We start from the raw sequence: 142,537 nt of genomic DNA, 5'->3' as shown, positions 1-142,537 counted from the left end.
TATACCGTCTATCATGCAGCCGAAGCTCCAAAGACCCACATGTGATTACTGTTGCCGTGATTTAAATAGCTTTTTTTTTTCTTTTCAGTTGCACATTCACAGACACATGCACATACACATATGGGAGAGATTTGGCCGAGAAACTGCACATTTCACACTGTGCATGCTGCACAACAGCTTCATCCATGGCTTACCAGTTAGCTTATACAAGTGTACTGTTGCGTGTCTGTTTGCATACACACTTTTATGTATGTATGACTGTGACTTATGCATGCACCATCCCGCTAAGTGCTGTAACCTTTCAACTCTGAGTAAACGGACCCACAGACAGGAAAAACATCTAGTGCAGACAGCAGGAATGTTCACGTACCTTCTGTACCCACATTAAAAAAAATGGTTCAATGTGCAAATAGAGCAGAGTGGTTTGTGTTAAGCAGGTGATTTATGCACCTGTATATTCATCTGAAAGTGCCCGGTGGCTGTATAACTAGCTTTATGGAAGAGACATATAAACTGAGTCCACTGTGTGAAGGGTGATACCCCATACACTCTATAAGCTCTTGCAGTCATATCTTTTCATTTTGTTGCCATGTGACAATGTGTCCAGAAAAGTAAATGAGACACATTGGGCTGCATAATGTCTTTGCACAACATGCTGGAACATGTACCTCTCCACAGCCACATTAGCCTTCAGCAGTCACCTGTAGGGGGTGACAATAGAAGGGGGTGCATAGAAATGGGACACAAGCTGCCAAACACACAAACACACACAATGACACAAACACACATTATATCACTTGTTTACCTGTCGGAACATAATCCATTGCATACTGTATGTCAGAATTAGTCATTAGGCCAAGGGGAAAATTACAATAAAGCAGAGGCCAAGGTGACATTAGTTACCAATTTGAAACTGGGCATTCACTAAACTCCTCTTCCAAACAGCGGTTTTCCTTTCATTACTTTGCAACAGTAACTGGGTAAGGCGGCATGTGACAGTGACACTTACTGTGTGCATGATGGCCTCTTGATGTCTACTAAAGCAGACTTTAGGGTGTGAGCCTTTCCGTGCTTTTGGATTCTGGACATTTCTAACGTTAGTGTTGCTTACCCAAGTAGCTTCAACTACATTATAAACCCTTTTCATCCACAAAATACAATGTCACAATGGTTGTCATGCACTGAGCCAGAAGGCTAGGCTTGACTGTAACTACCAGGGAACAGAGGAAGAGATAGAATTTTATAACTGTGTTCTGCTTTTATAGTTTTAGTTTCACTATATTATTCCCAGTCTATTTAAATCAAGCACTGGTGCAAACACAACAAATAAACAATGTAACATGAGCTTACGCCATCAAATAGCTTGCACACTCAAATAAGTGTCCATTACTACAGCTGGAGCCTAGTAAGTAGGTTATTCATTTTAAATATCAGCAGCGTCCCTCCATAGTTGTCTCTCTATAAGTCTCCCTTTGTTTGTGTAGAGATAGCAGGTCAACAGAGAAAGAGGCCTGTTCTGGCGACATACACAGAAACATAAACAGAAGAGCAGATGACTGAAGGACATCAAGCTGAAGAATGGAGACAAAACAAGTGTGACATAAGGAGAGGGGTCTGGTGGGAGAGAAGGGGAGGGTCTGCTGGTGACGCAACAACATGCATTCTATCATTCCTGCTGCTTCCTGGACATGGCCCTCCTGTTTTTGTCACATGATGCTCACAGGAGAGTTTGTACCAAAGTAACCCACCAGTAACAACATTAACCTTTTCCTACAGGGGGGTCACTAATGCCTCTGAGCACACCCAAACACTCCTAACACACTCACACTCACACACACACACACACACACACACACACACACACACACACACACACACACACACACACACACACACACACACACACACACACACACACACACACACACACACACACACACACAGTGAGATGGGAGTGAGAGAAACAAGATGTGGATGTAACTGCCATACTCTCAGCTTTCATAACTAGCCTGAATCCCTGTCCTTGACCTTACTTATAAAACACACTCATTATACACTAACACACACACACACACACACACACACACACACACACACATACGCAGACACACACACAAACACACACACACACACACACACACACACAGACACAGACACCTACTGTAGTGAGCTGTTCACACACCTGTATCTAACCTATGCCATCTACAGTATCACTGCTGACCTCAGGACAACCTTGGGACATGCAGTCAAATGCAGTTATCTTCATAGCCAGCAAAGCATGAAGAATCTGGAGAATATGTTTCGGCTGCTAAAAATACATACAGTGAATACGGGTGGCCCATTAAATGCAAACCACACATCTATACCGGAAGGTTTTTGCTACAACATAGTTAATAACAAACTCCGCCAATCAGAAACAAATTAATTCATGTAGGGGATTCTTTTCTTATATTAGTCAATAAGCTGGGTCTATTTCTGACCTAAACTCAAGCAGTCAGCCAATTATTAAGCAATCCTAAATCACCTTTTGTTTTGGACTAGGAATTAGACACTTTTTGGCTGCTATCTCATTGTGGTGTTGGTTGACCACTTTTTCATGACATGATGATTGTGGAATCGGATTGAATCCAATGTTTCTTCCATTTTCAAGCCATCAAACTATTCATCTCTTCAACAATGTCAGTCTACTGTCTTAGATAAAAGGGGACCTCTTTACCCTCATGTCAAGTTAATTTATCGATACCAATGTTTTGAAGAAACCTGTAAATCTGTAGGGCTCACCTGTTGACACAATGACCGCCAGTTAAAAAAAATTACAGAACATTTTGTACATCTAAACAGAGACACACACACATTGGGGAGCTCCTCCTACTTCCTTGGCATCTGTTGTTAGAAAAACTAAAACTCTCCTTCACACTGATCATACGGGCTCTTCTGTCACACACAATGTATGTCACATGGCGACCATGCAAACGTACAGAATGTCCAATTCTTGGCTCCTTTGTTGCGTGCGAGGGCCGGCCTGACCACAGAAACATGTTGATGTGATTACCACAGATAAAGATGTCAATGTTCCCCCCAGCAGAACAAAGCTTACATGTAGTATATGGTCAGCTTTCTGGGAAGTGCTTCTGGCTCATTAAAACAGTGCTGACTAAATTAGATTGGCCTGGTTGTGATTTGAACGGGGCTCAGCACAAACAAACACACACCCTGAGAGGCAAACAAACATCCTAGTTTCCTAGAAGTTTTTGAAACAGTTCCAACGGCAGTGTAAATGTACCTCCCCCTTCCTCCAAACCTCTTCCCTTCTGTTTCTGCACAATCAGTCTATACAGCCCCCCCCCCAACCCTCCGCTACAACCACCAACCCCATCACCATTACACCACACCCCAACCCCGATATCCCCTTCCTCCAACCACCCCCTCTGGCATTCTGGCTACACATAAACAGATTCTAGAGGTGTGTCACCTCTAAGCCAATAGCAGCCCCCTGGAGCCCTGCATCTGGGCCAATCACAGCAGCCGCAGGGAGCAGCCGGCTCTCCTTCTGTTAATGGCAGTTGTTGTTTTGCTGCACTCTGTGTTTTCTGCGAGTCTTCACAGTGATGGATGGGGAGAATAAAGACGAGGTCAGGCATTAATAAGCTCTGAGTGCTTCCCCACAATTAGGGTGGGGGCTAATCCCAAATTCACAAGTGCGTATGTGTGCGTGTGTTTGTGTGTGTGTGTGTGTTTGTGTATAGTGCGAGCACACACACACACACTGACTTTATATTACCCAAGAACATGCATAGGCTCTTTATCTTCATCTATCTCTGGCCCTCCCTCTCCCTCCCTAAAACACACACAGACCAGACCTTGTTTCTTGCACATAAAAACATAATTCAAATCCTCTCTCCCTTTAGCTCCCTCTCCCTAACACACACACACACACACACACACACACACACACACACACACACACACACACACACACACACACACACACACACACACACACACACACACACACACACACACACACACACACACACAAACACACCACAGTTGCTGGTTTTATCTGGTCATGGGGTGTGGATAGCTGGCAATAGGGGAAGGACAGCCTGTCCAGTTCAAACAGGACACCTGTCAAACCAGTCAAAAACTGACACACTGGCACAGATAATCATGCATTCCTCATACCGACATCCGCTGAATATAACTGAAAAAATGCTGAATAAAATGGCGCAGTTCTTGTTTTTGTAGGAATATTTGCAAAAGCTCAAGTGGTTTTAGAAGCTGGACGTTTATTTTTTTCTTTCGCGTTTCCAAACAGTGAAAGAGATTAATATGTTCTACTAGGGGTTATGCAAAGTCAAACAATTGGTAGAAGGAAAACATTCACCACTTGTTTTTCCTCACTCTTCCCTCTTGGAAGTCAAATTATTTGTGCAATGGGGTTGTATTTCACAATGAAGCAACCAGAGTGCTATTTGCTACAACTGCTAACCTGCAAGGTCTCAAAAGATTTTTTTTTAAAAACTCCACAACCCTTATCATGAGAAGTTTAACCTCTAAGACCTCCGGAGATACCAGCGGGTGATAAAAAGAGCGACTGGTTGACAAAAAAAGTATTGTTGTGTGGTGACGGCAAAAGCCCAAATCATATCAGACCAGTTAAAAAGGCTTGAAAGCTTGAAACCCTGGCATGAAAGCACCCACTTCTTTGGTCTCTTTCACCTGTATGAGAAGGGGGAAACTACTTAGACAAAGGAGGGATGACAGCGTGTCTCGGCTGGATAGTCATCTTCTTGCACTTGCCTCTACCAACACATGGACGCTTGTGGTATTTCAAAGAGGATACTTGGTTCAACAACACCCTCTGATCACTTTTCATTCTTCACCCATATATAGCCGAGCCCTGCTGACCTATATATTCCTATGTGAAGAAAGACGCTGCCACCACACTCCACATAAAGCTAGTACTGACGCACAAGAGGGCACCCCGCTCTTTTGTAGATATAAAATGCTCATTCTAAAGTAACAAAAAGAAACAAAACTTTTATTTTCAAGTCATTATAAACTAATTTAAACATACAAATGTTATATCTTTATCATATGTGTGCATATATAGACATATCTGCTGTCACTATTTGTGACGATTAATCATCAAAAGCTTTTGCAACAGACTCTTAACATGCCACCAAGTTTCTCAGTCTGATTTCTCAAATGGGAAGCAAGCAGACACAAGAAATAAACGCAGGTGGATGCTCACGTGAGCACAGCAGCACATGACCACTGTTGGCTTGGTATGTCTAGCAAAGCATACAGGCTGGGCAAACATGCTTGGCTTTCACTGCCACGCAACGTTACGAAGCTAAATAAGCCGAGTGTCATGGCGATGATAAGCAAACGCACAGAGCTGATGGAGACAATGATAGATGAGCAATACGGCCATGGAGGGAATCATTAGTTGTAAAGTAGGGATGGGGCCGATCCGATCCAGTATCGGTATCGGGTCCGATATGGCCGAAATCTGCGTATCGGATATCGGACTGACAGCTCCGATATTAAAATCCGATTTTTTTTAATTTTTTTTTTATAATTTTTTTTTTTTTTTTTTTTTTTTTTTTTTTGCTATGTAAGAGCGAACATGCGCCGACGTTCGGTGGAGGGAGAGAGGACATCACTTTATAATTTGACATACAGTACATATCAGTTTGTTAGCCAGTGAGCTAACCAAAGCTAATCCAAGTCAAGGAAGTGGAGAGGCTTGTGACAAATTCTACTATGTAAAATACAGCCAGAGAGAGAAAGACTGTTTAGACAAACAGACCACCACATATTCTAGTGGGGCAGAAGTGATCATTGAGAAGGATTTCTGCCTTTAAGATAAACCTATATGCATTTGTGTATATTTATTGCTCTTTTAAATTAGAATTGCTTAAGCCTTCCTAGCCTAATACATAATATCACCACCAACGAAAAAATGTATAACAATTATGATATCGTATCGGTCAGTATCGGTATCGGCCGATATCCAAAACCCAGATATCGGAATCGGATCGGAACTAAAAAAAGTGGATCGTCCCATCCCTATTGTAAAGTACAACAAACAGTCCATGAGTGATACAAACAGGAAGAAAAGGGGTTATCTATACACCGACTTACAAGCTAAATCTACCAATTTTTGAAGGACAGTTTAGCCAACAACATCGGAGAGCAGCTGCACCATTGTAACCTCAATAGACCTCTTAAATCTTAGACTGTTTCAAGATAAACATGATACTGCTGCTTCAGACTAATGCAAAGTGTTAAGTGATTCCTTGCTTACTGGCTGAACATCAGCGCGGAGGAAATGGGTCTACATAAGTTACCGAAACATCACTTGTGTGTTTTCTCTCCTGACATCCCATCATGCCCTGTGCTGCTGGCTGAAATGTATGATAAGGGGTCCTTACACAGTTCCTTCCTCACCCTCTTTCCTGACGTCAAGGGACGAGAAGTAAGCCAATGGACCAGTGACACTCCCTTAAAACAAGCCAATGACCGCTGATTGATATGGAGAGAGAGAGAGAGAGAGAAAGAGAGAGAGAGAGAGAGAGAGAGAGAGAGAGAGAAAGAGAGATAGAGAGAGGGGTGGGGTCTCTAGTCCGAATGTGCTCCTGAGGGTTATTTCAAAAATCTGAATTCTTACACCAAATACAGACTCCCTCTTTCCATTTCTGAGATCAGGGCTCGATGTCTGGGCAAAGCTGATTTAAGTTCAGGACTTATAAGAGATGTTTACCAGGATGTTATAACCCCGACTATGAAAAAAAAAGAGGGAGGGAGAAAAGGAAGAAAAGGAAAATAGCTGACTGAGTGACTGGAGGGTTTGTCTATATTTTGTGTTGGTTGGTTGCCAACCTTTGCATGCCTGGTTTCCTAAGGGCCTCTGAGTGTTTACTGCAACACGACTAGAAACCTACAGAGGAACAGACAAGGTGTGGCAGCCTGCCAGCAAAGACTGTTCAGGAACCAGATGGAGAACTTGTTGTTCTCTCTCTCTCTCTGTCTCTCTCTCTCTCTATGTCTCTCTCTCTCTCTCTCTCTCTCTCTCTCTCCCTCTCTCTCTCGCCATCCATCTCCCTATGGCCAACATACTTCTGTTCTCTCAAGAGTTTAGCCAAGCTTGGCGCCGAACTATTCTTGTCATTTTAAGCCCACTGAAAGTCAGTGGAAAATCTCTGAAAATATCCAGAACTGGGCTTTTTCTTCCCTTACATTTCCTTCTAGCAAAGCCCTCGTTTCCCCACTAAGATGTTACTTTATTTTCTTTGTGCTACTGTCTTCGCCTATCTTGTTTCATTTTTCCCTCCCATCTCATTCCTTGTATTATCTATATTTATTAGACTCTCCTCCAGTCCAATCTCTTCCGTTCTTTCTCCTGCTCTTGAAACAATGGATTACTTTGTTTCTAAATGTTTCGACTTGTTAAGATGTCGACATGTGCTCTTTGGCCTCAGAGATTATACTTGGAATTTTCAACTAAGCTTACTCTTCCTGGTTGAAATGCTCTCATGAGGATTTGTGCCCTGCTATGCACTATCCGATGTATTAGAACCTGCAAGACGGACGTTGTTTCTATACATGTATTGATATATTTGATTTACCGGGCCTCCGAAAAGTCTTCCAAAGTGCCAAAGACCCTCATAAATGAATGAATTAATCCTTTGCACCGGTCTGTTCCCTGCTGTTGAACTATGATTCCAGCAGTTTATTCTAATCATCCTGTAATTGGACTCATTTTGTCTGAATTACAGTTAAGTGCTTCTGTGTTTACTGGAGACCCTCCGTAGTGCAATCTCACTCTTGGGAGTTTTCTGAACCTAGATCGAGGTTCCGCTGCCTGTATTTCAACTGTCTGCAGGCTACATTCTCAGCAGGTACGCACACATTTTATGAAATAACATATCTGCACAACACAAAGGGTTGCATGTATGTATGGAAATGATTTATGTTACCTTATTGACTGACAGGTAGTGTGCAACCCCATCTATTCAAATCAAAGAGCCTGGGGACACACATTACATGCATTACAGTAAAAATTATGCAATGCCATTGGCCTTGACACCAGTGAAAGTAAAGATAACAGATAATAGCAAACTAAAGGAAATAGAAAGAAAACCACTACACATTAATGGCCGGCTGCAGTCTACGTGGACAAACCCTAACACTAAACTAACTGCTTAGAGCGCCATCTCTTTAGCAGCTCATCTCTATATGAGACAATCAGCCCCCTCTCTTTGACATCTCCCCATACGTTAATGCATACGTATAGATCATGTTTGTGGTTGCATGTACAGTATATCAGGCCTGTGTGTGTGTGTGTGTGTGTGTGTGTGTGTGCGTGCGTGCGTGTGTCTGTGTGTGTGCGAGTGCCTGTGTGTATGCGTGTATCAAACAACAACTGAGTTCAATAAAAATAAAATTGAAAAAGTATGTTTTCTGCATGAAAACTTAATTCATCCCAAATCAAAGGCATGATGGAAAGTCTGGCTTTACAGGAGTTAAACCCGTGTGTTTCTTGTTTTGAGGAAACAAGCAGCAAAGGGGAAAGAGGCTGTGCTTAGCGTTTTTGTCCAGCCAGCTGATTGTAGTTGCATGTCATGCCTGTGACACAGAGTTAGCATTGCAATCAAACATCACAAGCTTTTCACTGAGAAATAAAAAATGTGTGAAAAAATGCAGTAAAGGGAGCGGAGTGCCTGCGTGCCGATTACTAAAAACTCACTTCATTTCACTGACGTGTATGATTGTATGTTTGTAATATTATCGAGGTGGCTACGGCCAACATCTGGAATCATTTGAATAGAGGGGACAACCTCAATTATCGGTGCAAACAACAAAACACAGATTTCTTTTCTCCCCGTAAAGGCCCATGAGTCAGAAGGGCTCAGCTGGCAGAGAGAGACCTGAACAACTAGTTTACAGGTTAGATCATGTATTCAGTGACCAGTGCCCAACGAGTATCTCACCCAATTCCTGCAAAACAAGTCAGAAAAGTTTCTCAGAAATGCTTACAAGTGTATACACAAGGTTTGATTGATGACATAATGAAGCAACAGTATTTTTCTAACAACTTCTGTGTTGGGACATGTAGTATAGGTCTGTGAGCCTTAGGAGGGTAAACAACTCTGAGCACTTGCTTTGCACCCTCTGAGCTGAAGGTTCCGTTCTTTATTCAGTCGTGAACTTTAATAACCGTTGAAATGTTAAAAAAAAAAAAAGGGGAACATCAGCATTTCCTCTTTGACACGTGAATCTTCTTATAGTTAAGACACAAGCATCTAAAAAAGGTGACCAACTCAACACTCTGGTCTCATAGTTGGCACACACACACACACACACACACACACACACACACACACACACACACACACACACACACACACACACACACACACACACACACACACACACACACACACACCGAAAAACATTCAGGTTTCACTCACCACAGACAGAAGGGCAAACAGAAACACAAAGATAGGCAGATATAGACGAGTGTGACAAACACAGAGGGGAGCCAGAGTTTGAAAAACAAGGTTATCACAGGCTGCATTCTCCCCCCCACCCCTCCCCCCCCCCCAAATTGTAGATTATCCACTTCTACACACAAGCACATTTTTTAGATAATTTGTGAAACTACCCTTTTTGCATTTCTGACAGACAATATCGACATCCACGCAGTATTTGTCAGTATGCGTCTGCTCTGCTGTGTATTGATGTATCATCCTTATAGTTGGTCTAAACTACACATCAAGGGGGGGGGGGGGGGTCAGTTACTACATCATGGAGTTGCTCAAATGTTGTTGAACCATTTCAACCTGCAATCGCTGATTTTGTTTTATTTGGCCACTTGGGGGCAGTAGACACAATGTATGTACACAACATTGACATTTTAAGTTGATATATATAGTATGGCAAACAGTCTATACCCATTTCTGTAACTATTTTTAATCGCAACATCATCAGGTACATGGCCAAAAAAAATTATAATAACAATACCTCACAGACACATTCCTCTGTCAGTCGATGAATGAAGATGTTCAGTGTGGCTGGTGTGGTTGATCAATATCACCAGTAAAGTGAAAGAAGTATTTTGGCACAGTCTCTAGTTACACTTATAAAACTAGACGCCTTGTGACAGCTGACTGGCAACCTACAACCATGAATACCTTTAAGGTGAGTGTGGCAAATATAGCTCCTTTATAGTGTGCTATCATCCTGTTCCATCATTGAAGTTTTTGAGAATCATCATATTTGTAGTAGTAGTAAAGTGTTTGTTGCATTTCAGTTGTCAGACCATCGTCAGCAAAGGCACCATGTTTCTGCTGATATTTGACTTTATTTTGAAGTATATTATGATCTTGTCCAGTACATTTTTGTCCCTTAAAAGTGTAGTCTATGAATAAAAAGTGCTATGAGTCTTACATTGCTCATTGGATGTAGAAATAAATACACTAAAATTAAAACCTGAGAGTTGGTTCTCTGGCAACTCACAGTCATTGTTCCAAATTCATATGTGATAAGACGGCAAATAGCTTCCAACATGGAGGTGCGTGGCCAGATTTAGCGCAGACACACCAGTCACATGTGGGGGGAAGGGGGGGTGTGTTTTCCTTCCCAGAATAAACACTGTGAAGCAAACTTAACTTCTGCAGTTTTTACAAACAGTGCATGTCAATCACACTTGCAGACAGACACTCTTTCCCTGCGTGACTCTCTAATACACACACACACACACTTGCACTCACACTCCAGCCTGAATTTGTAGCTAAAGAGCCATGGTCAAAGGTGAAGAGTGTGGGAACGAGGAGGTCCCGTAGCGTGAAACTGTCACCGTCCTGACAAACTGGCCTGTATAACATAAACAAGCACGCATACATCAGCCGGGGACAATACTCCCCAGAAGAGAGCACAATACCCAGCACTACTCCACACTGGGCCTGAAACAATACCACACACACTGAAACAACACCATAGCCTGGCCTAAGCCAACATGGCACAGGGCAAAAGCTTGAAGCAACACCATTCGGTGAACAGCACCACACAATGCCCGCAATGGGAAACAATCCATCAGGTGCTGACACAGCTAAGTTCATGTCTCAAAGTGTGGGGTCTCGACTGGATGAGGTGCATGGAGGTGAACGGGCCCTTGTGAGCAATGTGTGTCTACTCCTGCATGTTAATGTTGCCCCATCATTTCTTATAACAAAACTATGGTAGGTCAACACGAAAAAGCCTCAAACCGTTGTTGGCTAGGTGTGCAACAATCTAATCTGTTAGCAGTTTTGTCCGTTAATCGGTGAATCATCTATTCAATAAAATGTCAAAACAATGAAACATATCAAGACCAGGTCTTCAAAATAGCTTATTTTGTCTAATCAATGGTTCAAAATCAAAAGACATTACATTTTCATTCAAATTACACCATATTACAGTATGTGTTCAAATACAAATACAGCCCTTCTCTGGGCAGCGTATACTCACCATCACAGAGGCTGGAATCAATACATGTTTGGCATTTTTGCTTGATAAATGACTTGTTGTCAGAAGATTTAGTGAGTTCAATCAATGGAGACTTTTCACCTGGTTTAAGATTTCAGTTGTTACACAATAGTTCCTGGTCTGTGCAAGTTTCACTAATAGTTTTGTTTGTGTATTCCAGTTGGTTAAGCTCAGTGTTGAGCCTGTGTGGTTTGTATCCTAATAGGGGCTACCTCAGACCGGAGGCCTGGACCGCAGCCACTGGGCTATTCATGCTTTGTGACCTGATCCACAGATGCCTCTAAATCCTGCGTGCTCACCGCTATAAATCTCTCCAGACATGTAAACACGTACACTCACACTCTCACATTCAAAGGGCCCATAGATCAACACACACACACACACACACACACACACACACACACACACACACACACACACACACACACACACACACACACACACACACACACACACACACACACACAAACATACTGGATGAACGCCCAGTGACCGGGGCAAAAGGAAAAAATTAAAATCATGTGCAGCATTGCATGCATTCAGCCAAGTGCATGGAAAATTCCCATCCAGCAACTTGAGAGGGAAGCCAAAGATCAGGTCACAGACTGGTACGGAGCGCCCTCCTGTGCCCACCTTGGTGAACTGCAGCTGCTTCAGTCCCTCAAAACGCTGCCTGTGAGTGATGAAACCACTTCAAGGGCCACTCTGTTTCATCAAGTTAAAGGCGTTGCATTAAACAGCAAGAGGATGGAGGATAAAAGGCATATATTGATTTTTTTTTTCAAATACTGCATCCACTGGACAACAACCTTCATCATTCATTTATGAATTCAATCAAATGAATCCTTAACAGATGGCATGCAGGTCAATAGTGCATAAGGCAAGTGTGGAGCGATATGTAGCCACTTCTATATCAGCAAAGACGCATATTTTGTTGAACTGTGTGTGTGTGTGTGTGTGTGTGTGTGTGTGTGTGTGTGTGTGTGTGTGTGTGTGTGTGTGTGTGTGTGTGTGTGTGTGTGTGTGTGTGTGTGTGTGTGTGTGTGTGTGTGTGTGTGTGTGTGTGTGTGTGTGTGTGTGTGTGTGTGTGTGTGTGTGTGTGATGCTGCCTCAGGACCCTGAAAGTGTACATAGATATACAGATAAGAGGTTTAAGTAGAGAATCCTCAATAAATCTCACCTTAACGATAATACATGAACAATAATAAGAAAATCAAATTGAAACTCCAAATGTTTTCAGTCAAGATTCAAGATTCAAGATTACTTTATTTTGTCCCGAAGGAGATTTGTCTTAGACGTACAGACTGCTGCATAACACATAACACAACAAGACAGTAGAAAAATAGAATACTATGTAGAAAAAAAAAAAAAAAAAAAAAAGTCCATCCCCATATTGTTACATGCAATTAGTCGTTTGGATTTACAGTTTTTTTTTCGATTGCTAAAGCACAGTGGGCACAACTGAAACCACATGTGCAAAACTCTTAACACAGTGTGCATCACTAAAATGCACCTGTGCAATTCAGTTCATTTTGCCTCCAAAAGTCACTCACAGCAACAAAACTCTTCATACATGTCTCAAAACAAGCTCACTGGTGCAAAACACTGGCAACATGTTACAATGAAAAACACACATTGACACACACAACACACAGACCTACAAAACACTAACAACAAGCAGCAAAACATAAAAGATGAACTTTTGATATTTAAAATCTTTGCAGTATAAATGATCTGAGTGATTTCAAATAAAACACTTTCATTTGAAAATAATGTAAGAGTAACATATTTTCATTTGACCGTACCATATTGTTCAGGTAAAACAAGAGTGAATGAAAACAGAGCAATTTGATTCAGTATCTCATGGCCTCATAGTCCAACCTGACTTGCTACACAGTAGCTCCATAACTAGGACATTTGGACTGGACAACAGGCAATATGTTTCCACTTGCTAGTCAGAGGATGGCATTGCATCATGTAATGTGGATAAGGCAATGTGCTTTTTGAAGCTTTTCTATTTTTATTTGTATGTGTCTAGATGAACTTTACAGTGGGCTAGTATATCAATATTTCAAAAAGTCTGTATGATATTTTTAAATTCCAAAAACCTTACAAAGTTCTAAAAACATCTGTGTTTTGCATAAAGCAGTTTTGAAAAAGGATTGTTAGGTTTGGTTTCAAGAGTTCCCTTTTTCCAGGGCTGTAATACATACGAAAAACACAATGTAATAGAGTCTAATCTCTCATACAGAGTGGGTGAGAACTGTTAGGTTCCTCCCTATCTTCAGCATTGAGCCTCACATTTTACAGTGATAAACATTGTATCTTATGTGTATTTTCTTTTTCTCTGTGGAGGTATGCAGCAAACCAGTCTGAGATTCAGTGGAAAGCCACATTATCCCTGACATCTACAAAAACAGGAGAGTTTCTTGCCCTTCGATTTCTATCCTGACGGAACAATTACGTAGAATAAATAATTGTAATATTTTATTTTCAAGTTTCGTGCTTTTAGCTGAAATTCAATAAGCAATTTATTTTACATATTACAGTTTTTTTCGATTTCTAAAGCACAGTGGGCACAACTGAAACCACATGTGCAAAACTCTTAACACAGTGTGCATCACTAAAATGCACCTGTGCAATTCAGTTCATTTTGCCTCCAAAAGTCACTCACAGCAACAACACTCTTCATACATGTCTCAAAACAAGCTCACTGGTGCAAAACACTGGCAACATGTTACAATGAAAAACACACATTGACACACACAACACACAGACCTACAAAACAATAACAACAAGCAGCAAAACATAAAAGATGAACTTTTGATATTTAAAATCTTTGAAGTATAAATGATCTAAGTGATTTCAAATAAAACACTTTAATTTGAAAATACTGTAAGAGTAACATATTTTCATTTGACCGTACCATATTGTTCAGGTAAAACAAGAGTAAATGAAAACAGAGCAATTTGATTCAGTATCTCATGGCCTCATAGTCCAACCTGACTTGCTACACAGTAGCTCCATAACTAGGACATTTGGACAACAGGCAATATGTTTCCACTTGCTAGTCAGAGGATGGCATTGCATCATGTAATGTGGATAAGGCAATGTGCTTTTTGAAGCTTTTCTATTTTTATTTGTATGTGTCTAGATGAACTTTACAGTGGGCTAGTATATCAATATTTCAAAAAGTCTGTATGATATTTTTAAATTCCAAAAACCTTACAAAGTTCTAAAAACATCTGTGCTTTGCATAAAGCACATCCACGTGCTGTTGCTGCTTTGAAAGAGTAATTCAAATGGTGCATGTGTGTATCATCTTGATGCTAAAAACTGTTTTGAAAAGGTATTGTTAGGTTTGGTTTCAAGAGTTCCCTTTTTCCAGGGCTGTAATTCATACGAAAAACACAATGTAATAGAGTCTAATCTCTCATACAGAGTGGGTGAGTACTGTTAGGTTCCTCCCTATCTTCAGCATTGAGCCTCACATTTTACAGTGATAAACATTGTATCTTATGTGTATTTTCTTTTTCTCTGTGGAGGTATGCAGCAAACCAGTCTGAGATTCAGTGGAACGCCACATTATCCCTGACATCTACAAAAACAGGAGAGTGTCTTGCCCTTCGATTTCTATCCTGATGGAACAATTACGTAGAATAAATAATTGTAATATTTTATTTTCAAGTTTCGTGCTTTAAGCTGAAATTCAATAAGCAATTTATTTGACATATTACAGTTTTTTTTTCGATTGCTAAAGCACAGTGGGCACAACTGAAACCACATGTGAAAAACTCTTAACACAGTGTGCATCACTAAAATGCACCTGTGAAATTCAGTTCATTTTGCCTCCAAAAGTCACTCACAGCAACAAAACTCTTCATACATGTCTCAAAACAAGCTCACTGGTGCAAAACACTGGCAACATGTTACAATGAAAAACACACATTGACACACATAACACACAGACCTACAAAACACTAACAACAAGCAGCAAAACATAAAAGATGAACTTTTGATATTTAAAATCTTTGCAGTATAAATGATCTGAGTGATTTCAAATAAAACACTTTCATTTGAAAATACTGTAAGAGTAACATATTTTCATTTGACTGTACCATATTGTTTAGGTAAAACAAGAGTGAATGAAAACAGAGCAATTTGATTCAGTATCTCATGGCCTGAGTGAGTCCAACCTGACTTTCTACACAGTAGCTCCATAACTAGGACATTTGGACTGGACAACAGGCAATATGTTTCCACTTGCTAGTCAGAGGATGGCATTGCATCATGTAATGTGGATAAGGCAATGTGCTTTTTGAAGCTTTTCTATTTTTATTTTCATGTGTCTAGATGAACTTTACAGTGGGCTAGTATATCAATATTTCAAAAAGTCTATATGATATTTTTAAATTCCAAAAACCTTACAAAGTTCTAAAAACATCTGTGTTTTGCATAAAGCACATCCACGTGCTGTTGCTGCTTTGAAAGAGTAATTCAAATGGTGCATGTGTGTATCATCTTGATGCTAAAAACTGTTTTGAAAAGGTATTGTTAGGTTTGGTTTCAAGAGTTCCCTTTTTCCAGGGCTGTAATACATACGAAAAACACAATGTAATAGAGTCTAATCTCTCATACAGAGTGGGTGAGAACTGTTAGGTTCCTCCCTATCTTCAGCATTGAGCCTCACATTTTACAGTGATAAACATTGTATCTTATGTGTATTTTCTTTTTCTCTGTGGAGGTATGCAGCAAACCAGTCTGAGATTCAGTGGAACGCCACATTATCCCTGACATCTGCAAAAACAGGAGAGTTTCTTGCCCTTCGATTTCTATCCTGACGGAACAATTACGTAGAATAAATAATTGTAATATTTTATTTTCAAGTTTCGTGCTTTAAGCTGAAATTCAATAAGCAATTTATTTTACATATTAGTCATATTATTGGTAATATTCTTCCACAACTTCAATAAGGTAAATGTAGAATCCAATATTTTGTTTTGAATGAGTTCCTAAGAGTTTTGAAAACAGTTTTTTTTTTCTTTTTTAACCTTTATTTATACAGGTATATCCCATTGAGTCCGAAGACTCTTTTGCAAGGGAGACCTGTTTTCCTTTCCCACGTTACCATTCACACACACATTCACACACCGATAGCAGGCTAACTATCGACATTCACACGAGGCAAGGTGGGTGAAGTGTCTTGCCCAACAACTATAACACAGGTGGCAGGGCGGGGAACGAACCTCCAACCTTTTGATCATCGGCCGACCCGCTCTACCAACTGAGCCACAGTCACCCCAGTGTCTTAGCAATTGAACATTTTGCCAGAAATACACAGTATTTTGCAGGTTGTTCTATATGAATGGGAGAAGAGCTCTTGAGTTTTGGTAAATGTGGTTACTGAATGCATTTTGTGTGAAATGAATGAAAAATGAAACACAGTTTGGAACACATGGACTTCTGTAGTGCACACTGTGTTAAGAGTTTTTGCACATGTGGTTTTAGTTGTGCCCACTGTGCTTTAGCAATCGGAAAAAAAACTGTAAGCACATGTTACTAATTACACAAACGATAGCTCTGTTCTATTAAAGCATCCTAGTAAATCCAGAAACGAAAACAGCAAAATAGATTTCAGCCATCATTTATTTTGTTATTTACACCTTTGCTTCTACTGTGACATGCTGTTAAAAAAAGACCTTTTGGCACAGGAGGCTGTAATGCTGTCACAAGATCACAGACTGAAAGAGGGGCAACTAAATGGACTTCAGCCAACAGTAAAGGTTATTTATTGCCCATGTGCTACTGCCCTGAAAAGGGGGTCCACAGAGCTGAAAGAAAGAAAAGAAAACGTAAAAGTTAAATCAACCTTTTTAGGATCGGTGTTCACCAGCATAACCAACATGATTTGGCGTTTGATATTTAGGCTTAATGCTGCTACCGTTACAGAGGCTTCACTTTCCACTGGAAACATTAAAACCAACAGAAGTGAGTGAGACAATGTTGTGTTGAGAGAGGCGCGGGGAAAAAGGATATAAAAATAGCAGCTAACGAGGAGCAGAGGGCTTCGCTTTATGAATAATTTGTGAACTTTTAATTCCATATGCAATATCACATTATGGCAGTAAGAGAGAGAGAGAGAAAGAGAGCGAAAGAGAGAGAGAGACTTGTTTATTCTGCCAGGACCATGTGATCCCCTATCTCTATTCTTAAAATCTCCTGATAGGAGCACCATGGTAAACCCGCTCTGGCCGAGACCGAAACGTGCATGCAGAGCACGAGAGCATGGCTGTTGGTATTTTCACTCATTGAAGTTGTGTCCCTTTTTTATGTGCATTTCTCTCCCTCAAATAGTTTGATATTTCTTTCCCACCTCCTGCTGCAACACTTTGTTACTGTTGTTCACAGCCTCGCCTCCTTTCTTCATAGACCTTCCACTCATCCCCTTCCACACCTTTGGTGTGTGTGTGTGTGTGTGTGTGTGTGTGTGTGTGTGTGTGTGTGTGTGTGTGTGTGCACGCAGATGTTCAATCTTACTAAGCTATGTGAAGCTTTATGTTGTGTTCTCCGAAGAATTACCTGATGATAATCAACTTACATTTCTAGTAGAAACTGTTTTCATGGTGTAGTGCATTTGCTGAATCTCCTCTTTTTTAGTATCTGTCTGAAAAACGTAGTTTTAGAACCTGTCTCCAGAAAGGCCAGTTTGCTCTGATTGGCCGTAAAATTGGCTGAATCTAACTGCTGCCCTTAGCGTGGCGTGCCTCTTTTTACCCAGGTTCCCATGTTAACAGATGAAACTGATGAATCCCATGTTAACAGGTGAGACTGTTCACACATCTCGCCTGGCAGCGCGGCCCTGTAGTCAGCGTTGCGCTGCTCAGGGAGCGTGTCGTCTGGAAATCTGGAGGGACGCTTATTTTCTATGACTGTGAAAATGATATGTTTGTCATCATACAAGCCACAAAACTTGACAGAGACATACATAAATTTAACCATAAAAAACAATCATCTGATGCATTTCTTTCTTTCTGTATAGGCCTATGCCCTACATGTATTTATTTATTATTTTTAACCCTGTTAAATCAGGGTTGTAGTTTTCCTCCGTCTAGCTCTCACTGGCATACACACACGTACACTGTCTTGCTCCAAAAAAAGAAACGTGACAGCTTTGCCATCAACAGTTCCTCTTGTTTTCATGTTGTTTTAAATATCTACTCGCAGGTCCAGCACAAATGAGGCGTGCAATGTAAACACACGAGCGTGCGAGAGGCAGCATTTCAGCGGCAGTTTGTCGCCCATAGTGTGAACAAGGCGTTAGACGCAGGGGTATCTGGAGGCGCGCTTCTCACATGTGGAGGAAGTAATAAGTTGGCTTGGTAATTAGGGGGTGTGGCTTATCCCCTTTTGACATCATCTGGGGGAAATAAATCTGACAGGGTTTTTTGAACACATATTTTCAGAAAGGTGGAGAAAAAGAGAGCGTTGTTTTTTCTCATACTTTCATAGTCTCAAGATGGACTCACCGGGGATCCATATTCATGTTGAAATATCAGGAAGAAGTGCATTTTGAATAATAGGTGACCTTTAAAGCTTTTTCAAGTTGAATTGAGTCCTTGGCCAGATAAAGAAATGAATGAGGTTTTGAGCCCGGCTGAGCTCAGAATCTGCAGAGCGGGGCTCGTAGACTCAGGGTGCTGGTAGTTTTCCACTGGAGGTTGCTGAATGAAAATGAAGAAAGACAGGTTTATTTTCCCACCTCCTTTGCCCCTCTCTTACGTAAACACAATCTATTCAATGGCTCTTACTTCCCCCCCCATCTCTAGTTGGACCTTCGGTTCGTTAAGACTTCATGTTTCGCAACATTCTCTTTTCAACTTCCTCTCCCATTCCGCCGTCTCCCTCCCTCTCGTTCGCCCTCTCAATTCCTGAATAGCACGGCCAGAAATAATTCAGACTAGCCAGCACCCCCCACCCACCCCCAAGTAACGGTGTCAACCAACCCACCCCATCACTGCGCCTCATGCCACTGGTACCATGACGACTGCTTACGCTCTACAAAGGCCCATGTCCAACACTGGCCCATCTCTCCCTCTGTGCCAGGATAATACAGCCTTTTCATGTTTGCGTGGAACAGCCACTATGATATAGAGGGATGATTCTTACAGGAGGAAAATGAACTATTATTCATTTTCTTTCTGTAGTGTCTGACATGTTTTAACTTTGTGATAATGACGAGGGAAGAAAAAAAGGAGATTTGTAAATTTTTATATCATTTATTCAGGCTTACACCAGGATTGACAGTGACCTAGATGCACACTTCCCACATGTCCCCTCCCCTTGAGTATTCCTGAGTCTGCAGGCGGCAGCATGCTGCACTGGCTGGGAGGTGGGGGTCTGTCTGTGTTGTGGGATCAAAGTGGGAGCCTGTGTGTACTTAATATGCTTTCCTAGTGTGTTAGAAAATGGTTCTGGCAAGACAAAAATGTGGTGCTCGAAAGTCAAAATTATCCATAAATCATCAGATTCCACCACAGTTTATTTCCCTGTAAAACTAGACATTTGTACTCTGCATAATATATGCACAGACAGATAGAGTTCCCCTGTTTGCATATCAACTCTTCAAAATAGAAAGGCTTTTTATAGGCTATCAATTTGATTATAAAAGTGAAATGTACTAGGGCTACAACCACTGATTCTTTTCATGATCGGTTTCTAGATTAATCGATTTATCGTTAGGTCTTTATAATGTCCAACACATAGTCATCTCAAAGAAAGCAGAACAATGCCTTCAAAAATCCCATTTTGTGCAAAACCCAAATCTATATATATAATCGACTATCATTTAAAAACACAACGAAGAAGCTGAAAACCATAGTTTTTGACCTTTTTTTATAAAATGGTTAAAATGATTAATCACCTGTCATAACTGTAGGCTAATTTTCTGTTGGTCGAATCACCTATCGATGGACTGATCATTTCAGCTCCAAATTGTGCCTGGAGAGAGGCATCATCATTGTGCGACCGTTATCGGGAGAACAGTCATATAACAAGGAGTGCAGAAAAGCCTGAAGTGGCCACAGAGCGACTGCAACATAAAGCTTCACATAGCTTAGTAAAAGCATCTGTGCGCACACACACACACACACACACACACACACACACACACACACACACACACACACACACACACACACAACCCAGCTCGATCAACAACACTGACCCATCACTCTGGCCAGCTGGCTGGCAGCTGTAAATCCACAGCTTTATATCTCTATCACTTCCTCCAGATCCACGGAGCGTTTCACTGTAAAGTTACTGTGCCAAAGGTCACTGCCTGCTGCTACTGCTGCTGCTTTCTCTCTCCCCCCTCAATATTTGTCTGACCTGGTTCAGACAGAGATTGCCCATAATCCAGCAGATCTGTCCAGACCACAAGGCTCTCCCTCCTTGCGTCCTCCTCACCCTATTTACAGTGTAAGCAAGCACTGGTACACCGAGAGGACTGGAGGCATGACCGCAAACACACAGACACACAAAGTACACTCGCAGAGACACCAACAGGTACATATACACACACACACACACACACACACACACACACACACACACACACACGTCAAATTCATTAAAGCATAGAAGGATTTTAGAACTTCCTGTCACCGTAATGCTAAGCAAAAACTTTAACAATTCCCAGAACTAATGTAATATGTATGTCCCAGTCTACAAGTGGACTTTTGACTCTGCCTTCTCTGAAATGCAATATCGCATCTGTCCACACTCCTGTCTGTCCAAGTTGACAAGTCAAGTTCGTATTTATAGCCTCGCCAAAAGCATGCCAACCACTGAGACATGCTTATCCAGGGTGCAGGGGAGAACACACCTTATCCACCACCCATCAAAAACAAAAACAATATCTCAACTAATTAAATCACAGCACAAGCTAGTACCTTACAACACCTACCTCAAACCCGAATGACAAAACGTTTAAGGGACAAATGAAGACTTTATTTATCCTATGAAAGTAATTGTCCAACCAACCATACAGATTCACTCTCGACACACAGGTTAAGAAAAGTGCACGCCTTTTAAAACCTGTATGACAGAGACCATGTGTACCTTCCATCAATAAATCAATACTGACAAAGCAATGTGACAAAGCAAATCAATATCTGATCTGATGTCATCTCCAAAGGCCTGAAACACTCCCCAAGCTTTCCACGTGGAGACAGAAATGTCTTCTGGGTTATTCTTGGAGGGGGCCAGATCCAGGAAACCAATTGGCTTTATTAATCACACACGAGTGTTTATTACAAGGCCTGCTGAGTCATCGTTAATGTCCATAATTAGCTAAATAAGTATGTGTAAAAAATGAGGAGCCACACAAGCTTGTAGCATCCACAGCATTTGCCTTCGTCGGAGGAAAAACAGGTAGGCTGAAGTCTTCTTGAGGAGCCTTTGAAGATTGTGGGGCTTCAAAACTGCAGTGGATGGGGGGGCGCCCTTAGCTCAGTTGGTAGGGCGTCCCCCCCATGGGCCTCGGCCAGCAGCGGACCCGGGTTCGATTCCAGCCCGCGGTCGTTCTCTGCATGTCACTCCCCTCTCTGCCCCATTTCACCTCTGTCTCTACACTATCAATAAAGCATAAAAATGCCAAAAAAATATCTTAAAAAAAAAAACTGCAGTGGATGTTGTTAAACAACTTCCTGGGATTTGAAAGAGTTGCCACACGCTTCAAAAACATACAGTATGCTTGAGTCTCATGACTGGAATGTTATGATAATACAGGAGAGGCACAAACCGGGCTTTGTGATTTAGGACGTTTTTGAAAAAGTAAGGCTTGGTGGCGGAACAAGCTGCAATAATAACAAAGTGAGATGCTGAATTCCTTCATTGGCCACACAGCTTTACATTTTAGTCTTCAATCTTCTACTGAAACTCAAAGTTGGGGCTAAAGTGGACCTACCACGCCAGGTGACCATAAGCACTCACGACTGCACTGAATGAAATTGGTAGAGACACTAAGACCACTTGGTATTTACTGTACGCTCTTAACTTCATTATTTCATCCCCCTAGGCTGAAGACGTGGACAAAGTCTCAGGAATCCGTGCTGCCTGCATCACATGAACAGGTTGATCTTTAGACAGTAGCTCTCAATTCAAGTTAGGGATAGAGGGGCGGCTAACACAATCATGCAATTACATAACACAAAGAAACCCCTCTCTGTCTCTGTCCAGCCGCCCAAGACTGGGCTCCTTTCATCCAGCTAGGGAACACGGTGACCGCAGAGAGAGTGGGACGATGGAGTCAGCCCACTGCTTTTCATAGACTCCATACAAACATTCACCATTGTCCCTCTTGATTTGTGCGCCTGTCCATATGTTTGCCTCTTTGCATGCATTTGTCTTCACCCATCGTGTTCCTGTTTGTGTGTTCCAATACGCGTTAGATCAATAAAGCTCAGGGAAGTCCACCTTCTGTCTGTGTTGACCAGGCTTGCAGGATTTGACCCTCATATGTTCACTCCAGCAGCCCCGTTGATGAGGACTCCTTATGGGAACCCGACCCATCCCGTGCACTATTTTCATCCTTGACCCTGTAACCCTTGGGACTTAAGCCATATTGGGCCAACATAACACAGCAAACAATTGAGCCTCACAAGCCAACTCCTTTAAACTGTGAGCACAGCTTGTCCTGCATATTCACAGGGTGCCTCGAAAAACAAGCAACGACTCAGATTGCATAAAAGAGCCAAGGGAGGTTAGCGTTAGGACCAGGGAAGGGTCTATGGCCTTGGGTGTAAAAGGCTTTTGGTGTTCTGAATCTCTGCTTTAATGTATAGGTTTGTCTAACATTGTATACAGAAGCAGATGGATAACAGGAGCGAAAAATCATAAAACATGATGGCTTTATATTGTACGTGAGTGGTGCGGCATAAAGTCCAGGCACTTGACAAGATGTATCTGCTGTCTTGGACTGTCTTTTAAGATAAAGTTTGGCATGTTGGGAAATATGCTCGCTTGTTTCATGGCAGAGATATTTAAAATATGAGGCTACAACACTTAGCCTGTAAGCTTCTGTAAAACAGGGAGCTTTAGAGGTGGTGGAGAGCAGGTTTACTTACATTTCGAGAGCTAAGCCAGGTTTTGCTGAGCTTACTGGTTGCTAGTTGTAGCTTCATACTTAATGGACTGATACTAGTGTATTTTCCCACAAAACACAAGTGTGTTTAAGTGTGGTTTCATTCCTTTACATATTTGTTTAATGCACTAGCAGATATTATATAAGGTTTTATTTTTACCATCTACATCAGTTCCTGGAATTTGATTTGTTTTCACCCCCTACCCATGGGCGAGGGCATGTTTCGGCCTTCTTAAATTACTATTGGATTTACTTTCACGGTTCATGAGATTGACATTAACATACCAAAAATTGTTTGCGAGCCACCATTGTATTGAGGGGAAATTCTTCTCACCAAGTAGGAGCCCTTCCTTTTCTAGAGGAGAGGGGGGGTGCCATGATGAAAAAGGCCTGTCTGTGCTTTCAAAGAATTTGTCTTTAATCAGTGGATCTGCTGGAATTAGAGGTCCGTCTGAGCCCAGGCCAACCCCACCCCCCCAGCCCTCTCTCTCTCTCTCTCTCTGTCCGTCACCCCGTTATACCCTCAACAGCGTGAGAAAGGTGTGTGTGTGTTTGTGTGTGTGTGGGTCAGGAGTCTTCCTCCGTGGGACCGGAGCGACATGAGCTTCCACATCAGGCTCATAAATGCACCCTTTTGGCAAGGCCACTGAAAATGCAGCTTAGCATAATTCAAAAATACCAGACGGTGTGTACTGTGGTTCACGGCTAAACCCACAAAAGCAGCTTTCTCCCTCTCTCATCTCGCTCTGCCCCTCTCCTCCGTCTTCCAAAAAAACACTTCCACACAAACAGGATTTAATGCCACTGCCAAACAGTCTATTTGCACAAAATAACAGCATTAGGCCATCAGAAAGTTGTCATGCTTTAGCTTTGTTTGTTATTAGAGGACTCATTAAGAGGAACAACAGGCCACAGCTAACACCACACTAAGTCTGGGCTAAATCCAATATTTTGTTCTCTGTAGGTAAATAAAGAAAATCCGAACCTGAGAAAAACATAATAAATCCAAAATGCTTGAGCACCAAGACCAACCATCCAAAAATAACAACTGTGAATATAAAAGTGTTTTTACGTCTGGTCCAATTCTTATGGATTGTATTAATGTTGGTAGAGATCAGAAAATAAGGCTGCTTAAGGAAAGACATATGAATACAGAATCCAATTCAGGTACATGCTGTGACATGAATCCAAATTACACCTCGCCACATCATATACACAGCATGACATACTGGTATTGCAGGCACTGATTTAAGGATATCATGTTTAAATGTCAGCAGATGGTTGAGAAAGACGACAGGTAAGGTGTGATGTAGGGATAAGGTTATGCTATCATTACTGTTTCTAATTCATCACAGACCAGTTGGCTATCACACTTGTCACATTGTAAGGAGTTACATCACTGTGCAAAAAAAAAAATACAAATTATAATGGACACATGAAATTGCAAAACATACTGATTGCGTTAAGTGAGCTACATTAAAAAAAAACAATGAAGCCGTCATATTGGTGCAATGTTTATATGACGGAGGGCATCACTGAGTATTTTCAGTAAACAGGTCTTAGCTTTCTGAGCATACCCACATAGGTGCAGTGCGGGATGTTTTTATTGGGGTAGAACTCGCTGTGTGGTTGGGCAATCAAATAGGAAATGTTGTTATCATGTCATGAGCTGTACTTCAGAGCCAAGGAAATTCTCCTTATATCTAAATTTTCAGAAAGAATCTATTGCTGTCAATGCTACGTACTGTATGATAATTGTGTCACTATAAGTTACTCAAAATGTATAGTGTAGGACAACAGAGGTCACTGGTTGATGAAGAGAAGGAATTGGAGGTGTTCTCTGCTGTCATATTAAATGTACAACATTTTTTATTTGTACCTAAGTTTTTGTTGTATGGCAACCTAATTCAAAACATTTTACTAACTGCAAATCTTTCAAATATCTTTAATAACATGCAATGTTTGAGTGACCTCAGTGCTCCTGTACTGTTTGTGTTAATGAGTGTGTGGTGTCGTGTCGCTTTACGCAATGCACTTGACAAAACATTCATTAGTTCTTGATGGTCATCATACTCGGCCACCACTACTTATGAAGAGAGAAGCAGATGAGTGGAAGAACAATACCCTATGCGCTCGCTCGTATGGGAGAACATATGGTTTAATTCCACATAGAGCAAACAGCTAACAGGGGGGGGTTTTATCATAAGCCGTGAGATTCTCGTACCTGGACGGCCTGCAGAAGCCGGATGCATCTCTCCTTGATGTCTTGGTAGGGACATCGTTTGGAGAGCATGAGGAGGTGGGCCAGGATGTCATTGAGGTCGCTGCTGGGAAGGCATCCCAGGGCCGGGGGCGACGGTAGGGGCTCGATGGCCTCCACTTTCCTCATCACCTCCTGGCGGATGCTCTCCATGGCCTCGCTTCTGGTCTTGGCATCCCGGCTGCCCAGCCTGTCCCATCTCCCTAGAGACTCCTGGTCCTGCATTTCCATCTCTTCAATGTATGTAGGACTAAATGCTTGTGCTGTATTAAGACAGGCTGCACGAGAGAATAACACACAAAACAGACAGTCAGTGTTAACCTCACTCAAAGCATTGAAACAACCAGTGTTTTTTTAAGTGGTACAGGGGAGCTGTAGAGTCATGCACCTATAAAGATAGATAGATAGATAGATAGATAGATAGATAGATAGATAGATAGATAGATAGATAGATAGATAGATAGATAGATAGATAGATTTTCAACTGTAAAATATGAGAGGAACATTTTCCATCTATATATGTATTTTTGATATTCCAACATAGGAGTTGATTATTATTATTTTAATTTTTTGGTAAATCATATGATAAAAACAAAACATAACCAGCTACTCAGTAAATAGCTTGCCTTCCCTTAAAAATAACATCATATGTTTTGTTTTCTGTAATCAACTGTAGCCTACATATATAAAGCTTATAGGCCTATATATCTGTTATCTGAAGACTTAACTAAGAAATATCGACATAGGTGTTGGCCACAAAGCGCCAGTGTAAGTCGGACTCTGTCATAGGGGGATTTAAACACAGATAAGGCTGAAATGCATTTACTATAGCCTACATTTATCAATCGCAATATTTTGAAATTTGGTACGTTGCCAACTTCAATTGAAAACAAAGAAGAAGCATGGTTTAAGTAGCCTAGAGACCGTTCACTGATGTTACGGGTGTAATAATTTGATAATTAAAGTGTTATTTCCACCTATTGTCTTTGAAAACAATACTGAGCAATAATGGTCAGGCCTACTTAACCATCTTTATGTAGGCTAAATGTTAAGACATAACAATTTTGAAAAATGTTCAAATAAACAACTTGTCTGTGGCTGCGAGGTCCATTCAATCTCTCCCTGCTCTTCCCTTCGTGTCAAGCCTTTGAATCTGCACGTTAACAAACACACCAGCGAAGTACAAGAGCACCGCGGTGAAAAAACAACATTCTAACACAGAAAACCTTTCACTGTCTGCCAAAATGTAAAAGTGTCATGGTCAAATACTCACTCTATCCACATTCTTCGGTAGTCGGTACAGGTCTTCTTCAACGGGACGCCTCTCTGCACAGCACACAGACTGGTTGGTTAGTCCCAAAGAAAGAGGCAACAACTTGAGGGCGGGGGTAAACATTTGACTGGCAGAACGGCCTGACCAATGAGAAGGGGCCGTGGGTATTCCAGAGCGGTGCTGTGTGGATTCTGACCCGTGATTGGCTGGAAGCTAGTTGCCAAGGCGGAGGGGGAAGGTTTCATGGGAGTTGGATTTTCTTCGCGAGGTGTTTGTTTCGGAAGGTACTCTTCAGAACTACACCTCCCAGCGTGCATTTCGCAGGCAGCAGCCCTAGCCCCCCCTTCCTTTACTTGTTTATCAGAAATAACTGCCAGACCAAGCAGTGGAGAAAGAAAGAGGGAGATGTTGTTGTACATTTCCATTGAAATTGTTTTGTAATAACCCTCATTTGTTCTAACTAAGCTGCTGATCTAAACACATCACACATAGCCTAAAAAACAAGCACTAGGCCTATGCAAAACTGACTGATAGAAGTTGCCTGATATAACACTAATGCAGGTCTGTCTACGGGATAAAGGTGTATGTGGCAAATAAGAAAACATGTGCAAAAACATATAACAATCTGCAGAGGAAACAACTGTCCAATTAAGTTTCACAAAAAAATATAACATTCTTCATTGTAGAACACAGGTGCCGGTTTGGCGCTGCAGGTTATTTGCAAACCACTGTGCAAATGTTTACAGGGGGACTGATTGATTTACTGGTTAGTCGACCCTTCAGAATTGTATGTCTCCCCATAATATGAGGTTCTCCAATGTCGCAAACATATGGGGCTCTTTCTTTAATGAATTGCATTCATCAAGGGCTGTACAGTGGCCTACTTCTAGGACACTGAGGTTATATCCTAAATATGTTGGACCAATCCAGACAAAAAAAAATTATACTCGTAGCCTACTCGTACATGCAAAATTTGTATTAAATAGCATATGTTTGACCATGTAATCTGGAACGCATTCATTTCCAATATTTCAACATTTAAATTTTTCCTAAAATGGGGATTGGGTGTAGCATTCAATTGTTTTGTTAACATTACTCTTTTAAAAATTGTTTAAAGTCAAACTCACTTTTAAATGTGAATTTCACCAAAACTACAAAACCAACATAGAATTCATGTTGAATGTAATGTGAATACAATTGCTTAATTTACTTTCCAAGTAGTCTTATTTTCTCAATTTTCTTTTATAAACTTTGTGTCTTTAAATAGTTCCTATTGGGGTTCTAGTGGGAACTGGTTGGGAACTTTAGGGTGACATGTTCAAGTCCAGGATGTAACCAGTCTTGCAGTGTCGACTGGTAGTTGGAGAAGTGCCTGTTCCCGAGCACTGCAGATGTGCCCTTGAGCATGGCACCGCACTACCAACTGCTCATGGTGCTCTGATTTTGGGGTTACCTTGCATGTTCTGTTGTAGGCTACACGTGTGTGGGCTATTTCTGGACTGTATGGGTGTGAATAAAGCAATAGGCTACATCAAAATGTAAAAGTTGAATTTCCCCAGTGTTGGACAAATTTAGAATTGTTCTTCTGTAAAAGGTAGGCTTATTGAAAAGTCCTAGGCTATGTTTAACTTGTTGAGAGAAACCTTAGGCTATATGGTTGAAACCTGCAACATTGACATCATTTGTCAAATCCCTGATCGGATGTATGTAGGTAGGCTACTGATCTTAAAACATAGCCTATTGAAAACTCTTATATTGGGGAGGTGGAAGAGGAAAGGCGGAACCACAGCGATGAGGTCGGCAAAGAGGAGGGAAATTCAAAAACTGCGGACCGTCAGACTCAGATGGAGAGCAGAGCCGCTCGGAAACAGTTTGCCAGCCCACACTAAAACAACTTTCTTCTTACACTAGGGGTCTAAGGATATAAGAAATACACACACACACACGTATCGTTTGGAAACGTGCATCTTCTCCGGTGTCGCAGAATGGAAACTCATTACAACCAGGTAACGTCCGTTAGCCGTGAGTGTGGCTAACACGTTAGCTTCTGCTTTGTTTACTTTTGCTAAGTTGGTTCTCGCTCATTATCTGAAGGAGCTCTTTATTTTGTATGGTTTTGTTAACGTCTGTGTAGCTTTACTCACGCAACGACGGCTGTAAACGTTAGTCTATTGCTTCATGATGAGGAAATACATTATCATCAAACATTTCATTGTAAGTATTTGTAAATAAATGGGCTCTTGGGAGCTTAACGACGGGATTGTTTGGTAAACTGCCCTCTAGTTGCAGACGGCTGCAGCTGCCAAAACAATTTATTGGTTAGCGATAGTAGATAGTTTGGTATTTTACTAACAGCAGTCCTGATCAGCCAGCTAAACATGACGTGTTTTTTGTTTTATATTGGAAATTGAAATCTTTCGTATGTTGATATATTGGACTGTTACTCAAAACAGACCAATACAAAACAATCATTTAGACTTAACAATTGTTTATACTGAACATAATTACATGGTTACTTCCTACAGATCCTTAAAAAGTCTTAAAAGGCATTGGAGTAGATTACTTTTTCACTGGACAAAAGATGACTTTTTATTCAGAATTGTCCTTTAATCGAGGTAATCTATGTTGTTTTCTCCACAGTTTTGGTTATCGTAAAATTGGTCTTTAATGTCAGATAGAGTGATACAAGTGGCATTAAAATAGTTATATTAGTATATTAAAAAGTCTCACTTGCCTTGATCTGTAGGAACCCTAAAAATATATTTGCAAAGTTTTTCCAGTTTCTGAAGCAATGTTCTTCTCTCCTTCTTGTCTGCAGATTTTAGACTCACCCTCCCAAAACAGTTACATTGGGAGCTATTACCAGCCCCCAGACAGGGTCATACCAATAACAAGACCGCTGGAGCTCCCCGCACACTCATCCACCAGCATGGACCCACGGATGAGCCGCCCCCGGTTGTCTCAGACCAAACCTTATATGGACAGCAAAGGTATGGAACTGCCGTCGTCTCCCCTTTCCTCCCATGCTTTTGTTTCTCTTATTGCCACCATATTCGTATCATTCTTCTTCTTCAATCCTCCCTGCAGCTGTTGTTGATGCACTGAAGACCCTCCAGCAGAAGATCAGGAAGTTGGAGCTGGAGAGGAAGCAAGCAGAGAGTCACCAACAGGTCCCTGCAGCGTCTTCCACGGTGCCCAGCCAACCAGCAGCCAGCTTTCCTGAGGCGTCTAAGATTGGCAGGAAGGGTATGTGATGGAGGGCAGGGAAAAAACGCCACTGCTATTTACGAAGAGATTCTGAAAAATCATCTGTTTTTAGATGTTGTTGATGTATTTTTAATATAGTTGTGTCTGTGTTTATGTTTAACAGATCCGGACTCGAATGTGCAGTCTGCTGAGGATCGTTGTAACGTCCTCGAGAAGCAGCTGGACTACATGCGGAAGATGGTTGAAAATGCTAAGCAGGAGAGGCATGCACTAATGGAGAATCAGGTCATTAAAAATGAAAACAAAACTCATTTTCCAATATCCTTGCCTCTTTCATCATATATGTTTTTATGACTGCCAGGCTTGGATGAATTGTAAGTGCACTTACTAACTGCCATTCAACCTCCCCAGGCTTCGCTGCAGAATGAGCGACCGAGCTGCTCAAACAGCCACCCTCAGCGGGAGAAGTTGGAAAAACTTGAATCCGAGTGTCTCAATTTGAGTAGGACCCAAACTTTGGCAGAGGTACCTCCCGTTCTTTCCCCCCCCCCTAATGGATCAGTTCAAGCACTAATCATCACCAGCTAAACGATCAGATAATTATTTCAATGCCATTTCTGCCTCTTCAGAGGAAGCTTGCCATTCTGGAACAAAAACTACTGGAGGAAGAGCATGAGCGTAAACTTGTGCAGGAGACCGCAGACAAGGTCAGTCAAAAAACTCTTCCTTCGTTGAACACAAGATTACACACTTCATTCTTGTTACCCCAACATTTAACAATGAAGGCAGAAAGAAATTAGTATTTTTTTTTATATTCTTTTTTTTTTATTATATTTGTTTACTTAAACCTTTTATTAAAGGACATTTAGGCCTCTACTTAATGTGTTAATAAACTTCCTGTCCAATAATGAGCTTTTCCAGACTTTAACCCTACTATTGCTGTCATGTCCACAGCTACAGAGGGAGTTGGACATCAACCTCCGATTGTCTTCACCAGCTACTGAAGAGTTAAAGCCAAAGAAGAAAACAAAAAAGACCATCAAAGTACTTTTCTTACTGATAAACAAAGCTAATTAACTGCCAGTATACTGTGTATTGTTGAGACAAATAGTATTAACAGATGTCTTCTTCCTCAGAAAACCTCCAGACAGAATGGGCTGTCATCACCGAGCGGCTTGAGGCCCAAAAACATGCCCTTTGTTGCAGGAACGGTAAGTCAGCTCTGATGCTATGCGCAACCATGCATTGTTAATTTTTTTGGTTCCTTTTTGATTGATTTTGTTTACCCCCCCATTCCCCACTCCCCACTCACTCACAGTCGACCAGCCCAAGCCATTCCGTCCACGCCAACGTACAGAGTATACTTCACATGATGAAGCACCACCAGCCCCAGCTGTGTGAACGAGTGAGCTCTCTGCACAAGTTTGGCTGTGGAGATAAGAAAAGCCTCCATAGTCACTTTCCTCCATCTTCCACCACCTTTCACACGCCCATACAATCAGATCAGCCATTGGGCTCGCTGTCCGACCTGCTCTTGGCTCTGCAGGACGAGCTCGGGCAAATGAGCTTGTGAGTAAGCCTTTTCTTACTTACTTACTTACTTACTTACTTACTTACTTACTTACTTACTTACTCACTCACTCACTCACTCACTCACTCACTCACTCACTCACTCACTCACTCACTCACTCACTCACTCACTCACTCACTCACTCACTCACTCACTCACTCACTCACTCACTCACTCACTCACTCACTCACTCACTCACTCACTCACTCACTCACTCACTCACTCACTCACTCACTCACTCACTCATTTATTCATTCATTCATTCATTCATTCATTCATTCATTCATGTATTTATTTTACACATTTGAAAATCTGTGCCTGTGTTTATTTTGACAGTGAGCATCAGGAGCTGTTGGGTCGGATAGATGCAACCCAACATCACGAGCAGAAGCAAGATCTGGAGAAAGAGTTGAAGAGGTTGTTGGACAGGGTGGAGGAAAAGGGGGCTCAGATCATGAAGCTCCGCAAACACCAGCAGACGGTACTTGGGATTGTCATTCCTTACACAATCCATGCGTTTGTGGTCAATGCACAACCTCTAACCTCCATTAAGAAACTTTGTAGATGTGTAAAAGTGTCCCAGACGCAACAGACATTTAAGCAAGCCCACATCGTCTGTTTGTTGTGTCGGCTGATCTCTTTAACTGAATGCGTAGATAGTGTGTGTGTTTAATGTTCTCTGTCTTCGCCTCCTGCACAGGTGCATAAATTGACCCAGAGCCAGCCATGCACAAAGGAACACATGGGCAAGAAGTTGAGTGGGATTAAGCCACCTGTTCCATCTCCTGTTAAGGCTAAGCAGAAAGGAAAGAAAGGTGGGATCACACTCGACAACCTGCAGCTTCTCAGAGAGACCCAGAAGTTCAAAAACAGCCTCAAACAAGACGACATCTCCTGGGAAACATGAGGTTCTGTGTGCGGGTTTTGATACTACAGCTGGTTGAACAAGACACTTCAAACGACCTTTGGGACATTTTTTATTGTAACTAATTATCAGAGGACTTGATAAAATCATCAAATCTATGGGCGATTGACTTTAATTTAATCTTGCACATTCAGTGTCCTTCATAGGTAGAGGGTGTATAGTTTATGTACCACTATTGGTGGAACATAAACTATTTTTATCTATCATTTGAAATGAAGCTGGAGTAATCCATTTTAAATGTCTTATTTTTTTTAATAAAGTTTATTCTCAGTTCATGTTGGAAATCCATTTTTACTTGTGCCAACACAAATGTTTTTCTCCAATTCTGCACCATGGTTTTGCCTTGACACTCAGAAGCCACTAGGTGGCAGCGCTCATCCTATGTCTACAGTACAAATGTGGAGGCTTTTACTTGTACACAACATGCAGTTGCATGTAGTACAATGATAAGATGGAATTGTATAATGTTGCATGCAGCAAAAAGCTTCTTCTGTCTAGAGCAGTCAGAAGAGAGGTACCAAACGCTTTGTGAACTCTGTCCCTGCAGCCGGCTGGACAGCTGAGTAAATGCAGGCCTGACCACAGGACAAACGGATGTGATATAAATTGTGCTATATAAATAAACTTGCCTTGCCTTGGTTTGTCTATTGCTGTGCAAGGGTGAGAGGTACTGCTTTTTTGACACACATGCCATTTCATAAAGCCAAAACAGCTCAATTCTTTCAAATTCAACTATTAAAGCTATTACTATTACTCATCTTAATTGTTGGCCTGGACGAACGACCGGACACATTTTTGCAGTGTGACCGATGCTTATCAGTGTTTCCCCTAGAATTTTTTTTAGGCCCGGTGGTAAAAGCTGATAAAGAGTATGTCTGCCGCGTGCGTACCAAATGTCTAGTAGAAGTTGACAAAAACAAACAGTATTATGGATGAGCCTTTTTATGACAGCCCACTAAAAATGACGGCATAGGGTTATGCTTTTACATTCGGTACATTTGGTGTTTCCCACAGAATTTCAAAGAGATTGTTGGGGAGACTGGACCTTCTAGGGCAGGGGTTCTCAAAGTGGGGTCCCTGAACCATCGCTAGGGGGTCCGCTAATCAGGGGCCTATCAACAATTATTTAATTTTTTTGACTGGCTCAGTAATATCTCCTAATGTAACATGAACTGGAAATGTCTCTAATATTGTCTATATCTTTCCATTTCGCATTGTATAGAGGGAAGTATGCACAAACTAAAACCTCAATTGCGCTGCAAAAAACTATTAACCTTAAATTAGGACAGGCCTCCCTCATCCTTGCTTAAATTCAGTGTTTTATATTTTACTCTTGGCCTCTTAACAGCCCATACAAATCTGGATATCCATTTGTCGCAGGTTTTAAACTGTTTCTAAAATTATATTTGGAATAGATTGAAATACATATAACAATCTTGGCAAATGGCAACACATTCATTTTAATAACCTCAATTTGTGTGCCAAAGTCCAGTGAGAAGGTCTGGTCTATAATATGTAATGTGCGCCTAATGTTATCTTGAGTCTGACGACCCTTGATAAACCCTGTCTGATCTTCATCAATAAGTTCTGGCATGAAGTGTTCTATCCTTTTAGAAATAATTGAAGTAAATAATTTGTAATCAACATTAAGAATGGAAATCAACTAATTCCTTCTTGGTGATGAAGGCAAGGCAAGGCAAGGCAAGTTTATTTATATAGCACAATTCAGACACAAGGCCACTCAAAGTGCTTTACAGGGGCAAGATTAGAATACATAAAACACATTATAAAACATTTAAAAGCGATTAAAAGAAGCAAATAAAAATAAAAACATGAAAACTGGATTTAATAAAAGAAGCAAATAAAATGAAAATTGCAGGTTAAAATGGAAACAAAAAAGTCTAAATGTGACGTCATGAAGTTAATTTTTCATTTTGTGCTTCCCCTATACAGGGTAAATCCAGTGAGTTAAGAAAGTCCTTTAATTTGTCATGCTCTTGCTTGGACAAATGTGTTTCTTGTAAATAAATTAAGAGATCACTGTATGTAGGAGGGTAGATATGAGGCATTTTCTTATGGGCATGTGAATGGATTGCCCACAAACAGCTACCAGGCCCATCATCTTAGGAAGATAAAGACATGTCTACATGTGTAACATTTAAGACAAGGACAACATTTTCCTACAGTCGAGATGACATGGAGAACAATTGAAAAGTTTCAACATCCACAGTCAGACGTTTGTGTAAACTGGTTACTCAGAAGTTGTCTGATAATAGGATTTTCTGCAACTAGCACATACTAAGTGCAGGGTTGTGGATTGTTTTTAGTGGACACATGAAGGAGAAAGTGTGGTCTGGTCGTCCCAAAAAAAACAGTCCCTCTGAAAAACTCTCTGGTACTGGGAAACCGTGCCAGCTGGGGACTCTGGGGCACTGGAAGAAGAATAACAGTTGGCTTAGCACAATGATGCAATGTACGCAAACACACCTCGTTCAAGAATGTTGTCAATTGGAGGGGCATTGATTCTTGAGTGTGCACGCACACATCCAGTAACATTTCCTTTCCAGCTTACAGTTTTTGCAAAGGTAAGCAGAATCTTGGTGTGTGTGTGTGTGTGTGTGTGTGTGTGTGTGTGACATCCAGGTTGTTTTGAATAGATTGGGTGGTTTTCTGGTTTTGGCTGTCATTGACACTCCGATATAACAGACAGTAAATAAATGATGTGTGTCATCAATGCAAATGAATAAGTACCTGCATGTAGATCGTTGTTATACACAAAGTGTGCTACATGTGACGTGCACAGTAATTAGCATCACTAAGCTAGGTGGGCACCAGCTCAAGTGTTGTCTACTCTTTATTTCTTAAACTTTATTGTATACAGGATGTTAATGTAGGCATATCTACACTTCAGGAAAAGCTGTGGAGAGGCACTAGGGACATCAAAAAACAACTCTATAACATCAGGTAAAGAAGCGGGTCCCAACCTTTTTGGGGCTTGTGACCCCTTACAATGGAACCATTACTACATGTGATCCCTCATCACAGGTTTAGGTTATGATGTGCATGAGTTGTAAGCAGTTCCCTCTAGGATTTTTCCGTTTGAGGCCCAAAGATGTGAAAGGAGGCTATTTAGCAGAAAAAATAAACATTAAAGTAACTCAAATGTAGATCTGTTTATTTCCTCTTAAACAAGATAACTTGTTGACTTTTCATTAGCTTCACACACACACACACACACACACACACACACACACAGGCCAAGATAAAGCAAAGCCTGAACTTGATATCCCTTTGTTGTCCCAGCAACCAACCGGCCATTCAATTGCAACCATGGTAATAAAGACCTGGCTGCCTGTGATTTGTCATATAAATGAACAGCTCGAGGAAAGTTGACACTGTTATCAAATGAGGGGTGAGTACACTTTGATTTAACAATATTCAAACTTTATTGGTTTTACATCATGAAACTAAAAGGCAACACTAGAAAAACAAGGCACAAAATAAAAAGGTTTGAGAGAAAAAGAGAAAAGAAAAAAACATTTCATTAGGCATTGTGGCACCTGCTAGTGTCGACATATGGCTGTGTGAAACTAGTTGTGTGTCCAAGTAAAGTGGCAGCAAAACAAAATAAACATCGTACCTACAAGACTGACGGTCTCGACTACAGAAAAGGTCAAACATGGCACTACAGTGTGTGCACATAGAAATAAAGCCACACTGCAAAAAGGAGGGAATTGAAAAAAGCTTTTTAACTCGTTGCTCTTGTATTTGAACACAGCAAGGCTGAAAACTGATAGGAGTACCCACCACGACCAAGCACATTTTTTAATTTTGAACCTAAAATCCTACTGGACTGAAAAAGTCACTCAAATGCAACAATGGAAAACTGAACTGGACTTCTAGTCAACACGTGACATATTCGCAATTGAAGGAGATATTGCAGTAAAAGAACACTAGAGGTCTGTGGCTGTGGTTACAACATTATATTTATCACAGGGAGATGGTGATAAGATGTGCAAGCTACAACCAGGCTTCATCTTGTCGACAACAATGCCACTTGTTAGCTGGTTCTAGCCATTTCAACAGCATTCAAAACACCCAGAATTCTATGTATTGTGTGATTGGTCAAAATGTTGGCACTTAAATGCTACCAAAAATCCCAGCCATTAAGAAATACACGAATCTATAACAAACAAACTTTTCCAACAGAAGTAGCCTGGAAATTGCCTGGCACAGCTTGTCCCTAGCAAATGCTTGGCGGGGTTTGATGAGCATGACAAAACAGACAGAAAAAAAAAATATCTCCACAGGAAGGTGTTGAGTCCCATTGATATTCAATAAACTTTATATAAACTACTGCTATATGTGGATATTAACTGAATTAAGGCACTTTTCCTTAAGAGGTGCACGGACTAAGTTAGTAACTCGAAATTTGGGGGCTAATGCTCTCCACATGCAGAGGATGGACAAATGGGTGCAGCCAAGGCAAAACTCTGTAGCCCACTGGCCGTAGTTGGGTCTTTGGTCTGTAGCCTAATGCCACCAGGTGACCAGGTTAAAAGACGCTTTGATGGTGAGCAGCAAAAAAACATGTTCTCCTAAATAATGAAAGGCAAAAACCAAGAAGGAGGAAGAAAAGAAAAAGCACTTTCTTACAAGGTGGTTATTCATCCATCATCTAGTCTAGTTCATATTCAAGAGTATTTAAACAAGCAGAAGTTTTTTTTTTTCTTTTCGTTGTTTTGGCTGAACCATGAAAACATTTACAAAGACAAAAGTTACAAAACAAAGCTCGTCAGTGCAATGCTCAATTTCCATGCCAAAACTGAGGACTTTTTGGCTTAAAGCACACCGTTTCAAGGCATTCTTTCAACTAGCATACGGGGCGGTTCACAGATAACTCGAGTGGTTTTTCAAGTGTGTCTAAATCCTTAGAGCATAAGCAAAAGGGAGAGGGAGAGGGCGGGGAATCACAGTTAGCAGCAAGCTAATTAGAGAACTCGATATGAGCTCTAGCACGGCCACTTTGTAGTTGTTGCACTTCTGCACTTCCTTCACAATCCTCTCATTAAGACGGCTAAGGGAGAAATCACAAACCCGCACTCAAACAGCCCCAACATTTTAACCTCAATGAACTCTCTCCAATACTCAAGTTTTTAAATCAAGTCCAATGTTTCTGCCTATATTTAAAAAAAAAAAAAAAAAAAAAAAAAAAAAAGGTAAAATCCCACATTTACAGCACTAAACTGTGGTCCGAAATCTTTCTCCCAGCTCATTGTTCATATTCTATAACTCGACACAATTTACAGCTGAGCTATGACACATAATGGTGGGAGGAAATTTGGAAACAGTATTGAACGCTGCAAAAGTGAGAGAGCACCTTTAAAAGTATTCATTCATACAAAAAGGTCACCAGTGAGAAGACCATAGGTTTCATGCACTGAATATAGTCCTCTGCTTTACAGGGGGGAAAAAAAACAACTTGAATTCTGACTGGCCAAGGCCCTCGAGTGACAACTACTCTACTGTTTTCTACAACAATAAAAAGGCTCTTCAGTCCAGCTGGGATACTACAATTCTCTCCAATATCAGCACCGCGATACCGTTTCTGTCTTAGAAACATAAACTAATGATAACACTCAGGCCTCGACCAGAAGAAAGAAATTTTTTTTTGTAATAATCCTCTTCAATTTCTCTCTTATCAAGTCGAACCGGACATTAAAGGCACTTCACTGCTATCACTGTCCACAATCGAGAAGGTGCATGCCATTTACTTTATCTCCCCATCCTCCTTGTCATACATTATTAAAATAAATGAATTATTCATATTTTCTGAGATATTCTACAATCATTCATTTTGACCTGCAGGGCCCCCCCTTTTTTTGACAGCTCAACGTAAAAAAAAAAAAAACCACACGACTGGGTACGTTTGGACGTCGGTAAAGATCAGAAATAACAGCTGGGAGGTTAATAGATGGGAAATTAAATCAATACATGTTTTATTGCATTGAACTGCTCTACTGGCAGTTTTTTGTTGAAATTTTTCAGTATTGGGTGAAAGATTTCCCCCGGGGGGGTGGGGGGGGGTCAACGGCAGAAAACGCACAGCACTGCTTAACACCAAAGGAAAACACCCCAAATAAGACCAAAGCGATCGCTATTTTTTTTTTTTCTTTCTTTTTTTTTGCCCGACATCAGATGATTGGGTACTGCTTCCCCCCCCCCTCCCCCCATACTGAAAGTAACCCCACCACTTTTATGTCATCTAATCACATATACATGATACAGCTGCATGGGGCAGAGGAAACCTGCTTGACCACGATTCGACAGGCTAAAAAGAAATACTGAATCATCGCAGTCGTCACATTCTAAGAATAGCTGTGAACTCAAACAGTGTTTCCAAAACCTGCTAAAATGCTAGCAGTTTACAGCTGTGCTAAGCCCAGGCATCAACAGGAAAGCTACTTTGTGTACATGAGTAATTCACTAACCCCTCATGAAGGATCATGAGGACAGGGTGCTGTGAATAACACAAACACCCTCAATTCGTTGGAAAATGTTATTTTCGAAGAATGAATAATGGCATGATGGAGGTGGGAGTAGCTAAGAGATGATCTAATGAGTGTACTCAAGGCTTCAATGCCACATCACTGGATCTCTGTTTAGTTTTATGAGTTAGTGCGATGTGATTTATTATCACTCGTACAGTCCCGCGTGGGTGCCTAAATACAGACTAAAAATGGCAGCACTAATGCAGGCCTATCACCATAAATGGCACAAGCATCAAATAATCTAGAAAACCTGCTTGAAAACACTGTTTGAGTCCCAATTGATGGCTGGGTGCCGGCTAGGGGTGGGTGGGGGGGGGGGGGGGGGACACATCTTCTCTGGAAGGTTTCAAGTTGTTGGGGACGGGTCGAGTGATGTGGATCCTAAAGTGCGGCCACTTCAAAGGGTGTGGTAGTTGCGGTCCTTGGACTTGCAGAATTTGTAGAGGAAGAAGATCACAGCCTGCAGGCCCAGGACCAGCACTATTCCGCCGATGAAGCTGGCCGCATCAAATGTGTTCTTGTGAGGGTCCGGAGAGGGGGTGATTGCTGTGGTACTTGTGTTGGTTGCAGCTATGAAAGAAAAAAAAAAAAAAAAAAAAGGCAGAGCAGGGGAAAACGGAGAGAAGTTATACTCGATTAGGTAAGTCACACAGGACAGATTTTAGAAAACACTTTTGCTCCGTCACAAGATCAGACTCGACCACTTACATGTAGTAGGAGATGCAGCCGTAGAGGTGCTGATGTTACTACTGGTGGTGGGGGCAACCGTGGTAATAGTTACATTGTCTGTAATAGGGGGACATTAAAAACACATTTATTATCCTACACTGAGAGGTTGTCAGTTGAAATCTTTTACATTGAAGCATCAAAATGTTGGGTTTGCCTTTAACAGTAACCTACCACAGCTCCAATAAGATGTTAAGAGAGTGAACAGTACACACGGAGGCAGTCAACAGCGACACTAAACTAAAATGAACTCTGGATTTCATTGCTCGCTTTCCCTGTGAATCCCTCGTGCATGCTAAGTCAATTAGTACGCAGTACGGGAATGGCGGACTCTGCCACTAAAAATCTACTAGATACAGAGGGAACTATATAAGTTAACGCAACGAATGGCTATAGTTGAATGAAAGAAGAAGAAAAAATACGATTTTTGAATGGATGTTTAGATTTTATGGAATCCTTAAAGCTATAGTGTGTAACTTTTACATATAAATGAATGGCCGTAACTGTCAAGCTACTGCCAAATGAGTTAACATTAAGTCAATTAAGGCCTATCAGCTCCACAAAACTTTCTCTGTATATCTCAGTATGGCAGCGTTTGCAAACTGTTGTTGTCGTCCGCTGACATTGACAGTATAGCTTTAAAGATTATAACGTTAAGAGATCACAATAGAACTGTTAATAGGAAGGCTTATACAATCACATACTTGACAACAAAGGCTAAAGCATGGAGTAGCAGAGGGACTGGTTACCTGTGGTGGTGTTAGGGGCGGACGTGACAACAGTGGTAGGGGAGGCTGTGGTGGTGGGAGGGGGAGTGGGAGGGGCAGTGGCTACAGCAGCTGGACAGGGGATCCAACATCAAGACAGGGTTGAAACAGGGAAGGGGGGAAAAGACACCAAGCAAACAACAAGGTTACACAACGCTACCAGGCATAAGCACTCTTTGGCAGGTAAAAAAGTATATTAAATACGTTTTCTACAAAACAAAGAAGACAGATAAGAATAATGCACAGACCCAATCTCAGTTCAAATGCATTTCGACACAAAGAAAAGCAGTAGAAAAACCCTGTTTCTTTGTGTACATTTATGGAGTCGACTGCTTTTATAGTCACTGTTTGTCAGCTTTTATTTATTCTGTTTTATACCTTTCTTTTTTTTTTTTTTTTGTAATTCAAGTTTTTTTATTTAAATTTTCGCTTTGGTGCATGACAGTACAAGGTTACACATTCAGAGACATTTGTTATTACAGTACAATTAAAGTCTTTGCCATTATAAAGAATAGAAACACAAATAAATATTTGTATCTGTAAAATCAGGAGATAACAAGAGCAGCTCTAGGGGCACAATCATATCGGAGTGACTAGAATGGTTATCCATACAACATTCAGGAGCATCATTACATTCCATCAACTTTGTTCACGTTACAGGTTTATCGGTCAGTGTGATATAAGTCCAGAAACTCTCCCATGCTGGTGCTTTATCCTTGTTTATAGTATTCAGCTTATTAAGCATATGTTCATATGAGGCTGTTTTTATCATGGCGTTAGCCCATTCTTTAAATCCTGGAGTTGTAACTGTTTTCCAATGTTTAAGAATCGTCCTTGCAGCCACTGTAATGCCAACCATGATGACAGAAAAATCTTTACTTGACATGTTATGTAGTTGACTTCTGTCACCTAACAGGCAAAGTCTAGGAGATACTGGTAGCTTTCTTGCGGCCCATTTGCCTAAGTACTCCAAAACAAATCTCCAAAAGGGCTGAATACATGGGCATTGCCAAATACAGTGTAATAAAGTACCTGCTTCTTTCTGACATTTCCAACATAAATTGTTATTCATTACTCCCATTCTATATAGTCTTAGTGGTGTAAAGTAGTACCTGTGTATAATTTTATATTGGGTAAATTTCCCTTTGGCTTCCCTTATGTACTTTCCATTGTCAGATATAATTTTCCACCATGTATTGTCCTCCATTATACATCCTAAATCTTTCTCCCATATTGCTTTTAGGTTATGACAGTCAAAGCTAAGCAATTGGTTGGTTTTCCTATAAAATATAGAAGCTCGTTTGCACTCCCCAGGTAGTTTGAAGTAATCCATGATGTGGTTCCCATCTCTGTACTGAATCTTGGAGGTAACACAGCTCCTGATTTGAAGATACTTCCAAAAATGGTCTTTTCCCTTTAGCTTATATTTTCTCAATAAGTCTGAGTATGACATAAACACATCATCTTCAAATAGATCAGCAATGTTACATATACCACTACTAAGCCACTTCTTCCAAAATACCGATGTCTTTCCAATTTTAATCATGGAGTTATACCATAAGGAGGAGTAGGATTGCTTACAATGTGACAATTTAAACATTTTATGTATTTTAGTCCATATCTCTTTAGAGTGTGCCATGATAGGATTGGGTAAATTAAGCGAACACTGGGATAGTCTATCAATAGGTGAAAAAGGGAGTGCCAACTTATTTTCAATAGCAACCCATTCTAATGTATTATCTTTATTCCAGTGTCTGGTTATTTTGGCCATTTCGAAAGAGATGTAATATAATCTTGGGTCTGGCAATCCCAGTCCTCCTTTATCTCTAGGTGAACACATTTTGCTAAGCTTAATTCTGGGTCTTTTCCCTTCCCATAAAAAGTCTTTAATGATTGTATCGTATCGTTTGAAAATCTGAGGGGATGTAGTTACTGGTACCATCATTAGAGTATAATTGAATTGTGGTGAAATCACCATTTTTATAACATTAACTTTACCCCATAATGTCAGATTAATTTTCCCCCATTTATCCAGACTAGCTTTAATTTTTTGTAGTACTGGTTCAAAGTTTAATGCCGGAATTTCTTCAATATCCTGGCTTAGTTTTATTCCCAAATATTTCATCCCTTTTGGTACCCATTTAAACCCAAAGTTTGTCATTAAGTTTGGATTGAGTAATCCCGTAATAGGCATGGATTCCGACTTTGACCAATTAATCTTGTACCCTGATAATTTGGAATATGTTTTTATTGTGTCCATTAAGTGGGGCGTCGAATTCAGTGGGTCTTTCACCAGCATAAAAATATCATCCGCGTACAATAACAATTTGTGCTCTTTCCCGCCTCCATCCACCCCTTTAATATTTGCATTGGCTCTAATAGAAATAGCTAGCGGCTCCAATACAATATTAAACAATAATGGGGATAGAGAGCAACCCTGACGAGTTCCTCTGGTAAGGTTGAATAGTGGTGATATTATCCCGTTAGTTATCACAGCTGCCTTCGGGCTTTTATACAAGGTTTTGATCCAACTAATAAATGTTTGTCCGAATCCAAAATGTGATAGAGCTGCAAACAAGAATTCCCATTGAACCCGGTCGAATGCCTTCTCAGCATCAAGAGAGAGACCAACGACCGGGTCATTTCCTGTCCTGTTGGACCATATCAGGTGTAATAGTCTTCTCATGTTGTCCGTGGACGACCTATTCTTCATAAATCCCACTTGGTCAGGGTGTATGATGCTAGGTAATGCACTTTCCAGACGTAAGGCCAAGATCTTAGTTAAAATTTTACAATCAAGGTTTATCAAACTCAGAGGTCTATAATTAGCAGGGTCTGTTGGATCTCTGTCTTTTTTAGGTATAACGGATATCAAGGCGTCGTAAAATGTTGGAGGGAGAGAACCTAAAGTGAAAGCTTCATTATATACCTCTTTTAATATTGGGGCAAAGATATCAATATATTGCTTATAATACTCGACCGGAAAACCATCCATGCCTGGAGATTTACCTGCTTTCATGCATGAAACAGCCTTCCTAATTTCATTCTCTGATATGGGGCTATCCAGCCCTTCAATCTGATCAGTTGACAGTTTAGGCATATTTAAGTTATTAAAGAAGTCTGTCAATTCGTCCTGTTGGGGATTAATGTCCGAAGTGTATAATTCTTTATAAAACTGTTGTAAAACTTCATTTATTTCCTTTGTTGAGGAGACTATACTATTGCCTCTTTTAATAGCTGGTATCACATTATATGAGTCTTGTTTCTTTAGTTGCCTGGCCAGTAATTTGCCTGTTTTCTCTCCTCCTTCATAGAACGTTGTCCCAAGCCTGAATAAAGCATATTCCACTTTTTTATTGTAGATTTCCTGCAGCTGGAACTTGAGCTTACATATATCTTGATATAACGTATCCGAAAATTGTTTTGATAGTTCCATTTCCTGATTTTTGATCGCAATTTCCAATTCCTTTATCTTTTTTATATTCTCTTTTTTCTTTTTAGAAGAATGTGCAATCATTTTCCCTCTAACATAAGCCTTAGATGCTTCCCATTCCATTGCTCTTGTATTAGTGCTGCCAGCATTAATTTCGAAAAAAGATTTAATATCCTCCTTCAACAGTTGTTTAAAGTTCTCATCCTGTAGTAACGACGTGTTCATACGCCATCTACCTTTTCTCTCTTGATCAGTATTTATATCAATGCCAAGCTCTACTGGCGCATGATCAGAGAGGGCCATTGCATTTATGTTACACTTCACAACATGTTTTATAATGGTGTTTGAAATCAAAAACATATCGATCCTAGAGTAAGATTTTTGGCAGTGTGAATAAAAAGTATATTCCCTTTCAGTAGGATTTGTTAATCGCCATATATCGACCAGGCCAACATCCTCGTTTATCATATGTATTGCAGCTCTATCCTTAGGCATTACAGGGGCACTAAATTTGCTTCTATCTACGCAGGCATCTAAGACTTGGTTAAAGTCTCCTGCCAATATTATTTGACCCTCCATCTCCCCCAGTGTCTTATTCACATTGTGAAAAAAGTGTGGATCACCTTTATTTGGTGCGTAAATATTGCACAGTATCATTTTAGACCCATTAACCAGTGCTTGTATACACACCATTCTGCCTTCTTTATCCTTGATCTCTTTAAGTAAAATAAAACTTAAATTTTTGTTTATCAATATAATTACTCCATTCTGCTTACTAGAAATGGAGCTATGAAAAATCTGTCCAACCCAGCTCCGTTTTAGTTTCAGTGCTTCTTCTCCTTTAAAGTGTGTTTCCTGAAGGAAAGCAATGTCTGTCTTATTATGCTTCAGATAAGTCAATACCTTCCCTCTCTTAACGGGATTCCCACAACCATTTATATTCCAGCTAATGCATTGAACGTGTTGCCTAGACATATTTAAGTATGAGTAGTATATTGAAACTCAGTTGTAGGCCAGCAATAATTATGTCCCCCATGCTTCTTGCAGTTGCTATGTCTCATTTGGCTCATTTGTACTTTTATCTGTCATCACCAAGCGCAGCTTCAACAACATCTTATGTGTATCAATGTTAACCTTAACGTTTCTAAGAACATAAACATATAGAGAAAAAACCTTTAACTTAGGAGGGGCCCACCTAAAACCTGGGACCTCTGGCTTTTCTCCAGCCATAAAAGACAAAACAGAAAATAAACCTAAACTTTTTGGACCGTGGGGTATGTACACCTAACCAGTAGAGACTCACTCTCTGGCTTTGTTGCTCAGGCAGAACAATATCAAGCTCACTCACCCACCTCTTTGTCCACATTGTCCACTTTTAAATCAATCTCTTTTTTCTTTGTATTGTCCAAGACAGTCTTCCTTATGGGTCTTCAACGCGAGTGTTGAAGACTCAGCTCACGCATCTGTATTGCAGTTCGCCTTTATGAACTTCTCTGCTTCCTTGGCGGTTGTGAAACTCCGATTCTTCCCCTTCCACGTGAATCTCAGGGACGCTGGATGTGCCAGCGTGTATCTCACGTTGAGCCGTTGCAGCGATCTCTTCACGGATGTGAAAGTTTTTCTTTTCTCGGCAAGCTCCTGTGTCATGTCAGGAAACACGGACAGTCGCATGCCTTCCCATTCGATGCCCCGCTTTTCTCTGGCCGCTCTCACTACTTTATCCCTCGCCGACTGTCGCAGGAATCTGATCAGCGCTGGTCTGGGCGGTTGTCCGTCATTGGGCACGGGAGCGAGCGAGCGATGCGCTCTTTCGATTTCAAATTCACCGTCAACTTCAATCCCGAGTCCCTCGCCCAGAACTCTCTTAACACAACTCTCCATAGTGCCGTTTGTCCCGTAGGTTTCTTTAAGCCCCACCAGTCGCACATTATGTCTCTTACTGTGATTTTCAAGCACCTGCATACGGTTCCACATAGCGTCCATCCTTTTCTCATCGTGCTCTCGGTTGCTCACCAGCCGCTCGGCTGTGTCCTCCAGCTGGTGGATACGTCCCTCTGCTTCATCCAGCTTCTCCTGTATCCCGTTAACGGTGTTCTTCAGCTCAGAGGTTGTGTGCTTGATGGTTAAAATATCTCCTGCAATCCCTTGCAGCATGGTGCTCATTTTGACAATCTCGGCATAAAGATTATCCATGTTCGGTGTAGCTTGGTCGCTCTCCCTCTGTTGTGTTAAGCTAGCAGTTTCCATATCGTCATTCGGAGACGGACTATTCCTCGTCGACATGCGGCCCGTCGCCTGATCTTTAAAATATTTCGAAGTAGCCATTGGGGTTCGGGTGAACTCAGGGTTACTTTGGAAGCTGTTTTACAAAAATGAGTGGACTATGATATATGATATTTAAGTAAATATATTGGTGGGTTAGCGGAGCTCTTTCACTGCGCAGCCATCTTGCTTGACGTACCCACGTGACTCCTGTTTTATACCTTTCTAATGATATTATAGTCTGTCTGTCTGTCTGCCTGTCTGTCTGTCTGTCTGCCTGCCCTGCTTTACTGGAAATAGGTTCTGCTTTATTTTTCCTTGTTAAGCACTTTGTAACAGTGTTAAGGTTCTATACAAGTGAGTAAATGTATGCCGTTAGACTTACCTTGGCAAGTAGCATTGCTGCACCCCGTGTTGTTTCCAGCCGTAGCGTTGTGACAGCTCAAGAGTGGCTCGGCTGAAGCGGCTGAAAGAGACAAAAGATAGGAGTTAAATGCCTGACTCATGCTTTATATAAATGACGTTGAGCCAAGCACTCAAAGTAGGTAGCATGGTTGGCAAGGTCTCATGTAAGTGGAAGCAAACGCCATTAATTTTATTCATTTAAGTTCAATCCTAGGGCTGTTGCTTTTAGCTGGCGTCTGGGCTGGTTATGTAATAACGAGAAGAAGCCAAATAATCACAAACATTAAACATAAAAGGCCCACAGTCTTGATCTCCTCACTGTGAATTCATGTTTGAATACCAATGTTCACACATCAGCATGTCATGATCTGTAGTGAAGCAACATGACACACAGCGGACGGTTCTCTTATCACAGGAAGGTCAGAGCCGTTGTTCACCCAGGCCCACATCCTGCAGTAGGGAAGATTGCACTCTTTCTATCTTGCTGCCCCAATCATAACACTTCCTTATCTGAAGTTTTTAGTTTCTTCTTGTTTTTTTTGCTACACAGTATCTTGCAACGTAAGATCATGACAGTTTGTTTACAGCTCGCTGATAATAAACAAACAAAGCAAGTAGTGGAATGATGCTGCGTTCCAGACAAAGTCGCATGTAGAAAATTGTCAAGTTGTAATTTCCGATTTCCAACCCCAAAGAGTTCCAGCTGTACGGCGTTACAGCCAATTTGTGACGTCAGAAACGTGATTGTCCGCAACGTGAAGTAGATGGATTTGCTTCAAGTTCAACTCCCATTTTAAACGACGTTCCAGTCCGATTTTTCCGGTAGGAGGTCGGAAAATAAGGAAAAGTATTCAGTATTCAGATACATATTAAAACATGGAAAACAAAACAAAAAATCGAAATAAATGTATTTCCCTCTGAAATACAGTGAAGACAAAAGTACATATTATCATTCATTAAAAACGTAATATCGAGTAAACGTTGAGTAAATTTACTTTCCACTACTATTCAAGACTGCAGACATTTGGTTGTTTTGTAATAAAAAAAAATAAAAAAAAAGAGTATGTCCAGTCTGCTGATTCGTAGTCCGATCATTTAGTTGTATTCCCATTTATGTTAAAAATCGTATTACTAATTAACCACGACAGAAATGGACTTTGCCCCTGCCGTGGAGTCTTGCCAGTCCCAAATACTTGGCAAGATGCTGAGATATTACAAACGTGGCATAAATTATAAATGGTAATAGTTGTTGTTATTGATTTACCCCAATTTTTTTTTTAACTATTTACAGATCATATTGACCATAGCCAGGTTCAATTCATTATGTTTGTGATAGTTCCTGCAAGTTGTAGAGCTCAATACGCCTCTGTGTCACAGCATCAATGAGTCACGGCTGCCAGCACCTTGTGACTATAGATTCATGTCACACCCATTATATGTTATTCACTTCCTTCAAGCTAAACTGTCCACAGCTTATCTTTAACGCTTTAGCATGGAGATAGATCCAGATATGAACAGGAAATGATTCAATACATTTGGTCGTTTAAAACTTCTTTGTTGTAAAAGAACTAAAATAAGAAAAAAAGGCAATGTTTAGGAGCAAATAGTGGATATTGAATGTTTGTGAATGTTTCATAATAAACTTAATATGCGAGTATGATTATTCAATTGAAATCATTTAATCATCGTTAAAGAAATATAACCCCAAAATGAGTTGGGTCCTGCTTCTAACATGTGAGAAGTTGGTACTTTTCTTTATCATATAGGAATATAAATGAATTATCTTTGTTGGATTGGAAAAAAAAAACGAAAGCATCATCTTTTATAAATGGGGATTTTTCAATACTTTCAGTCATAAGATGATTGATAAGATGATCCAACAAGGGGCTTACTGGACACGGATACAGTATTGAGTAAACATTTACAGTATGCAAATATCCAGCAAGGCCTAAGTTTGTATTTCCCATAAAGCTGCAATAATGATTAAATGCAGCAAGTAACCTTTGACCTCATTTGCGTACATCTGTAACCATCAACCTGAATTACAGGAACATCGTAAAGGGAACTGTGTCCACTTTGAGTAGTGCACCTGGTACTGTAAAAGGCCATAATACACCCTCCCTGCATGCACTTCAATCTACAGCAACCAAACCAAATGACTCCCGCCAGATGGCTGCCCATAAATTACAGATGCACCGACTTCTAACAGTAAAGGCTGCAGCCATGATTTGTCAAAAGCATCTTCTGGCTTTCTCCAAATAGGGTAAAAAATGTGCTACAGGTTCCACAGCTCCCAGTACATTGCGATCACCGCATTAGGTTATGTATCCGTGTGAACTTATTATGAACATCCAAATGAGTGTCCTGTCATGATCATTATTATGTGAAGCCTATGACATAAAGTTTCTGTTGAGACTGTGTGTCACTTTATTAAAGCTGGGTGTTTGTAGTATTTGATCGCTATTCTGCCAGGTGTCCACCGACCGTATATTTTTAAACTCAGAAAGTGAAACCTCATACAGCTAGACTCTGACTGACTCACTGCCTTTCTAACGGTCACATAATTACATCAAAAAGGTAAAGTCTTGTGTCATCTGTATTATTTTTCACGTTGGTTGTGCGATCAATTCCAAACCATGTAGGAGGAGGGTATTTGTCACTCCCCACTAGGTCAGAGGGCTGCTATCTCACAGGCAGCTGTGAAAGTAGGACTGGTTCTCACTCCCGTTCTAAAGATGGTGACTTCATCGTCGTCGTCATCATTATCATCATCACCACCACCACGAGGTGCATACAGAGCTTGCTCCAGCCAGAGGAGTGGGTGAAAGCCTTAAGAGTCCATCTCACCACAGAAAAACAAACCTCTCAGTGAGAAGCACTCGACAAGCTTTTGTCACAGACTGCAATCTGTTTATTTTAGAGGCTCTGAGTCTGCAGAGCTTTGTGTGTACACGTGTAATAATGCTTTTCCACGTTTAAACACTAAAGCTGAAGGGACACGTGCTTCTGATGCAAAAAAATAAAAAAGGGGCCTGTTTACACAAAATCCCAAAACCAAAAGATAAATCTGGCAACAATGAAACTGTGGTAGGCGTTAGCCGGCTGCAGCGGTGTGGTTAAAATGCTTGGCTCTCCAGCGAAGCTCTCTTTAAAAACGGCCAAAGCAGATCTTTCTGGTTTTTGCTGGGTCAACATCAAATAGGTGATCCATTCTTTAATTTTGCGAAAGGATTAAGCTCTTGGCTTACTTGCGTGTGTGTGTGTGTGTGTGTGTGGTAAGTAGAGGTTGGGTTTCACCAACACTGTTTCACCTGCTTGTGTCCTGTGTAGTAGCAGGCTGGTGTGAGTTTATTTTTTTCCAGGTGTGTAGCAGCACTTAGGAGCTTCCTGAGAAGTCATGGGTAGCCAAGTATCCTGGAAACTTTAAGCAACAAGTCCTTAACATGTTTAAACTAACATCAGGTGACCAAGGGGAACAATAACTGCTAATCAAAACTTTTGTACTCTAAAAGACTGTAGATTAAAACTCCTGAAAGTGACTAAGGAGAGCAGATCTTAATCTATTTGTTTTCTAGTTTTATGTGTCAGGGGGCGGCGGGTTGTCATTTCCTCATGAGCATTGAGTGTAATTGTAATCCTTTACAGGTTTGGTTTCTCCCTTGGGACACAGCCATGTTTCCAAAAAAAGGTTCTTAACCCATTGATGACGGCTGCTGCGCGATGCCACATTGGCTCTCCTGCCTGATGCTGCGTCGCGCAGCATTATTACTTTATCTAATTTTCATGGCATTCCCAGCATAGAATGCGCTGTTATTGGTTCAAATACACATGAGGTGGGTTTTGTTGATTTTTTTAAGACCACGTGACCACCCGAAAGTTGTGTGGTTTGCCGAAAATCATGTCAATCAAAAAAATAAGAAATAAAAAAATAAAACAAAATAATAAAAAAAATACGCCAGCTGTGTCGGCGACAGAACAGTTAGTGGCGTTTGGTGCGCAGAATCAAGGTCTACTATAGACTACTGACGAAAATCACACAACACATTGCATCTATTTAGTAACAATATTTAATAATTTTCTAATTCATCTAATTTTGACGATTTTTAGAAAAATGTGTTGGTTTGTAAGCGCTAAGGGAGCATGTTTAAATAAAACCTGTGAACCTTAACTTTTAAATGTATTTTATTTCATGTTTCTATGTGCTACACAGGCTTAGATATTAAGGTTTTGGTAGACTTTACAATTCATACTATTTTTTCAGAAAACCCTCAGGCATTAAGGACATGCATCCTAGATTGCCATAGTCATCAATGGGTTAATTGTCTGTCTCACCTGTCCTGTTCAACCACTGATTACATCATTAAGTAATGTATGATCTTAGGGTAGTTCCACAGTCGGAGACAAAGCAGACAGAGGGTGTGGGATCACAACAGCTTCCCCAAGGAGACAGTCGCAGCAAATCATGTGCAATGTTGTCAAACAGGTCAACTCCCACGAGAGGTAGAGCACCTCTGCATGTCCACATCACACCAGGCAGGTTCTTCCAACTGAGATAAGTCAAACGAGATCGTGGGTGGGTGTGTTCTCGTCCCGTTCTGCTCCCCGAGGCGTTCCAGTTGAGGACAACAGGGCACATGAGAAATGTTTATTTTTCTCCTCTGTGCACACTCTGGCCGTTATATCCTCTCTGTCCTTCCGTTCCGCAGACGTGAGGATATTGCAGGCTTCCTGCCACACATCCCCCTAGCTTCCTCTCCCGTTCATCTTCTCCTCAAATCACTATGGACCAGTGAGACACTTGTACACACATATACTGAACTTTTTTTTTATAAACACATAATAAAAAAAGGGTTCATCTTTTGGCCAGTTAAGCCCTGTTGTAGTCTGCCTGCTCACAAGACAATAAGCCAGAAACAACTTTCAAGCCAACAAGTGGTCTATTGCACAATTTTATACACAAAATACAAATGTATCAACTGATTTCCTGACAATGACAACAACATGAAAACAACCAGCTCCTCTTTTGACCTCTGAAAGAAATGTGAACCCACAGGGGGAGCACACAGGGAACGGAAAGCCTTCAGTTGACTCAGGATGCTATCAGTCATGCACTTTTGTTATGACAACTCCTTTTTACTGAATGAGGCATATTTCTAAAATCACAAACAGCGGACTTCCAAATTAGGTTTGAAAAGTACCACTGCAGCACATTTCTCCACAGCGCTTCCGTGGTGCACAAATCACAGAGGTTTCTTATATTCAGAGCCCTCGTGCTTGTTCTAGACAACATATTTCCATTAACGTAATGAAATAACAGAACGGCGAAAAAAGTAACCGGAGGCCAAAATCAGAACGACACCTAAGAAAAACAACTAGCTTTTCCCTCCACAGCCTTCCTTATCCAACCTCATCAATCAATGAATTGCAGTGAGAAGGTTTTTGTGTTGACCAACAGTTATTATGATCCAGCTCGGGGCTTTAGGGCCAATTGGAATGACACAATCTAATGAGTTAGCTAGCATCATCCACTGCCATGCATTCCCTCCATACCCAGGAATTATGTTTTTAATCAGTTCAGCTGTCTGGGCCATTTAGGACACACACAAAGATAGACCTGTGCCTTTTGCTTGCTCCACAACCCTGTGCAACACACACACACACACACACACACACACACACACACACACACACACACACACACACACACACACACACACACACACACACACACACACACACACACACACACACACACACACACACACACACACACACACACACACACACACACACACACACACACACACACACACACACACACACACACACACACACACACACACACACACACACACACAGAGAACAGATACTTACATGTTGTACAATTAAGCCACTGGCAATCACTGGTGCCCTCACATACGTCACATGTTGTCAGAGAGAGGCAGCCATCTGCAAAGAAATCATGAATCAGTTGTTGCATAAATTAATAAACAAACACACTCTTCGTAAAAAACTTACAAAAAAAAATTCAGTTTTCCTTAAGCACAAGCAACACATCACAGTTTAATTCATTTGAATGTGACTCAACAGAGATGTAATGTGGGGCTGTTGCATAAGAAGCTGATCTGGTCCCTGGTTCCTGATCAACTGGATCCGGACAAAACAGGGTTACACCAGTCTGATTTCTGTTTCCCACAAGCCTCACACAATTCACATTACGAGACTATTCACAGTTTAAAAATCGAATCATTTCGGGTCACATAGCTTGCTAAAAGCGTGAGCAGGTCCTGGCAAGTTGAGTCCCACTGGCCAGCGTGGAAATAAACCTGACCAAGTTGCCAAAGGGGACATTTAGTACGTAGGCTATATTCTGTGTTACCGACAAGTCAAAATAATAATAAGAGCAAGGCGAGGGACAACTGTCAAACTAAATTGGTGAGGCGTGTAAGCTAATGTGTGAGCACAGATTGAGGCATAGACAGATCAACATGGGCTAAATGTCTTCTTGACCGAGCTAATAAGGAGGTGGCTAGCTGCTAGCTCGGCAAAACTTACCTGAGTCAGTAGCGGCAGACGCGCCGACCAGAGCCACAACTACAGCGAAAAACACAGCCCTCGAGTACATGACTGTGGACAACTTGTCGCTCTATCTGGTCACCGGAGAAATGAAGGGGGAAACTGCGTCTGACGGTAAATAAACAAGATGTCGAGACAGTGAGATTTCGGAGATTTCTCGGCTTCGTTCCCCCGTTGTTGCGTTTCTTCTTGTCTCTTCTGCGGCTGCTGCTGTTGCTCGCGAGCTCACCACTTCCTATTTGACAGGTCATGTGGCACTTTCTCACCAGGAGGGTGGGTAGGGAGCGAGGAGAGTGCGCGAGCTGCTGACACGTTACAAGAGGGCAACATATCCACCAAGATTGAACATTTTCTGTCGATTTTCGCACGTGTTTACTATTCAGAGGCTGAAACTATTGAACACTTTTTTTCTTAAATGTTCACACTTTTTCCTTTTTTTATATGCTCACGCACGTCAATATTTTGGCTGATAACAGTTGAATTGGGTACGTACCTTTAAACCTGCAGTGTGTAGAATTTTGTGTTTTATTTCCTAGCAGATTTTGTAGAAAGTAATTATAATATCCATAAGTACGTTTAATTTAGTGCATAATAGCTGATTATTTTTTTTCCTTAGAAAGGGTCTCATATGTCCATATTTCTGCATATTTTGGACCAAGGCCTAGTGCCGCCATCTTGAAAGTGTCATAGTTGGTATGTCATCAGGTGCATTGTTTAAAATGTAGAATTGTTCTTGTCCTTGAAGGCCACTGTAGATTCTGTTATTATTCGAAAGGGGTTGGGGTTTCCCAGGGAGCGTTGCTTTCTAGAATTTTCTAGAACTTTCTTGATGATGTCATATTACACACTGCACCCTTTCTTTATATGTCCATGACTGCACCTTGCATTCTAGAACTTTCTAGAACGTACTTGATGATGTCATATTACACACTGCACCTTTAAAGGTGCAGTGTGTGATATGACATCATCAAGAAAGTTCTAGAAAATTCTAGAAAGTTCTAGAATGCAACGCTCCCTTGGTTTACCCAACCCCTTTTGAATAATAACAGAAGCTACAGTGGCATTCAAGGACAAGAACAATTCTAAATTCTAAACAACGCACCTGATCACATTCCGACCATGACGCTTCCAACATGGCGGCGCCTATGCCTTGGTCCAAGGTATGGAGAAATATGGACATATATAAGACCCTTTCCAAGGGAAAAAAAATCTAAAAAAAATGTCAGCTATCATGCACTGAATTAAACGCACTTATGGATATTATAATTATTTTCTACAAAGTCTGCTAGGAAATAAAACCCAAAATTCTACACACTGCAGGTTTAAAGATGGATAACACGCCCCCAATTTACTTATGATGTAATGGAATTGGATGTAGACCAACTCTAGGCTATTTAATGGAACATTTGGATTAAGACATTTCAGATGTTTTTCATTTTGGGGTTAATATCATTTTCTTGTAAGTGGAAAGGTAATCCTCCTCCATCTTTTGCCACTTTCACTTGTCATTTGTTTGGCTGGTCGACTGAATGGTAAAAAAGTCTACTGTATCTCTAAATCCTTGCTGTTTTAATGTCTAGCTTCCTTCTGCTTTACATCCTTTTTGCTATTCTCTGCGGCATTTCCACCACTCTTAACTGAATTCATTCTTCTTTGTAATATTAATTTCCTGTCTTGTATTTTACATTGTTATTGTTTGAAAATAATTCGTTTTTAGTAGCCTACATTAGTAAAACATTGTAAAGCTAAAAGGGACAAGAAAAATAGAGAAAGGCCTAAACCAAAACTGATGGGGTTCGCTTCTGCTTGGACACCTGTGACACCTGTACAAGGGGATTAAAAGGAAGCACTTCTCCTTTTTCTCTTTATAATACATTAAGTGAAACAAAATGGCAATGTGGTGTGATTAACAGGATGTCTTTATGTGAGATACAGGTGCAGATAAAAGGCTATTCCCCATGGCAATTTACCAATCATTTACTGTATATCATTCTGAGTAGAAATAGTAGGTCATAATGCATTTACACACAGGTTAAACTGTATTTTTCCCTGAATGTACAACTGCTTGCTTTTACCTTTATGCCTCTCTCTCTCTCTCTCTCTCTCTCTCTCTCTCTCTCTCTCTCTCTCTCTCTCTCAAATACATATGCAAATGTATTATTTGCATTATAGAAAAGTAATCTGAGTTGTTACATTTGTGAAAGACAAATATTTTCAGTTCCTCCTAATTTTTCAGCGTTGTGTTTGCATTTGAGGTTATAAGGAACTATACAATTATGATAAGATATGCACACATACACACATCAAGATGACATGCTAGTTGACAAAGACACAAAGCGTATGTCGTGCACATAATTACAAATAAATACAAAGGTTTTGTGGAGAAACCAAATACTTTTTGCCGATGCCTTCACGCACCTCATGCTTCATGTGTTTTATGTTGTTGTTTTTTACTCCATGAGTAACATTTCAAACAATGAATAAAAAATAAAAAAACATCAATCATTTTGGTGCTAAGAACATTCCACAATCCGTAACTTTCGATTGATACTTGGGTCTTTCATTGCAAGTCACGACTGCTTCTAGTCTCCTGAGGACGTCGACACCCTCAATCACCTGACTAGTACGGAAGATAAAGGACATTAGTTCTTGAGCAGAACTGTATTAAAGATATGCAGAATTTGCAAATCGAAAACCAGTCAGAATATTAATACAAACCCAAAGGCAATGTAAGTCTTGTCCATCCAGGGGGCTGGCTGCAGGGTGATGTAGAACTGAGATCCATTGCTGTGGGGGCCCTTATTGGCCATTCCTAAGGTGCCACGCTTAGAGTGGGACACGGCAAAGCTCTCGTCTAAAATGACAGAAGGACATGTTGCAGAAAGTAAAGTCAACACAATAGATAGATAGATAGATAGATAGATAGATAGATAGATAGATAGATAGATAGATAGATAGATAGATAGATAGATAGATAGATAGATAGATAGATAGATAGATAGATAGATAGATAGATAGATAGATAGATAGATAGATAGATAGGTGCTATGATACCTTCAAAAGTTGGTCCATAGATTGACTCCCCTGCGTCACCTTTCATTTCCAGAGAAATATCTGCAAAATTGAAAGATATGGTTACCAAGGGGACCTGCAGACCACAGTGACACTGCAACAAACAAAAAACACAACTTCTCACAATATTTTGTTGATCACTTTAGGTGCTGTCATAATCAAAACAAAACACACTGAGTCATGTTGATAGGAAGTAAGAGGCATTTTATGGTTTATCTTACTTACAGTGGAAGTCAATTCAAAAAGAATATATTTCTGAACTGCAATGTGTTTCCATAACAGCCGAAGAAGATGACCATGAACACCAGTTCAAGTACTGAAAATGTGTTGATGTACTTCCTATCTATCTATCTATCTATCTATCTATCTATCTATCTATTTATTTTTATTTTTTTAACCTTTATTTATACAGGTAAATCCCATTGAGACCGGAGACTCTTTTTCAAGAGAGACCACGTCACCATTCACACACCGATAGCAGGCTTACTATCGACATTCACACGAGGCAAGGTGGGTGAAGTGTCTTGCCCAAGGACACAACAACCATGACACAAGTGGCAGGGCGGGAATCGAACCTCCAACCCTTTGATCATCAGCCGACCCGCTCTACCACCTGAGCCACAGTCGCCCCTATCTATCTATCTATCTATCTATCTATCTATCTATCTATCTATCTATCTATCTATCTATCTATCTATCTATCTATCTATCTATCTATCTATCTATCTATCTATCTATCTATCTATCTATCTATCTATCTATCTATCATGCATATGAGATAATATTATCTATTGTAATTGGGTAACGATTGTGTGTGAAAACCAACTAAATGTTGTTAACATTGTGGCCCATACCTCCACCTTGCACCCAGCCGTTGGGCACCACACGATGAAACACAGTATCCTTGTAGCACAGAGGGAAGCCGCTCTGCGACTGGCCGTGCTCTCCTGTGCAAAGAGCCCGGAAGTTCTCTGATGTCTTTGGACAAATATCTGAGAAGAGCTGAGGGGCGAGAGGGAGACAGTTGCTATCCTGCTATGGTCATCTAGTTTCTAATGTCAGCAGCAATTTCAACAATATATTTTAATCTTTTCCCTCAATTTGAATATGAAGGGTGTTCCGAAAGAAGTGAAGAGGGATAAGATGACAAAGACAGTATTTGTGCTTTCTTTGCGTGTCAGAGTAACCTCACCTCAAACAATAACCTCCCCACTGCCTCTCCTGCTATCTCAATCTCCATGAAGACAAACTGATGCTATAAGGAAAGCACAGTGTATTCTTGCTTATTTTGAATGTGTCAAGGTCAAACAAACAGCATAAATAAGCCTTTATACAGAGAAAAATAATTGCTACTAGCCAACAAGTTATGCACTCAGTAGTGACTTAATTGTATACAGGAGTCAAACTCATGAGTCCTGCTTTCCCCATTCATAAACCGAAAAATAACTTTCCATTGTATTTGACCTTTAGCCTATTTTTATTATTTTTTTAATGTGACTGTGAAGTTGACTTGCCCCGGTATCCTGGAGGTATTTGGCGTAGCTGTCGTCAGTGAGGGCCGTGTAGAAAGCCTGCGGCCGATCGAACGTGAAACTCCACTGATCCTTGGCCCAGCTGGCAAGATCCTTCTCGTTGCCAAGGAGAAGGCCGTTCAGGAAGCACATTATGCCACTGGGGTACTGCCACACATCACCACACAGCTCCTGAACTCACAAGTGTTGAGCAAGGTACGAGTTGGATGTCATTAGGGATTTCAGAATCACCATATCATCTTCTTAACATTATTTTAAAAAGGCATTCTCATCTTAGTTTAAATGAGGTCATCAATGTAGAACAACGGTGGAAAATAACAACATATTGACACAAGTTGTACAATTGAAGTACTACTCTGCATATTTACATTTTATGCTATTTTACACTTTTACAGTATTGTATTGCACAGGCAAATACCGTATTTCACTCTTTACTCCACTGTGTTCACAGAAGATAAGATCATTTATAATGACATCGCTGGTTACCGGTGCAAGCTAGAGCTGATTTTAAGGTTCTTCCTTCCTTGCACCCTAGCCAAAAGTAGGTCTTTCTGACATCCTTTTATAACAGATGTTTTCATGTCTAATTTCAATTTTCTTTGAGGCTATATGCTTGCTAATTTTAATATTCCTTTATAATATTGTGTGGGCTATGGCTGTTTCATTTCAAAGGCTATGCTTTATCTTATGACTATTATTATTTTCAAAGTGTATTGGGATCATATGCTGCATGGTGATTCTCCCAGATTGATTGGTTTAAAGTGTCGCCTACACCTATAACATTTAAAATCCTGTCTTTGAAGTAATGCATCTTAGACAATAACTGAATATACCCTGACATGGGGGCCATAGGTCAACTGCTTTCTAAATGTTTTGAAGCCACTTTACTTTTCTTAAAGCCTCCAGGAGGATCTCATTAGACCGCTTACCGTTTTCTTCTTGCACAGATATGTGTGCCACTCAAATTCGAGAAGTGGTTGGACTTTTGGATCCAGAAAAACCTCGGGATACTTCTGTTTTAGACCCTGTTGTGCACAGTAAAACGACGCAGTTCAGATGAAAACAAATTATATGAAACTGATAAACAACATGAAATTAACGCTTTACCTCGGCAATAGTTTTGGCAACGTGGAAATTACAGTCTTTAATCAAACCGACGATTTCTAGGTGTATTTTTGAGTCCATGGCTGACAAAAAGTTTCGTATCCATAGCAACAGGCATGTGGAGGCGTTTTACGATGACGTTTACGTAAAAACGTAAGACGTGGACCGACTTCGTATGCGTGCTCCCTTTCTTTCCACCTTTTGTTTTTAAAGTCACGATTATTGAACATATAATTCCTATATTTTCTACATATAAATCGTAGTGATGATTTATATTCTATTTAAAGCGTCGTATACGCTTTCTTTCGCGACGTCTTGGCATTTGATTTACTGAAAGGGCCGCTTAGTACACAGAGGGACAAGGAATTGGAACGCGGCCCAAAACGGCGCCACTGTTTGAATTTTCCGTCTCGTTGTTGTCTGTTTCGCGTTGATATTTCCTGCACCTTTTCTTCCTGTTAAACCAGTTAAAACCCAGTTTTGTGTTAGCTATGGGTGTTCACGACTTGTGGTCTATCGTGGAGCCGGTCCGCGAGTCGGTACCGCTTTACAGTTTGACTGGAAAGACGCTGGCAGTCGACCTGAGTCTCTGGGTTTGCGAGGCCCAGCATGTACAAGCAATGATGGGGAGAGTCACCAAGCCCCACCTGAGGTAAATACATGTCACACTAAAAGTTATTCAAATAAATCCTCATGACGTCGGCTTCAATCTCTACTATTTTAAACTGTGGGTTTATTGTTTCGTCTTTTGTGTCCAGGAATTTATTTTTCAGGGTGTCATCTCTCACCCTCATGGGGGTAAAGCTAGTCTTCGTAATGGAAGGAGAAGCCCCCAAAATTAAAGCAGAAACCATGAGTAAGAGGACAGAAGCAAGATATGGGGGATTCAAAAAGGCTGCTGCCCTCAAGTCTAAAACAACATCCAATACCAGCAGAGGGCGCTTTAATGCTGTACTTAGAGAGGTTGGTTGGTTGGCCCTGCATCTTTCTCCTGCATCTGTCATTATAGTCAGTCATAATAAATTCACCTACTTTATTCAATAACCCTCTTGTCCTTCTCTGGCCTCCATAGTGTGCAGACATGTTGGACTACCTGGGTGTGCCATGGGTGACTGCTGCCGGGGAGGCTGAGGCCATGTGTGCATACCTGGACTCACAGGGCCTGGTGGACGGCTGTATCACCAATGATGGAGACGTATTCTTGTACGGAGCCCGGACCGTCTACAGAAACTTCAATATGAACAGTAAAGTAAGTTTATGAGAGTTTGTGTCCATCATCCACAGTGTACACAATCATGAGAAAGTTCTTCTGGTGAAAATACAAAACATTAAGCATTAATGGATGGCAGGCTTTCTTTGGGGGTTGGCTGTGGGTAGAGTGGTTGTCCAATGATTACAGGCTTGGCGGTTCTATCCCCACCTTCTAGGCAAGACACTGAATCTCAAATTGCTCCAGATGGTTGGCCAGCCCCCCTGCGTGGTAGCCTGCTGCCCTCAGTGTGTGTCTGTGTGTTACATCTTTCCTGTGTGTGTGAATTAGGCGAACATTGTAAAGCGTCTGAGTCTTTGAAAAGAGTGCTATATAATTATTTATTTACCGTTTGCTATTCACCGTTCCCCATTACACGTCCTTTCTGCTGCTGTAAAAACAAGTTATTGTTACTAAACTCACTGTTGTAGTGTAACTTAGGGACGGAAAATGTGATTACAAGAAAATGGGTGTTAGTAGGTCAACATTTTTTGTTCCTGCTCTACAAAACAATTAACAACTTAATAAATGAAAGAATCAGTTTCTTTTTTGTCAATAATATTTCATTCCTTTTAAAGGTGCAGTGTGTAATATGACATCATCAAGACATTTCTAGAAAATTCTACAAAGAATGCAACGCTCCCTGGGTAACCCCACCCCTTTTGAATAATAACAGAAGCTACAGTGGCCTTCAAGGACAAGAACAATTCTAAATTCTAAACAATGCACTTGATGACATTCCAACCATGACACTTCCAACATGGCGGTGCCCATGCCTTGGTCCATGGTATGGAGAAATACGGAGATATATGAGACCCTTTCTAAAGGAAAAAAATTAAAATCTAAAAAAAAAAATCAGCTATTATACAATAAATTAAATGTACTTATGGATATTATAATTATTTTCTACCAAGTCTGCTATGAAAAAAATCTCAAAATTCTACACACTGCAGGTTTAACAACATTGAAAACAGAAATCCATACTCAATCTAGGCTCTTCCAAAAGTCAAAATATAAATTTAAAGGTGCTGTAAGCGGAATGGTTATTTTAGCTAACTTCCTGTCAGTTACTGCAGTTAGCAGTCCCCTTGCTCGTCCCTATGTCACCACATTAATGCACTGCGGTCTTCAAGCAGCAAGTTATCTAGCATCATCTCAGATCCATAAGTGTGATAAAACGTGATAAAAACCATCAAAACAGACATTGGGAAGGATTTTTACCTGCTCCGCCATTGTAGGCGCATACACATTCACCCATCTGTTGCTCTGTCGTGCACCGGCAGTGAGACCATGGAGTGTATATACTATATATGAGTGAGACGAGTGTTGGTTTGTAGCGTTCTCTCTTCCGATTGGATAAAAATGTCGGGATACTCCAATAAGTTTATTTGCCGATTACATGCAAAGCAGCTGACTGAGAGATCGGCTTTATGAAACGTGCACATTATGTAAGTGATCACTGTATGAATAAAGAGCAATTTTACACTTATATTAACATAAATAAACCGCTTACTTCACCTTTAAGTCTGAGACATCTCTAATAAACATAAAACATTTAAATCAAGAAAACAAATCATCAGGCATAATATATCACAATCACATCTATAACTAGGTGTGATGGAATAGAGGAGTTTATGTGTGGCCAGTAGATAAGGCTGCTTCACATCATCAATTACATCATCACAAATCCTACATTAATTAGTGTTGGAATTATTGTAACCTGTAGCCAGACACCTTTGGTTTTTACTTGTCGTTGTTTAAGCTATTTCTATATTTTAGATTCTGTTTGTTATTGTGGTGATGCCTGGATTGTAAAAACCATAATATCTTCAAGTATTTCTTTCTTTTCTCTTTTTCACTTTTCTCTCCAGGACCCTCAGGTGGACTGTTACAAGACCTCCAGGGTACAAACCGAGCTACATCTCTCCAGAGATGATCTCGTCGGTCTGGCTGTCCTCCTTGGATGTGATTATATTCCCAAGGTAAACAGGGTGCCTACTTCTGAAATGTTTGCTAGAACTATGTTATATATGTTTGCTATAATTTTACAGTATGTTTGCTGTACATTTTTATTTGTCCATAAGGGCATTCCAGGAGTTGGTAGAGAGCAAGCTCTGAGGCTTATCCAAATGCTGAAAGGTCAAACTCTTCTGCAAAGGTAGGAAACACAGACTGTGGGATATTTTCTTGCACTTTTGATAACAGATATTCTTTTTTTTTCCTTTCTATAAACAGTCTCTAGTATAAATGGTGCTCATACTATACTATACTATACTATACTATACTATACTATACTATACTATACTATACTATACTATACTATACTATATGATGTTGTATAACCTTTCTCTCATCACCTCAGGTTTGTACAGTGGAAGGATCAGCACAGTGGCATGTCTGAGGGAGTTGTAAAGAAAGTTGCCCACTGCCACATATGCCGACATCCTGGTGAGTGGTGACCTCCTCTGAACTCTGACCCATTGTTTCTGATTCTGATAAGGGGATGGAGAGCAAAGGGGGAAGGGGTTGATTTAAATCTATTACACCTTTCATGTCAAAACATGCACGTATGTGAGAGATGGGTCTGAATGTTATCAAGTATTTATTCCGATTCGTCTCCTCCCTTCTTGTCAGGCTCGACAAAGACACATGAGCGCAGTGGCTGCTTGCTGTGCGACAGCAAACGTTTCTGTCAACCTCAGGACTTTGACTACCAGTGTCCCTGTGACTGGCACCGATATGAGCAGACCCGCCAGGCCTCGTCTTTTGAGGCAAATGTCAGGAAGTACGTAATGAAACGGTACACAAATATTAGAATTGAAAGCAAAAGTGGAACGGTTTGAGAGAGCAATAACAACACTTGTAGCATTATAGCATGTCTTATCAATGATACTCTCAGACTGAGGCAGTAAAATAACTCATAATGCAGGTGCAGTGTGTAATATGACATCATCAAGAAAGTTCTAGAAAATTCTAGAAAGTTCTAGAATGCAACGCTCCCTGGGTAACCCCACCTCCTTTGAATAATAACAGAAGCTACAGTGGCCTTCAAGGACAAGAACAATTCTAAATTTTAAACAATGCACCTGATAACATTCCAACCATGACGCTTCCAACATGGCGGCGCCAATGCCTTGGTCCATGGTATGGAGAAATATGGACATATGAGACCCTTTCTAAGGGGAAAAAAGATTATTTTCTACAAAATCTGCCAGGAAATAAAACCCAAAATTCTACACACTGCAGGTTTAAGTATTGCGACAACAAGTTAATTAATTGACAAGTTAATTGTCAGAAAAATGCTGATGATTTTTAAAGGATGGTTTGATTTCATGTTAATTTTATTCTGTGTTTCATTAATATTTTAGGAAAACACTGGCAAGCCAACAGTTCCCTTTTACAGAGGTATGTGCGAGTGTGTGTGTTATTGTTTCATAACTGGTATAGTATTTATATTATAGTATATGAATTTTAATTCTTGAATTACACTTTTCAGATCATATGTGAGTTCCTGGTTTCCAAGGATAAGCCTGTGTCACACTTTAAGAGGAGACAGCCGAATATGCAGTTGATGCAGGTAATGGGTTCATTTAAATAACATGTTCAGTTGATATATCTCTCCAACGAGTAGCATGTAAAAAAATAAAAACTTCTGTTTTGCAGAAATTCACCTATGACAAGATGGAGTGGCCGACGCACTACACCAGTGAAAAGGTTTTAGTCTTGATGACCTATGCAGAATTGATGAACAGAAAATATGGCAGAGAAATGTCCTCCCAAGTCAGGCCCATCAGGTAAAAGACAAAAGACATTTGTGACTTTCTTTTTTGTGATGTTGTAATGAAATGTTATTCCAGTAGCTAGATAATGAACAACACTTTTTCTATCCTTCAAAAGAATATTGAAACCAAGGGTGAGGAATGCCATCGCTTGCTTCGAAATCATCTGGAGTGCACCAGGTAAGGTTTAACAAAGGATATTGTTCACTTCAATCAATATAATGAGCATTACTCTTGTTTTCCTTCAGATTAAAGGATGAGTGGGAGGTATAGATTTAAGAAAACATCCTCTTGGGGTTGAGTGACATGACTGCTGCATTGAGTGGAGGTTGGGCTGCGGGGTGCTCGTCACCGGCTTGTCTGTTAGTGACTTGCTGTGAGGTGGGGTTCAGAGGTGACAGATGAGTCACAACAGCCGCTAGGTGCTAAACTGGCTTCCTCCCCAAGCTGGGAAATCTGTCGTATCAAAGTCCACTTCACTAACAAGCCCACCTGACGTGACCGGCCTGAGAAAGTCTCAATCAACTAAAATTCAGGATGTGGTTGTATCACATCAGGCAGCGATTCAGTATTTTTATACAGATAAATTATGTTGTCATATGGAAACATCTCATGTCACTTTGAACTCTGGTGCCTGTGTTAAATATCAACAGGAAAATATTACAGAATCAGTTGGGAATTGATTCAATTCAATTCCCAAAGTACATTATCGCAATTAACTCGTACCCATGAATTTAACACGTGTGCATTACAACATCAAGCAATTTAAATATTTATTATTTGATTATTCTGATAATCTTTCAACCATTTGAGAAATTTTTCCAGCAGAAATGCCAAATAATTGATGGTCCTCCAGGTTCTAAAATGTGAGTTTTTCCTGATTGTCTGTTGAAAAAGGTAGAAGAGATCGGTCGATTTTGGGGTACTACATTGTATTGTTGGTCTGACAAAACAAAGCACTTGATGAGCACTTGTAACCAAGCGCTGATCAAAAATATAATAATGAGGGGAAAATGTGTTAGAGAGGCAGCCCTAATGAAGTTACGTTACCAGGGGTGACGCAGCATAAGTAATTCTTGCCCCTTTTATTTTACTGTAGCCAAAAGGATTTTTTTTAGACTTATTGAAACCAATTTGGCTTGACATGTTCTTTTTTCTTCCTTTTTTTGCAGAACATTATGTGTTCCCTGAGGATCACCCTCCAGACCATCAACATGAGGTGAGGACGGTGGAGGAAGAGTCTCTCTTCCGTGTGGCCTTCCCCGAGGTGGTGGAGAGCTACCTGAGAGACAAAGCTCTGGCAGAAGAGAACAAGACCAAGAGTAAGAAATGCATATTAGTGTGTATAATAAAGTGTTTTTATATTGGTATATAAACACGCATTATCATGTTTTCCTGTGAAGATTTGGGGGAAATTAACGACTGAATGTAGTAATATTAGGAGCCCCCCCACAGACTTGACAAGCTCCAAGACTTCCCACACTGTGCTGACAAGGCTGTCCTGATCAAAGGCACCTATAGGTTTGACTTGTTTGTCGAGGCTGTCTATTACGGCAGCTCTGACACCTGGAAATGTAGAGTTTGGCAACTCCACTAGTTCACACCAAAGACTTTGATGCAGCCAAGAGGCGTCTGTCTAACAGGCCTACGCTGTCACTTTAAACAGGTTTTTACTTTGCCCACTCCCCCTCCTTCTCCTCTCTGGTCGTACGTGCTTCAGAGCTTCCCTTTCCTAATGTAAAGTATTTACAGTCAAGAGTGTAGCCAAGAAGTCATTCATAACGTTTAGGTTTTGAACACTGACATCCAGTCTCAATCTTCTTTTACAGAGAGGAAGCCAAAGAGTAAAAAGGAGAAGCTGGCGGAAGTCTCCGATGGTATTTCAGACCTCTTGGCTCAGATGACCCTTCAGAGTTCCTCTAGCTCTATTCCACAAATGCTGCTCCCTACCACTTCAAACACAGAGGAACCAGAAGTGGTGCTTTTGGACACGCCGGTGAACCATGAACAGCAGAGGAAGTCAAATGAGGAGAAGCACAGCAGTCTGGGCGATTCCCCCAGTACTCCTCTGTCTCAAGCGGGGTCGGAGGAGGCTGCTGCTTCACCTCACGTCTCTGCCGTTATCCACGCTCTGCACCTGAGCGACATCGACTGGGACGCTCTGTCCTTCACCTCCTCTCCAACTCCGCAAACCGCCACAAACCACGCCACTCAACCGGAGCTGAGCAGAGCCACACACAGTGCTGCCTTGAAAGCGGAGGAAAAGAAAACCTCAAGTGACGTGAAAGGAACAGACTCCAGATCTGTTCCAGCTTTGTGCTTGACAGAGTGTCCTCTAAGGGTCCGGTTGCTCATGAGGAACACATCTAAAGCTATAGGCCAGATGGAGATCCACAGCGACGCGGTCTCAAAACAACTACACTATGAGTTAGCCCCTATTAAACACATTCCTTCTGATAACTTAAAACCCAATGGACAGATCCCCAGTAAAAGTAGCAATGAGAGTAAATTGTCGGTAAAGGAATCGGTTGTTTACAGGAAAGAACCACTTGCCGATAAAAAGCAGTGTTACACAATGAAGACGGAAACTCACAGTTTAAAGCAGCCACTGAGGCCTGGAGTACAAGCCCAGAGAAAGGCAGGGGTCGAATGTAATGTCTCCCAAAAGCCTCCTCACAGGTACAAATTTGTCAAAAAAGCCGTTTCATCATCTACCTCGCAAACACAGAGAGGCCAGTCTGACCCGGGTCCAAGTGCCAAGGACAGGAACCCGCCGCAGACCACGAAGAAGAGCGTGTGTACAAGTGCATGTTTGTCCAGCGAGGAAAGCGACGCAGAGAACCAGCATTTCGGGCCTCAGAGGAAAGCTAAGATCAAGCCCACACACAAGACGGCCTTCGACTTCCACCTGAAACCGGTTTCCGGACCAAAGACAGCAAAAGCAACTGCACACACAGTCCAGTTATCACGACTCAAACCCGTAAGCCTCAGTGTACGAACTGAGTCAAACAGCAAATCTGTATCATCCAAAAGCACACGTCAGAATGTGGATGATGACAATGTGTTCCTTCAGACTCCAGCGTCACCTGTCACCGTATCAGACAGCGACGATTCAGTGATCTGCATCGACAGTCCACTTCCACTGGCAGAGAGACTGAGACTGAAATTCATGAAGTGAGCAGCACGGTTTGAGGATGATGGACATGTAAACTATTATAATGTTGACAAAAAAGAAATCTTAACTATGCTTTACTAGCTTTTTACAGAAGAGCCACAGACTTTTTTTTAAATTCTTTTTTAAATAAATAAGGCAAAGTTTTGATGGTTCCATGTTTATAAGCATTTGCTGCTCTTCCTCGTCTTAACATTATAATGAATTGAATATCTTTAGGTTTTAGACCTAGAAAATAACACATTGGATGGCATCTGCCAGGAAATTGTGATAGGAATTTTCTTTTTTGTTGTTTTATATTCAAAATAAATGATGAAAGAAATAAAGAAAATTGTCACAACATGCTACAATGATAAACACATCATGTAATCATGAAATGCCAATTATGAGGGAGACGTGATTTGAAAACTTCAGCTTTCAACTTGAGTCACGCATCTTGTCTATTTATTTACACACAGACAGACAAACAAACCATTCAGTAGAATTTGAAGGAACTTATAAGAAGCTTATAACAGAAAACTATGCACATGCTTTTTTCAATAAGTTTGTCATTTAAATATAAGTGTTTTGCTTCATCCAAGTTAGCCATGCCAAAAGGTGCTCTGCTCCGGGAAGGAACAGTTTATGTAAATCAGGGAGAACGGTTGCGGATTAGCCCAGTTTTCACAATTAAACGTCATACAAAAGCACCACATGTGCTTATTTTCTCCTGCTGCTGTTTGACAAGCCTAATGTCACTTATCATGGCCGGAGAGAGTACGCACTGCAGCTAAAGAGGACGCTGAGCCATTGGTTTTACAACCTGCCAGTGTCTGCCCCCTTGATCATGAGTGAGGCCTTACACACCTTTTCAGACATGAAAGGTCTGGCAGGAGCTTGGTGACAGCTGCATCCTCTGCCCAAATAACAACTTAAATCTTAGTACCCGGCTCTTAAATCTTAGTTTTCCTAGTGAGTGCTTTATATCCAACAGTTTGTCACGATAATCAAGCTGCTTTTCTCCAGTCCAAATCAAAGTCCGTTCTAAAGGTCATGTTTTTGTGAAGGATATGAACACCTGATGGAAAACTCCCCAAACAGAAAAACTGCAGTGGAAACAAATAGCTTTAACTCCTGGTGGACAATGGCAGAATTAGCACACATTTTACAATGACAATAGTATTAAACTATAAAATGAAACCCTAATGAGCCTCCTGATTCACTTTAGTTGCTCTGACACATTGTTAACTTGGCTCAGTCAGTAATGATTAATCAGTTAAAAACATTGTGTTTGTTGGTTTGTTAGCTTCCAGACAGAAGACACGCAGGCCTGACTTGCCAGTGAGGTGTGAAGGTCTCAGGTGAAGATAAATCCTGTCATTCCTCCATTTGACAAATCACATCAAACTGATAATTGTTGTCGTGTAGACTTTAAAGAGTAATTTCCCACAAAAGCAATCTAATTATTTTTCTTTCTGTCACATTATCCGTCCATTTAGCCTTATTCACACCCCAGTGATAACGAACGACGTCCCTTCGGGAAGGTCACAGTTTGGCACTAGGGGTTTTCTTTGAACTTTTTTTTTTTCATCGCCTGAGCTGTGAACCCATAAACATCCGGAGATCTGCTTCTATATAAAAACGCGTTGGCAAAATCACGTTCACATAGGCTGCCTGTCATTCACCCTTCATGTCATCCTTTCTGGAAGTTTCGGGATATTTCTAACATGGACCTGGAGGCTGTCACCGCCAAAATATTTGCTCAGTGGAAGAACCATGGTAGTGGCACCTACGGAGAGGATCAGGACTCGCTTCAATCCGCCTCGCCGGAGTCCTCCATAGACTCCATTTGCTCCTCGCCGGAGATGTACTACTCCAGCGGGTCACAGGAGATCAACGATTTCCCTTTTGGCTTCACGGGACACGGGGAGACCCCATCTGCGCAGAGGCCGGGCAAGCCCAAGATGACCATCAAAAGACGCATGAAGGCCAGCGAGAGGGAGAAGATGCGGATGAGGAGCCTTGCAGAGGCTCTGCACCATCTCCGTGACTACCTGCCGCCGGACTACCGCAAGAAAGGGCAACCCTTGACCAAGATACAGACCCTCAAATACACGATTGAATACATCAACAAGCTTTCAGACACCCTGGGCCACGCGTAATGGACGAAAATGGACCACTTTTACGCACCAGGTGCACTCTCATCTGGACATTTGATGGAGTTGTTTTTATATATCCCTGATGAATAATGTAGCATCTTTAAGATAACTTGATCATTTCACTTCATATGACTCTTTCTTGCCCTCCTCCTGATGTAAATATTTTTTAATGGGCACTTGGCAATTATTTTGTATATGAGGCTGCCTTTTGTTGAAAACTTTGAATTAAATGTTTGAAAATGTTGCTGTTTGTTGATATGCATGTGTTTTGTTCACCCTAATCACTTCAATATTCCTGATTGTGTTCGAAAAAAATAGTCATCATAGGCCTATTTGTTGGCACTGTTTTTAAGACTTTTTTTCTAGTAAATTTTAGAATAGGTCTAGCTTTAGTAGCTGCATGATATTTTAAAATGAGGTCCAAAAGCTATTAAATCAAGAAAAAAAATGCTAAAATTGTTTGTTCAATCATCATATTTTTTCTGAATTGTGAAATATATTAGGCTTGTCTAACATGTTTACACTGTTGAACATACCCATTGAATTCCATGTGTACAGGTTATGTCCACCACATACATGTTTTCTACTTAGACATCTGCAATAAATGAGTGCTATTTGTTGAACTTGTGGCCCAGTTAATTGATGAACCGTCTTCCAAGAATGAGCCCTACAATTAGAACACACGTCGTCAGCCGATTCCTCCAATCAGAACGCTGAAATGCCACCAGTAGCCAATCAGACAGTAGTATTCGTCCCGGTGGGCGTAACTTCAAGTGCTTCTCAGTTCTCACAAAGAAATCCCAACCTTGGATTTTAGCTGTAGTCCAGTCTGACGAAGCTGCCATTTCAAAGCACGAAGCAGCGAAAGAAACCGAAGGGAATTTTGTAATTGTTTTTATTTTTCTAATTGCCTATATATTTTATTTTTCTTAGAAATAGGAAAATTGTATTTTCAAATCTACCTCTGCTTGCATCACCGACTGAAGTAAGCCATCCCTTCTCTACATTTAGCCTAAGCGTTTGACAGAAACGCCCCTTTTATTCACGGATAATATTTAAATATATATGCTACGTGTTTTGAGGCTAATTTGTTATGTATTTTCAATTGAAAAGTAGCTATTCAAACGTTGAATGCCTCCATAAACACCATTTTAACGAAGCAAATGTTGTGGACACTGTATGCCTATACCCTAACCTACGTCAGGTCCGCTGTGCGAGGTTAATTTCAGGAATGAGACGGGGCCCTTCAAGCGATTTGAGTTATAATGCACTGCCATACAGTGTAATTGCATATTTGGTTGTAGCCTATTTGTTGCATTGATTGTCCTAGCTTGATGTTTAAGAGCTTGCGCAGCTCCAGCCGCCTCCTCGAGATCAGGTTAAAAGGGGTTTCGTGACACGTACCCGACATGTCGTAGGCTCAATAACATTAAAATAACACCTTTGTAATGTTTGTTCATGTGGCAGTCCTCCATGGCATTGCAACAGTCTACAGTTTCATGTTTACTGTCATTGACATACGCAGAAGAGTCTTCAAAGCACCGCTCCTCAAAACCTTGATCTCTCAACAGCTCTCAACAATGATGTAGCCTACAATGTAATTTAATGTAACTTCATTTAAACATGGACAATGTACAAAAGAAACATTAACCTCGTTTAGAGCAAGGATAGATGCATTGTACCCTATGATTGTACCATGTTTTAGCAAACTGCTATTTTCCAATTAGAGGAGTTTATCTGTCTTGGTGTCTGTCTAAGTGTAGGCCTATATAAACATTTTGTTCAACGATGATATCCACATAACAACAAGGTACAAATATGTAGTTCAACAACACTGCAAAAACACATGTAACATTAAAATACTATGTAGGATTACTTGAAGGGATTATTTTTATGGCACTTCAGTAAAATGTACCTTGTAAACTGTCAACTTATATAGTGTATAGTTCAGAGAAAGTTTGAGGAAGACAAAATACAAAATTGTCTGAAGAGGGATAGATTTTAAGAAGGAGTTAATGTGGTTTTGTTTTTTTGTTTAGTTTTTTTCGCCTTGGATTCATCCTGAAATCCAACTTCATATAGGGGTCTAACAATGTTAACTATTTTCTAAGAGAATATATGGTTCTTTTCACAGGGTATTTAGCATAGATAGTATATACAATTAGTAATTAGCCTATGTTTAGCCAGCCTCAATCTCATGGGAACTGTTTGGACCTTCAGCCAAAGTATCAAATGCACTGGAAGATTAACAAGTTCCACATGTTTCTTGCAGGTGGTGGTTGCTCCTTTTTATGGAACATTCTTAAAGTTCATTTCGAACTTGCAAATTCCCCAAACTTGTCAAGTGTCAGTTTTTTACCTTTTTATGACTCAAAACTCATTATATCAGTCAGTCACGGCATGCAACGTCTGTCACACACAGTTTCTGAGTAATGCTGTGAATGCAACACTGAGGTTTCATGTTTCTAAGATCTTGCTGAGATATATTTAACATCCACATGTCAAATTGTAGAAACCCATAGCAAAATACATTGTCCATCATCAGTAAGTGTGATAATCAAACCTCATGTCATACAACTCCAGAGAGTTATTGCAGCAAAGAAAGCTCATAACTGAACATTTAATTTAATAGTAGCAGTTGTATCACCTTCTTATGAAGTAAAATACATGTCCAAAGAAACTAAATAATCTCTGATAAAGGAAAGATTTCCTCCAACCTATCACATACTGTACATCTTTTGGAATTGGCCTCACATTTGTTTGCCTTATGCTTGTTTACGTTCAATCTGCAAAGAAATGATTTAACTCATTTATTTGTAAAATGCATACTGATACATTTTGCCTGTTTTGCATGTCTTTTTAGATGTTTTGTATGGGAATTTTTATTTTTTCTTAAATGTCAATGTTAAAAGAGGTTGACATAGTAAGTATACAATACATAACTATTGACATGCATTCTTTCAGATGGACGCATGCACAGACAAAAAGATGACAGAAACTTCAAAAATGTTCAAGAGTGAGTCTGAGAAACCTGTAACAGACAACAGAGCTAGGTTAGTCTTTTGGTTCATTCAGTGTAATACTGTATATATATATATATATGGATAGATCATAGTTTTCAAACGGCAAAGGGAATGAAGGCAGTTTTTCTCCATATGTTATTTCTCTTTCTTCCTCAGGGGTCGTGGATTCAGAGGGCGTGGTCGGGGGGGTCGCATGAGTCGAGGTGGCATGCGTGGAGGAGGCATGCGTGGAGGAGGCATGCGTGGTGGAGGCATGCGTGGAGGAGGCATGCGTGGAGGAGGCATGCGTGGTGGGCGTGGCATGATGAAAGGCTTTGGCCCACCTGGGTCATGGAGGGGTCGACCCAGAGATGGAGACATGAATGGATTTGCACCCATGAGGTATTGACATTTGAAATATACATGGTGCTAAGTTTAAATGAACAAAGTAGCTTTAAGTAAATGCAAACAAGTAGAGTCATTTTAAACATAAAGGAAATGCATTTAAGTCAAATTCTTTAGGTGGAATTTTTTTTAAATCTTTTATATACTATATACAGTATCTCACAAAAGTGAGTACACCCCTCACATTTCTTCAAATATTTCATTATATCTTTCCATGGGACAACACTGAATAAATTACACTTTGATACAATGTAAAGTAGTCAGTGTACAGCTTGTATAACAGTGTAAATTTACTGTCCCCTCAAAATAACTCGACACACAGCCATTAATGTCTAAAGTGCTGGCAACAAAAGTGGGTACACCCCTAAGTGAAAATTTCCAAATTGTGCCCAAAGTGTCATTATTTTGTGTTGCCACCATTATTTTCCAGCACTGCTTTAATCCTCTTGGGCATGGAGTCAGGCCTGCCGACACAAATGGCTGGGCCCCTGAAAACCTCCAGTCAATGGGCCCCCCTTACTCATACTTTACTTGTATCAATGTGTGTGTGTGTGCGCTCATCCCTAAATAAACACATACATGTATTTTGTAGATAGACTAACTATCTTATCAACCAGGGACGTGCAGCAAGAGTTTGGGGAGCGGTAGCTCAAGTGAGAAAAAGGACTCTTTTGTGATTATTATACTGTATTTGTTTTTAAAAATAGTAGCACATTTCTGACTTACTTACCAATTTATTGTAATACCCTAAAACTCACGCAATTGCTTAATATTCCAATTTTTACAAAATAACATTGGTTTTCTTGAGTATTCACTAGGTTTATCACAGGAGCAGGCAACAACAAAGGACACTATTACAGATATTGCCTATGCTGCGGGCCGCCCCTGAGGTGCAGTAAAGAACTGGTCAGACATCCTTATGGTGTGACACCTGGGTCTGGTCTATGCAGTATGTTCAGTATGTGGCATAAAACTCATGGAACATTTTTCAAATTGTACCTGGCTGCTGGTGTCAACCTGAAGACATAAGTCAAAGACTTTGGACCTTATTGTCCCCAAAGGGAAATTCTTTATCACAAAAATGTACGTTAAGAAATGTAAACCTGTTTGTAGACTCAGGAAAACAACAGAGTAATAACCTTGTCAACTTTATAAGAATGAAGAAGAACAAGAAAAGGTACACCTGTTTTCAGTTTTACCTGAGGGGTCCAAATACTTTTCACAATTCATAGAATAACACCCAGACACAAGTATCAGAATGACTCAGGTAAAATAATCCAGCCAAAACTGTACAATAATATATCAAAACCAAATTTTGTGACCATATGGCACACAAAAAAGTAAAGGAAATTAATGCATAATTGTATTAAAGAACTACATTTATCTGATATGGAGACACCTGAATTCATCAAGGAAATAATTTTACTGTAACTCAAATTTAAAAAATCTCTTCAAGACTAGATTATTTTTTGAGAGTTCAAATTAAATGGAGCTGGTGGATACTAGAGACCTTGCGCTCCTCCATCTTCCGTTTGAGGAGGCCCCAAAGATGCTCAATAGGGTTTAGTTCTGGAGACATGCTTGGCCAGTCCATCACCTTCACCCTCAGCTTCTTTAGCAAGGCAGTGGTCGTTCGGAGGTGTGTTTGGGGTCGTTATCATGTTGCAGTACTGCCCTGCAGCCCAGTTTACAAAGGGAGGGGATCATGCTCTGCTTCAGTATGGCACAGTACATGTTGGCATTCAGTGAACTGTAGTTCCCCAGTGCTGGCAGCACTCATGCAGCCCCAGACCATGAAACTCCAACCACCATGCTTGACTGTAGGCAATACACACTTGTCTTTGTACTCCTCACCTGGTTGCCGCCCCACACTCTTAACACAATCTGAACCAAATAAATGTATCTTGGTCTCATCAGACCACAGGACATGGTTGCAGTAATCCATGTCCGTAGTCTGTTTGTCTTCAGCAAACTTTTTGTGGGCTTTCTTGTGCATCATCTTTAGAAGAGGCTTCCTTCTGGGACGACAGCCATGCAGACCAGTATGATGCAGTGTGTGGTGTATGGTCTGAGCACTGACAGGCTGACCCCCCACCCCTTCAGCACTCATATGGCAGCACTCATACGTCAATTTTCCAAAGCAAACCTCTGGATAGGACGCTGAGCACGTGCACTCAACCTTCGTAAACTGGGCTGCAGGGCAGTATTGCAACATGATAACGACCCCAAACACACCTCCGAACGACCACTGCCTCGCTAAAGAAGCTGAGGGTGAAGGTGATGGACTGGCCAAGCATGTCTCCAGACCTAAACCCTATTGAGCATCTGTGGGGCATCCTCAAACGGAAGGTGGAGTAGCGTAAGGTCTCTAATATCCATCAGCTTTGTGATGTCGTCATGAATGAGTGGAAGAGGATTCCAGTGGTAACCTGTGAAGCTCTGGTGAACTCCATGCCCAAGAGGGTTAAGGCAGTGCTGGAAAATAATGGTGGCAACACAAAATATTGACACTTTGGGCCCAATTTGGACATTTTCACTTAGGGGTGTACTCACTTTTGTTGCCAGCAGATTAGACATTAATGGCTGTGTGTCGAGTTATTTTGAGGGGACAGTAAATGTACACTTTTATACAAGCTGTAAACTGACTACTTTACGTTGTATCAAAGTGTCATTTATTCAGTGTTGTCCCATGGAAAGATATAATGAAATATTTGAAGAAATGTGAGGGGTGTACTCACTTTTGTGAGATACTGTATATAAACAAAACTGCAAATGTGTTAAAGTTAAACAATACAATGCTTTACTTTAATGGATAAAGTGCTTTCTTGCCCTTCCCTTGCAGAGGAATGAGGAGGATGCGTCCTTACCCAGACCCAAGAGGTCATCGAGGTAGGGGTGGACCAATGGGCATGGGCCCTCCTCCCCCACCACCACCTCCCATGCACTTAAGGGGCCCCTTCCCACCCATGCACAGGTAACCACCTCACACAAACCCACACAATCATATGCACAGACATTCATGGCTGTCAAATTGACTGGATTCAGAGTTGTTTGTCTCAGATTTTAAAGGCATACTTCTCAGTTTTACAGAACGCTTGTGGATATTTTAAACTAAGATACCAGTGTTTCATAAACCGGCGCTCATAAAGACACTAACGGAGACCTTTTGCGTTAGGAACCAACGCCAAAGGGCCCTGAGCATACGTCGGTACCCAATGCACTGGGAGTAGGACTGTGTGGTTGCACCAATTCCCTTTGTTTACACAGCTATTTTCAGAGCCTTGGCTGTGTATAAACATTGGCCTTTTTTCCAGCACACACACATTATGGACATGGTGAGTAGATATTGTCTTTGTCCCTGTCTGTAGGCACGGACCACCTCTCCCCCCTTGTCCAGGTCCTCCTGGTTTCAGAGGGCGTCTGCCACATCCACAAGGGCGTGGCATGTCGCCCCCTGGACCTCCACGCCACTTCCACCCCCGTGGACTGAGAGGGTAAGAGCTCTTTGAATATTAATGTCAATGCTTAAACTTTGCAAGTTCCAATTCTCTGCACTTTCCTTGCACGCTTTTAAGATTCCTACATAAACTTAAAATACAGCTGGTGAGCATTTCAGACATGCTCACACCAGTCGTATTCCTGTTATTCTGCAATGCAAATTAGACTGGGGGTTGTTGTGACACAATGCACAGTTCTCTCCGTCCCTTTTCTCTTAAACCTCATTATAGCTTAATTTCCCACACTTTTAACTCCGCCAGAGATCACCTCTCTCTCTGAGTTTGTCTATCAAATAGCAGCAATAATGTAGTTTTTACCCAAATAGTTTCTTACTTAATGTTGAGTCATATACTGTTAACTTATAAATAAATATATAATAAATATAATGCTCAACTATTTGAAGCCATACTCCGTAATTGCGGAAGACAATACACTGTATTTGGCCTTTCAAATGTTCACAGTGGCTGAGAAGGGATTAAATCCCTAGCTGGAGAAATTCAGATGGCTGCTCTTATCAGAGTGTGCCCCCTGTTGGCCAAAGCCAACAATCCAATGTGTGATTTTATCCTTTTATACAGCTACCACAATGGACCGGTCTCTCCTCCGCCTCACCCCCTACCTGGCAGAGGCCAGAGGTGGCCAGGGCCCCCTGGTGGCCGACGCTTTTAACACAGCCTGCCCCAAAAACAATAACCACGTACTTGTTAATGTAGAAGGGGCTTAGTGCTGCAGTAAATGAAACAGCCCTGATTATGTGTTAAGAAAAGTCTTGAGTATTTTCATGACCCATTCTGTGGCCAAATGTCTGGTTATTGATATTGTCTACTGGCAAAGAAATGATGTGAAACTAATGACAACCGAGGACACACCATAAGGCCTCACAATTTAACAATGTAAAGGCATCCTCACATCCTGTTATCTATGTTAAAGAAATACTGTTCGTACTTAAGGAACTATTTAGCAATGTTGAGAAAAAACCTGTTTAAAAACAAGTTTGAAACAGCTGTTAGGAACAGGAGGAAAATTCTTGTCAAAGTTCATTAAATGTTCTGTGGTTTCCTGTTACAGTCACCCTGTGAGCCTTAAGAAAAATGTCCTTATCCTTAATAAAGATTAATAAAATGGGTGACATTGTATATTTGAAGGTGGGGGGGAATTAATGATGTGCACATCAGCCCTCAAGAACCACTGTTACTAGTTTAGTACACCTTGGACCCCTAAACTCCTTTTTGTTACATGGAAATACTTTTGTATTATATAACTTCACAAAGCAGTACAGGAGAAAAGACAATATTATTCTTGTCAATTATTTATACATATTTAATTTCATATTGTTAATGTGCAGCTATATAAAGTTAAGAGTATTACTGTTTGGAAGGTTGATGTTTGTCTTCAGCAATCTATTGTGTATGACAAAAAGGAAAAAGGCATTCTAAATGAATAGTATACTCAGTGAAGCATACTTCAAGTAGCTTTCATAAATGAAAGCAAATTCCAATAGTATTTGCTTCAGTTCAAGACATTTCTCCTTACTGTACTTTACACCAGTTTTCTGAAGTGTTATAAAAAACTTTATTCACTGTAATTTACGTAACATTTGTGAACCTGTGAATGTGTTTTCTGATAACAGAATGAAATAGTCCTGGAGAACGAAAAGAAATAAAACAAAAAAATAAACTCAACTTCTCTTTTTTTATTTGTTCACAAACAAGTCTGAGAGTTGTCATTACAATTTACAACAATTCTGTAATATTTATCTGAAAGACAATGAATTGCACTGTCATAACTAGTATTGCACACAGTAACAGTGTTTGATATTTGAGCCATGTTAAGCCACTGCAAAGAGGCATGTAATTATATATTATGTTTGGATGAGTGAAGAGGACCAAGAGCCCTAAATTAATGTATAAATTCAGTGGATCCGAATTAAGAATTTCTATAGGCTTGCTGAGGGTGGAAATTAAAATAAAAAAACATTATAACCGAGTCCATAAATTGCACTTTTTAGTATATGGGAATCTGGAAAGATTAAGTGCATTATCATTAATCTCGCATGTAAATTTGCCCGGAGGACTCCCAACACCAACAGCTCCACTTGAAAGGCACTGCTTTGCCTTTTGACCGAACGTCATGTCGCAGTTCAGATTCAGTGGTAGCATGTCTAAAAGGAGGACACAATCTGCAAAGGATAAACACTCTGATATGAAAAAGGACTTTTGTATTTTCTTGCTTCTGTAATAAGATATTGTCATTCATTTCAATGGGACTTGTAAATATTTTAAGAATCTCACTAATGTTTTCTTAACCTTATCATTCTTATATTTAAATATTCTTATGATATATAATGTCTCCTCTATTGCCCTGAACAGTCTCTGTACTTTTAGAGCCAACAAACTTTTAGAAACTCAACAAAGCTGTGATGCAAAAGCACAGACATGTTAAGAGGCATGTATTATTAATACTGTACATTGTATGTTCTGCTGGCATTTTTTAGGCATGACCTCTGGATAAAATATTGTTATAATCTCAGGCACTGCAAATTACACAAATATGGCTGCAGTTTAAGGAGGTTACCATCACAGCTAGTCTGTTTCATAAATTAGCCACAGACAGTTGTTGCACTCTCCCTCTTTCGCTCTCTCTGTTTCCTCTCCTCCCCCCATCCCATCTTTTCAGCACTTTCAGAACATTCTGCTGCCTCTTCAGTCTCTGCAGTCCCCTTTCGTCTCTCCCTTTTTTGGTTGATTGTAACAGACTGACTGTTGTTGTCTCCTGAAGTGGGGGGGCACACAGTACAGTTAAGGTCCCAGGAAACCCAGGCCCACCCTCCACATCTCTCCCCCCCACGACTCCACCAGCCGCGTGAGTGACACCTGAGGTCCGGCAACGTCACTTGAAAAGGTGAGCTTCTGCTTGTGTCTGAATCCCTAAAAAATGTTGTCTTTCAGGATGGAAACTGAAGTCGGTTAGACACAGGACTAATTGGTCAATAGTTAACGACACTTAAACTTTTAGTAACGGCCCCAAACTGTAAAAATCTGGTTTGTAGGATTGTTGCAGCCTACCTAAAGGTACATCAGTCTTGTGAACTCATTTCGGTATCGTCGATACGAGGGAATATATATAGCAATCAGTATTGTCGTACTGATAACTGACATAATACATTATGACATGTCGCAGTAGGAACAGCACAGGCGAGATTAATCATTTTAAGGATAGTATTTAGTTTCAGGTTCCTGTTTTGTGCATGGTGGCTCACTGTCACCCTGTCATGGCTTACAACCATATACTGTATAAAAGAAGCTTATAACCCAGCCTTCATTATCTATTAGTAGAGATTGGCGGTCGACACTGTGGTTTCAGACGTAGCAAACACAGGGCTGCTTTATTATGCAACATATTACAGTAAAATAACTAACTAATGCATGGTCAATAAAGCCGAGATACAATTGTATAAAGATTATCATGGTATGCTTTGGTGCTATAAGTACTGTACAAATATTGTTGCACCATCTTATTTAAAGAAGTATAGTTTCTCACTCCGATGCTCAAATAAACTTAAATATGAGTGGATGTGGACCAGCCAGGTGTAGAAAACGTTTTGTACTAAACAGGGTGGTAGGTGTTTAGGTATATTTATGGAAGCGTTGACCATGAAAGGAGGGTCAATTTCTGTGAGATTTATTTGCAACTTTCTGAGAGGATGTTTTCAAACAAAAGCAGTAAAAAAAAATTAAGTCAAGTAGAGTTTTGGGTAGGGCGAGTCCTCAACAGTATTTCAAAAGAAAACCATGAAAATGTGATGACGGGAAGTTAAGCCTGAAGTCACTTAGAATAAGTAAGCCAAGTTGTTTCCACTATTAAGCACAAGATGATTGTGAAATTAAGTGATTTATAAATGTATTCCTGTTTTACCTCAATGATTTTAGTTTACCTCAATAAATACAAAAAAAAAAGTGTTGTGTGCTTGGTCTTGTGTCTTACAGAATAAACATGTTCAAACAGAGCAGCACTTTGGAAAATCACTCCACATAAGTTAAGCAAAAACACATTTTAAAGCAGAAGGTAATGTATTCAAATCATAATACTGACTAAATAAGGGCACAAAAGTGTGAGTTAAAGTTGTTAAATGCAGAATATGTTTATTGAAAAAAAAACATTAAGATTTACAATTATTTCACTGTTTTGCCACAGTAAAGACACTTACACAAATAAAACGCCTGAAAATGAAGGTGGTCACACAACGTTACATGCTGACTTTTCCTGTGCTGTCAACTCTGTATTGACAAATAATGTTGACATTTCTATGATGAGCAGTTCGCGAGTCCATGATGACCATAGGTTATTTCCCCATTCACCCAACATGTGCACCGAAGTCTGAGAAAGGAATAATCATCTGTCGCTCATCCCTTTGAACTCACTGGCTGGGCTTGTCGTCAACTGGGTGGTCCTTCCACATGGGTTCATGGATGTGGTCTGGGACCTTCTCCATGGCAGTCTGATAACGTGAACATTGAGGAGAAACAATTAGATTACAATTCACAGTTAATATCAGAAGGCGGGACTGTTGCTGGTGTGCGACTGACACTAACTTACCTTTGTCACCTCCATGGCAACACCTTCAGGGAGGTTCCTCTGGACGTACTCAAGGTATACCTGTGCTGTGCAGCCCGTTAGGTGAGACAGCTACAGAACAAGAGAAGAGCAATCTCATGGTTAATAATCTTAAACCACAATTAGGCTTAAAGGTGGAGTCAGCAATTATTGAAAATTGCTTGTTGACAAAATCGTTTTTTTTGTCAAAATCAGAGTTTCTCCTCATTATCCGCTACCTGTCTGTTCGCTGAAAAAAGAAAATCAGTGTTAAAACACAGCTTAGGCTCTGTGAACTGGTATGTAAATCAAGGGTAGGTAAACAAAGGGACCACCCTAGCTATCAACACACCCGTTTACAGAGCCTATGATGTGTATCAACACTGGATTTTCTTTTCAGTACTCACACAGTACGAAATTGTGAGGAGATAGTCACTGCTTTTAATTTTTTTTGACAGCAAGCATCCTCCAGAATCCCCTCCATCTTTTTAAAAATCAAGTATTTTCTTTTGAAAAAAAAAAAAGAAAATGGGCAAATTAGTGTGCTTAAATGCAGAATAACAATTGATAACTGGGAGGACCTAAATACCTGTCTCTTTCAGTGACTCATAGAATGAAATAAAAATTCAGGTCCATGCTCCTCCTCACCTCGATGCACCGATAGTGGGTTCTCATCTCATACTGGACCCTGTGTTTTTTGAAGATGTGAACTGACTTCAGGAGCGTCAACCTCTCCGTATCCTTGCTAGGTTCATAACTGTGTGTGAGAGGGGGAGAATAATAAATCGGTCAGCTTTTGGACAGAGCATTTGCACTACCGTCTTGTGTGGCAGCTCCACTCTAATTAGCACTCACACTTTGTTGATGGTGACGCCCAGCTCCTTGGCTGCCGTGGTGGCAAAGAACTCGTAGCTGTCCAACACGGCCCTGTCGTGACCTTTGACCAACAGGGACACCTTCTGAAACAGTGAGTCCGGCTCCTCCGACACGGCGATCTGCAAGGTTATGAGTGTGTATCATTTTAATATAGTGCTGCTGAGTTTGAGGAGGAGAAATTAAGGAATTTTACTTATAACTCACTGATGAAAACACTGTTGCCGTGTGAAAAGACGTCACTGGGACATGGGACCTGCAGAGACAGAACAGTGAATGTTAACACTGATTCACTCAAGTTTAGTCCAAATGATTCGACTTTACTGTGAGAAAACTAACAAAGAATGATGCTTGAACGTAGAGCAGGTACAGATTGCACAGCATATATACTTGCAAATTATATTTCAGGGTATTAAGGAAGATATCAAATGTTGCATAGATTACATTGAAGTTCATTTGGATAAAAAGTATACAATGTTATCCAAAAAGCAGTGTAACAACATAAGATTATCCAGTATTTAAAATGGTCCTTCCCCATTCCAAACAGTACAAATGATTTATATTATCTTTACTCTGAAACAACAGCTATACATTTGGTTGGTTTTAATTTTTTTATCAATTGAATATATTGTACACATATATTGTAACACATGACCCTACCTTGAAAGCCATTCAATTTAAGACAGATTTCAAAGTGTACAGCTCATTAATCGTTCGTTAATTTTGACCAATCAGAAATCACATACCCCAGCTTTAAAGGTCAATAAATGCCATACAATTTCAGACTTATACATTTGTTTCATCCTTTTGAAAGTGGAATAATGTAGTTCTGCAGCTATGGTTTATAAACCAATCTTTCATATTACAATTAGACTAGTTTTTTCTTTCACAAAGAATAGCCCTACAGGATATTGTCTTTATTTGCCACACAACATTAACTTAAGCATTAAATACAGCCAAATAACTGCTTTAAACTTGTGCTCTACATAGATACTTTTTCTTGTTAACTAATGGTAAAACGTGTGCAACACTGCTTCAACCTTTTTACTGATTTAATTGAATCAGAAGGTAGAAAAACAGCTCAAATAGGAAGTGCACAAGTGTTAGTTACCCGATATAATAAATGATACAGCGCTGAGAAGAAATACTGTAACCTACCTGATTGGATTACATGTCCTGTGAGCTGAACAGGCACCCAAAGCTCTCGGTCCCTGTAGATAAATTCACATTAGTTAACATTTACATATTAGATTTAATGTACTGACACCACCATACTACAACTGCCCCTCAGTTTGCAAATAGAGACATGCTCTCTGACCAATACGTTTACTTCCTTCAAACCAAAACTATCAAGTGGGTTCAATTGTTCAAAAGCAACGAAATAAGTAAGTTTGTTATTGTACCAAATGCGAGATTCCGCTTAATATCCTTGCCAAAGAACATAAATCTCGTCTGAGAGCCATGGGAGCAGCCATGTTTATTTGAAGAAGATAGGACGAAAGGAAAAAATAACTTTCCCAGCACTGCCCTCGTGCGTCCTGGAGTGTCCTACTCCTGTGTCTACTGCAGCGACCCAGACCAGCTACAAGTGAGGAGGACCACCCGCAGCAGCACAACAGACGATTAAATAAATAATTAAACATACTTTCGTTATTCATTTCTGGGAAAATAACTTACTTCAGCAACTGAACTTCTAATAGTTGGGCAGAGATATACCATTCGCATGATTATTTGAAAGACAAAATTTAACTTTCAGCAAGTTTTTTCATATTACGCTTTCAAAAACAACCGTGAGACCAAAGTGCTGTTCATATTTAGTCCCAAGAAAAGGGATTAAATAATTACATCAGTAAGTTTTAAAATAAAATGCTTAAAATTGTAATAAAAACACAATTAACAAACAATTAATTAATTATTTGTAAAGAATAAAATACAGAAAATACACCGTCTTATATATTGTTATCAAAGGAGGCAAATATATATATTTTAGAAAAATTGTAAACCTTATGTGTACGTGTAACTTGCATTACATTTCAGGTTATGTATTGTAATTGTAATTGTAATATATTAAAAGTTGCATTGAATACTGTATTGAATTTGTTTGGTTAATACTGACATTGCTAACCAAAAAGCCTTTTACATAATGTTTCTATTTTTAAACCACACATATATTAAGCTTTGCTTGCTTTGAAGAAAGTAATTCATGTTGTAAATTAAATGACACAACAAATAATCTAACAGTAAAATTATGCTACACATTAATACATCAATGACAATCCAGTGTTTGTTTGGGCAAAATTGAAAAAATATTTACAATGGTACAACAATCACAGGAGCAATTTATCTGCATAAGTGGGCTACTTTTACTTTTAATGCTAGCTCTTACTTGTAATAGACAATGCTTTTGTATATGAAGTAGGCTATTGATAGGCTACTTGCATGTTATTCAACGTGTTTGTTTCTAGTTTGACAGGGAGATATACATTTCTTCCTCATTGGGAAAAGGATTAGATTAAGTGTTTAGACTCTTTGGTCATTGATGTGAACGGTGTACATTTAATTGGTGTATATCACGTGCCCGTCACGTGACACAGCTGTCGCGGCCCTACCACCGTACAGAGGCAGGCTGCAGGCAGAGGGAGCAGCAGCACAGAGCCGAGGTGAGCGCTTCACTGGCCCATTGATGATTCTCCGGCTTTGTTGACAACAGGTCCGATATGATTCTGACACTGCGACACATACCTATTGTTTTTTTGAATAGCTACATGCATAAATATATTTATAAACACGTTAGGATAAACAGCCTGCTAACGTGCTAGCCGTAGCCTTGTTAGCGACGAGTGCCAGCGGTGGATGGACGGTGCCCGAATCCGCTGATGGAGCTAGCTGTTCGGATAGCCGCTTAGCTCCCACTGACTGCTCTTTGTGGAGAACGTGCAGCCAACGTCAGCTGCTTTCCCCTGAGCATCTTGGTGAGCTTGGTTTGAGAAAATATACATTTAGAAAGGGGGAACGATGACATGTATTGTTGTTCTGTTGAGCCCAAGGAGCTCCCGGTTTTGTTTCAACATTTAGGATCTGGCTAGCTGGAATTAGCAGGTAGCTCACAGTTTTTGGGCTGTTGTGGCATCAGCTCACGAGCTCCTGCAGGATTAGAGGGTCAGTAAAAACGGTTATTTTTTTATGATAACGCTAAAACATACGGGAATATTTGACACTAGCTTATTTCTATGGGATGCTCTTCTACGGTCTACAATTTAGCTTCATTTCTCATTATCCAAATGTCAATACTAGTATATTCGTGTACAACAGTTGTAGGTTACATCTTCATTAAATTGTCAAACGACCGATAACCGATAGTCATGAATATTAACGCTTGTTACTTTCCACTCATCCCCCCCTCCCCCCCCCCACACACACACACATTGTTTTGTTGTAGGCGTACTTACGTCTGTTTTCCTCTTTTATTGTTTATTGAAGTGTTCAATACGCGAGAGGCCGCTTTGGTAGGCTACTCCAGTGTAGCCCTACAATAAAACTGAAGCTAAAATGATACGGTTCTTTCTAAATAATTCAGCAATCAGTTAAATATCCTTCCGCTGAACATTCCTGAAGTGATTGCTCAAGGAGACATAAGTAGCGATAAGTGAAGGGTAATTTTAGGCTTGCGCATTAATATTTAAATTAAAGGCTGTGGGCGGCAGGTGACTGCTTTTAGCGCTTTTACAGCATAATGAAAAAAATAAACATTTTGCCTAAACCATTTTTTTTTAAATGAAAAAATAACCAGGCTTTATTATTTGGTAGCGTAGGCCTATGCCTAATTGTCAGCGATAATAACAACTTATTGTTTTTGTGTGTATGATCCAGCAGTCCTCCATGGGAGCCCGAAGGCGTGTTGAAAAGGCAGAGTGGCTAACGTGATGACGTTACCAGGAGAAGCGGCTCTCCTGCGGGCAGACAGCTGATGGAGAGGACTCTCTGCTCCTCCTCTCACACACTCGGTCGGGGTCGTATGAGGAGGTAAAGGAGCCCAGAAATTTCACGCTGAACTGGACATAAACTGAACTGGACTCGCATCAACTGGAAGCACTGGGACGTGTTGAATGAATGGGGTGAATGCTTTGTCCGGTCTCTCCCTTTTTTTGTGGATATTTTGTTTTCGATCAACTGACATGAGTCGGGAATTTGTGGATCTCTAAATAATTTAAAGGTGCACTCATCTGCTGCCTTGTCACCGAAACGGTATCATCGTGGCAGCTCATTGATCAAACGCATCAAAATGACTTGAACGAGTGCCTTTTGTTGTGTCGGCCTATATGCAGCCCATTCCACTCTATGATATCTTCAATCCAGCAATGCTAAAGTCCACAGTGTTGTGACCTCGTTTGCGCTTTTGGAGAAGTGCTCACTGATCACCGTTTTACATCAGTATTGCAAATCACCGAGGACACCTGGAGAGAGCAAGTACTATGCACCGTTGTCGCTGTCTCACATCCGACACCGAACAAGTAACCTCAGCGGAGGAGAGGCTCTCATAACGGTACCGACTCCCTCCGAAGAACCGCCTGACCTCCCTCTGTGAAATCACTTTTTGTTTCCTTTTCCGCGAGGGGTTGTAGAGAGCTGTGGGGATGTTCGCCGCCGTGGAGCATGGTCCGGTCCTCTGCAGCGATTCCAACATCCTGTGCCTGTCCTGGAAGGGCCGCGTGCCCAAGAGCGAGAAGGAGAAGCCGGTGTGCAGAAAGCGCTACTACGAGGAGGGCTGGCTCGCCACAGGGAACGGCCGAGGAGTCGTCGGGGTCACGTTCACGTCCAGCCACTGCAGACGGGACCGGCCCACCCCGCAGAGAGTCAACTTCAACCTCAGAGGACACAACAGCGAGGTGAGAGGGAAAGAATGCACACATTCCTACTCGTGTGAAAATACCTTAGTCTGTGGTAAAATAGGATACCGATAGTTTGGTTGAAGAGGGCATGTAAAAGAAGAAACGGTCAATCTGAGTAAAAATCATGTTTGCATAAGTTGTGGCATTCCGAAAATATAATTTGTAATATAACTGTACCCCACCAGCCAGCTTTTTTTTTTTTTTAACATTTCCGGTATACTTTTCAAACTGATCATGTTTTGTTTACGAGCAACACTATTTTCAAATATTCAAATATTCTCCCAATTGTGCTAGAACTGTTGGCTATTCTGTTTATCCGAAAAGTAATGGAGTCTCTTAACACTACACCATGAGCGCCCCATATATTTGAAGAGTACAGTATTATTAGCAGTTTCCTGTCACATCTTCCAGCTGCAGGGTCAGGTGCAGACTCAGAGCAATGCCCTTGTAGCTGCCAGTCTTTGTACTTGTGTTTGGCAACAAGTTTCCTGTGTAGCACTGAATGTGTTTGACTTGAGTTGAAGGCGGAGTAAGACCCCGTGCCATTGTAGGCTGAGAGTCTTTGTACAGCAGGTGATTGGACTATTTTAACTAGAACAGGGGGGGAGTGATCAGTGAAATCAACATTGTAGTGTTTGGCTAGAAGTAAGCCCTGTCTATCATGGTTTGCATTAGATCTTCCTGCTGCTATGGCTACTAGTCAAAACATGTCAGTACTGTGCTCCACTCTCTGGCATCGCTCCTATCTCTTACCGTGGCTATATACCCTCCAAATTGTCCCACCCATAGTGCACCAAGGCCATTTATTTGGTCATTGGAGAGATCGGTTGAGTAATGTCGGGTAGTATTGCCTGCCATGTATATGAATATTCCAGTCAGTGTATAGCAGTGCTGGCACAAGTGAATATTGCACACAGGTTGCATTTTCTCTTTTTAGTGGGTGTAGCTGTTGGTCAGATGGAGCAAGGTGCTGTGTCAGCATTCCATAAGGCAGCTGAGCGGAGAGTGGATGAATCCCTACAGAGAGTGACTGAAGCGCAGCAGAAATGTCATTTAACTCTGCCCACTTGAATGGAATCCAAGAACTGAAATTTCCCTTTTTGTTGTTTTTGGTGCAGAAAGTGAAAGCTACAAAAGCTACTAATTGACCAGTTGTCTTTCAAAGGTGGATCTGACTTATTTAGGATCCCACCTATTTAGGTAGATTTAAAAATGTCATTATGACACACACGTTTTTTTGTATTCAAGAATCACTGTTATTGAAGTTGTATGATACTGGTGGTTGTAAGTGCATTTTTTTATTCAATCGCAGTAATGTCTTTAAAGGTGAAGTAAGCGGTTTATTTATGTTAATATAACTGTTAAATCATTCTTTATTCATACAGTAATCACTTACACGATGTGCGCGTTTCATAAAGCCGATCTCTCAGTCAGCTGCTTTGCATGTGATCAGCAATTAAACTTTATGTAGTATCCCGAAATTGTATCCAATCACAAGAGAGAACGCTACAAACCCACACCCGTCCGCACCCGTCTCACTCATGGTCTCACTGCCGTTGCACGCCAGAGCGACACATGGGTGAATGTTTATGCGCCTACAATGGCGGAGCAGGTAAAAATCCTTCCCAATGTCTGTTTTGATGGTTTTTATCATGTTTTATCACACTTATGGATCTGAGATGATGCTAGATAACTTGCTAATCGAAGACCGCAGTGCATTAATGTGGTGACGTAGGGACGAGCGAGGGGAATGCTAACTGCAGTAACTGACAGGAAGTTAGCTAAACTGACCATTCCGCTTACAGCTCCTTTTAAGGTGAAACAGCTAGCTTTCCATTGATTCAAACAGTTTGATCACTCACGTTTTCAAAGATGTAATATTTTTATCTATTCATCATAGTTTGGTGAAGAAAGTATGTTGTAGCCTTAGCCTTCTGGAGGACAGATGTTTTACTCTTGACTCTTTGCATTGAGAGGCTCACACTGTTCTGCACCTGGCTGTGTGCTTCCTTTAAGTCAGAAATTGTACCGTTCAGTGTCGTCTATACTCCCTACATCTTTGTATCTCTGTCTGCCTGTCATGTTACATGTACGGTTTTTATTAATATTAGTTTGCATGCCTTTTGATGCTTTTCACATCAACACAGATGCAACTGGTAGAAGATTACAAATGTCACTGTCCCTTTGACTTCATTCTGGGACTAGGAATGAAGTCGTAATGTCCTCTCTCCACTTCCACTGCAGATATGATATGAAGCAATAAAGAAATGCGGAATCCATCACTCGTCCACCCTATGCATAATTTGGGGATTCTGACTGTGGTGGAAATCACACCAGCTAATGAATTCTGTCAAGTTATGACAGATCTGTTCACTCACTCGCGTCATATTCCATCCCAGTTCTGTTGAGGAGAGGAGAGGAGAGAATGCTGTTAGCCCTTAACGGTCCAACACCAACGAAAATGACCCCCGAGAGTTTAGTTTACAGTCTCTCCAGTCCTTTCCAGCCATTGAAATATGGAACAGACGGAAACACTCCTAAACTCTGATTTTTTTTTATTTATACAATTTTTAATTAATTTTTTACAATAGCAACGTTATAACATATATCATTTTGGTAACGTTTCCTTGTCTCCATAAGCTGCACACTCAGCAGTAAAAGAAGTGACGTCCTCTGACAGTCCTGTCCTTCAATCGTCAGCACTGTCATTGGACACTTTTCCTCATCGTGTTGGTGACGTGTGTCCTTTCACGTAAATTAGCTCCAGTCACTTTATGAATGAGTGCACACACACACACACACACACAGGAAAAGAAAAATGCAACATGAATTCATGCTGTAGGTGTCCTGTCTTGCCAAGATCAATACTCATGCCAGCATCCTTAAGCCTGGTCATTATTCCTGTTGATGTATAGACCAGAGTGTCCTGTGATCATTCTAATGTAAACCGCCGTCTGAATTGATGTGTTTTTTGGACTCGGCCCAATACCAGCAATGTAGGAAAGTAAAGGGCGGATCTTAAGCTGTCAGAAATCTGTTAAGACGGGTTGAAAGACGATATTCCCACTGTGTTTTGCAATACTTCTGTCTGGATAAAAAGTTTTGATTTGAAAAAAGAAAAGGAAAAGCATGGTGCTCGTGAGGTGGTGGGTATCGTTCAAAATGTTTTTTATTTACACTTGAGTAAGTCCACCTTAAGAGAAGCTTTGTGCTATTGACTCTACCAGATACGTTGGACCAAAGTATCTTAGTCTTGTGATGAAACTCAGCATGTTGTTAGGCTGTAGCGCCTATTCTGTAGGTTTCTCATGATCTGTGTAATGAAAAGGCCTGGCAGGTCCAAGGCCTGCAGACTGAAGTGCATCCATGCTGAAGGTTTGTCCTCCTCTTTGTCTAATTCCCCTTCAACCATACGATAATTACAAGGGGACGGCTTCAAAGGTAGCAAGGTGTACGTGTGTGGTGCCATGCCGCTATTGTTCCGTCTCCCACAACCATCTTTTCACAGTGGGTGTCCAGAGCAAACTACTTTGTAATCTACACTTTGTGTTCTGTCATGAAGCTTGCATGGTTGCTTAGCAGTAATGCTCAAACGGATATCACACAATCGGGTCGGCACACTATTGTGATCATGTTCCACATCTGGAATTTTCTTTTTGTTTTTATATATATGCTTTATTATAAATGTGGGCATATTATATTTCTTATTGTTAATTAGAGTGTTGTTTTCGGTGTGATTTATAGTCCGATTGATTGAAGACCTCATCAAAAACATGTCTTTGTTATTGATCTTATCTAGGGCTGCCTGAAACGTGATTATTTTAAATGTATTTTTCATTTGTCTTGCTGAGCAATTTTTCGATGTATTGCTTTATCGTTACGCATTTGAAATGCCTTTTCATTGTGATCTCTCCGAGCCCTATGTGACCAATGCAAATGGCGTATTTGTCCGTGCAGCGCTCCAAAACCCACACATATTCAATTTGCAATGATGTAAAACAGAGAAGCAGACGCTCTGTAAATTGCAGTTGGTGGAACGAATGAATGTGGCATTACTTCTTGAACAATTGACAGTCAAAATTGCGGATTTGTTTTCTTGGTATTGCAACACAAAATAAGATATTTAAGTCTGTTCAACTTCACTAGAAATAACTGCTCATTTCAGACTCAATAGAAGTCATACAGACACGTTTAGAATGGGCCAATGTCCTGATACTGTTTTTGTATTATCTAAAAAAATAAAAATGCTGTTGACCTTTTACCTTTTTATTTAACAGCAGGCATGTCGAATTTTATACAATTTTAAAATAGAATAAAGGGAAAAGTAAGTGTTTAATCTTTTTATATGTCTATACTTCTGATGCTGCAGAGTAATCCCTCTGGGACACGCATCAGAATAGATCAACGCCTCTTTTGACAAGTAGAAGTTATTTTTTTCCCATTACAGTGTGCTCAGATGCTGAACAGACGGAGCAGCTAGTCGCTACTTTTGAGCTGAACATCTGAGACAGGCTTGACAATGACTGTCGGCATGTTGACAAGGAAATGTTGGCTGCTGCACATTTTTATTTATTTATTTTAATCGTGTCAACATCTATCTGTGCTATTTCTCTTACAATAGAATCATACAATACTTCACAATGTATTTCAGTCATATCCACTGCTCAAGTACTATTCCATTGTAGATTGATTGTGTTGCATTCTAGTGGTTGCACACATATCTTTCTTTAGTTAAAAAAATATATATAAAAAATTCAGGTAATAGAAATGTATAGTGAATTTGGCACACGCGTCCTCATTGCATTGCTGCAGCATCCTTGGGCCGTAGGTGTGTGTTTGCTGCAGTAAATAGTTGCTCGCAGTTAGAAAGCAGCAAGGTGTGACTCCTCTTTCTTGAGCATGGACCTTGTTTGATAAACTAGAACATAAAGTGACTAGCTCATGGGAAGGAACGTTTTTCACGTTGGTTGCTTAAAGGTGAAGTAAGCGGTTTATTTATGTTAATATAAGTGTAAAATCGCTCTTTATTCATACAGTGATCACTTACATAATGTGCGCGTTTCATAAAGCCGATCCCTCAGTCAGCTGCTTTGCATGTAATCGGCATAAAAATTTCGGGATACTCCAATAAGTTTATATCCAATCAGAAGAGAGAACGCTTCAAACCGACACCTGTCTCACTCATATATACTAAATACACTCCATGGTCTCGCTGCCGGTGCACGCCAGAGCAACAGATGGGTGACTGTGTATGCGCCTACAATGGCGGAGCAGGTAAAAATCCTTCCCAATGTCTGTTTTCATGGTTTTTATCATGTTTTATCACACTTATGGATCTGAGATTATGCTAGATAACTTGCTGCTTGAAGACCGCAGTGCATTAATGTGGTAACTTAGGGACGAGTGAGGGGGCTGCTAACTGCAGTAACTGACAGGAAGTTAGCTAAAAGAACCATTCCGCTTACAGCACCTTCTAAAGCTGGGGTATATGATTTCTGATTGGTCAAAGTTAACATGAGCTGTACACCAACTCAGAGCGAGGCTCCGATTCTCTGTTCTTATTGGCTGTTGGGACTGTCCATTCACTTTGGCACGACTTTGTTGGTGTAGAGCGTGTCAGGGAGGGACCAAAGAGAACAAGTGGAGCTAATGGTAATGTCACAGCATTCTTTCAAAAAGCACTCGAGTATGGTTTGTTGTGCTTCTTGTTTCAGTCTGTTGTCCTTCTCATTTGGTCCGTGCACTCTTCTACTAATGCAACTAATCGTAATGGATGAGAGGGAATAAATCACTCTTACATGAACCCCGCTGCTGTGAGTCCCTCCCTGCCTCTCGTGCTGTGTGAGGTCTTCATGCGCTAAAAGTTGTTTCCTGGCAAAGCCTAATAAATACATGTGTTTATATCAGAGGGCCTGTGCAAAACCCAGCACTGATCTGGGACCCGGCACAGCTCTTTTTTTTTAAATGGACAGGAGGAAGAAGAGGATACTGGATGGCTTTTGTTCAGGCCTAATGGGGACCACACTGATGGATCGCTAGGCAGTATGCATCATTTTTTTCCCTGCAATTCAAGCTGAAGAAGATTAGAGTTTAGTCATGACTTTAAATGGGCTTTGCTGCATTTCTGCCTGGTGTTTTTCCTCAGTGTCACCCATCTCAGCTTCTTGGTCTTGTTATATTGTCTCAGTGCTTCCTTCCTCAGCACCACAGTTTCCCATCCTCCGTCATGATCACCTCCCCTGTTCTAGTCACTGTTCAAACCTCTTCCTCTTGAGTACCTTATTATTCTGCCCTCTTGACTTTTTAGAAGCCCTGATTACGATTTGAAGACCACACAAACCATTCCCTGCATTAAAATGATCTCACCAAATGGGCTCAGTGAGAATGGCTTAAGTGTGCTAATCCATCCTTGGAGAGGACTGTTGCACAACACTCTGGTCCCCTGCGTCCACCCATCCAGGTGTATCTGTCTGCTCACTACAAAAGAGGGTGCACTTTGTGTTAGTTATGCTTTTTGCAGGATTACAGCTCCTCAGCGGTTAAAACAAACACATTTTATTTCTAGACTGCTCATCTCATGCATGTCTTTTTGTACTCCATACAAACCTCCATATGAAACATTTCCCCATTGACATGTTGATAGAATCATGTATACACTTCATAGTGTCCTATTCAATACAACTATTAGGCAGCCTTTATAATATTAATAATTGATAGGATTTATATAGCGCTTTACTAGACAGTCAAAGACGTGTCATGTAGGTATGTGTATGTAATATACGTGGGCAAAATAGTGTTTTTCCTTTTTTGTTGTGACAAAGCAATCTTAAACTATATCATTTTTATACAACACACAAAAAATCCTTTGTGCTGGAGACAAGTGTCCCATGTCCTCAAGACTGCACCACTTTGACACTGCACTGTCACAGTGTCCTCTGACTTCTGCTGACTCCAATGCAACCTAAAGCTGTCCCTTGATTTGATTTGGTCTTCTCACTTTAGTTGCTAGGGTCAGCTGCTCAGCTCCCAGTCTCTAAAGTCCCAGCAAGACGCCAGCAGGGCTGCAATGACAAAGACAAGGCACTGCAGGAGTGAAGATGGTGCCAACAGGGCAAACCGATCCACGGAGGACGCCATTACCATAGCGCTCCACACCGCGCTGAGTCACCTGGAGCACCGGGAGAGCTATGTCAGAATGCTCTTCCTGGATTTCAGCTCAGCCTTCAACTACATCCTGCCGGAGATCCTGGTCCAGAAGCTCTCACACCTGGGCCTCTCCGACCCCATCTGCCTTTGGATTAAGGACTTCCTATCTGATCGTCCACAGTCTGTCAGACTCGGCCCACACCTATCCAGCACCATCACACTCAGCACCGGCTCCCCACAAGGATGCGTGCTGAGTCCCCTCCTCTTCACTCTCTACACTCACGACTGCTCTCCGACCCATCTCTCAAACAGCATCATAAAGTTCGCGGATGATACCACCGTAGTCGGGCTCATATCAGCTGGCGACGAGTCTGACTACAGAGATGAGGTCAACAGACTGACAGCATGGTGTTCAGTCAACAACCTCAAACTGAACACCACCAAAACAAAGGAAATTATTCTGGACTTCAGAAAGGGCAGAGCGGTCCCGACCCCACTGCACATTAATGGGGACTTAGTGGAAAGAGTCCACTCCATCAGGTTCCTGGGCGTGCAGATCTCCGATGACTTCTCCTGGACTGTCAACACCACGGCGGTGGTGAAGAAGGCTCAGCAGCGTCTCCATTTCCTGAGAGTGCTCAGGAGGAACAACCTGGAGGAGAGGCTGCTGGTGACCTTCTACAGCGCCACCATAGAGAGCATCCTGACCTACTGCATCACAGCGTGGTTTGCAGGGTGCTCTGCAGCAGACAGGAGAGCGCTGCAGAGGGTCATCAACACAGCCCAGAAGATCACCGGCTGCACTCTGCCTAGCCTGGAGACTATTGCCAGCTCTCGCTACCGCAGCAGAGCTGGAAACATCATCAAAGACTCCTCCCACCCCGCTAACCACCTGTTTGACATGTTACCCTCCGGCAGGCGGTACAGGTCACATAGAGCCAGGACAAGCAGGCTCAGGGACAGCTTCTTCCCCAGAGCCATCACAGAGACAAATAACATGATGAAACAAAAATAGGACTACCTGCACACTGATACACATACTGATCATATTGATCATACAACTGCCGCATACTGTAAACATTTTCAATCATATTGATCATACAAACTGCTATACTGTGAATATTTCACAATCATTTAAGTGCAATACCAATAACATTTTCTCCCTGGTTGACCTGCCATTTTTGTTATTTATTTATTTGTTTGCTTACATAGGTTTGCTGCAGATTCTGTTATTTATGCAGTTATAGATATATACATAGTTTCTTTTTCAATAGTTATATAGTTATAGTTTTATAGTTATAGATATATATATAGTTTCTTTCTTTATATAGTTACAATTTAAATAGGATAGATATATAAATATAGTCTCTTTTTTGTATATAGCTTAACAATATTTCCTTATCTTCTGTTCTAAAATGTTTATTTATATTTATATTGCATGCTGATTGCACCAGAGGAGTGGCACTCAAATTTCATTGTACAACATACAATGACAATAAAGGCTATTCTATTCTATTCTATTCTATTCTATTCTATTCTATTCTATTCTATAACTGCCCAAACAGAAGTTGTCAATGACCAAGCACTGGCCAAAGGGCAGAGCTAAAGTGGTCTGAAATATGTAGTCTCTTCTTACCTAGATATTGGTTGGGACGGGATGAAGACGGAATTGAAAACATGTGGTTGGCTTGCAGTTTTCAACACTTTACCTTTAAACTGTCGAAGTGTGTTTGTTTGTTATATCTACAGCTGGGTATCTAAGTTCAACACTTCTTTGGTACCGCCCAAATTCCTCCATATCATTGAGTATTGAAAAATTTCTTTATTTTGCACTGACAACAATTTGTTGTCTCATTGTATTGTTTACATTTGGTTCCTTTCTCGCTTGCTATTTTGTTGAATCTGCAGTGGCTCGGGAGATCTGGCATTTGTGGTAACTTGAGGCAGATAGTCGGATTACTAGTTAGCTTATGTTAAGATGTATTCTTTTATATAATGTATAAATGCTAAGGAGCTGGAATAATAAAAAGTTTTTTATTTTTACCATAATGTGTAATGTTATCCCGATAAAACATCATTTAATTTGCCATCAAAAAAAAGGAAGTGGTACCGTAGTCAAGGTATCTGTATCGATAACTAAAATGTTGCAGGACGATACCAGCCCTTGTTAAATCTCAATCACACACTGCAGTGATTAATTATTTCAGTATATGCCTTTTGACCATGCCAACACATGACAATGAAGATTGTGTTTTGCATACTGTGCATGTGCCTTCTTCTGTCAGTGATCCGTCTGGCCCCTCACTGTCCTGTGGCTTCTCGTGTGTCCGTCTCCATGTGACGTCTGATCTCCCAGATCGCTGCGTCACAGCGAGGTGCTCAGCTGTCCCACTCGCGGGATGTCTGACCAGCTCACACTAATCTCCGAGTCCACACTGAGCTAAATTTACACACACACGCACACACACACACGCACACGCACACAGAGATTATTGTCAACTTTATGGGGCTGCAGATAAGTGTGCACACATGCGAGAAACAGCATGTGTAAACCCTGTCCTTATTTCTTCTGTTTACATTTATGTGTTGGTGTGTGCACATTTAATGAATCGTGTCATCGTGTACACACTCTGAACTCCAAACTAAACCTGTAGAGGTGGCAGCAAGTGCACAAGTGGAGTAACAACATGGATTTATATTCCCACAATGACATCATCGAGCAAGGAAATGTGTTATCTTTGACAATACTGCCACGAAGCTTGTCAGCTCTGCATAAGCACTGCTGCATCAGGTGACCGCTGTGGCTGAATGATTGATGGCAGGCTGTTTTTAATGGTCAGTGAATATGGTCAGCTCAGTCATAATGACATACAAGAGACCATAGCCACAATTGGGTCCTCTTCCCTTTGGCCTGCCAGCTGAGACACCCTATAGAGCACCATAAAGATGTACACCACTGGGAGAGGGAGTGAAAACACGTAACTCTGGCTCACTGGACACCTTATTGCTGAGGTAGCAGGGCCGGGTGAGCGATGAATTCTACCATATGCTTACACTGGAGGGTTGCACATGGTGCTTTCACATAAACATGTTTGTATCAGAGAAATCCCCTTTGTATTCACCTAGGACACCCTGTGTTTAATCACTTCAGACTTTTTGCAGTACACAAGACGGTAACCAATAGGGAATCATTGGGAAACCCTGCAGAATAGGTTGGATTGCTAACTGGACTTGGCATTGCTACTGTACTGAAAATCTTCAACTGGAACATTTGAAAAGGATTTACATCTGCCCCTGTATGGACTTTTTTGGAGCATTGCTTATATACAACATGATGCATTAAAAGTTTGCCAGTGTTTAACTTACCTAAGTGAATAGCCATCTGGGATTTCAACAACAATATACAGTTGCTTACTACTCCAGCCTGGCATCCGACCTGCAGTGCAGCTGTTCTGGTTTTGCTTTGTCCTCCACATATAACCCCAATTGTGGTTTATTAGGCTGATGGTCTCCTCCTCAAGAAAACAAGCTAAAAATACATTAAAAAAACAAAACAAAAACAAAACTGGGGCAAATCTCACATGGCACCCGGCAGGGTAAGTGGCACCAAGGGGGCAGACACCTCAGTCCCTGATGTGCTGAAGCACTGGGCTCCATATGTCAAGGAACTTCTGGGAGTTGCCAGACAGTTCAAATCTCAGCCTCTCTACGCGTAAAATGCCCATTAGTTCCCTTAACCAATTGTCAAACTGAGGGGCTAAGTCAGATTTCCACAATTTAAGGATGCATCTCTTGGCAATTACCATGCCGTAAACCGTGATTGTGCGAGCGTTATGGTCCAGATTTTCCAAGGCATGAGAATGTCCGAACAGAGCGGTTTCAGGATCAGGAGTCAAGGAAACATTTAAAACCTTAGAATACCATTGAAATACAAGACACCAAAAGTTGTAAAGATTTGGACATTCCCAAAAGGTCTCCTCTTTTCTTAAGCTTGTCAAAACTCAGAATACTCCGCTCTGTACTTTTAAGATTCAATATTTCCTTCTTAAGATTTGTGTAAAACAATTCTAAGTTGAGTTTTGGTGTTAATGCAGATGTAACTAACCAAGTGGCTTTGGAGTAAGAAGACACAGTTGATTACACAGACGTATAAAGAATGATTGACTGTTCTGTAACTTTCTCTTCTCACAGTAAAGTAATATGAAATAGTTTTAACACATAGTTAATGACACTTGTTCCACAGGACCATGGCTGGATGTGTGTTTGGGAGGAGGAAGGTGATGGTGTTTTTTTTTAGGGATGGGGAAAGGAGCAAGCCTGGCTGGCTTATCCAACCCTCGGCCACTGATCTGTCAGACTTGCACTCAGAGAGCGTAAGCCTCGCTAAAACCAGCCGTGTGTTTTGTGTTTGAGCCTGTACAGCCCACGTGCCTCACTCAGCCAGAGTGGAGCGGCTCCCTGCTTAGGATTATTCCCCTGGGAATAGGCTGAGTCACGCTACACAGGACCAGACACATAGAGAGGAGGGTGACTGACTGGATGGACATTGTAATCTGTGGCTTTTAAGATGGGTGATGCCGAAGAAGAAAAGACACTATGAACAGTTTGTCTTGTGATAACCACCTTCCTCCTCTGCCACTCATTCCTAATAATGATCCGTCTCTATGCCCCACTGACTTCTGGGTAAATACAGACACCCATTGACCTGTCATTCATTGCTTTTAGAATCTCTTCAGTTAACTATATGTTGGTATAATCATTCACGCCGGCCTCAGGGCATTCAGTGTCTCCCTTCTATTTGGACAAACTAAATGTTTTGTGTTCAGATTAGGTTTCAAGTCAAACCGGAAACATAACCTTTGCATTGAAACCAACTGGCTATCTAATCGTATAGTATGAACTTCCAAACGAAAGGAAGAACACTCAGCATTCAGCAATGTCTGTCGGAAGGGAAGTGTGGTCTAGTTAGACAATGCTGACAAGAGACGGAATAATTTAATCTCATTGTCTGTGAAATTCAGGATATTAGCAGCTCCTTTGTGACTCTTTCGAAATGAGGTTAACCCACTTTGTGATATATTTTCATCTGGTTTGATGCTAAATTTAACTCATGTGGGAACTAGGATTTCTTCTATCTGCAGTTCAGGCATTTCAGCTGACTTGCAGTGAGTTTGCGCGCAATGGGTACAAAGTTATGATCAAGGCCACTGTGAAAAGGCACTGAGAATGTTGGTCATCTCTCATTATCTCATGTAGTTAAGGTGGCAAAGCAGTGTCCCAGGAGAGCCACTTATTTCACTACAGAACATCTACCGGGTCACACAGACAATGGCCGTCATATGGACACAGGACAGCCGTTCTGATCTTCTTTTTGTCCTTGTCTTTTCAGGTGGTTTTGGTGCGGTGGAATGAGCCCTTCCAGAAACTGGCCACCTGTGATACGGACGGAGGGATCTTTGTCTGGATCCAGTATGAAGGCCGCTGGTCTGTGGAGCTGGTCAATGATCGTGGAGCGCAGGTAACAACAACGACACAGAAATGGCACATGAGTAACATCAATAATACAAGGAGCGTTTTTTACTCAGGCTTGTTGTGATGTACTAAAAAATGGAAGTGCGTATAAATAGCTGGTACAAGCTAAAAGTAGAACAGCAAATGGGACCGGAAACAGGCATCGGCAAAAACAAACATTTCAAACAGAAAAAAGTAGGGGATTTGGTCTGGACATGAATGTAATGAATGTCAATCACATACACCCGTACAGAGAGTTAAGATATCACGTCATACTTGCACATTTCTTCCATATTTCAATTGACCAAGACACGTGCCTCTGTCTCTAACATTCCCCAACTGGATTAAACACTCCCTGACGTTGCTGAATTAATAATGTAAATGCCAAGCGAACATACGATCCATCGATCACTGTCAACGGCTGAGCGGAGTCTAACACAGCCTGATAGCATCTTATCTTTTTATGATGAAATTAGACGGTAGATGACAGTCTAAAAAAAAAAAAAAAATTACTTTAATCTGTGGTATTTTGACAGTACCGTTCAATGTTTGTACTGGGTTTTAACCAAACGTTTGAAAATAACGAGTCTAAGTCACAAATGTAAACGCCTCACTACTGTCTCCTAGAGGCCGTGCTCCTTTTCACAATTTCAAAGTGTTTGAAAAGACTTTGTCATCATGCGAGAGCTGCTAGTAAAAAGAGTACCAGGGCATCTAAAGACCGCTTTGTCATTCATGCTGGTAATTGGACATATAATGTTTTTTTACAGTGTTTACTTTTGGGATTTAGTTTGATAATTAAATGCCAAAAAATTGTGGGGAAGCTTTATTTCCCCAGAGCCCAATATGGAATCCCCTATCCGAACAAGAGACCAATACCCAAAGATAATCCAACTACTATTACCATGTTGGACCAAAAAAATGTGGCAATCATCACTATTGAAATCACATAATGGTCAGAATCATTGCTGTCAACATGACTTACGCTATCAATTAACAAAATTGTTTCCAATTCATTTTCGGTTGATTGACTTATCAATTCGTCAAGTATCTGCTTGCCTTTACAGCAACAACAGGGCATGAGAGTGTACATAACTGTTGGCTATTTACAAGGGGGGATTTTTCTGATTACTGGCTGTGCTTTTAAATAATCATGCTCACATAAGCTTTCATTATCACCATCATCATTTTATCCTTAACTAATGTGTCCGGTGCCCTGTAGGTGAGTGACTTTACCTGGTCCCACGATGGCACCCAAGCTCTTATCTCTTACCGCGATGGCTTCGTCCTGGTGGGGTCAGTCAGCGGGCAGAGGCACTGGTCCTCCGAGATCAACCTCGAAAGCCAGATAACCTGCGGTATCTGGACCCCTGATGACCAGCAGGTAACGCACACAGACGCACACCCGGAGACACACACACGCGTGCGCGCGCGCCCAGACGCACACAGGGTCACAGTCAGTCACACGCACACACACACACACACACACACACACACACACACACACACACACACACACACACACACACACACACACACACACACACACACACACACACACACACACACACAGAGCCAGGTCTCTGGTCCACCGAGATCAACCTCGAAAGACAGATAATCTACTGTATCACACAGGGTCACAGTCGCACACACACGCACGCACGCACGCATGTATGCACGCACCCACACACACACACACAGTGTGATGGGTTTGAAGCTTCCACTTGGCACGCCACCACCCTTTGAATGCTTATAGATGTCGGAGTTGTCGGTTTTCATTGCCACTTTTAGTATGTGGACTTGTCACTTAGAACACAGAGACACAGGCCAAGAAGGAGATCATCTGTGAGTGACGGCAAGCATCCTCTGTTTTGAATGTGTCGTGGCTACGTTTTTACTTTCATGCTGTTAAGTTGTCAGCTAAGGTTGGACACTTCATATACAGTATTTGTCTCTGTCTTTGTACGTCTCTTTCATCTGATTTATGTCTATTCCTCTATTTAGTTGTTGTCCACCTTGATAACCATTTCTTTTCATTTCCTCTGCTCACTATCTGTCATCTCCTTGGCTATTTCTAAGCGTGCCTCCCTCCCTTTACATATTTGCTCTCCTATCTTTGTGTTCACGAAAGAATGTCTTGTCATTTCTTTCCTCTTCCTCCTTCTTGCTAATAACCCTGGATACCATTTGTCCCTAGGTGTTGTTTGGTACTGCAGATGGACAGGTGATTGTGATGGATTGCCATGGGCGCATGCTGGCCCACATTCTGCTGCACGAGTCGGATGGCATCGTCAGCATGTCCTGGAACTATCCCAGTTTCCTGGTGGAGGACAGCAGTGAGAGTGACACGGACTCTGACGACTACGCCCCAGCCCAAGGTGAGCTGCTCAGGGTGTCACTTGAACACAATGCTCTCTGGGTCCTTGAGGTACATTGACACACTGCAAAACGCCGCTGAAATATCACCCATTGTAGATATAATGTAAGTGTGTCATCTGCAGTAGAATTGGAGGGCGAGTGTAGATGAACCTAATAAGGAGCTGTGCCTGTAGGGAGTACAGTGCAGAGGTAGAGTAGTCCAGCTGTTTCATACGTCGTTCCGTCTGTGTAGTGACGTGGGAACATCTGTGAGATCCTAACTCCTCCCCCCCTTTCACCTCCCATAGTTTACTGCTCCATTAATTCATCCTCACACTCTTAGTCCAAAGGGAAGGGAAAGACTTTAAACTAGGGGGGCATAGAAGTAATGGCTGCTGGGTTTGCCCTGTAATATAATTTCTATCCTTAGTCACACTGGTATTCTCATGAATATTTTAGATGTGGGAAGAGGTGTACACGGACACATAAACCATGCCTGGATCTGCTGTCAAGTCATTAGTTCACTATAAAGATCACATTATTTATGAATGAGATGCAAAAGAGAGAAAGAATAATTGATCAATTAACGAATCATGAAAGTCAACAGATCACGGAACGTGTTCAGCTCTGTGCTTCTGAGCTACATGTTTAAATAGATCCCCAATGTGTGGGGAAAGATGGAGGGCAGGAAGGTAAGGAGAAGCGAGGCGAAAGAGCTCCTGACATTGGGCTGACGTGGCCACTGCTGCCTCCTGTTTTCTCTCAATGGTGCAGTAGCTGTTGTCGTAACTGCAGCAGATGTCAGATGTGTAAAAGTGTGCGTCACTGCTACACTCCATGTGCGGAGTAGACAGTAAGTATCTAAGTGAAAGCCTGTGTATCGTCTTGAATTAAGGTGCAAGAAGCTTCTCTTTGAAATGTACAGAAAACTCAAGCCCTGTTTACCAGTCTATAGCTTGGGAGAAAAATTTTTAAAAACCGTAACGAGCCTTTTTTAGGATGAATTGATTGAAAAAGCAGATGGATAGTTACAAGATAAACGCATACTCCACAAGTATTCCTCCGAAGTTTTCCTCCAATTAACATTCAGATGATTCAAATATATGTGTGTTTATCTATCCAGCTATATATTGGCTTCCTGTGCAGACAGCCTACACATGTATACAATGGTAGAACATGAGAACAGTCAATACTGAGCCTGAAAAAGTTTCTGTTGGGTCCGCTGTCTAATGACCATCCTGCTGCTTTCACTGTCTACCACAGCCCACGTAACAATCTCATTTTTAATGGTTCCTGTTTTGTCATATTTTTGCCTCCTTTCTCATGACCTTAATCAGTCCCAGTTGCTATGGCTTTAATGGTGAGGGTCCATCCTCCTTTTCCTACCGTGCTCCTCTCCCCAGCCCCAGCCCCCCTTTCCCTTCACCGTGGGCCAAGTGGTTACGCTGAAAAGTGCTTGCCTTAGCTGGAACACTGATTATGCTCTAACTCACTAATTAAACCAGTCAGTAGTAATTGATTGGCCCTGATAGAAATTATCTCTCAAGTCCACAACCTGACTGAGTCACTGGCCAATCTCTTCCTCTGCCTGCCCAGATATATGATAATGACCCATTGTCATTGCTCTGCACAGCACAACCCACTGCATTCGTTCAACATCATATCTGTTCAACCCATTGAAATCTGATTTCTTAAGGGAAGTAGAAACTGATTTATTTTGGGCTGAAATTTAAAAGCAGCGGACGGTGAATATTTAGTTGTTATATGTTGGTATTTGGGTCATTGCAGGACTATGTGACAGACTGAAAGACGTTTTAATGGAAAACCTATTTGTGGTTGTGTGACTATATTTATAAATTTTTTAGAATGCTATTGTTTGGACAAATACTGTATTATTTGTGAATAGGACACAGTAAAACTCCACTGGAAATGAATGGAACTGTCCTTTCCTCTCTCATAACAGCCCCCAACTACCTCTACAGTAAACGCAGACTGCCTCACAAATAAGCACACACACTTTTATGGCCCACTCTATAAATGCATATTAATCATCTCATCCCGGGCAGGTCGCAGTTATGAAACCTCATTGATGGCTGAACTAACATTTCTTTTCACTATTGATTAATCTTCATATTATTTTCCAGATTAATTGTTTGGACTATAAAAGGTCAAGAAAAGTAGACATCACAGGTTCTTAAAGCCCAAGTGATGCAATCCAACTTGTTTTGTCCAACCAGAACTCCAAAAAAAGGAGCAAATCCTTTTAGATTTGAACACTTATCCTCTGGTTGGGCAATAGCAATGGTATTCATTTTCATTGCCGTCATTAAAAACATCTCTCTGTGTGTTTAATGTGCGGTGCATGTTTATAATAAATGCATGAAGAGTGTGTCTCCATATCCAGCAGCTGTACCAATGCCTGTGCTTGAAGATGCTATAAAAGTGATGACAGAACATATAAAGAACTTGTCCAAAAAGGACAAAGCTATTTAGACGCGCTAATACTCGCAATGCCTCACGTGACAGCCTCTTCTGGTAAGGGATAATTTGAGAGAATATATTGCAAAACAAGTTGGTCCACACGCCAAAAAATGAAGCTGCTTCATTGTGCGTAGCATCTCATACATAAGAATGCAGCTTAAAATACTTTACAAGCGAATTCCATGCAGTGATTTTGACCCTATGAACGTGCCTTTGTAGAAATTGTTTGACATCCACACTATTGTACACTACTTTGAAAGTAAAAATAGGCAAGTTAGAGTTTTCTTCAACAGTTTGCCGTTGACACCACGTTCTTTACACTGTCTGGCCTTGTGTTGCTCTCACTCTGCCTTTCTTGTGTGCATAGACTGTACGTAATGTTGTCTCTGTTTGTCCCTTGTCTCCACTCAGTGCACAGCCAGAAACCACTGCTGACAGTCAGCTTCACCTCTGGAGACATCAGCCTGATGAACAACTACGATGACCTCTCTCCCACCCTCATCCACACCGGTCTGAAAGGTGTGTGGGTGTCTTCTCATTATTGCGTGTCCATGTGTTCCAGCAACTGTTGAATTACTTTTTCACACACACACCCATTTGTCATTTCTATCATTTGTTAATGTGCATAGCGTCATGGATCATTTTTCTCTTGTGCTGTAGATGTGGTGGTCCAGTGGTGTTCGCAGGGGGACCTCCTTGCAGTGGCAGGGATGGAGAGGACCCTCCTGTCGCCTGAGCCCTCCTGTCTTCCCCCCACCAGGAACGCTATCGTCAAGTTCTACAACGTTCAGGGTGAACACATCTACACACTGGACACACCAGCACAGGTGACCTGGCCCACAAGTAGATTACACAGTACTGAGATGACTTATGTGTGGTAATACATCAAACTAACTAATGCAATATTCTGTATTTTGCATTCTTTACCTTAATATGTATTTGAAGACTTGACACGGCACTAGCTGGAGAAAAACCTGCTAAGTGGCTGTCATCCAAGGAGAAATACTTAAAAATAGGCTTTTTATAAAGTCACAAAGTGAGGTTATTATTATAAAATGCCAGACATAAAATAAAATTATAATAATAGATTGTCTTTTGAAACAGCCAACAATTCATTGATTTTACTGTGTGGTGTTCATAGTGTTGCACCACCTGTCAAGCCTTCCGAGAAGGTTAAAAGTATTTGAAGATATGACTTAATCATCAAGGTCTGGCATAAACATTGTTATATGCTTATGCAAAGTTCAATTGGATTTTTTATCACCGGCATAACAGTCAGAAGCTTTAACAATGGCATATCTATCATGCTGAGCATTAACCTTTTGAAAAGGATAAAGGGCAGTATGTCGTTATTGTGACTAAACAATCTCCAATAAATCTTCTCCGGCCCTCTGCAGCGGCCCATCACTACACTGTGCTGGGGTCACCGGGACTCTCGGCTCTTCTTGGCTTGTGGCCCGGCGCTGTACGTGGTGCGAGTGGAGCACCGCGTTGCCAACCTGCAGCTCCTCTGCCAGCAAGGCATCGCCACGGCAGTGAAGGAAGAGAAAGACGTTGCCAAGCTCACCATGCCTTCCCGCCTCTGTTCTTACGTCACTACTGCTTTTGCCCCCACTATCAAGGTAACGCAGAACAGGAGGTGCTAGTTCCATTAAAAAAACATACAAATATATGTGAGGAGCTCCCCGTAAAAATTCACCACTTTGGCCATAGATGTCACCCTCTGAGACAACAAGTCCTATTATACTGAGAGATCAGCCTCCTCTACAAATAAGCCAAGGCAAAGTGTGAAATAAAACTGATGTGATGGCAGTGACATTAGTTACTGAACTACACTGTTTTCTCTTACAGCCCCCCATTCCAGATCCCAACAACATGCGTGATTTCGTCAGCTACCCAACAGCTGGAAATGAGCGTCTGCACTGTACCATGAAGCGTACGGAGGATAACCCAGAGGTGGGGGGACCCTGCTACACTCTGTACCTGGAATACCTAGGAGGTCTGGTGCCTATCCTCAAAGGCAGAAGAATAAGTAAACTACGTCCAGAGTTTGTCATAATGGACCCCAAGACAGATGGGAAAACAGGTAAAACTAGGCTTCCTTCATTCTTTCCTAAATGGTTACATTTTCATACCAGTTCAGTGTAAGATGATGCATTTCTCCCATGTACTTGTTTGATGAGTTGTTACTGCCCTCTGTGTTGCTAACCTAGATCTGGATGGCTGGTGAGAAACTAAAAAAAGTTTTCTTTTATTATACTACACAAAATTTCCCAAAGAAATAATAAAATCCACCCAGACACATTAGTCTGCTCCAGTCCGGCTATTTGAGTTTCTTGAACTGGCACTTGGAGAGTGAGTATGTTTTAGTCACATAGGGCAGACTGGGCCCATGTTAATTAAAAGCTGCTTAATGGGGGCTCTGATGGCCCCTGGGTTCCTCATAAATCAACCTGCACCCTCGCCACACAGTGATAAATGAAGCCAGCCATGAAATGGTTCCAGCCCATCCACACTTTAATGTCCATCAAAATAAATTAGCTTGACCCAATCTGGAGCACAGTTTCCATATGAATGATGAATAAGAGAGGAATTCAGACCACTAAAACAAAGGTTTGGTCTGAATGTATGTCTTAAGGAAATGATAAAACATTGCTGCTTCCATCGTTTTATAAAAATGATGAAGGTCCCTGCATTTCTAAAGAATGCTATTTTGTGGAGAATCAGTACAACCTTCTTTCCTCCCTGATTTAGTCCGCAAGGTTATATCCTTTTAATTAAGAAAGCAAGAATATTATCATTTTAGCTAGAATCTCATTACTATTATTGGCAATAAAACGGTAGAGTTTTGCGGCATCATTGTGAATGAACACATTACACAACATATACTTTATACTTTTGTAAAGTTTGTCTTAGGAACAACACATTCACAATCTATTGACTCAAGCTGGACTACATTTTTTCCATCCTCCATCTCTTATTGTCTCTCCTTAGATGAGATCTACGGCAACAGTCTGATCTCTGCCATGATTGACAGCTGTAACTGCTCTGACTCCAGTGACATTGAGCTGAGCGATGACTGGGTGGGCAAGAAATCTCCAAAGATATCCCGGGGCAGCAAATCTCCCAAATTGCCCAGGTAACCAGACCATCTGACTGTGTTCTGCAGCATGCTGTTTTTGAACCTAAAATTCCTGTTATTCTGCATTATTTTAGATGGTCCTGTGACATCTAACAACCAAAGAATGCATTCATGTATCTTAGAATGCTGTCACTCCAACCGCCAACAGCATGAAAACATAAGAATTGACCTTTGAATAAATGTGCATTAATCATTTTGATGAATACACTGCAATACCAGAATACTCCTGGAAGGAGTTTGATTGTACATTGTACCTTTAGGGATGAATATTGTAATTAGTGTGGCATCCCCTCAGTCATTGAAATGTTAACCTTCCTTCCTATATAATCCCTTTCACAAAAGTGTTGGATTCTAATAACATTTTCTACTCTTGAGTTTTCATTCACTGCATGTCTAAACTTTTTTTTAATTTGCTACCTTCTCTGTAGAGACTTAGTTTGTCCCTTTTCCAACAGGATCAACATAGATCCCAGAAAATCTCCCAAACTATCCCGTGCTACTCAAGAGATCTCCAGGTCACCACGGTTACCTATACGGAAACCCTCGATTGGATCACCTAGTTTAACCCGGAGGGAATTTCCATTAGATGACATCACTCAGGTAAAATGATTTGAGCTGAACCAATTATTTCACCCTGGACCAGTTTAATTAAATAATTAATTATTACATCATCAAACACTTGGCGGATCCTTGCACTTGTTGCTAAATATCTGTCACCTGTGGATGGTCAGGTCATTTGTCCAGGGGTGGTGGAAGTGTTTCATTTGATGATAACGTCACACATTTTACTTCTATAAATGTATTTATTCTGTAGTATCTTTTTTCATAGAAACAATATGATTCTCTTTATCCCTGTCTTGCAGCAAAATTATCTTGCTCAAGTCACATCAAATATTTGGGGAACAAAGTTCAAGATTGTGGGGCTGGCTGCATTCTTGCCAACCAACCTTGGTGCAGGTAACCAATCAACAACCTCAGCTTCAGCATTTTGCACTGAATAAATAAAAACAAGTCATTTTTACAAGTCCAATTTTGCCTTTTATTTTAATCTCTCATTCGTACCCTTTGCCTTTTCCCTCAGTCATTTATAAGACAAGCCTCCTCCATCTGCAGCCCAGACAGATGACCATCTACCTGCCAGAGGTGCGTAAGATCTCCATGGACTACATCAATCTGCCCGTTTTCAGCCCAAATGTCTTCAGTGAGGATGAAGACGACCTACCAGTGACAGGACCTGCTGGTGGTGCCGAAGACAACAACCCGCCCTGCACTGTCAACATCCCTATTGCGCCCATCCATAGTCCCGCCCAGGCCATGTCCCCCGCCCAAAGCATCGGCCTGGTCCAGTCACTCCTAGCCAATCAAAATGTTCAGCTGGATGTCCTAACCAATCCCACAGCGACCCCAACTGGGGCTGCTGCTGGTGGGTCAGACCAAAGCCAGGACACCATCCTGACAGCCCAGTACACAGTTCCCACCAGGTACTCCAGTCCTGGTCAGGTCATCTTTGGGGGACTAGATATGAGTCGCCTAATGGTGGGACCTCCACATTCTAATCATCCTTCACAACAACAACAACAACCAAGTCAACAACAACCAAGTCACCATCAACAACAACAACAGCAGCAGCAACATCAACAACAACTACAACACCACCAACAACAACTCCAGCAACAGCACCACCAACAGCAACTTCAGCAGCAGCAACTCCAGCAGCAACAGCAGCAACTCCAGCAGCAGCAGCAGATGCTCCAGCACCAACACTTACAACAGCAGCAGCAGCTTCAGCAGCAGCTGCAACACATCCAGCAGCAGCATCAGCAACATCAGATCCAGCAGCACATCCAGCAACAGCAACAACTACAACAGCACCACCAACAACAACAAATTCAGCAGCACCTCCAACAACAACAACAACAACAAATGCATCATCAACAGCAATCACAACAGCAGCAGCACCAGATGCAACAACACCACCACCATCAACTCCAGCAGCAGCTCCAAATTCAAATTCCTGTTTCCTCTATGTCATCAGGACAGCCTTTGGGTGCAGCTGTGCACCAGCTCCAGTCTGGGGCGCTGCAGATACAGATCCCTCATCCACCTACTGATTTAGTGGTGGAGAGAGCAATGGGGGGCGAACACGAGCACCTACTGAAGATCAAAACCACACGGACGACTCCACAGCTAGCTGAGGGGGATACTGTGGTGTTCAGTGCCCCTCTGGAGCTCAGCAAGATGAACCCCCCACCTCCTTATCCTGGGACAGTGGCTGCTGCTGTGGCTGCTGCAGCAGCAGCTGCTGCCTCAGCTTCAGCCTCCAGTACCGCTTCTGGAATAGGAGGGGGCACTAGTGGGACTCCTCCTCCCCCTGGTGACGTTTGTCTAAAGAAAGGAGAGTTTCCACTTTATCCTTCAGGTCAGCAACAAGCCCAATACCCCACACCACTGGGATATGAAAGGATAACGACATTTGACAGCAGTGGAAATGTGGAGGAAGTATGTCGTCCTCGAACGCGCCTTGTCTGCAATCAGAATGTCTATACACTCCAGGGACCTGGCAGCTCTGCCACTCTCAGGGTCACCTCCTCCTCATCATCCTCCTCAGCCGACAAGAAGATCCAGCTGCCCTACACCTCTGCCACTCTGAACAGACTTACTGCACCTCGATATTCCATACCCAGTGGAGACCCGCCCCCATACCCTGACACAGCCAATCAGAACAATACTGTTGGCAGGAACCCTGGACAGAGGCTTGACAGCAGTCTGATCCATGCCACTCTCAGGAGGAACAGCCGAGAGGCTGCTCTCAAAGTTTCACAGATGCTGGAACCACCCAGACCACTGCCTCCTAAGGCTAAAAATAGTAGTGCACTAGCAGCCTCATTCCAGCAGAGGGTGCCAACAGCCTTATACACTTGTAGTCAGTGTAGCAGTGGATCCAGTTTGGGAAGCATTGCTCCAGGGAGTGCTAATGGAATAGCTGGGGGAACTATTATCAGACAGGATTTCCCTCCAGGGAATGGGGCACCACACAGCACAGTTATCGTTCACTCAAACAGCACTACTACTCTGGCCTCTCAGTCCTCTTATAACCTGCTGAGCGCTCTAGATGCATCAGGGACTTCAACAGGAGGAGGAAGTAACAGAGACAGGGCTGATTATGTTAATTCAGCTTTTTCTGAGGATGAAACACTGAACCAGTCACTGAGGCATCTGGCGCTAGGAGGAAATGATGCTTCAGGGCTGCTTGTCAAACGACCTCCTCCCTATCAGTGGGACCCAGCTGCCACAGAGGAGGTGTGGGTTCCTCAGGAACGGACAGCAACGCTGAATCCCACTGGCCCCCACAAACCTCCCCCACTTATTCTTAGCCCAGCTCAGCACTTGGATGTGTCCAGGCTGCCTTTTGTCCTTTCTCCAAAGTCACCCACCAGCACAACTGCTGCATCATTTCAAGCTGCTGCAGCAGCTGCAGGCTACCAAATTTCTCTCCAGTATCCAGTTACAGTTCCCCCAGCAACTGCTTATCCTGGAGCCCAGCTCCAGCCCATCCCAGGGTCACCACGCCCATGCTCATCACCAAAGGAGATGGTGGCACCAGTGCCCTTCTCACAGCAGGATGCAACCCTTGTCTTACCCCCGGGTTACACTGCAAACCTAACAAACCTAGCCTGCTGCCCTCTCCCACCTTTGTATCCAGGAGGAAGTGCTTGTTCCGGGGTTCCCATTCCCTCTATTGCCCTCCATACTCCCTGGGGTACCTATAGCTCTTGCCCGCCTATGCCCAGTCCTGCAGTGCCACTACCACCAAAAGCCTCCCACATGGTTGTAGACAAAAATGTTCTCTCGCCTCCCCCTCCTCCTCCGCCACTGCCTCCTCCGCCACCCCCAGCAGAGCTGCAGAGCCATGGAGGATTACAAGAGGCCATGGCAGAGGCTGGGGAAGGTTATCAGGAGGTGCTCTCCTTGACTGAGAGCCCTGTTCCACAGAGGTCTGAGAAGTTCAGCAAAAAGAACCGCAAGCGGGCGGATGGGCGTGCTGAAGAGGCTAATGTTCCACCACCGGCTGAGGGGAGCAAGTCAAAAAAGGAGGGCAGAGCTTTGGGTGATTTCAATTCACTCATCTCCAGTCCGCGACTGGGAGGAAGGGATAAGAAGAAGCTGAAGGGACAGAAAGAGCAGCAGTTGAAGGCCAAGAAGCTGGGTAAGGGCACTGCCAATACTGAGTTCCAAGACAGTTCAGAAAGTGAGCCAGAGCTGTTCATCAGTGGTGATGAGCTGCTCAATCAGTGCCAGAGCGGTAAGAAGGGCTGGAAGAGTAAGAGGAACCTCAGGGCTGCCAGCGAACTGGACGAGATCAAGTGTCGAAAGGCCAATGAGAAGGAGGACCGAGGGCTGGGCAGCCAGGGCTTTGTGTATGTCATGGCCAACAAGCAGCCACTGTGGAATGAAGCCACACAGGTTTACCAGCTGGATTTTGGTGGGCGTGTCACACAGGAGTCTGCCAAGAACTTTCAAATTGAACTGGAGGGCAGACAGGTACGTGATCTCTAGTTCAAGACATATCACCCACAGCATGTATTATTGATTTCAAATACAGTCTGCAAAAATCATTGTAAATGGTCATTGTGTAAATTATAGTACCTTGTATTCCTACTGTCTATATTAACTTTATTGTTGGTTTTTCTACACAGGTGATGCAGTTTGGCAGGATTGATGGCAATGCCTACATCCTGGACTTTCAGTATCCATTCTCTGCTGTGCAGGCCTTTGCAGTGGCATTAGCCAATGTTACACAACGCCTCAAATGACATGTCCCCTCCTTTCTTATCCTGTGTTATATCTGGGAATTTAATGCAATCTGTTGAAGGGGCACAGTTGTTTCATTTGAGATTAATACACTTTAATTTTGGAGTGAAGACTAAAATCAGCCCTGGTCTTAGAGAGAAACAATCATGCTGCACTATACAATGCTGCCAGTAGAGTTGGTGCAATAAGCATATGCTGCATTGGCCAAGGATGCCCTCCGATTTGCTCCATTTGGCAGTCAGTGGCACCTTGCAATGCATGTAGGGCCAAAGAGCTGAGCTTTGGTAATCACCATGCAAATAAATGCTGCTTTAGCTAGAAGAAGCTTATAGACATGATAACCAATTGGTTAACTGAGAGAGGAATTGCCGAGGTGCAGTTTTCAAAAGAAGCAGCAGTAATACTTGAAACCGCACTCTGGAGATCAAAGTAGTTTTTTTCCCCCAGAGCGCACAGGTACTACTGGGCACTGAAATCCATTGCTGTACAAAACTTCAGTGAAACAGTTACCACTTAATCATACTGCTTTTGCTTTGAGGATTTTATCAAATGACTAAACATGGCGGAGGGTAGGAGGGTCTTTTAGTTTTTGCTCTCTGCCATTCCTTTTGTTACTATCTCAATTTATCTTGGCTGAAATTGAGGCTTAGATATATGCATCATTTAGGAGAACTACTAAGAGTTCACACACTTCACTGTTGAAAAAAACGTGGGATTGTCAAGGAGTAAATATAGCTAAGGTGAACTGCAGTCTATTCCACATGGTTTCCTGGGACATTGAAGGAAGAAGAAATGTTACTCTGCTACATGGATTAATTTATATGTACATTTTGTTGTTTATCTATTCAGATATGAATTTTAACATTATTGTCATTGTTAGTGATTTACAATCTTCATACCCTGTCATCCTGGTTTTCAACTTAATTACCGGCTTTATTTGGGAGACTGTTGGATGAATTTGACGTATTGCTGTGTAGTTCAAAGTAATTCAGGTGGGAGGGGTGTACCGAAAAGCTTTGACTGACATATCCTGTACTTAGCGAAATATCTACATATAGTGACATGGGCACAAAAGAAGTCGCCAAGGCCTGGATTAGAGATCTCTAACAAAAAGTGATTTGTCACCTGCTGTCACTTCTGTGAAGTGAATGTGTAGTGTCGGGGGAGGGAGGGGGGGGGGGGCTGTCCCTGCTCTTAAAGGCCACACTAAACATGTAAGCAAGGTACAGGAAATATTTTTGTATATTTCACCTATGCCATTTCATACTCTCTTCAGAAGTCATGTAAATACATATCAGTCATATGTAAATGTTGTAAAGAGGCCTGGGTTTACCCCCGTCTCTGCTGTGTTTTACGTGTTATTTCAGGTGTGGAGCGAAGCTGTAGTACTGTTCAACTCAACAGCTACAACCACAAAAGAAAAAAAAAGTTAACAGTTAAGCTGAAATCATTGTCACTGAATCTTTGAAGTCAGAACTCCAATGAAGGATGAAGCTAGTATAATCTGTTCATTTAGTAAACTGACACTGAAATCTGAAAAGCTGTTTTGTTTTTTTGTTTTTTCTTAAAAAGGCAGTCAAGCTTGTGTTCATGTTGAACTGAGGATGCAGGGCCAGCTGATAGGAGCATGGGAGTACATTATTAGGCACATTGCAAATATTTGCAATGGGTTTTATTTGTTCAAGATGATGGACAAAATGAGTGTAGAAAAAGGCTTTACTATGGAGGCTAAATAACATTAGGTAGGTGATTAAGGTTCTCCTTTATATTTGTGCCAAAAAATGCATTTGTTAAAATTGAAAGTTGAAAAAAAAAAGTGCTTAAACGAAGGAAGTGTAACTTAATTCTTGATTTAAAAAAAGAAAAGAAAGAAAGCTGTCACTCAGGACTGCTCTGTTTTGGTCTTCGAATTCATGAGATTATTACAACCTTTAGTGTGATCGTTCATATCACAATGAGATGCATGTCTGTCAGAGGGGGTTTGTAGGGAAAGGGATCGAAAAAGAAGAAAAAAAAGTCTTTACTGAATGTGAGAACATAAGCATGTCATAAAGAAAATATCCATCTTTTTGTGTTTAGTCGTGCAATATTTTCTTAGGGGGAAAAAAATCCTTTGTCATCACCTTTGACCACAGTTTAATACTTTTGGTTCAGCATCTCAGTTGCTGGTCTGTTCATTTAATTTATGAGATTATTTCCTAAATAAGATATAGTATCTATACATACTGTATATTGTGCAGTTTTCTGAGCTTTTTTTTTTTTTTTTTTTTGTGGATAAAAAAATTTGATACAAGTGTAGCTCAGATTGTGAGAATTGGGGTTTGGGTCTGGAACAGGCAAGTTTTTCCTGTGTTTTGTGAAGTTTGCATTGGATGGAAAAGATGTGAATGATGAGTAAGTGCCCAGTTTAGTGTAGTCAGTAGGCTAGTCATGTAGAGTGTAACTGTCAAGTCAAGGTGTGTCTGTATTCAACTGTGCAGTCTACCAATCCCATCAGTGTTAAAATCTATTATCTTTAAGTGTGTGTGTGTGTGTGGTCATGGCTTCTTACACACACACACACACACATCATTCACATAATTTCACAAGTGTAAACCACTGAGTTCATGTTAAGAATTGCCTATGGACTTAGGTTAAGGATTCACTTTAAACAGATTTCATGAGATGACCTGTTGTAGATATTGTAGGTTTTGACTTTTCTTTAGAAAAGATGTGTGCTTTGTATATGTAGATGTAGACTTAAATGACAAAAACACTTGAAAAGAATTTGAGTCTGATTTGGTGACTGAACGTTTATAGTGAATGGATAGTAAGGCATGCCATGTAAATTATTTTATAATTGTATATGTCACGCATCTTTTGAATAAAACGTCATTGTTTCAGAAAACAAAAAGGCTGTCTCGTCTCCTAAATAGAGTGTTCTAGTTTTTTTGAATTCAGAGGTGGCGTTGCTCCATTGTCTCAAGCAGCCATATTTTGACGTGTCATAGCAGGAAAAGCACAGATTGAATAAATACTTTCTACTGTGGCCTTGTTTAATGCATGAAGCAATGAGCATGAACAAATACCAGCACCCTGAAACTGTTATTACTTAGTGTCGCATAATTAGGAGAAACTCTAATGATTTTAAATGCTATATTAAGGTCATTGCTATGACATTCTGCATGTTTAACGTAAGCAGTGTTAGCTGATTAAACTATAAAAATACCTTTTAAGTGGCATCAATTAGGTTACCTAATGCCTTCAAATTCCAAATTATAACAATCCTTTTATACATTTTATTTCTTCTGTCATTTACTTATCAGTTACTTATTAATCACTTATCAATTAGCCTACTTAGGCATATTACTCATCAATACATAGGCCTACAATAATTTTTCTTTTGAGGGAGCCTAATAGGCTACTCAAGTGTGGATTATTCACTCTCTGAGCAGACTCTACTACCGTTTTATGTATTTGGAAAATACTCTTTATGCGTTTAAATGTTCAATGCGCAAAAGTAGCCCCTGATGGGATGTCGAAGCGGAAGCCATAAGTGGAAGTGGTAATGTCCACATTAGTGGCAGCTGTATGTCTCTCTCCGTGGTGCTGAACTCTGATCACGTGACCCTCCTCGCGTGTGTCGCCTGTGGACTTCCGCGCCCCCTCTTCGTTTTGTTTGGATTTTTTTTTTCTTTCTTTGAACCGACACAGACAAAACAGCCACGGTTGCACTTTCAATTAAACCACGATACAATACAGACACAGTATCATTGTGTTGTTCTCTGAAGGCTGCGGACTGTTATTCCCCGTCGCCATTTTCGGTCGCGAGACGGCTCGTTGTAATAATGGACAGCGACTATTCGTCTGGCTTGGAAAATCCTCTGTACAGCGAGCTGAAGCAGTTCTGTAGGAAGGTACAGGAGGCCTACACCGAGCTGAAGGAGGACCTGACGCCTTACCGGGATGACCGCTTTTACAGGTGGGCCTCCTGCTTATTTAGGCTACTCGATGGACACTCTTTTTTACCCCCGCTGCAGTAGCCATAGCGTACATATCATGGATAGTTTGGCAATGTATTTATATAATTATAATTCAACAATTTGCCCCTTAATGTATTGCAGTTATTGTATTATGGGCCTGTCATATTATGATAGCAGATGCAAAGGAGATGGTGCTCATCGCTGGGATATATGACATTACTCGATTATTGTAGGCCTATAGTGTGTGAAACGATGACTCCTAAAATGGAATTATCTAAGAAAATATTTTTGAAGATGGAGAAATAATGCAAACAATGCTGCTTTGCGTTTTATATACATATATTAATTCAAAATATTATCTGTGTGTAGGCTACTAAAATGTAGGCCTACAATGATGCAGGTGCAGGCCTCTTGGATCATATCAAAGGCAACAAGTGTCTCGTGGAAGGGAATTTAACTGTTGAAAAAACAATTCTACTTTACATCTAAACAACCTATGTCTGCTCGGAAAAAAAGGTCGCTTATATTTCTCGTTAGATTATTTATTTTTTAATCATTAAAAATTAAGGAAACGTTGTGGTCCGGATACGCATGCGCGGATCTTCTCACAGAGCTGTCGATAGACCTTTAATTCCCTTTACCACTATTTAAATTGAAACGCCAAATGTCTACTTACATCTAAAAATGTGTCTTTAAGATTGGAGTAAATAAAGGCCGTTTTGATAGGCCTATCTTAAAATAGGCCTAGATTTAGGTCTATTTGTTAAAGAAAATTAAAAATGTACTACGCTGTTAGTGTGTTGCACATGCGCCAATTAAGCTTGTTCTCACATAGAGTCGTTAGAAAATACAAACCTTCAAGACTTACCCCTTCGGCTGAACTAAACAAGCACGTTTATCTAAAAAAGTAGGATGGATGTTATTCCTACTTTTGTGTCCTTTTCACTCTCACTCTCCTCCTTTCACGTGCCCTCCCCATGGACATATAAAGAAAGGCCCTCCCTCCCGGCTGGCGTCACGTGACCGCGGTCAGTCCCACTTAATGACGTCATACTCCAGTTGACTAGAATAATGTTGATACACGGATGTGGATCTACTGCAAAATTTTAAGGTTTTTTCTCGGCGTCGAGACCGCAAACCGAAGGAAATGGAGCTGTAAGTGTAAGAGTTGATCCGCGGACACACCTGAGATATGAGACAGATGTTTAGACGTGTGATGACAAGCTTTTTCCCCGACATCTGTTACTGCTAGCTTAGCTATCCGCACCTGAAGCACACGATACGTGTAGCCTTATTAACCACTAAACAAACAGTATCCACGTCGGTCTGTTTCTCTCACTTTCTGCGTGTACATCAGATACATACATTGTGTCTGTTTGTTAGCTCTGATGAATGTCTCCTTGTGACAGGTTGGCCCCCATGCGGCTCTACACCCTATCCAAAAGACATTTTGTCTTGGTCTTTGTGTTGTTCTTGATCTGCTTTGGCCTGACCGTCTTCATCGGGATTGCAGGTGAGGCTGATATACATCTCTGAAACACAGACCCAAGCTAGGTGTTGGTCAGAAGTCGTTTTTATGCCGCCCATAGGTTTTGATATTGAGAGAGTGAAATAAAAGTTAAATGAAATGAAATTAAATGAAATGAGTCATTCTCCTCGAGTTTGTTTGTTTTTCTCTCTGACTGTCAAATCTGTTCTTGTTCCACGTGTCATTTTCATGTATCAATAAATTCTACTTATCTGCATCTTGATAACCTTGCTAACATGGAGCCATTTCCATATGTGTTTTGTAACAGTGTTAATTTGATTTGTTTAACTTTAAAGCTGCTGCACATGTTTTCTCTAGTGGGCATCCCTATGCAATGCCTCTGTAATTTAAGAGGGAGACCAATCTGGAGTTTGAGAATCAATACATTTGGTTCTCAAATGTATTGATTCAACAAGTCAAATCGCAAGGTCCAGTTTTAGAACGTCCAGGCCAGCTCTTTGCGAGCAGTTGCGTCTCGTTGCAAGGCGAATCTTTGGTCTGAACTGGGCTTTAAGTGAATAGCTATATTTTATACTTTATTTCTTAAAAAACTAAAAAAGCTGCCATAAAAAAGAGATTATCAAATTTGTTGAACTCAGTTACAGGGCTTTCACACCGGCATGAAGAAAGAAAAAAAAAAAAACATTTTTTCTGTTCCAGCTGAGAACCAACTTTTCAGGTTCATATCCAATTTATTTTAGGTGTGAACACACTGGCCGGTTCAAAAGTAGGTTCTGGAACCGAAACCAGCACAGAGCCTCTCCGTTGTGAAAGCCCTATCATTGTTGCATTTCCTAGAAAGCAGTTACTTACAGGCGCTGTCTGTAAGATTCAGTTTCGGTAGTAAGATCATGTCAAATGAAGTTCAAAAATCAGTCCACTTGTGTGCAGCAGATACTTTTTTAAGTAGACTAGGACATTATGACGTCAATGAGGGTTTTCTTTTTGGGGCATCGCTTTGTTCAAAAACAATGTACTCATTGTGTTTTCTTAATGTTCTGTAGGTCCCAGGATTATTTCTCAGCAGGAGCACAATGGTGATCAGTTACTTCAAAAAAACGTCTCAGTTAAGGTAACATTAAAGTGTGTGCATTGGTGTTATAGCCAGCATTGCTACATGATATGCATGTCAGGGATACTTGTATTATGATGTATAGAAAGATGCCTTCTTACTGGTATAACATGTTGTGTTTTCCAGTGATAAGCATCCCTCGTGATGAGCAAATTAATTATGATTTTATTGTTTTTCAGACTGGGCCCTTCAATCTAGTGTCCCCTCCCCTAACCACTTACAACCAGCAGCTATGGCTCACCTGTGCGATGGAAGCTGAACACAGCAGCAGTAAGACCACTAAATGAGCCACTGATAACTGTCCAACATGGAAGTTGAATGTTCCACACACTTGAAATGGCATTCTTTTTTTATTATTATTCTGTGAACACACTGCTTTGGTTAATAACTTTTTTTTTTTTTAACTGTTGTCTGTGTCAGTGGGAGATTTCCAGCAGCCTTTCGAGATCAATGTTGACCTAAAGGGAGTGATGCAGGATGCCAGCGTGATGCACATCAACAACGTGCACCAGAAATCCCGGACGCTACACTGCAGGGATGTAAGTGTGTCAATCAGCATCCGCCCGCCACCTTTTTTCTCTTTGGCAGTATGCCGGAATGGTCATTAATCATTTAGTCAGGCAGCAGCAAACCGGCACAGCAATGTTAGTTTATGAAATGGGCTACATGCAGTTAAGCAGTGAGTGCAGGATTGATTGTGAACATTACTTGAGACAGACATACGGACGGTGATGAACACAGAGCGGTTAGTTCATTACATTAGAATTGTTGGCTGACAGTGACGCAGGTTTTTTTTTCCGTCTCTCCTTACAGAAATGTGATGAGATCATCGTGCTCCATCTGGGCTACCTCAACTACACCCAGTACCAGGTGGTGGTCAGCTTTAAAGGCCTTGAAAATATCACGTACGAAATCAAGGTCAAGTTTGTGGTAAGTGACACACACGACTGCAGGGTTTGTTTTTCGCCAGCTCATAAAATGAATGTTACGATATTTGTCTTTTTAGTGCTGCTTTGGTTGTTATAAATTATTTGAACTTAACAGACTTCTTTTTTTGTTTCTGTCCCTTTTTTGTTCTTAAAAATAAAAATCATCCTCAGTGGAAAACATACAACCCCACCTTCTCGCAAGTGGAGATCTGGTTCCGGTTCGTCTTTGTGGTGTTGACCTTTATGGTGACGGTGAGAACACATGGGACTTAATTAGGTCTATATTTCAAATATGACGGTGAACAAAAAAAATAACAAGTTTATATCTTGACTAGACTTAAAAACTGTCTTTTACCAAATGCATGGGACTAACATTTATTTCTCTGCATGTCCCAGTGTATGTTTGCACACTCGCTGAGGAAGTTTTCTATGAGGGACTGGGGCATAGAACAGAAGTGGATGTCTGTCCTTCTCCCTTTGCTGCTACTCTACAATGGTGAGATTGAGTATTACCTCTCCTCGAGTCATATTTAACATCACATTTTCCCCAGAGTGTCACCCTTTTTTTTCCCCCATTACAGCTTCATCTTTTTCTGTTCACAGCCAAGGAGCTGTGGTTAACTTGTCGACTGCAAATGTTAAATGTGTCCTGCCCTAATTTAAAATGAGTTGCTTATTGTGTTTTGTTGCTCTTCTCTGTCCAGATCCGTTTTTCCCGCTGTCGTTCCTGGTGAACAGCTGGTTTCCGGGGACGTTAGACGCTTTCTTTCAGGCTCTGTTCCTGTGTTCCCTGCTGCTCTTCTGGCTCTGTGTTTACCATGGCATTAGGGTTCAGGTAGGTCCACTACCATACATACACTTTAACGGTTCCTTCTCTTGTTTACCAAATTGTGAATTTAATTTCCTGCGTTTTGTGTTTTTTATTCCACAGGGTGAGAGGAAATTTCTAACGTTTTACCTGCCTAAGCTGATCATCGTCGGTCTTCTGTGGCTATCAGCTGTGACGCTGGGCATATGGCAAACGTAAGTTTGGCCTTGCTAGCCACCGGCAGTCTGATTCAAGATGTGAATTACAACAGGGCCGAAAAGATCTAAACCCTCCTTTTTTTTCTGAATTTGCAGGGTTAATGAACTCCAAGATCCTACATATCAGTATAAAGTGGACATAGTCAACTTTCAGGTGAGACTGTTAAAGATAAGGAAAGGTAGAGGAGACGGCCGGGCACAAACGATGAGCTGTACACTCACTGACCACTTTATTAGGTACACCTGTTATATTGCTTGTAAAAACAAAAAGCTAATCAGCCAATCACATGGCAGCAACTCAATGCACGTAGACGTGGTCAAGACAACGTGCTGAAGTTCAAACCGAGCATCAGAATGGAGAAGAAAGGGGATTTAAGTGACTTTGAACATGGCATGGTTGATGGGGCAAGGCAGGATGGATACATACTTTCATGTTGTTTACGCCAAATTCTGACCCTACCATCTGAACTTCGCAACTGAAATCGAGACCAGGCAAGATTTGTCCAATCTTCTATTGTCCAATTTTGGTGATCCTGTGCGAATTGTAGCCTCAGTTTCCTTTTCTTAGCTGACAGGAGTGGCACCGAGTAGGGTCTTCTGCTGCTGTAGCCCATCTGCTTCAAGGTTGGATGTGTTGTGGGTTCAGAGATGTATTCTACATACCTTGGTTGTAACGAGTGGTTATTTGAGTCACTGTCACATCTGACATCAACAAGGCATTTTTGTCCACACAACTGCCACTCACTGGATATTTTTTCTTTTTCGGGCCATTCTCGGTAAACCTTACAGATGGTTGTGCTTGAAAATCCCAGTAGATCAGCGGTTTCTGAAATACTCAGACCAGCCCGTCTGGCACCATCAACCATGCTATGTTCAAAGTCACTTAAACCCCCTTTCTTACCCATTCTGTTGCTCAGTTTGAACTTCAACAAGTCGTCCTGTCCAGGTCTACATGCCTAAATGCATTGAGTTGCTTACATGTGATTGGCTGATAAGTTATGTGTTAACAAGAAATTGAACCGGTGTACCTAAAGAAGTGGCCAGTGAGTGTATATTGCATTTACTTTTACTTCGTTCGTCTTGATTTTCACAGCAAGTCATGTTTTTTTTTCTTCTCCAGGGCATGAAGATCTTCTTCCTGATCGTAGCTGGCCTCTACATCCTCTACCTGATCTTCCTGGTGGTCAGAGCTTGTTCTGAACTGAAGAACATGCCTTACTCAGGTATAAGAGCACCACACCACGCCTCTGTGTTGGGACTCAAGTCCATCCCTTTTACTATAAAACCATTCACGTTTATTTTTTTCGTTTGCTAGATCTCCGGCTCAAGTTTTTGACAGCGCTGACATTTGTGGTCCTTGTAATAAGGTGTGTGTTTTATTAGAAAATACAAAACCTAATGGGAGCTTCTTGATTTATTATTTTTCTGTTGGTTAAGTTATTCATTTGGTGTAATTCAATCGTGTTGTTCTTTCTCCTCCAGTATGGTCATTCTCTACCTGAGGTTCGGTGCCAAGGCTCTCCAAAACAATTTTGTCTCTGAACTGTCAACTCATTACCAAAACTATATCCTTTAAAAAAAAAAAAATGTCCTATTGCACTTCAATATGCTACGTGTTATTGTGCATGTTGATGTCTTAAACAGTGAGAAGTCATTCCTTAACTCCGGACATACCAGCCGAATTTCTATCATTTTACGGACTACTCAACTTTTACCTGTACACATTAGCGTTTGTGTACTCTCCCTCCAAAAATGCCCTTTATGGTAGGTAATGCAGTACAGTCTCAATAAAAGTAGATGATCAACTAATGTATCAATCTCACTGTTTTTTTTTTGTTTTGTTTTTTTATTTCCCAGATTCCCAGCTGAAGGATAATCCCGCCTTCTCAATGCTAAATGACTCCGATGATGAAGTGATATATGGGTAAGCTTTTGTTTTCTTACCGGCAATTGCATTTGTGAATTCTTACCCCTTTTCAGTTGGAGAGGGAGTGTGAACTTTACAAAAATCGACTATTTTTTTTTTCCCTTGTCATTGTGAAGAAGTGATTACGAAGACATGCCTTTACAAAACGGACGCGCTATCAAAGCAACCGCCAAGTACCAGGATGGGAGTGACAGCGACTGAAGGGGATCTGTGCCGGCAGTGGGCGTTTCTCTTTTATGTCCCTGGTGGAAACTCAAACTATCCTGTGTATGTGTAAATAAGGTCAACTTACATAAGTGACACGAAATGATGTACTGAACATGTACATAAATATATTTTTAAAAAGAAGAGAAGTTCCATTTCTTCTGAATGTACTGTACTTTTACTGAACGTTGAGGCATGAATCCTTACCTTCATTGTTTATGCTTTCAATTTCATTCACAACTAAAAAAAAAAATCAAACTTAAATGTTAAACGATACAATTTTTACCAACTTGTAACGTTTTTTCCTCATAACCAGCATTTCTTTACAACCCGGGAAAAGTGCTAATATGAAGTGGGATTTGTGTGAAATCGATGTTGTTTTTTGTTTGTTGAACCATTCTGTACAGCTGCACTGTGTTGTTTTTGCCATTCCTTTCCACTTTCTGACAGCATGAGTCTCATTGACAACAAAAGAAAACACTGATGTTAAGCGATACAACTATTACCAACTTGTAAAGTGTTTTCCTCATAATCAAAATTTCTAAAAAAAAACTGGGAAAAGTGCTAATATTAATTTAGCTTTGTGTGAAAGCAATGTTATTTTTAATGCTTTTTTTTTGTTGAACCACTCTGTACAGCTGCACTGTTTTTTTTTTTATACCATTCCTTTCTGCTCTCTGACAGACTGAGATGAATTAGAATGCAAATGTTCTGCTTAACTGAGGGACATTATACTGGTGTCAAAAAGTAAAGGAAGCTGACATTGCAGCAGCTGAAAATGCACCCTAGCAATGCATCTTGGTTTGCCGGCATTGACGTAATGAACGGGGAACTTATGTGCCATAGCAATTTTGGCTGTTGACAAATTCTTGTTCTTTTCAGACATGTTTATGAAAATACAGACAGCCTTAACTGAAATAGGTACCACCTCTCTTACCATTTCCTCCTTTGGAAAGAAGCTTTGTAATTGCACTCGTTTAATAATTGTATTTATGTTGCCGAAAAGTGATGAAGTTTCATACTGTATTGTCTGACTACCTGGATGAATGGATTTTGATGAATTGCGTGGATTTTACACAACTTTATGTAAAGGGACTACTGATATATCATGTTAAATTTTTCTTATGTCGGCACATACAGTAGTTGTACCATTGGCCAAATATATTTTGCCTTATCTAGAACATATTTATGTAATTATTGCTTTTCTTATATTGCCCTTAATGTGAGACTTGCAGCCCTCTTCTGTTTTATAAAACTGGAGCTTATGGACAAAATTCAGCCAAAACAAATGTGCTTCTGATCATTACAAATATTTTCGCGACATGTATTATCAAGATGGTGCCTTGTCTTCACATAACAGTTTACTCCTAAATGGGCTGCAGTCTCAAATTTGTAAATGCTTTGACATTGATGTACATTTTTGATTATTTGGAGCTGGAATGTAGCTTATTATCCTCCTGAAGGGGTTAAATTAGGTTTTTGTGGGTCCTGATATGTTGGAAGTTCTATCCATTTTTTTGTTGCTTTATGAGATAAAAGTTGTTCATGGTGAAACTCTGTCATCTTACTTGTAAATAAAGCAAAGTATGTAAGACTATACAGCATTTAATCGTTTAAATGAATTGCACTTAATACAATAAAAAAGTTTATTCAAATTCAACCAACATAACCAAACAAACCGGTAACATGCTGATTCTTAAACAATATGCAAAGTCCACTCTTGATAGATTGTAACTGGTTCAGATGGCAAGCCCAAAAACACTGACGATACAGTACATGGACTTGTTCTCCCATCTCACTGCACAGCTTCCTGTAGGGTTTGACACAGTATAGATTCAGCAATAGGATCGCCTCCACAAAGTGAGTGACAGGATACTACCAGTTACTGAAAGCTTGTCACCCAGATGTTTAAATGAAGCCTTTTTAAGATTGCCTTGCTCAAACTGACATTTGCAGAACGCTCTAACAGTACAATCATTCAAAAGCCGCATATATGAAGAAAAAAAACAGGTGTTTTATTTTACCATCAGTAGAGTTGTCCCAGAAGCATGTGCTGGCTGTTTGCAGACCGGCTCCATTTTTCTGCATAATGATACTGGTTACTGTTGGGAAAACACAAACACAATCTCACTTTTAAATGCCAAGAACCATCAGTTTGTTACAGTTTTACTTATTGATATTACTGAGGCGGCAGATGATATACCAATGTACTTGAAAGGCTTCCCCAGCTTGCTGAGTTGACTGAGGCACTGCTCCACGACAGTAGTGGTCCACTGGTTCACTCTGCTGTGCTGGTAGGCATTTCCTCCTATGGCTGCTTCTACTGACTACAGACACAGTTCAAACACTTGTGGTGTTTAATTCAGAACAATTCAACACACAATGCCATACCGATAGCCTTGCAATGATACTGTATTACATTGACAACTATATCAATCTATTTATCTGTATGGTTGCAGATATGGAAGGCGCCTAGCAACCGTCAGTGTCCTTAGCAACCAAACGGTTGCTAAACAAAACGATGTTAGCTAGCGGCAACAAATGCGATCTAAACTTTGTGGATAAACCTATAAGCTCCAATACTGACTTCTTTGCTTACCTCTTTAATTATTTTGCTCACTTCTTCCACAACGAATGCAGTCTGTTTGGAGAGAAACAAAAACAGTGCAGTGTAAGCTAGCCAAACGATGGCTAAACGATTGTACGTCAGCTACAACTTAAACAATTAAAATAAATGTTCACAGGTAGAATAATGTTGTCATTTAATGTTATTGTTAATTATAAAATAACTTGTAACTCGCAGTAACTTGTTTCATGTGTCAAACTCACTTCCTCTTCTGTCTGAAACTCGTCCATGGTTATTACTGTTGTTCACGACATCAAGTGAACAAGGTTACAGGGGAATAACACTTCCGGTAGTGTTTCTTCAAAATAAGGTGGTGTAATGTATTTTATTGTATTTATAATATATATATATATATATATATATATATATATATATATATATATATATATATATATATATATATATAAATATATGTATATATATATATGTATATATATATATATATATATGTATATATATATATATATATATATATATATATATATATATATATATATATATATATATATATATATATATATATATATATATATATGCACAAGACTAAACGATTCAAACCAAGCCAAATAAAACTCCATATTTTGTAGCAGAAAAAAAGAACATGACTTGAAACTGTTCTATCTTTGTACTTTACCCAGTAAGGGTAATAGTGCATTTGTTAATACATTTTTTAATGAATGAAAGTAGTCCTACACATCACCTCACATACAAGCTATATGTACTATCTAGGCTCACATGACTAGCACACTCCCCCTGCTGGACGTTTCTAGAAACGTGATTAACCGAAACCGCCACTTCTTTCCGTCGACGGGACAAGTTCGGGTGGGTAAAATGCTTTAAAAAACAGCTATTTTTGTGAATATCTTTTACAGTTTTACAGTTCCTGACAGTTGTTTGACTTAACTTTTTAATTTCAAGGTCATGTTTTCGTGTTTTCTTGTCTGGAAAAAGTTGAGGGTTGTTCGCTAGCATAACCTATGTTAGGCTAAAGCTTTTAGCGGAATATGTGTTGGTGGGAGTGACATAGGTTGTTTTTGTTATTTTAAATACATATTTATTAATATTCAGCTTAATAACCCTCGGAAGAAGCAGCACCTGCACTATTTGCAACTGTGTAACCGTTAATAGACTAGCTTCAGCCACTGTGGTTGACTCATATATAAAAACGACCATTTACATAGCATTTACTCACTGCGCCGCGCTCTCCCGAAACACAGAGTGGTGCACATGAAAGTTCACGCAAACGATAAATAAGTTCACTTTTATGGCAGACAGAAGGTTACAAATTGATGCACATGGTACACAGACAAACTAAAATTAACGTGTATTAAAAATATACAATATATTCATCAAATTACAAAATACAACAGTGGATGGGTCTGGGTCTGGATGGGCAGATACACAAGACTGTTGGGCATTGTAATAAAAATAAACAAAGGAGAGAGACCCCAATGTGCGATCAACAACATAAAAGATAAAGTCAGAATCACTGTAATTTCCTTAGATTAAAGTTGCATGACAGCCTCACGATATTGTTGATTCCATAACCATTTTAAACAATTACTTTAAAACGTTTAACCTGTTAGTGAATACCGTTTTGCCATGAGATTGAGCTTCTAATTAAATATATAGTTTAAGTTTTTTACTTTAAATTTAAAATAATGTATGTACTATCTATGTTTAAAACCTTTATTGTAAAAACATAAATGCCGGAAGTTGAGACAGCTCTACTGCTAACGGAGGCTTTACCATGTATGTCTACTATAATAATAGTACATTGGTATTTTTATCGAGTTTTACACAATTGCTCAGATTCTTCTTGCCAACATTGAAATGTGAATTTGAGTACAAAGAATATTCTACTTGTGTGTGTAGGTTCCCCCACCAGGGGGAGACAGAGCTCAGTGTTTCTCTGTGAAAGCGTAAGCTCTCAACCATACAGGGTATGCGCTCATCGTAGAATGTGTTTTGGTTCATTGTATACACACACGCGATATTGCTATACTATGTAGTTGTACATAATCCGAATCGTATAATCTTGCTTGATGTTTAAACAATCCTACCTCCATTAAGGCTGTTAATATGTTACTTTTAAAGGTACTACTTCACAATGATTGTGTATTGGTCAGTAGCTCATCACGTGACCAGAAGTAACATATCCGAATTCCTTATCGTGACGTTTTACCTAAAGTTTGCCACTCTGTGTGCTTTTTTTATGCCGATAAATCATAAAACATCACACTGCGCTTTTACAGTTTGTTGGTGTTGTTTTGCAGTTATTGAAATATGTGTAACCGTGAGTGTGAGTCATAGTGTGGAGAACCACTCCAGTTTTTCGAGAGGCAAACGGCATCGCTTCTCGGCCTTTTGGCTAAGATCAAGTGTAGTATCTGTTCTTATCAGTTTAATATCTGATACGTCCCCTACCCGGGGACCATATATTAAATTGATTTTTGGAACAGGGAGATGGAATAGGGGCTTGCTCCGTCCACTCCACGCATCGACCCGGTATTGCAGTACCTCCGGGAACGGTGCACCCCCCAAGTTTGTGAAAATTAAACCCCAAACATGCTTTATTACTCTATTGCGGCAATCCTTGCTTCCACGACTCGACGCTTATAAGTTAGTCAACTGATGCTCACTGTAGGTATGAGGCTAATCAAAATATGTTTGAAATGATGACATTTTATAGTTAATTAATAGCATTCCAGTACTATATTAACCTACCTTTACAGCTATTTGTATCCTTTTTGACAGTTTCAGTTACAAATATTAAAAGGCAGACTCACATATTCTTTAGATAAGGTATCTTGAATTTAATCATTTATCTGATCAGCTGAATAAATTGTTCAGCATTTTTAACATGTGGAAAAATACATTTTCAATTGTGTAGTGAGTGAAACATCAAGAAAGTTGAATTATCATACACTGCCTGGCCAAATAAGTCACACACTCATATATTATATTAATATTAAATATTATTAATATCATATTGGACCACCTTTAACTTTGATAACGGTACACATTTGCTGTGGCATCCGTTTTTTAGGCTCATAAGGTTGCTAAACTTAGAACTGGAAACCCCATATACTGTACAGCATAGACATAATATGGCATATTATGTCTATGCTGTACACTGCCCCCACAGGCTTGTACTGTAGGCACTAGGTAGATGGGATGGGAGCATCACTTCATCCATCTCTCTTCTTTCTTACCGTGAAGCAATCATCACTCCAACCTTTCTCCATTGCTCTAGAGTCCAATCTATTTCTATTTCTTATTCTGAATCCCCTATGTTCTCTTCACATTGTGCATGTGGAAATACTTGTACTTTTACTATTAAACATATTAAACATTCTACCTTGGATTTTAAACAATTTGACTTCACCAAATGTTTAAGTGATCCATACTACGATCATTGTTTTTCCGACCACATTTCTCCCTTGAAGACAATGTAACACCACTATCCTTCTAGGTTTTAATTATGCGTTGGACAGTTCTTAACCGGATTTTGGTAGTTTCAGCAATAAATGGACCCTTCTCAAACAGTAACATATTTTCCGTGACCACAGGATATGCCTTCAGACATGGTTGTTTAAGAAATAAGAAGCTATTCACTGCATCAACTGAAACATATTAATCACTACAGTTTTTATCCAATGGAAGGCTATTGCCTATTTGCTTAGTTAAATCCAGGTGGTGACTTTAACAAATTGTATGATCGTCTCAATTAAAAAGAACAAAACTTAAGTCAATATAACACACACTGTGCAACCAAAGACCAGAATGCTCTTTTTCAAAATGTATTTAACTTTATTTTTCACATTAACAAAAAATAAAGAGCATTTGCTCCATTTCTGTCTGTAGTTAAAACATTACAAACCATGTTCATTCATTGACAAACAATCAAACACTCCAAAGTAAACTAATGTTATCGGAAAAGGTTGAGTTTTATTTCTGTGAGACGGGGAATGAATTCTGGTCCATTAACTCGCCCACTCTCTCCTGGAGGGTGTGGACCACCTCGGCCAGGATGAAGAGGTGTGTGTCGTCTAGGTCCTTGAGAATAAATTTCTTTCCCAGGGCCATTTTTTCATCCAGGTAGAGGAGGAACTGTTTCATGGCAGGGTCACTGGAACAGTGAGCAGAGGGGAGCAAGTGGGAAACAACAGTTTAAAGGCATGACATTCTGAACAAATATAAAAGGGATAATGTTCTTTGGTAGAACATGTCACCATATGAGTTTTATTTTTCATTTCCCATCAGAATATCTGAGTCATCTGGGAGAGTTACATATAATGTCCTCACCATTCCACGAGGACACCTTTGTGTACGTTGACCATGTTGATAGAGAACTCGGCAGCTAATGCAAGTGGAACCTGCACTTCCTGCAGCACAACAAACAAAGCTGTGAAACTTACAATGCGTAAAAAGCAACACATTAGTCTTAGCATAAACACTCACTCAGAGAACAATTACATTTAATAAACGTTAGTGTTTCCACAACACAACAGAACGCTAGCCTTTGATTTTAGCATCGCTAGCCTGTTAGCAATAACATCAGTTCAAAAGTGACCTAGCTACATAATTAAAACCCCCGTGATGTTTGGATTAATATGGAGTATTTTTCAGTGAAAACATCAAGCTATTCATAAATAGTGAATTGTCTAGCTGCTTTTAAGCAAAGATGAGGCCGATTGTTACCCACCTGATAGCTGCGTTTATTCCCTATGCCTACTTTACCGTACGGTGTGCACCAAGGGACAATATTCTGCGAAACAAAACAAAAAAAGCGCACGTGAATACGCGGTTCATTCTAAACCCTTGTATATACTATCTATGACTAAACCTTGCTTTTGCAGTTTTTTGGATTTATAAATAATGTGTAAAAGTGAGTGATAATCATAGTTCCCATCGTGAACGGTGCACCCCCCTAGCTTGTGAAACAAATAATTTATTTCGGTCATCAACACACAGAATTGATTGATTGGCCAACTGCTTGAAATATTCTTGGTAAGTATAACCCTATTGATTTAGGGACGTAGTTATGGACGGAGCTTTTATGGTTGGTTTTAAGAAACATGAATTACCTATGTGACATGTATATAATAAACAAAGTATCATTGGTCAATTCTATGGTTATCTCTAGCTTGGATGAAACTGCATCCTCATATCTCAATGCCCATTGGCATATTAGGAATTTTGCATTAGGTGTGGATAAATAAATATGGATAAAGTTCCCACATAATTACGTTATTGTATATCCTATATTGTTATATAACATGATATAGTAAAGTTCTTGAAAAGTTATTGTGAAGCAGCTGGTAGATTAAATAACCAATAAGGAATGTCTGCTTTTTGCACATCACATTGATTCAAAGATTATGTTAGAGTTCAACATAACCATAAGTCTGTCATGCCCAATGATTTATAACATCTCCCTAAACTGACTTATACACCCAGAAACTTCAGAGGGATATATACCATGGTATAACATCTTTGACAGTAAACAGATTTATGTAGACTAAAAAAGTAATACAAACATACTGTATATTTAAGGCTTAAATAATCTACTGTGTTCAAGTTCACAGGAGAAGCATGACAAAGAACATTTCAAAACAATTAAAGCCTCCAACTTGAAACATTTATTCATTTTCTCTCAAACTGGAACTACAAACAAATGGAGATTTAAAAACCAATTGCATGATTAGTCCCAAACAAATAAATAAAGCAACTTGAACTAATATTAATGCAGGTCCTTTGATGAGGTAAGGTACAGTTAGGAACATGTAATGGCAGATAAAAGGGTACTGTGGTTAGAATAAAACTCATACATAAAAAATAAAATCTTAAACCATTGCTCTGGTCAAGGAGTGGCAATGACATGCGAGTGCATTTTTAGGTACATATATTATGAGCATTAACTGCCATTTGTAAGTCAAAAAATGAATGGGGAAAAAATGCCAGAATTTTTTTAATATCTAGAATACATGTTCACAATATGAATTTATAGTTATGTACTTTTCAAAATTCAAACTATTAAAATTAATCCGACTTGCGACGCGTGATACAAAATATTTTAGGGCAATGACTAAGAGGACAAAATAAGCACCCAGGTTTCTGTCATCACAACTGACACTTCTTCACAGAAGTGAAGTGTTTATAAAATGTTCACATTAGTGGTATGTTTATGTAAATGTAAAGAGAGGCAGTTAGGTTTTCATTTGGTTAGGGGTTAGGTGAGCAACAGAGCTCTCCCCCATTTCAAGTAAGCAGTTCAGATTCAGTGTTTTTGTCTTCCTATATTTCCGTCAGTGGCTGATGTAGCTGTGCAGTGCTTCCAGGATGAACTGTAGGCTGCGCTTGTATAGAAACGAGTCCTTCTTATCCGGCTTGCAGATGTTAAGATGATCTACATCCACCTCGATGAGGTCCCCGATGCCGAGATCTGAAACCAAACCAGAGCAGACTGAAGGTAAGAGCTAAATGAATAAGATTACAGACCCGTAACTCCCAAGATATGAGCTCTTTTTGCTCATGCATTTACATTTCAAACATGCATCACACAAATAGATGTGTCTTGTTTCATATGTGCATCAGTGTAACATACTTGCTGACTGTGCCGGAACCACCAATATCTTGATCATGGGCCCGATATTTGTTGGCAGTGTCTCTGCAAAGCTCAGCACCTTGAGTTCATTTTCTTTTACGATGTTCAGGAAGTTCTCATTCAGGTTGCGCAGTGCTGGCGAATCTAAACACACGGACAATGACTCACGGTAGATGTTGAACAATGTCTGTGAAACACAAATAGTCTTGGACCTCAGAATTAAAATCATGCACTTACCTTTACACAGTTCTCTGACTTCTATAGAGGGGAAGAGGAGATATCGGACATTTACTGAGTACTCTGCCATAAAAGTGCCATGGTGCGGAACACTATAGAACATAACGCCCTTGGTGTTCTTTATCAGGTCATGCATATCTGGGTCTTCTGAGGCATCCAGCAGCATTTTTTTCACAAGCAATCCTGACGGAAAAATCAAAACACAATAGACAGACAATGCAACTTTTAAGTAAGACATTTACAATCGAATTTGAGTAAAATTTGACATGGTTGTGGTAGGAGAATTGTGACAAAATACCTCCCATACTGTGGGCCACCCAGACCACAGGCCTCTCTCCTACTCCTGCCAGCTTCAACTTCTTCAGCAGTTCTCGACTTCTGTAGGCCAAGGACTTCCTGAAAGACAAAAGAAAGGAATGACAAAAAAGGTCAACTCCACGACAGTTTGTTGGAATAGTTCATAATGAACATATGGCAGTGTTTCCCCTACCATTATACAGGCCTGGCGGCCCCGCCAGGCCAACGGGACCCCCGCCAGGCCAACAGCAGCCTGACTTAAAAAAAATAAAAAATAAAAATAAATGTTTTTTTTTTTTTTTTTTTTTTTTAATACATTTTTCATTGATTCCGTAATAATCATTTGCGAGCGTCTGCGCGGCACTGTCGGCCTGTCTTTACAACCTCTCGTTTGATCATCCCATCAGCTGATCTGTGTGTCTGCTTGTGTGTGTGTGTGCTCACGGCGGGCGCGATGCGCGTGTGCATTCGGTGCGCACTTGTTAAACACGGAAGCCAATGAGCAGGAGCATGACTAGCAAGCAAACGCTGAACTAGTGGCGAAAATAAAACCAGCGCCTGCTCCATGGAGATATTAAGGACTCAGTAACAGGGACGTTGAACAGGAAAAAGTGCTGAGCAAAACTTAGAAAGTTAAAATCGCTACGTCGCCGTGGCAACACACCCAATCTGTATCAACAGCAGAGACAGCGCTGAAAAAAACGGCATGCACATGTTTCAGTAAGTTTACAGAAGTGCCACACTGCTACTGCCTTTGACATTCTCAGAAAAGCATTCATTTATGTTCAAGGGACATATTAATTTACTTATTGTTTTAACTGTTAAGTTATCTTGAAAACAGCTGGCTATTGTAGCCCTATTTGTATTTTCAATGCTACTTTATTTTTATGTTTTAAATTGAGAAATAGGCTAGATGAAATATAATGGTCGGAATAGGGAATTTGCCTTATGTAGCACACATGTTGATAGGCTAATCATGATGTGTAGCCTATGTCAATTCATTTATTTTCAACAAGGCTATTTGCATTAAAAAAAAAAAAAAATTAAATAGGCTAGCTTCAGGGTGAGGTGATTCAGATTATTCCAGAAATGAGTAGGCTACTAGACAGGAGCTGTCTATATTAGATCTTAGTGTTTATTGTTTTTTATTGAAATCCACGTGTTTTTCTTGAATAGTTTACATGGCTTGTGTCTCCAAATTATTACAGAAAATAGTTATAGGCAGGACATATGACAGCTGTTTACAGAGCACATAATTAATCAGAGTTCATCTCTCAAAGTGCACCAGATTGATGCATTTAACTTTAAAAATGATAAGGTTTTCTTCTGCTGGGGCATGCCCCCAGACCCCAGAAGGTCCATTCTCACCCAGCAGGGTCTAAAAATCCTGTGAGAAACACCACATGTACAAATGTACTGAATGTGAAAGCATAACCCTATGCCCTCATTTTTAACGGGCTGTCAAAAGAGGCTCATCCCAAATGGGGTTCGTTTTGGTCAATTTTTTCTAGAAATTTGGTACGCACGCGGCGCGCATACTCTTTATCAGCTCTTACCACCGGGCCTAAAAAAAATTCTAGGGGAAACACTGTATGGGATTATAAAAAAATATAATTTCACTGGGAATGGTTGCTTAATAGTTTTATAAAGCTTTTAGTTGGATACATTCAAATTATTAAGATGATTTCTATTAGGTAATCATTTTAAGCAAAATACATATTATCTCTCCTATTACAGAGAAAACCAAACTGTCCAGTACAACTCCAGTCAGAACTACAAGTCCCTCACCTCTGATTCTCCGCCGGACACTTGGCCATCCAGTCACTGAGGTGACTATCATACTCCACTGACAGTACTCTCAGATTTGGACAGTCAGAAGCCAACCATTCCTGTAAATACAACATTTCACATTACACAATTGAGTCTCCTTAACAGCCATAAAGACCAATCTGTAGTTGCTCCAAAGATTTCATTTCATTGTAGGAGGAAAAACATTGAAACACACATTAATGTGATCCATAACACTCCACAGGGATTAGTGAAACTGGGTGTATCTTTCACCTTTGGCCAGCACTCTGTGTAGTCATCTTTGTTTTCTGCCTCCTTCTCTTCCTCCAAAACATTGCGGTCTTTCTGCCTCCACGTTTTAAAAGCTGCCCCTAGCATCCCATGGATAAAGAGCACGTCTGCTTTGATTGGCTGTCTGGAGATGAACACATTGTCAACAACCAATGTTGGTGTACATTTGTCATCAAATGAAGATAATATACAACAAATAATGCAACGATAGAATTAATTGTTTTCCTACTTGCTACGCGTTTGTGGGTGAAGGATATAGACACCATCTTGGTATTTCTCTTTCACCGTCTCCCTATCCAGGTTGGCCAGAGCACGAGCTGCATGAGATGCCTGAATGACATGAGGAGACTGCCTCATCTCAGCCAAGACAGACACCCAGCCTGAAGGTGATATAAAGGTAAGGAGGAAACAAACTGAAGTATGAATACTTTTCACCAACAGTAATAGGTATGATGACAACATAAACAAAAAAACGGTTGACATTTGGATTGGAATAAATGAGATGTGCAGACTTACCAGACTGAACTATGGCCTGGTGAACACTTTCGTTTAGTGCTAAATTTCCTATGATGCGAACAATATTCCTCTGAATCTTCAGGGAGTCTCTGCGAAGCTGATACACCCTCTGGAGGAGCTGCAGACCGCCATTAGCAACTATGTGTTCACAGTGGCTCTGGACCTGCGGACAAGATGCGTTTCAGTAAGTGCAGGATATTGTTTTAAACATACCCAATCACGCAATCAAAATCAACCATAGCCTCCACAATAATTTGTCCAACTCACAGAGATTGAACTATTGAGATAATATATTTTTTTCTGTTCGGAAGAAAATGAGATTCAAAAATTATTTGAACTAAAACAAAAGGGGATTTGTGTTTTGAATTAGCTTTTTGCTGCTGAATGCACTTGTGTTGTGTATTGTTTTTAACTGATAATTATGATCAGTTTGATAAACTCCCTCTAAGAACTTGATTATATCACGGCCACATTTACCTTTGAGTGCTGAACCAGTGCCTGTAGGCAGAAGGATTCCACCTTCTCAGAGGGGACAGAGGTGAGGCTCTGGGCATAAGGCAGCCCATTACCGCCAAAGCACCATAGACCACCCTGCAACACAAGGGAGCATATACTGTATGTCAGGGAGAGCACTGAAATATTTGTATTTTCAGCCTTTTTGAACAGACATTCACTTTCCAAAAGGAGTGAATTTAGAAGTGCACGTGTGAGTCGGGTCCATCTCTCTGTCTAAGTTACCCGTTGTGCTGCCAAGGACTGGGTGCTCTCTCTAAGCGCCAGGGAGGTGAAGTACTGAACACATTTGTCCACCTCCGACTGAGGCAGAGACCCTAGAAGCTGCCTCAGTCCATCCTCTGCTGACAAACCCTGTAAAAAAAATAAACACATCTAAGGTATTATCTTATGTACGTACCAGTGTGATGTTCAGCAAAAACAACAATATCACAAAACAGAAAACCAAGAAATAGACCAAATAGAAAAAACAATATTTTTAAGAGGTATTTCTGGAGGTTTTCTACAAAATGGAGTATTCTACAGATAAGCTAACCTCCTCCAGCTCAGGCAGTGCAGGTGAGCGCAGGAAGAATCGAAGGTCTACTTGGGGAGTCCGAGCCAGGCCCACTGCTGTCCGCTGGTCTATAACCTGGGCTGCTGTCTGGTACTGGTAGTCTGGGTTATTAACAACAATTGTGAATTAATTCCACCTCAATTCCCCTTTTTCTATATCATATAAAGCATTTTTGTGTACGTTACCGTGCCAGTGGTGATTGTCTGCAAGCTCCTCTACAGCCTGTAGTCTGATGGTTTTACTGGCTGACTGGGTTCTCTTCAGTAAGACCCATAATGCAACCTCATGTGGGTCTGCATCCACATGGCTAAAGTGCTCTAAGACATAGACAACAAACTGACTAGTTAAACATTTACAGAACAAGTTGGACAAAGGGTGCAACAAATATTCCTAAAGTCCCGGTGGAATTTCATCCAAACTAACTAAGGTGGCTAACTAGCACTATCTAAGGTACCACTATACCATTATAACTACTAGGAAGTTACAGACCTTGTGGTTTCAAACTGTGTGTCGTCAGCTCGGCAGCTTTCATTTTAAAATGTCAAAATTAATATATGAGATATCTTACTGGAATTTTATTTCGGTCACATACTTCTATAATCTTAAAAAAGCTCTGCAATTACAAAGAGAAGTCATGAACAATCTATACACATTTAATATAAACAAATCATGTGTATTACAGTCAATTTCACAATATAAATATAAATGCACAAACCATGTGACATTCAAAACAGGATGCACATGTACAGGGCAGGTGTTTCCTTGATACACAGTCCACATACAAATAGGCTTCTGTAGTCTTCTGTAGTTTTCTGAGAAGGATTTTTTACGACTTCTATTGGCAACAAATGTTGCTTTTAAATCTTAGAAACATGAGCAGTAGAACAGCTTCAACTAGTACCCTATAAAGACAACTTTTGGTTTTCTTACCATCTAGTGATTGCAGCATAAGCCTAGATGACATTTCTAGAAACCTTCTTGCTGCTTTATGAAGTTCCTTCCTCGTTTTGTGTGTGAGCCCTGGCAAAGACAGGTGTACATAAAAATGACAACAATTAATTTTTTTTTTCTGAAAAACTACCAAGAGAACTGAAGCTATGGAGGAATGGCTGCTTGTTGATATCTCAGCATTGATTGAGAAAGAGAAAGAGAAGAAGTGAACCTGGACCAGTGGAAGTGAGATCTGTCAACAGACTGACCCAAATATGCAGGCAGGAAAGACAGTAGAGAGGGGAAGGAAGGACAGACAGGACGTAATGATAACAGATGTCTCTGGGCACCTGGACATGACACAATCAGTATGACTTTCTGCTCATACAAGAAATAAATAGAGCCCCTCAGCATATGTATCTAGATGTGTTTTGGGGAGTAAGGCAATGTAGAAAAACAACATAAACATGTTCATATTAATTTAAATTTGTTCAGATGTATAAAAGGGACATGTGATTTCCCACTGTAGCCTTGGTGAATGACTTTCAGTACCTGCAGTGAGGTTCTCCTTTTCATCTGAGGGAGTGGCTTTCAGATAGATGTACGACTTGTGCTTCTCCTGAAGAATTGCACGAGTGTCAATGGTAACAGCCTTGTCCAAGGCCACCACTTCATAAGTGATCAAAAGACAGCCCCTGTTGAAAGGTAACAGATAACATGAGGCAGAGGGATACTTTTATAACACATATATCTACAACTTTCAAATTTGACCTCTGAAGTCAAGGATTTAAATCTCACCCCAAGACGACTGCACCAGTTACTTTTGCAACTTTCCCTAAATGTCAGCAGAAAAATAATCTATATTAGATCAAATGCTTGGAGCTGAACAAAATCATAAAGGCTTAATCCATGTGTTTAGGTATGTGAGATTGCTGACAGAAAAAAAGCGGTGTACACGTAGTCGACCAATCAAGTCCAATAACTTACTTAAATCCTTCCACTGAAGCACTCGCTTCACTCCTGACGACCCAGCTGTGCTCAGCCTCCGACAGCGGATCAAACGTAGCGCCGCGACAGACATCCTCCGCCTGCATGTCACCCAGTTAAGATAGCCGGGCTGAGTTAATCAGACCACCACAGACGACAACAACACAGAGAAAGTGTCGAACAAGACAAGAGTAACGTTACATGGCAACACTTTATTCTAGCCCTCTAGCTAACGTTAGCTACTTAGCAGCAGTTATGTATCAATAACTAAGACAGTTGTGACCTCAGCTGTCGGTCAGTATGTAACACAAAAACAATGTTTGGGACTGTCAGTAAACATGAACAAACGTTCACAACAGCTCCAGCTAAATTATAGGTCCATGACATTAACCGCTAGCTAACACGAACGTACACACCATTTAGCTTTTGGCTAATGTCTTTCTCTCTTATCGCCACTTTTAACAGTAAACTAACCGACTGAGATAGCCTTTTCGTTACTGTTCATAGTTCACCTTTTAACAGGGACATTACCTGATTTATCGACGGAAGTGTTTTGAAAGAGCTGCAGTGGTACTGGATGTTCCCCAGTGTTCATAAACACACCGTCAACTTGTCTCACACATAATACGTCATCTACCGCAACTAACGCGTTAGGAAAATAAAACCCGCTTTAACACAATATTTTAAAAACGTATTAAAAGACAAACTGTAAGTCTGCGTAACAGGGTGTGTGAACATTCGTGTGTTGCCGTATTACAACCCTTTATTATTTACTCCACTTCCAGGAAAATATGCCGGTGTGAGTACTGTGAGGAGGGCGGGTCTTCCCTCTGTCATGCAGCTGTACAGCTCCGGGGGCCACCGGTGTCCTTCACCTCCCACACCTTACTGGTACGTACAGTTCTCTGATCAGGAAACAGTGGTTGGACTGGGAATATGCCTACTGTAGGCTATATGAAATATTTTTTCAAACGGGTGGACAAAAAATGGAAAAATAAACACCAATCTAATAGACAATGCAATTAAGGCTTATCAATGTTGACATGCTGGTGGAACTGACTGTCTGACACGTCTAAAGTTTGAAGTTGTGTTTTAGGCTATTAGGCCATACATTGCATTACTATATAATGTAGTTCCCTATTGACTTTATCAGTGGGCAATAATATAATTCAGTATTGTACAATACATAAACACCACATTCGCTGTGGAGTTGCAATAGTTTACAGGTGCAGAAGGCACTGCCTTGTTTGTGCTAGCAAAGGCCCTTTATAGCAAAATCTTTGTAAGAAAAACCCTGTTGTCATGCTTTTGACTCTACTTTTATTGCATTAACTTACGAGCAGAATTCAGTAAATGACATTAAAATATGAAATACAAAAACTTTTGACACACACGCACACACACACACACACACACACACACACACACACACACACACACACACACACACACACACACACACACACACCCACACACCCACAAACACACTACATGCAAACACAGTCAAACAAAATGACTTACCCACATGCCAACACTCTGTTTGAGGCAAGGTTTCATCAGGTTTTGCATAGATACGTCAATGACACATCAACAATTTATCAATAACATATTAACACACAAACGCTCGACTTGCTTTGGGAGTAAACATACACAATAATTCTCTCTTATGTATTGTTATTAGATGATCAGCAGGGACAAAGGAGAGGTCTTGTATTGCAGCTTTAAGCCCAGTCAACCAGTATGTATTTGTATAGATTTTTGACCCATTTAAATTAAACAAAGATTCTGTGCAAGCATACATGGGTGTCAATCACCACTAAATACAGCCTGCTAATTATTGACAGGAATAGTTTCCGTTCATAAGCAGCTAATGCCACATTGCATTGCATCAAATTACTGTTTGTATTGTATTGAATGATGAAAAGCAAGTATGCTTATGTCAAGACCACATTTATATAGAGAAAAATGAAGAAAAAAAAAAGTTAATCAACATATTGTTATTTCAGAGTGGTGTTGTGTCACAAGGCAACTTCATGTCCTTATAGTCCAATACAATACCATTTGTATCTGGGCTCATTTAGTTAAGAGTCAGCATGGTGGTCTCACTCCTTTCAGGTGCACGTTTCCTGATAAGCTCTTATAACGCTCTCATATGCTGGAGGTGGGGTCTGTGTGGCATGGAAGCCCCTCAAACCATTGTTCCCCCAAAATGACTCGGGCCTGGGTGGGGTGGCTGCCGCTTGCTGGGCCGCTGTTTGAGCTGATCCAGTGGACATGGTCAGAGTGGGCGTACGGGGCAGCGTGGTCTGGCTCCCCTCCTCTGCCTCCCGTGCAATTTGGCTGCACTGCAGGAGAGGGTGGAAGGTGGAGGCCCTGAAGCTGGATTTGTGCCCCAGCGGGTCGAAGTGATCTGGGGAGGACGTCTGGCGGTGGAAGGTGAAAGCAGCGCTGACCAAACTGTTGTTGCTGCGTCGGTCGTAGCTGCTGTTGCGGTTGAAGCCCGGGCGCTGGCGTGAAGACGTGTGAGATTGGCGAGGAGGGCGGCGAGTGATGCTGGCAGAGCCTGCTCTGCGTCGGGACATCCAGGTCAAGATCACGTAAACCAGGGCCCCCAACACCAGGCCCACGGCCATGGACACGCAGAACGCTATGATCAGAGGGACTGAGAAGACACAAACACATATCAAAGAGGATGTTATATGATCTTCTTCAGTTCTGTGCTTTTGATGGATCTTCTCTTAAGTGATTTGTTTTTTGTGAGTACTTTATCTTTAATAACTTGTTGTTTTAATGTCCTTTTTACTACCCCCTGGGAATGTAAAGAATTTTAATTAGAATCTATGCCCTTACCACGATCACAAAAACCATCTGTTTGTAGCAAATGGAGGATTGCCAACAGTGTCTTGCAAGATGGTGCCCCTTGACAAAAAAAGAAAAAAAAAGGCTCTTCCTCTTTCATGTTTACCAGAGCAAGTTTTTTTTTAGAGCGACAACAAAGTGATTGCATTCCGTTTCCACAACAAAGGTCCTGACTTTTTACTTATTGCTTCTCTGCCTAAGCACTAGTGCCAACATAAGCGTGCTCGAGAGAAGGGAGAGACGGCAGCGGTTAAGACAAATCCCGTTGGACTGCTGCCAGGGAAAACAAATCAATTTCCTTTCAATTCAGTTGAGCACTGAAGACTAAGACTGAACTTTTTTGCTACCAGCCCATATTTCCACAGATTCTTTTTTCTCTCTAACTTTGGGTTAAAGGAAAGGAGACTCTGGTCAAAAGTCATCTGGAAATGACATTTGGGAAAAATTGAGGGAGGAAAGAAAAACGTAGAAAACATGTTATTACGTTATACATTTTGAGTGAGTATTTGTAACAGAATGCATACGGTCACTTTGAATATCCTTATTTGTTTAATAAAGTAATCTTCAAAAGGAATCAGGACCACATATTGTCTCTATTCCAGAGGCGATTAAAGCTTGAATTCCTAAGAGAACAACTGTGACAATCAGAGAGCCCACATGAAAAAGACCAGCTTGAAGTGAAGGGAAGCTATAAAAAAATAAAAACTCACCGGCATCAAATGACTGAAGTATTTCCAGAAAGAGATTTGTGTTGTTCCCGGCCATAACGTTGGCTGTTCTGCTAAAGGAGAAGAAGAGAGACTGATACTCAATCCAGTCTGTCCTTTAGTCTCTCTCTTCTTCTCCTTTTCTCTTTCTTCTCCTTCTGTCAATCCTCCTTTGCCTGTCCCTACTCTTTTCTCCTGATGTATTTTCCTGTCTTTCGGCCTCCCCTCTTTCCTGTTCCCTTACTTTCGCCCTCTTTTTTGTCGCGCGCTCACTTTCCCCGTCAACTATGTCTGTCTCCCTCAGAGGGAGACTCAGCCCAGAGGCACACGGGACTGGCGGCTAACTCTGGCATTCGTCTTGTTTATGGAAGCGGAAAAACTACACTGTCACATTTCCTGCCTTTCTGCTTGAAATTAGCAACAGGAGTGGCTTATCTATCCAGGACAGAGATCCTGGAGGTGGGGAGACGGGGTGTTGCTGTAATCACTTCCTCTCCCATCATTTCCTTCAGGTTGATTAATGTGAAACTGTGTCACCGCCGCAGCGCCGTAAGACTGACTGAGTAGTTTGGATTTGACCA

The 142,537-nt window shown here is 40.9% G+C and overlaps 13 protein-coding genes across 15 annotated transcripts; 6 read left to right on the top strand and 7 right to left on the bottom strand.

Annotated features, from left to right (window-relative positions):
* The first annotated feature begins 29,063 nt into the window (after positions 1–29,063).
* On the top strand, positions 29,064–33,179 carry cep57l1 (centrosomal protein 57, like 1). Its single transcript, XM_080047448.1, has 11 exons — positions 29,064–29,219; positions 30,032–30,203; positions 30,301–30,459; positions 30,584–30,705; positions 30,832–30,945; positions 31,050–31,127; positions 31,375–31,464; positions 31,557–31,631; positions 31,739–31,989; positions 32,327–32,471; positions 32,691–33,179. Exons 1-11 carry the CDS (start codon positions 29,199–29,201, stop codon positions 32,895–32,897), a joined length of 1,434 nt encoding a protein of 477 aa, XP_079903574.1. The 5' UTR covers positions 29,064–29,198; the 3' UTR covers positions 32,898–33,179.
* Positions 33,180–38,955: 5,776 nt separating this feature from the next.
* Positions 38,956–53,831, bottom strand: cd164 (CD164 molecule, sialomucin). Its single transcript, XM_080048361.1, has 6 exons — positions 53,615–53,831; positions 52,934–53,008; positions 47,040–47,120; positions 40,942–41,031; positions 40,175–40,252; positions 38,956–40,036 (listed from the first exon to the last, which is right to left on the bottom strand). Exons 1-6 carry the CDS (start codon positions 53,682–53,684, stop codon positions 39,864–39,866), a joined length of 567 nt encoding a protein of 188 aa, XP_079904487.1. The 5' UTR covers positions 53,685–53,831; the 3' UTR covers positions 38,956–39,863.
* Positions 53,832–56,137: 2,306 nt separating this feature from the next.
* On the bottom strand, positions 56,138–59,424 carry ppil6 (peptidylprolyl isomerase (cyclophilin)-like 6; the record flags this gene model as incomplete). Its single annotated transcript, XM_080048229.1, has 8 exons — positions 56,138–56,251; positions 56,350–56,489; positions 56,690–56,749; positions 57,562–57,709; positions 57,900–57,962; positions 58,222–58,410; positions 59,169–59,264; positions 59,347–59,424. 8 exons carry the CDS (start codon positions 59,422–59,424, stop codon positions 56,138–56,140), a joined length of 888 nt encoding a protein of 295 aa, XP_079904355.1.
* Positions 59,425–59,834: 410 nt separating this feature from the next.
* Positions 59,835–67,549, top strand: gen1 (GEN1 Holliday junction 5' flap endonuclease; the record flags this gene model as incomplete). The annotated part of the gene is made up of 13 exons (XM_080047770.1): positions 59,835–59,995; positions 60,102–60,306; positions 60,416–60,592; positions 62,464–62,574; positions 62,677–62,750; positions 62,955–63,040; positions 63,227–63,377; positions 63,961–63,997; positions 64,089–64,169; positions 64,256–64,386; positions 64,490–64,551; positions 65,544–65,693; positions 66,201–67,549. The coding sequence occupies 13 exons, from the start codon at positions 59,835–59,837 to the stop codon at positions 67,547–67,549; spliced, it is 2,775 nt and encodes a 924-aa protein (XP_079903896.1).
* Positions 67,550–69,249: 1,700 nt separating this feature from the next.
* Positions 69,250–69,684, top strand: msgn1 (mesogenin 1; the record flags this gene model as incomplete). Its single annotated transcript, XM_080047725.1, has 1 exon — positions 69,250–69,684. One exon carries the CDS (start codon positions 69,250–69,252, stop codon positions 69,682–69,684), a length of 435 nt encoding a protein of 144 aa, XP_079903851.1.
* A 3,003-nt stretch (positions 69,685–72,687) lies between these two features.
* On the top strand, positions 72,688–77,734 carry LOC307266252 (uncharacterized protein; the record flags this gene model as incomplete). Its single annotated transcript, XM_080048228.1, has 5 exons — positions 72,688–72,734; positions 72,861–73,085; positions 75,931–76,062; positions 76,457–76,582; positions 77,165–77,734. 5 exons carry the CDS (start codon positions 72,688–72,690, stop codon positions 77,253–77,255), a joined length of 621 nt encoding a protein of 206 aa, XP_079904354.1. The 3' UTR covers positions 77,256–77,734.
* Positions 77,735–80,708: 2,974 nt separating this feature from the next.
* Positions 80,709–83,541, bottom strand: mrps10 (mitochondrial ribosomal protein S10). The gene is made up of 7 exons (XM_080047712.1): positions 83,456–83,541; positions 83,211–83,263; positions 82,260–82,308; positions 82,035–82,174; positions 81,828–81,936; positions 81,183–81,272; positions 80,709–81,084 (listed from the first exon to the last, which is right to left on the bottom strand). The coding sequence occupies exons 1-7, from the start codon at positions 83,525–83,527 to the stop codon at positions 81,004–81,006; spliced, it is 594 nt and encodes a 197-aa protein (XP_079903838.1). The 5' UTR covers positions 83,528–83,541; the 3' UTR covers positions 80,709–81,003.
* A 1,382-nt stretch (positions 83,542–84,923) lies between these two features.
* On the top strand, positions 84,924–113,510 carry tulp4a (TUB like protein 4a). Its single transcript, XM_080047686.1, has 14 exons — positions 84,924–85,024; positions 85,926–86,938; positions 99,477–99,605; positions 100,821–100,982; positions 101,796–101,976; positions 104,849–104,956; positions 105,098–105,264; positions 105,835–106,059; positions 106,289–106,523; positions 107,432–107,576; positions 108,035–108,179; positions 108,443–108,536; positions 108,661–112,121; positions 112,277–113,510. Exons 2-14 carry the CDS (start codon positions 86,687–86,689, stop codon positions 112,391–112,393), a joined length of 5,421 nt encoding a protein of 1,806 aa, XP_079903812.1. The 5' UTR covers positions 84,924–85,024; positions 85,926–86,686; the 3' UTR covers positions 112,394–113,510.
* Positions 113,511–117,406: 3,896 nt separating this feature from the next.
* On the top strand, positions 117,407–124,631 carry tmem181 (transmembrane protein 181). 2 transcript variants are annotated; one of them, XM_080048349.1, is made up of 17 exons: positions 117,407–117,508; positions 117,763–117,866; positions 118,886–118,953; positions 119,133–119,223; positions 119,374–119,492; positions 119,767–119,883; positions 120,054–120,134; positions 120,279–120,378; positions 120,587–120,717; positions 120,814–120,905; positions 121,005–121,062; positions 122,029–122,131; positions 122,224–122,275; positions 122,391–122,473; positions 122,583–122,672; positions 122,766–122,832; positions 122,952–124,631. In XM_080048349.1, exons 1-17 carry the CDS (start codon positions 117,501–117,503, stop codon positions 123,034–123,036), a joined length of 1,449 nt encoding a protein of 482 aa, XP_079904475.1. In that variant the 5' UTR covers positions 117,407–117,500; the 3' UTR covers positions 123,037–124,631. The 2 variants fall into 2 exon arrangements, with proteins under 2 accessions (XP_079904475.1, XP_079904476.1); XM_080048350.1 differs by having other exon boundaries at positions 117,436–117,514.
* Positions 124,632–124,671: 40 nt separating this feature from the next.
* On the bottom strand, positions 124,672–125,906 carry dynlt1b (dynein light chain Tctex-type 1b). Its single transcript, XM_080048351.1, has 5 exons — positions 125,869–125,906; positions 125,639–125,680; positions 125,243–125,366; positions 125,064–125,141; positions 124,672–124,849 (listed from the first exon to the last, which is right to left on the bottom strand). Exons 1-5 carry the CDS (start codon positions 125,893–125,895, stop codon positions 124,779–124,781), a joined length of 342 nt encoding a protein of 113 aa, XP_079904477.1. The 5' UTR covers positions 125,896–125,906; the 3' UTR covers positions 124,672–124,778.
* Positions 125,907–129,464: 3,558 nt separating this feature from the next.
* Positions 129,465–130,415, bottom strand: gtf2h5 (general transcription factor IIH, polypeptide 5). Its single transcript, XM_080047662.1, has 3 exons — positions 130,374–130,415; positions 129,974–130,053; positions 129,465–129,797 (listed from the first exon to the last, which is right to left on the bottom strand). Exons 2-3 carry the CDS (start codon positions 130,006–130,008, stop codon positions 129,617–129,619), a joined length of 216 nt encoding a protein of 71 aa, XP_079903788.1. The 5' UTR covers positions 130,009–130,053; positions 130,374–130,415; the 3' UTR covers positions 129,465–129,616.
* A 957-nt stretch (positions 130,416–131,372) lies between these two features.
* serac1 (serine active site containing 1) lies at positions 131,373–139,004 on the bottom strand. 2 transcript variants are annotated; one of them, XM_080048086.1, is made up of 17 exons: positions 138,922–139,004; positions 138,391–138,491; positions 138,202–138,238; positions 137,956–138,098; positions 137,404–137,493; positions 136,659–136,790; positions 136,453–136,574; positions 136,143–136,271; positions 135,882–135,995; positions 135,405–135,567; positions 135,118–135,268; positions 134,871–135,012; positions 134,598–134,698; positions 132,811–132,908; positions 132,513–132,695; positions 132,276–132,419; positions 131,373–132,113 (listed from the first exon to the last, which is right to left on the bottom strand). In XM_080048086.1, exons 2-17 carry the CDS (start codon positions 138,482–138,484, stop codon positions 131,977–131,979), a joined length of 1,980 nt encoding a protein of 659 aa, XP_079904212.1. In that variant the 5' UTR covers positions 138,485–138,491; positions 138,922–139,004; the 3' UTR covers positions 131,373–131,976. The 2 variants fall into 2 exon arrangements, with proteins under 2 accessions (XP_079904212.1, XP_079904213.1); XM_080048087.1 differs by having other exon boundaries at positions 138,391–138,520; positions 138,922–138,992.
* An 838-nt stretch (positions 139,005–139,842) lies between these two features.
* On the bottom strand, positions 139,843–142,252 carry myct1a (myc target 1a). The gene is made up of 2 exons (XM_080047693.1): positions 141,960–142,252; positions 139,843–141,052 (listed from the first exon to the last, which is right to left on the bottom strand). Exons 1-2 carry the CDS (start codon positions 142,012–142,014, stop codon positions 140,502–140,504), a joined length of 606 nt encoding a protein of 201 aa, XP_079903819.1. The 5' UTR covers positions 142,015–142,252; the 3' UTR covers positions 139,843–140,501.
* Positions 142,253–142,537: the final 285 nt, after the last annotated feature.

The sequence above is a fragment of the Ammodytes marinus genome (assembly GCF_949987685.1).
Source record: "Ammodytes marinus genome assembly, chromosome: 19".
Taxonomy (NCBI): domain Eukaryota; kingdom Metazoa; phylum Chordata; class Actinopteri; order Uranoscopiformes; family Ammodytidae; genus Ammodytes; species Ammodytes marinus.
Note: the sequence above shows the minus strand (reverse complement) of the source record. Positions and strands in the feature narration are given on the sequence as shown.

What these genes read in the sequence shown, in the direction of transcription:
- serac1 (XM_080048086.1), bottom strand. Translation starts at nt 138,484, where the DNA reads ATGTCTGTCGCGGCGCTACGTTTGATCCGCTGTCGGAGGCTGAGCACA. An exon ending in CACTGGTTCAGCACTCAAAG is followed by an intron (nt 135,568 to 135,881) that starts GTAAATGTGGCC and finishes TCTTGTCCGCAG; the next exon opens with GTCCAGAGCCACTGTGAACA. An exon ending in TGTCCGGCGGAGAATCAGAG is followed by an intron (nt 132,909 to 134,597) that starts GTGAGGGACTTG and finishes TTTGTCTTTCAG; the next exon opens with GAAGTCCTTGGCCTACAGAA.
- cd164 (XM_080048361.1), bottom strand. Translation starts at nt 53,684, where the DNA reads ATGTACTCGAGGGCTGTGTTTTTCGCTGTAGTTGTGGCTCTGGTCGGC. An exon ending in GTGGCTTAATTGTACAACAT is followed by an intron (nt 47,121 to 52,933) that starts GTAAGTATCTGT and finishes TGTCTCTTTCAG; the next exon opens with CCGCTTCAGCCGAGCCACTC. An exon ending in CGCCCCTAACACCACCACAG is followed by an intron (nt 40,253 to 40,941) that starts GTAACCAGTCCC and finishes CCCCTATTACAG; the next exon opens with ACAATGTAACTATTACCACG.
- myct1a (XM_080047693.1), bottom strand. Translation starts at nt 142,014, where the DNA reads ATGGCCGGGAACAACACAAATCTCTTTCTGGAAATACTTCAGTCATTT. An exon ending in ACTTCAGTCATTTGATGCCG is followed by an intron (nt 141,053 to 141,959) that starts GTGAGTTTTTAT and finishes GTGTCTTCTCAG; the next exon opens with TCCCTCTGATCATAGCGTTC.
- tmem181 (XM_080048349.1), top strand. An exon ending in ACCATGGCATTAGGGTTCAG is followed by an intron (nt 120,718 to 120,813) that starts GTAGGTCCACTA and finishes TTTATTCCACAG; the next exon opens with GGTGAGAGGAAATTTCTAAC. An exon ending in TTTGTGGTCCTTGTAATAAG is followed by an intron (nt 122,276 to 122,390) that starts GTGTGTGTTTTA and finishes TTTCTCCTCCAG; the next exon opens with TATGGTCATTCTCTACCTGA.
- dynlt1b (XM_080048351.1), bottom strand. Translation starts at nt 125,895, where the DNA reads ATGGACGAGTTTCAGACAGAAGAGGAA. An exon ending in AGTTTCAGACAGAAGAGGAA is followed by an intron (nt 125,681 to 125,868) that starts GTGAGTTTGACA and finishes CTCTCCAAACAG; the next exon opens with ACTGCATTCGTTGTGGAAGA. An exon ending in CTGGGACAACTCTACTGATG is followed by an intron (nt 124,850 to 125,063) that starts GTAAAATAAAAC and finishes CAAACCCTACAG; the next exon opens with GAAGCTGTGCAGTGAGATGG.
- mrps10 (XM_080047712.1), bottom strand. Translation starts at nt 83,527, where the DNA reads ATGGCTGCTCCCATGGCTCTCAGACGAGATTTATGTTCTTTGGCAAGG. An exon ending in GGCGTCACCATCAACAAAGT is followed by an intron (nt 81,937 to 82,034) that starts GTGAGTGCTAAT and finishes TCTCACACACAG; the next exon opens with TTATGAACCTAGCAAGGATA. An exon ending in CCCACTATCGGTGCATCGAG is followed by an intron (nt 81,273 to 81,827) that starts GTGAGGAGGAGC and finishes CTTGTTCTGTAG; the next exon opens with CTGTCTCACCTAACGGGCTG.
- cep57l1 (XM_080047448.1), top strand. Translation starts at nt 29,199, where the DNA reads ATGGAAACTCATTACAACCAG. An exon ending in GTCTAAGATTGGCAGGAAGG is followed by an intron (nt 30,460 to 30,583) that starts GTATGTGATGGA and finishes TATGTTTAACAG; the next exon opens with ATCCGGACTCGAATGTGCAG. An exon ending in AAACAAAAAAGACCATCAAA is followed by an intron (nt 31,465 to 31,556) that starts GTACTTTTCTTA and finishes CTTCTTCCTCAG; the next exon opens with AAAACCTCCAGACAGAATGG.
- tulp4a (XM_080047686.1), top strand. Translation starts at nt 86,687, where the DNA reads ATGTTCGCCGCCGTGGAGCATGGTCCGGTCCTCTGCAGCGATTCCAAC. An exon ending in CATCCACACCGGTCTGAAAG is followed by an intron (nt 104,957 to 105,097) that starts GTGTGTGGGTGT and finishes CTTGTGCTGTAG; the next exon opens with ATGTGGTGGTCCAGTGGTGT. An exon ending in CTTTTGCCCCCACTATCAAG is followed by an intron (nt 106,060 to 106,288) that starts GTAACGCAGAAC and finishes TTTCTCTTACAG; the next exon opens with CCCCCCATTCCAGATCCCAA.
- gtf2h5 (XM_080047662.1), bottom strand. Translation starts at nt 130,008, where the DNA reads ATGGTCAACGTACACAAAGGTGTCCTCGTGGAATG. An exon ending in AAAGGTGTCCTCGTGGAATG is followed by an intron (nt 129,798 to 129,973) that starts GTGAGGACATTA and finishes TCACTGTTCCAG; the next exon opens with TGACCCTGCCATGAAACAGT.